The sequence below is a fragment of the Pelobates fuscus genome, chromosome 5, assembly GCF_036172605.1.
Source record: "Pelobates fuscus isolate aPelFus1 chromosome 5, aPelFus1.pri, whole genome shotgun sequence".
In the NCBI taxonomy this organism is placed as follows: domain Eukaryota; kingdom Metazoa; phylum Chordata; class Amphibia; order Anura; family Pelobatidae; genus Pelobates; species Pelobates fuscus.
Window position 1 is genome coordinate 169,644,832 of NC_086321.1, and position 144,179 is coordinate 169,789,010.

Here is a 144,179-nt window from a genome sequence, read left to right on the forward strand (position 1 = left end):
TTTTGCTATATTTATGAAGGCAAGAGAGGCCCAGGGGGCTAGATGAGGGTGTTAACACTATAGGGTCAGGAATACATGTTTGTGTTCCTGACCCTATAGTGATCTTTTAAGAAAATTGTGAATTGCAGTAAATACTTGCAGAACCAACATGATCCAATAGATGGCAGCAGAGACCATATGCTAATATGAGGAATATGTAAATTGGATAAGTGAATAAAATTATTTGGGGATATTCTGTGAGCTATGGATTTTCAGAGCAAATTTCACCCCCCTCTCCCCTCCCTCCCCCCCCCCAAAAAAAAACAAACAAATCAACTGGCAATGCAAACATCTGGGGGGGAATTCACTAAAAAATATCACGCTTCAAATAAAACAAGGCCATTCACACATTTCTTTATCAAATTTGCAGCAAGTTATATTTTCTCTAAAATGGACCCACTTGGCCAAGAATCACTCCAACGTAGCATCAACGCAGGGCCTACTAAAGGAGGAATTGCATCAAACAGAAGTCGCAGGCAACTCCTGAATTAGTTGTTTATTAAAGGAGTATACCAAGCACCATAACCACTACAGTTCTATGTAGTAGTTATGGTTCCAGGGGTACCCTGGTGACACCCCTCGGTTGTAGGTACTTTTGACTAATTTTGACTTGAGCTGCATGTGCAATGAAATTCAGTTAAAGGAAGACTCTACAGTGTACAAAACCGCAGTGTTTTAGAATGGTTTGTCTTCTTACCCAAGTGTCCTTCCCACCTCCACTATCTGCTTAGGAGCTTTCATTAGCTCTTCAGAGCTAGGCCCTGCAGTACAGGGTGAGCTCCTTGGCTGAGAGTATGAGCTGATCACTCTCACAAATGAGCGACACCACCAGCTTATCTGAGTCAGAAAACATTAATTTGTCTTTTAATAAAAGTCAAAATAATTTAGTATACTAAAAAATATTAAGCCTCCTCTCCCCAAAACCCACTGATAAGCGTCTGGTGGTGGCACTATTAGTTGCTAATAGCTACCCATTCACAATTGCGTTTAAAACCATAACTTCTGGCAATAGTGAGGGGGTACAGTACTTAAGACAGGCCCTATCCCCCTTTATTGTCACTATTCAAATACTCTGCTGAGATCTGGACTATTGAAGGGACACTCCAGGCACGCAGACCACTTCTGCATATTAGAATGGTCTGGGTGCCAACGTCCATCACTCTTAACCCTGCAAGTGTAATTATTGCTGTTTTTATAAACTGCAATAATTACCTTGCAGGGTTAAGTCCTCCTCTAGTGGCTGCTTTCCAATGGGGAGGTCTAATGTGCGCGGCCCGCCGACCGACCACCTGCTTCTGTGCATTGCAGCAGCACTATCCAGAGGGTCCATCAGAAAGGGTACATTGCTAGCAGCATCATAAATCGGTGGTGGAATTTATGGCCCTGTGCTGAACCCCCTAGCATTCTGAGTCTTGGTGCAGCCATACTGGTGGTAGTTCTGCTACTGATGAGGGGCCAAGGGAGAGATGTATCCCCCTAATAATTACATATTGGTTATATTAATCCATCATATGTTTTTGGACATTATACTGTGGTCTCTGTCAACCTAGCATTTATTAACCATTGCAACCAGGGTTTTGTTTTTTTACTATTTGCCTGTTGGCTGCTTGCACTGTACTCAACCAAATATTCCAGATATTCAGCAACGTGACCCAGATTTCATTTGCTCAGTAGATTCTTGACATACATGAAGCACATGTATCATATACAAAATACTAAGTATTTTATAACAATTTCCCATTAACTCATAGAGTGACAGATAATCTCTAGCACCCCCAGCTGTTTTGGACCACATTTCCAAATAGGTTCAGTCATCCACATTGCAGGTTGATATTAGTCCACATTAAACTGGAATACGAAAAGTCCTTTAACCCTAGCTGGCATTTAATGCAAGAATAGATACCCCTCCGCATTAAATTACACTGTGAGCTTGCTATGCATGCTGTGAGCTATTGGCTGAGTGTAGTGGGAGTGGGAGCTGCCAACTGTTCCACATTCCACGTGATTTCCAAACATCCTTTATTGTTGGGTTATATTACTGTATTAAATAGACTATAACTTGCTAAATATTACCCAGTTGGTAATAGTTTAAATGCTTCTAACTAAACCTTTATACTCCAAATGGCTGACTGAGCCTCAGGGGAAATGCAGTCTTGGAGGCTGTGACCATCACAGACTGGAGGTTCCCTCACTATAGTAAATGAGTTAGTGTATAGTAAATGAGTCAATGCGAGTTTGTAGTTAGAATGCCCAGCTTGTCCTAGGCTAGCATGTTGGAGGGGAGCTACATATAGGAGTTATTTTAAGGCTGGGGGTGGGATTGCACTAGTGGAGTGGTGGGTGGAGAAGTGATCCAGTGATGTGTGAAGGAAGGAGGAGGAGGCGGCTCTCCAAACACTCACACAGGTGGGGTTGAGTTTAGGGTCTGCTAACATGCATCTCCCTGTTGCCTGATGGAGTCATCCAGGGACTGAATACAAAGACTCGTTCTGTGCCATTCCTCATTTCAGTACAGCCTGTGTCCTCTGCTGCCTTCCTGTTAAACTTACACTACTGCTTTAATCGTTCATTTACAAGGAAGAAACTGTTATCTGAGAGCTGCTCCTGATCGCCAGATTCCCTGCAGTGCACAGGACCTACCTCTCCCAGCCTGTTGGTGGCTCTCCCTCTGCCAGCCTTGTGGTTGGTCTTCCTGACTGCCCCAAGCTCTCTGCACACGCGCCTGGCTAAGGTAGGTTCGCTTTCACTCTAACTCCACAATCCTTCAGCTTGTCTGCATCATTGAGAGGCATAGCATTTCTCCCTTGTGGTATAGGCTTGTTAGAGCTGGTCATTGTGCCTTACTCATGTCAAAGTCTTTCTTGTTCTGTGTGACAGAGTTACTATTTTGCTTGTTACCTAGGTTCTCTGTGACAGATGTGGTGGCTGATGGGTTAATTCATTAAGCAGTACACAGAATTGCAAAACCCAGGCTAAAATGGCTGGCACAGGAAAGTCCTTTTCATTATTTGCTATTTTATTTCATGCAGTTTTCATCTCACACTGAGGTGTTTTTTTTTTTAAAGCAAACTCTGGATTGTGGTGAATTGAAAAGCAAATTGCAAAAGCAGCTGCTTTGAGGGAAAATGCCTACTTTACTGTTGTCACATAGTGACTATTCTATAAATTTGGTTTTAACCCCTTTAAGGACTCATGCCATGTTTGAAATGTCATGATTCCCTTTTATTCCAGAAGTTTGGTCCTTAAGGGGTTAAGGCCACAACAACCATGTTTCCAGCTGAACGATTTAAAAGCGAATTCCGTATTGATAAATCAGTATTATTTCTTTTTTTATTTATGAAATTGTTCATGAAAGAAGTTTGTTTATGAAAAACTGAATTGTAGTGACTTGGAAAGAGTAATCTTCAGCCTGTTGATATGGACAATTCTCCTACCCTTCAGTATTGAGAGCTTGGCTATTTTGGTGTAAATGTTGCAATTTGATGTTCAGTGATTACTGAATATAGCCCAACTTGTATGACTTAGAAATAAAGGTCACTGTGTTCTGAAGTTGGATCATGGTAACAGGGAAACCGTCACCTCCCAAGATTTTTTTTATATTTTGTTACTTACCCCTTATATGAAACAAATCTTTTTTTTTTTTTTGTTGGGAGCTCCCTGCCAATCATTGCTATAAGCTCTGTCCCTTGCACTTGGCAGTCAGCATAGAGAACGCCTATAGCAAAGATTAAACATGACACAATGTTTCTATTTCTTTTCTTCATTTGCAATGCCTTACCTCATGTGAACTAGATTATGATGTCACTTGCTAAATCTTTAATATTACATTAAAAGAAAACCGATGATCTCATGGAAAAAAGGTTAACACAAGTAATACATAATTTACAATTTTTTAAAAAATAATTTATTTAACAATGTATATAGGGTGTCATTTATTTTTTTTTAAAGTAATCCTGTTGTCAAAATATTTACTTACCTGAAATCACTCCCATATACATTGAGTACATCATATATAATAAATATACATGATTTATTCACCTGTCCTCCATTCCAGCATCGCTCAGTTGGTGTTACTTTTCATGTCACTATTATTATTATTAATAATATAGTGAAGACTGGGTGAAAGTCTAACGGAGAAGGGAAGGAAGTTCCACAGAAAAGGTGCAGCCCTGGAGAAGTCTTCAGATGTGGGAGTACGGATAGAGGATAGACGTAGGTCTTCGGCAGAGCGCAGCGGCCTCAACGGGACATACTTATGTTTTAGGGAGGATAGGTAGGTTGGAGCAGCATTATATAGAGACTTGTAAGCAAGCACCAGAATCTTAAATTGAGCCCTATATCTAACTGGAAGCCAATGTAGGGACTGACAGAGGGGGTGAGGCGTGGGAGGTGAGGGCGGACAGTAAATGAGCCTCGCCACCGCATTCATTATAGATTGCAGCGGTGCAATCTGAGAACACGTAAGAACACTGAGAAGGGGATTGCAGTAGTCAAGTAAAGAAAGAACGGCATGGACCAGCACCTTCGTCGCGTCTAGTCTTAAATAGGGGCAGATGCGAGCTATGTTTTTTGGATGGATGTGGCAGGATTTGGCGATCGACTGGAAATGAGGGGTGAAGGGCAGGTCGGAGTCAAAGAGAACACCTAGGCAGCGAGCCTGCGAGGTAGAGGTGATGGTGGCGCCGTTGACTTGGAGGGACACACACAGGAGTAGTAACACTGTTCATGATCAACCGTGTCAAAGGCAGCAGAAAGATCATGGAGAATTAGGATAGAGTAGTGGCCGCGAGATTTAACAGCGATTAAATCGTTGGATACTTTGGTCACAGCTGTTCCAACAGAGTGACGAGCGCGGAATCCAGACTGAAGCGGGTCAAGCAGAGAGTTGGATTCAAGAAAGTCTGTCAATCTCGCATACACAACTCTCTCAAGAAACTTGGAGGCAAACGGCAGTAGCGATATGGGGCGGTAGTTGGATGGGGAGTTGGTTAGAGACATGTTAGAGGAGGGAGAGAGGTTAGCGATCTCTTCTCAGATTTGTAGAAATCTCAGTGAAGTAAACTGCAACATTTTAAGGCTGATATGGTGGTAGGGGGAGCAACATTGTGAAGGAGAGCAGTAAAAGTGTGAAATAAGCATTTGGGTTGGCAGGACAGTGTGCTTATGAGGGTGTTGAAGTAACTTACTTTTGCAGAGGAAAGAGCCAGAGTGTAACACCCAACTCCGCTCCGCCTCTGGTCTATAGTGATTTGTCTCCGGCAAGTGGTCTATCCTGCATCCTGGGAGCAAAGCCCTTTTGTCAAATAGGTTTTTTCTCCTCATCTATGCATTTGCTAGCACAATGTATAGATAGTTTTATCTAATCTAATGAGCATGACCAGTCTCCTTCTAATTTAGAGAACAAAGATGTTGATTTAGTGAAAGCATTGTGATGGTTTCTGGCAGGGATGTAAGGGTTAATTAAATAGGATGTAAACAATACCTGAGATAATCAAATGGCATGCCTTTATAGATGGACAATAAGCAGACATAATCAGATTGCACTGTTTACTTTACAGACCGTGAGTACATATTGGTGGACTGAAGCCTCTATCTTGTCAAATGTGCAGAAAGCACACTTGCCTAGTTAGACCTTTTTCTTAAGCATTTGTGGCTATGTCTCTGTTTTCCAAATTAATGTTTAGTAAATACATTCTTTAATTCCTGTGGACATTTTACACAATTTACCTAGGGAGTACACAATTAAGGCTTCAACTTCTGTGTGAAATCTGTAATAATATTTGCTCACTATAAAGTGTTTGCACTTGTCTTTTGACTGCAAATAGGTTCTGTTATAATACTGAGACGTATCATTTTTCCAATAGTTTTAACAAATCGTTTTCTCTTACACTCTACATCCACGTTATGCTGATTTGCATTGCTATCTGAGAGCTTACTGTCAGAAATATGGATGTCTCACAGCTTTCACCATGTATTCACCTATATGGTTACTTGGCAACTAGCTTTTTGATGCTGGTAACTTTTCCAAAGGACCAGGGACAGAGCTGTGTACATTCATTACCAAGAACTACAGATACATCTGCAGCAGACTGTACAAAGCTCCATTTGAACCGACACATGTGCAGGTGCCAATGGTTCTCTATTTGGATAACTTCCGAGATATTTAACCAAGACCTAATGTCTAATCACTTTATTGTCTTCAGGATTTCAGCAGTCCTCTCGTAACTTACAAATGTATTTCTATGTTTGATATTTTTAGGTTAGAGTAGATCACTGATATTATTACGTGACAAGGCTGTAATAATGGTCTGCGTACACTTGCACAGCAAGAATGGGGAAGTGGTAAAGAAACCGTGAGGGAATCCGTTGTGCAATTTTGAAAAAAATATGCCTAAATCTGACATGTACAATAGTGAAAAAACATTTCTACAAACCCGTATCATATGTTCACATTCATCCAGGGCCGGTGCAAGGATTTTTGCCGCCCTAGGCAAAAGTAAAGTTTGCCGCCCCCCCCCATGTGACATCACAATGCACCACCCATATGATCTGCCATGTTAACTAACGCCAGTGCTGCAGTACCACCGTGTTTACATTAAAAGGCCTGCAGGGACAGGCTATAGACACCAGAATCACTACATTAAGCTGCAGTGGTTCTGGGGAATATAGTGTTTCTTTAATGTGAGGTAAATTAGAGATTAGTGCCACGAATAATATGCTAGATTGCCTACTTACACCCAGATGAGGATGATGATGGGCTATGGCTGCAGTCTGGCTCCACTGGTCTGGTGTAGAACAGGCTCTCTGGAGGATATTTGTAACTGTGGTCACAAAAATCAATGTTCTGGGAGAACGGGAAGCAGCTCCATTTTTTGGGGGCCGTTTACAGAGCCTTCCCATGGGGCGCCCTAGGCGGCTGCCTAGTCCGCCTTACAGGTAGCGCCGGCCCTGCATTCATGGTAAGTGCTTAAATATATATGCCCTACTGTATGTAGCATATCTATACTTCAGGATATGTCTTTTGTAAAAAAATGAAAACAAAAAAAAATTTTTAAAGGAAGAATATAGTCAGCAAAACAACTTAAGCTTAACGCCATTATGGCGTACAATGCCGTTCCACACTAAATTGGCTTAAAAGCGGCACCCGCGACCAGCATACTTACCTACTCCTGCATTAAATCTGGGCCATGTAATTGTAATGTGTGTATGTATTATATTTACATAATTATGTGATTGTAAAAAAGAAGTAAGTTCAGAGAATTTAATTTGAAAACTCTATATTTGACCCAGTAACTTTCCAAAACTCCATAACACCTGTACATGGTGGGTACTCTTGTATATGGCAGACTTTGCTGGACACAAGTATTTGAAAACTGTAAAACCACAACGATGATATCATCAGTGAAAATGCGGTGTGCATGTGAAAAATGCAAAAAACATATGAATGCGAACTTTGGTCAAGGTTTATGACTAGATGTCTACTAAAAAAAACTGGACATGCCCCATTTGAATACCGTGGGTTGTCTACTTTAGCCAATGGTATGCCATGATGGGGTTAATTTTCATTCCAGGGCTGCTACACGGTCTCAAAGGCAACATATGCCCAGCAAACCAATCTGGCAAATTACAAAATGGAAAACTGTATATATTTGACCCTGTAATTTTTCAAAATTTAAAGAAGCCCTATAGTGCCCGGAAAACTTGTTTTCCTGGCACTATAAGGTTATTAGGTCCCCCTCTCCCTCAGGGCCCCCCTTCCGCTGGGCTGAAGGGGTTAAAACCCCTTCAGCCACTTACCTTAATCCAGGTCCAGGCTCCCTTGGTGCTGGTGACCTCTCCTCCCCTGACAACGTCGGCTCCGAATGGTGCCAGAGCCGTGCGTGCATTCAAACCACCCATAGGAAATGCTTTCCTATGGACGTCCAGCATGTCCTCAATGCGATAATTTTTTTTTTTTTTTTTTTTTTGCGTTGAGGATTGTGCAAGCGGCCTCTAGTGGCTTTCAGGGAGACATCAACTAGAGGCTGGATTAACCCTCTCTGAACCCTTCTCTGAAACTGCTATGTTTAAAGCTGCAGGGACCTGGTATCCAGACCACTTAATTGAGCTGAATTGGTCTGGGTGCCTATAGTGGTCCTTTTTAATATGAAAGAGGTAAATTATGGTTGAATAGTTTTATAGTTTTTGTTTTTACAGATATAATTTTGCTTAATAGATTTGATGGTCCTATGACTCATTTTGGGGAATTATAGCAGTTTGTTCAAATTACCCCATTTGTGAGAGTAGACATACCAGCATATCTCATATGGTGTATATTATGCCTTAATGTGCCATCATTTTTTTCAATTAGTCTTTTTGTTTGTAGAATTTTATATATATATTATTTATATATATAATATAATATAAAATTCTACAAACAAAAAGACTAATTGAAAAAAAATGATATATATATATATATATATACCGTATATAATCGAGTATAACACAAGTTTTTCAGCACTTTTTTTCGTGCTGAAAACCCCCCCACTCGTCTTATACTCGAGTGAGTGTCTGTATTATGGCAACTTACATTGCCATAATACAGACAGGACCGCCGGACTCATTACAAGCCTGGCAGTCCTGTTGGGGGCTGGCAACGAGCTGTAACTTACCTTCCCAGCAGCTCCTGTCAGCTCCCTTATCTCTCCTCTGGTCAGCTCCCTCTGCAAGTCTCGAGAGAGCCGCGGGGTCAGAGCATTGCCACGGGTTACCGTGGCAACGCTCCGCGCGGCCGCGAGACTTACAGTGGGAGCTGACCGGAGAAGAGAGAAGGGAGCTGACAGGAGCTGCTGTGAAGGTAAGTTACAGCTCGCTGCCTCCTACAGCCCATCCACTGGACCACCAGGGAATGAGAGCCCCCCTCCCTGGCCAGCTAACAAGCAGGGAGGGGGGACGAAAAAAATATAAATACAAATTTAAATAAAATAAAAATAATATATTAATAATATATAAAAAAAATAATAATTTAATATTAAAATAATAATTAAAAAAAATAATAATAAAAATGCCCACCCCCTACCAAGGCTCTGCATCACACGCACAAACACACTCTGCATCACACGCACACACACACACTCTGCATCGCGCGCACACACACACACTCTGCATCACGCGCACACACACACACTCTGCATCACGCGCACACACACACACACACTCTGCATCACGCGCGCACACACACACACACTCTGCATCACGCGCACACACACACACACTCTGCATCACGCGCACACACACACACACTCTGCATCACGCGCACACACACACACACTCTGCATCACGCGCACACACACACTCTGCATCACGCGCACACACACACACACACACGCACACACTGCATTCATTATATACACACACATATACACACATATACACACACTGTAAATAAATATTCAATTAATATAATTTTTGGGGGATATAATTTTATTCCGAAATTTACCAGTAGCTGCTGCATTTCCCACCCTAGTCTTATACTCGAGTCAATAAGTTTTCCAAGGTTTTTGGGGTAAAATTTAGGGGTCTCGACTTATATTCGGGTCGACTTATACCTGAGTATATACGGTGTATATATATATATTTATTTTTATTTTTGGTGGCATTTTTGTACAGGCACGTAGCATTTTTGTTAGACAGTTTGTAAATTTGATGTGTACCACTGTGATAAAAAAACGAATTATGCTTTGCTACATCTGAGTTCAATACTCCAAATGTGTGCCAAAGGCAAGACACCTGCACCATATCCCATAGGCGGGGATTGTACCGCTGTACGCTGTCCATACTAGAGCTAGCTATAGCTCTTACTCATGTGAGTGCACTACCGTCTTCCTTTTATCTTCTTTTTTACCCTATTGGATATCTTGCACTATTTTGGTTCTATCTTTTGTCTTTGCATATTATTGGATCTTTCCGGGGAAGGCCCACGTGGACACTATCCCTGACCAAGCACGTTACAGACCATTTGACCTAAAGAAAGAACTCTTTTTATTGGGATATACTATTGTTATCCTATTATATTTATTTTGTGTGGCGCAGCCTTTTTTCTTTGTTTTCTCTCATACAGACATGTAGAGATGAAGGAGGTGGTTCGCACTCGGTGTTATAAAATGTAACTTTTATTAATTTACATTAAAATATGCAGAGTTCGTCAACGTTTCAGTCCCGGTTCGGGACTTTCCTCAGGACATATATAAATATTATATAATAATATATAATTTTTTTTTTTTTTTTTTTTACATTTGCGTACAGGAACAAACACAAACAATGCATGCATACCTACCGACTATCATGGATCCAGTGGACCGTTACGATTTTGGACTCATAGGTTGTTTCCATGGTATCCTCCAAGAAGCATAACAGAAGTGTATTTAGACACACTGGGCATTAGGACCATGCAGAAAGTGCTTCAGCAGTGCTCCTCAATGGAGGGTGGTGAGAGGCTGTCATTCAGCCTTGCTTGCATTAACATGGTATTTTTTTGGTTAGCCTCTCCTACTTTGCATGTGGCCGGCCTATTTTGGCTGTTGTCAGTTATGCAAGTGGTGCCCCTTGGCTGTGTGCCCACAAGCACTCCCACCCTTGTCACTATTTCATACCTTTTTTTTAATATCGGTAGGTATGTGCATTGAAACTGAGGATACCTCTGCATAGAAGAGCAACATACACACACACACACACACACACAAACACACACAGTATGTACACAGATGTGCCCGTTTAACATGCACGTCACAATCTTGCTACTTGCTCTCTTAGGTTAAACTCTGCCTAAATCTTCTCCAAGCAGATATCCCTGTATGTGTTCATATTGGCTTCTATTACGAGAATAATTAAAATGAAATGTATCAATAAAGCATAGTGTTCTGCAGCTTTGTACAATAAGCAAACTTATTGTGTGCATAATAATTGTTTGGTGTCACTACATATTTCCATACTCTGCATGGATCAAATCACTGATTGTTTAGATTCTGTTTCCATCTCCATCCCCCCCCCCCTCCCTTCAGTATAATCCTTGGTAGGATAAATGTACGCGTGAGGCATTGTTTTGGAGGCATTATTTCTCTTTCAGTAACGTGTGATAAAAGGGCCTACAGTTTCTCTATCTCCCACCCCTCAGGCATCCACATTCATACATAAATAACCAGGTGCTGTATTCACCTATTTATATATCCTTTCATACAAAGCTCAACTCTGTTAACACTTTAAAGACCAACATCACTCCAGTCACAATTTTAAAAGTATTGGTTTTAAAGTGTTTTATTAAAGGAACATAGCAAACACCATAACCTCTACCATGCGTTATAGTGGTTATGGTGCCAGAAGTGCCCTAGTTCTCCCTGAATACATAGTTAAACAGTTAGTGAACAGTTTGACCATTTACACGGAGTCTGCCAGGTGCTGGTTACAGCCTCCTCTGAAGCTGCAACACTGAGCAAAGTGCAGCGGTGCAAATGAACCGATCGCTGGAGGGTTTAGCTAAGTGGAGTTAATGAAGAAGCTGTGATTGGCACCCCAGTGAACCCCCGGAAAAATTATAAATGGTTTGACTACTTAACCTGGAAGGGTGTTGCTCTTGGCATTATAACCACTACAGCACTCTGTTGCTGTTATGGTGCTTGGAATGTTCCTGCAACAGTATTATGTCCAAGCTTTTACGTAGAAATACACTGTAGATATTCAGTTGTAGCATATTTTATAAATTATTTAAAAAGAAAATAAACCCTTATTTTTCTGTAGATGTTTTTAGGCCTTATGGCAGTAGGTCAGATAGGAGCCAGGTTTATACATGAGGTCTTAAGAAAAGACAGACATATCCCAACCTGAAAGCAGGTAGCGATATGCTGCTCTTTCATTATAATCACAGTACAAAGTAATGTGGAATGTCAGAATTGCCACTGCACCTAGATCTGGAGCAGCTTATAGGCGCTTTCCATCCATTGCTGATCGGCGCACTGACAGCCAATAATGTGCAACTTTTCTCACATGTATTCATGAGAATCAGTTGCACAGCTTTATTTGCTATGTATTGACAAAGGTGTTTTTTTTTTTTTTTTATTTTATTTTATTTTTTTTTTGGTCCAAGCATTGATCTCTAAAAGTAAAACCTAAATGGACTTTATGTACAGACATCCTAGAAAGAGTAACAAAAATATTAATATACTTGCTAAAGTGCCATTTATGGAAGGAATATAAGTTAAAAGATCACTATAGTGTCAGGAAAACAAACTCGTTTTCCTGACACTATATCATCCTCTCGGCCCCCCTACCTTGGCGCGGAAGGGGTTAAAACCCCTTCAGCTACTTGCCTTAATCCAGCGCCGGGCTCCCTCAGCGCTGGTGACCTCTCCTCCCCCCGCTGACGTCAGCTCCCGAGTTTAGCGGAATGCGCATGAGCGGCAAGATCCGCGTGCGCATTCAAACAGTCCATAGGAAAACATTTCTCAATGCTTTCCTATGGACGTTCTGGATGCGATTTTTCGAATCCATTGTCGCAGAAGTGCCTCTAGCAGCTGTCGGGAAGACAGCCACTAGAGGCTGGATTAATCCCACATGTAAACATAGCAGTTTCTCTGAAACTGCTATGTTTACATTTAAAGGGTTAAAACCTGGGGGACCTGGCACCCAGACCACTTCATTGTGCTGATGTGGTCTACGTGACCATAGTGTCCCTTTAAATGAAGCTGTTTCTCTTATAAAATCTAAAACTATAAATCTTAATCATGTGTATTGCATCAAACCTGTGTTTAACTCCTTAAGGACATATGGCATGTGTGACATGTCATGATTCCCTTTTATTCCAGGAGTTTAGGCCTTAAGGGGTTAAAGTAATGGGGGATTGCATTGAAACTCATAGATGGCCTTTAATGGGTGCAAAACAAGTGTGATTTATGTCCCATATCAGTTTTCAACATTTATTTACTCTACACTCTCAAACTTTTCTATTAATACAGCACCAGCTATGCATACACTTTTTTTTTTTTTTTTTAATATAGGATTCATCCAAATGTACTCTAACAAAATATTCACCCACGTGCAGATATATTTTCTTTTATATTTAACATTGTTGGAAGAATTATCACAAGATATTTGGAATGCAACCAAAGTGCTGTTAAGCCTATTTTCTTCGCCATTTAATCGTGTTGATGTATATATCTGGTTACATTTCCTAGTATTCTGCTGTTCTTGAGATACACTGCAGGTCCCAACAAGTCCTAAATACTCAAGTCTTAATCAACTGCTTTTGAATAGATTAGAAATGGTATTTGTTGACTCCAGAAGGATACATTGCAACGTATTGTGTAACATATCTTTCTAGAACTTCCAGGAATAATTTAATATTTTGTTTCAACAATGAATGTTCTATATACATTAACACCTATACATACAGGGTTAATCACTAAAGTAAGAATTCAAAGTGACTTCAAAGAGAATTTTACTTTTTAGGACAATGTAACCGAACTGGAAGCATAGCTGAATGAAAGAATTTTTCCAATTTGGCTGGTATGGCCTTAAATTTGAAATTCACTTTGAATTAACTTTAGTGAATCACCCCGATAGTCCGAATACATTAACCAAGGTTTTTGTAATTGTTAAAGTAGTAACATTTATGTTTTTTTTTTTTTGTTTTTTTTTTTATATATTTATTTTTTTAATGTAATTGGAGATAATTTTGCTCTCCTATCACAATTGTTTCAGGAAATTCAATCAGGATTATTCACTAAAGTGAGGGCTGTTGGGAATTTAAGGCCACAGTAGTTAAACTGTAGTTAAAGCTGACTTGAAGAATTTTCTCAGTCTAGTTCTTTTGATCTAAAATGTAATAGTCCCTTTAAATTCACGTTGAATCCCTGACCATTCTCACATTAGTGATTTTCTAAGCATACTTCTAAGGATGGTCCTCTTCAGCAAAATAATTCAGTAAAATATAAAAATGTGTTTCTAATTTCTGAATGAAAACTTTAACTTGGAAATCCATACTGCTGTATTTACCATTAATCTGAAGATTTATCAATATGTTTATATTCTTTAAAAGTGGCAAAAATATAAAAGGGACGTGTTTGCATATGACCGCTTTGTCTCTTTCATTCAAGACTAACCGGTACCAGCATCCTATTTATATTCCAAGTGGGAAGGGTTACCTTTTTTTACCTTGGGTTACCTCCTGTCTGGTTATGAGCGAGAGAGACACTTATTTGCATATGCCCACCCAGAATCCTTTGCGATAGTAACATCACTGCAAATTTGTGATTTCTGTGGGAAAAGCAAGTGCCATGGCTTGACTGGTGTGCAGATATTTGTTTAATATTGTATTGACTATATATAATGTATTGTAGATATAATTTCTATCTACATTTATAGTGATCGATGGTGTTTATTACTTTGCGTAACTTAAGGAATTTGTATGTTTTAAAGGGCAAAAGTCACCAATGGAATGTGTCTGTTGGTTCCACTGGTTTCCATTGGCTGATTTTATAATATTTCGGACTACTTTTTAGACCAAAACCCTTTTAAATCTATACTGATTAAAAAAATTAAATAAAAATTATAATTTTTTTTAAGTTTCTTCTCATCACGTACAAGAAAAATAATTTTAAAAACATAAGCTTTAATGTCAATGCAGTGTCATCTCTCAAAATAGAGAGAAGAAGCTTGTTGCACTGAGATTGGTGAATTTATCAAGATGGGAACTTGATATTTTAAAAACTAAGAAATCTCATCTGTGTGTACCACTGTTTTTGCTCAAATGTTTCTTTAAATGTGAAGACATTGTGTAGACACATCCTAAAATCAATGTCTTGCAGTTGCAGGCATGAGGTATGGTGGTTTCCTGACAGGAAAACCAGATCACTTCTGTTTGGAGCAAACGCTCTTTTTTAGCACAGCTATTTGAAGTTGACAAAATCATTCATAGTCTTACAAACAACTGTATCATGGCACACTGATATTGTTATAGTGGCTCTGTCACTTTTGTTGGTCTTTACGTATTTTGCAAAGCCCCCCAAGGTGACAGTGGTTTTTCTGGTGTGACGGGTATAAGTTACACTTGCCTGAAGCTGTCCCCTGCGGGCTCCATCGCGTGTTTTTTTTTTTTTTTTTCTTTCTTTAGCTTCTGGCTCTTCAACCACTAGAACTCCGCAAATGTGTTGTACTATTGTGCACATGTTGGAAGCAGGCAGGATTCGCCTACGCTAAATTATAAAATTCTAATCTACTCCAAATGATATCACTGTTGTCTGTCATTCTGTCTGCACCCATATAATGTTTTTTTCTTTTTCTTTAATTTTTATTTGTTTTTGATGCACCTAAAGGTCTAGCCTTAGTCTGTGATGGGATTTCAGCTAGGCCCAAAATTTAGTAGGCCTAAAATCTCCGTGTGGCATATACAAGTACAGGTACCTGTTAGTTAGTTACATATAGCTCAGATACTGTCATCAATGTACTGAGCATGTGCAAGAACTGAAACCACATTTCATTCTCCTCAAGGGCCATGTTGCCTGTCCATATAAGGCAATCCTGCAGGGGTGGGCTGGGACAGGGGGCAGGGAGGCAATTGCCCTCCCCAGGCCACCCTAAATCCAGGGTCACCCGCATCTACAAAAAAAAAAAAAATGTTTTCCACAGTGGCGGAACTACCGGTGTTGCAGCTGCGACCGGGCCCATCACACCAGGTGGCTCGGCTGCTCTGTAGACCCTTGCTGGCAGGACTGGCTCCCCTTGCAAAACTGCTATTTAGTATATTGCCAATTTGGCATTATACTAAATGGCAATTATCCTACCTCACTGATCGGCCACTGAGTAACCTCAGTAAGGGGCAGAGTGGGTTGCAGATGGATGGTCCCTCTGTATTCATTTATGTGTGCCTCGGAGGCACAGCTAGCACACATGCCAAGACTCAATGCTTTCCCCTCACCTCTTCCTGGGTAGAGTTCTGGCAGAGCTGCCTCCATATCCTGCCTGCAGGGTCCCTCCATCAGTTCCCAGGATGACAGCACTTAGACTGCACAGGGGAGCTCAGAGCAAGTCCAGCAGACCTAAGCCCCCCTAGAAATCCCTGTCCCAGCTTGCAACATGGCACACATGATCAAGGTGAGTGAAATACTCTACCTCACTTCTCCCTGCACACAAATGAGGCTGTCTCTTCCTGGCTCTACTTCTTTCTGTGTGTCTCACTTCCTCTCTGTCTCTCTCTAGTTTTTTTTAACTGTCTTAGGTTCTCCATTCTTTGTGTCACTGTCTGTCTCTCCCCCTTTCTGTCTAGATGTATAGCTCTGTCTCCCTTTGGCTCTTTGTCTCTGTCTCTCCTTCTCCCTGTGTGCCTCTCTCCCTCCATCTGTCTTCTCTGGCACTTTCTATCTCCCTCTTTGTTTCTTTGTTTCCCTCTCAAACTGCCACAAAGACAATCACACTCAGCCAGCCCTCACACACCCACACAATTACACTCATCCAACTACACACATACATGCAACAGTGCAATCACACAAAGAAACCACACACATTTCAACTATTGTATTGTTTAGTGGGAGTCACTAGGAGCAAGAATATGCACAAGGTGGAGTGATGAGGGGGCCTTACTTTAATTCTTGCACAGGGGCCCAGCGCTCCCTAGTTACGCCCTTGGTCCCCCCCCATGGGCCCGCGGTGCTGGTATTGAGGTTGCACCGGGGCCCACACACTAAGGGGGACCACCGGGTGACCCATACACTTAGGGCCACCCAGTGAGCATGTTTCAGCAGGGGCCCGGTCGGGTTCTGTGGCCGTTTAACAGCGTGACCAGGCCCCGTTGCGGCAGCATGGGAGGAAGTGTAGACCGTGAGTCACTTCTTCCCACAGAGAGTATGAGCCGCGCGGGAGAGAGGCAGAGCCAGGTTGCAGTGTGAGAGCCAGCAAGCAGAGTCAGACCCCAACTCCCAAGCACCCTAGCCAGCACACTGGACCCCAGGAAAGGTACCAGCAAAGGTAGGAAACTGGCTTTAAAAGTGTAAAGTTTGTGTGTGTGTGTGTCAGTATGTTTGTGTGTATCAGTATGCCTGTAACAGTGTGTCTGTGTGTGTCTGCTTTGGTGACTGCCCCCTCTTTCAATTACATTGGAAAGGTGTTTTTACTCCCCTCTTGGTGCAATGGGCCATTTGACTGGATTTGCCCCCCAGATTATAGAAGGGTTGAAGGCAGAAAGGGGGGAACCTCAGCTTGTGGTTTTCTTATTTTATATTTTCATGTGTGTCCCCTCTCCTCCATTCCACCAAGAGAGGACAAAAAAGTTAGTCTTGGAAGATTTATTTACAGTAATTACAGATGCCACTTCTGTTACTGCGCTTTGGTAATCATTGCCTTGCAGTGTATTGCTGGACTGTTTTGAACACACTATATAATTACTAAGGGCTGGGATCTGTACTCTGAAATAAAAAGATCCCACATCAAGACGGACAATGTTTTTAATTGCTTTTAACATTTATGCATTATGCTGCTTGCTGGCACAGTGTCATGATAATAGGGGGACATACGAAAACTCTGACCATTTTTAAAGGGCTGCCATCACTTTGTTTTTAAATTGTAACACTGAATTATATCTTGAAAATCACCAGCTTGTGTTAAACGAGCACTCCAGGTCGCTAAAGCACTTTAGCTGTAATGTTTCACTAGCTGTCCCTTCATTTTTATTTTATAAAAATCTTGATTTCAAGAGAAAGTGGTACTTCTATATATGAACAACGTTACACCAGTCATAGTGCTGGGAGCATGCTCTTCTTCATTTGCATTAAGTACTTACTCAAAGCCAAAGCGAGTGCTTCTTACTCTGCCAATAGTGGTTCTCATAGAATCCAATGCTTCTTTATTATAGCCACGCATGCACCATAGCACCATCATTCTTCTTTAAACTTTTTTTTTCTCTTTCTTTCTTCCCAGCTACAAGAGGGTATGGATTGAATTTGGAAAAGAAACACCGGAGATGCTTTATAAAAAGTGTCATCGATTTATTTATGATTTATTTTTTATTTTTTGCGAAGTTATTTTTTTTTGGCATAACTTTTTTTTTTTTTATTCTTTATTTTTATTGTGCATGAGGTAACAGGCTTGTAGAGCCACAACAGCTGCTACAGGCTTTTTCATAACATTTAGTATTTTAAAGTGTGGCAGATTAAACAGCACATTTTACTTTTAGGAAAACATGAGCGTAACTAACTACATAACATCGATGAGTTGGTTTAGACATGCTAAGGTAGACAAGTTTATGAGGAGTTAGGTCACGTTTACAATTATGTTAACTACATGACTTTGCGTTCCTGTGGAGGTCAAACAGGTATACTTATGCCTTATTTACAACTGCTTGGGTGCTCGCTTTAGTTAAGGATCAAGAGGAGCCTGGCAGGAAAGGCGGGCCAAGGGATAGACACAGTGGAAGGGGTGTCATAGTATCGGATTATCAACGTTATGGTTCAAACATAGCTGTAGGTTATACAGTACAGTGAATTCACAGGTGATTTGCTTCAGGGATGTAAATTACTGACTATGATGGTCTAATAAGTGATCCAGTAAGCAGGTGACCGCAAGGCTGGCATAAACATAGAAAGTAAAACTAAAATGGGCGGTAAGAAAGTAAACAAAGAGAGTCCCTAGGGTCCTAAGTAGTGCTGCCGTCAGCCGATGCCTTGCGGGGCAACAGTGACGTCCCGGTATGGTGCTCTGTGTCTCGCTTTTGGTGATCCGAGAGAGCAGGCAGCTGTGCTTTCCGTGGGGTGGTGTGGTTCGTCCATTGGGTAAGTCATAGTCCCGGTCGGAGGTCGTACTTTTGGCTGTAGTTGTGAGCCGCTGTGGGTCCGCTGCAAGTGCTCTGGGGTTGCTGCTTTTTCCGGCTTTACTGGTCGGCCATATTGTGCTGTGATTCTCCGGGGTTGTGGTATCGCCATTGTTTGTAGGCGGTGTGGCCTTTGCTGTTTGCAAGCTTGCGTTGCCTTCTTTTGGGTTGTTGCTCCCATACCACGTTTGCCTCTAGTGTGTCTCCGAGCAGCAGCCTTTAATTCAGTCTCTCTCCGTTGCCTGGACGCCTTGGTAGGGGAGTTCGGGAGAACTTCCATGCCCCTTTCCCTGGCCTTCTGTGTCTGACCCCTTGGTGTGCCGTCGGGTGTTGTTGCCGGTTCCGGGGGTCTCTGAAGTGCCTCCCAGAATGCTTCAAAAATTTTGTTGAGTCTGAGCTTGGTTTCGCTGGTGGCGGTGCAGGAGATGGTGGTAAGCGAAGCGTCTGCCATATTTTGGGCCTTAGGTGTGCCGCCTAGACCTTGTGGTCGTTCTGTGTGTGGTCGGCTTGTCCGCGGGCTCTTGTGAGGGTGGCCCGGGATAACCCCCGCCGGGCCATGGGGAGCGGGGGGGCGGGGGCGGGAACGAGGGCTCCTGGCCATGTTTCCAGCTGCTTTTGGTGGCAGGAGAGCGGCCGCCTCTCCTGCGCTTGCCATTCTTGGAGGCCGTTTCGTGGTATCGGTTGTACGTCTCATGGAATGTCGCTTGACCGGTATCTGCGTATTCCTCTCATCGTGCCCCTATACCGGGTAACCTTTAGTTTTAGTTTAGTCGCTTATTTTCCTTTTTATTTTGTTTAATGTGGTCCCCTGTGCCGGAGCTATGGAGGCACACGTCCTCTCTGTTCCACGGTCAGGCCCCGCCCCCCCTTTGGCGTTACTTCTTAATTCAGAAACATTTACTTAATTTTTCCTAAGCATTTTATCGTTTTAGTTTTGTGAGGGAGGAGGGGGGGGGGGCTGTGCTGTTCATATGAAACTCCCTTCCCAGCTCCATTGGACTCTCACCCAGTCTACATTCCTTTCCAAAAAAATAATTGAAAACCGTTAAAAACGTTTCCTCCCCGCACCTTTAGTAACCTTGTTTCCTCTCCAACAACTGTGTCGTTTAAAAACAAAACAAAAAAAAACTAAGCCTTTATTGGAAACTATTCTAGCAACCTATTTTTCCCGAAAATGAAATCCCTCCCGCGGAACATGTTGGCGCTTTATAAATGCCAGTAATAAATTGAATTTAAAAAAGAAAATAATTAAATCCTACCCATAGATATTCTGTCACTTTACCCCACTCCCTCTAGAATGTAAGCTTAATTGTGCAGGGCCCTCAACCCCCTATGTTCCTGTGCATCCAACTTGTCTTGTTACTTGTACAGTGCTACGGAATTTGCCTGCGCTGTATTATTATTAATAATTAATAATTAGTCCACCTATTGTACAGCGATGCAGAATTTGCTTGCCCTTTATTAATAATAGCTAATAATTAAGATTGACAGGGAGACAGAAATGGAGGTAATTGATTCCAGAATAGAGCTAAACACGTGTTTATTTTTACATTTCTTTACTTTTCAAAACTTATATTTGTTAAATATAGGGTGCAAGTCAACATATTTAACATTGTAGAAAGTGACAGTTCGACTTTAACACTGTACATTCAGAAAAAAACACAGAAAAAGTTACCGGCGCTCTCTCCTGAATCCCTATGTATATTTAGACAAATGGAGGTCATTTAGTTACTCCATTTAGTTACTCTATGTAGGACTCCGTGTAGGACCTGCTTAGGGGGGTCTGCCTTGATGTTGGCAGGTGGGCATTCCTTCCAATGGCCATTGGAGTAACTAAATGACCTCCATTTGTTTAAAAATACGTAGGGATTTAGGAGAGAGCACAGGTAACTTTTTCTTTGGTTTTTACTATATATTGGGGCTGATGTGTACTGTGTTGCTGCCGCCCAGGAGTGATGGGAGTGAGCGCAGGACTTATCCTTTTGTAACTGTACCTTCAGAACCTAATGGTTTATTGCAGTACATTTACACTCTGTCTCAGTTCCCTACCCCCAACTAGGAATCACAACAGTTTTAGTGATGACATAGATGTGCTATGAATGTATTGTGGGGAAGAAAAACAAAACCACTGAATGTTTTGTTGGTTTACAGGAAGTGTGTGAATGTATGACAATAGGAAAAGGAATCTATGGCATTCCAACTGCTGGAGACTGCAGCTCCCATCATGCTTGGCTTCCAAAAGACTGAATTTAGCTCACAATCTGCCAGGCATATTCAACCAATTGGACTTCAAATATAGTCAACTCCATGCCCAGAGAAAAAATGGGCTGGTCATTTTAAATCTAGGGGAATAAAAGGTCACAAGAGGATAAGTAACCATAACACCAAGGAATATCCTCTGCTTATAGTAGTAGTGGTATCAGCAGGTAGTTTTCTTGTTAAAACAATAGGGAGTGTGGAGGGGGAGGGGGAGAGGTAGTACCCAACTGCCATGCTCACTAGACACTCTGTTTGAATAATACTGAATTTTACCTAATTAAAATGGACTCTGTCTCTGGCTTTTCTGAAAGTTGAACCTCTGTGTTTGAGCTGCAGTTTAGCCCCCCCCACTCCCCTTTGAGAGTGGGGGTTACCCCGGCACCCATTAGCTGGGTCTGGGTCCTGCAGAAGCAAAGTTTGGTGCATTGCTCCACCTAACATGGCTGTAACGGAGCTCCGTGTACTCCGACCGAGTACCCTCCGTTGATGGATGCTCCTAGCGCTCTCAGAGGACTCCAAGCACTGCAGACGACACCACAACCACCGAAGGCTCCACAACCGCCGTAGCTTAACTGGAGCCGCGCCGTCTTCCGTCCACCCTGGAATGAACCTTCAGCATTCAGGAACGTGTGGGGAAGATCTCTCCTCCTGGAGAGCGTATCCGGAACAAGCTCTTAAAAGAGCTAAGTGATTAAGAGCTCAGGGGAATATGCAGCGCATAGCAATCCCCAGTGTGATATAGCAGTTCCCTCCAATAACGAGACAAGGCTACGTATTGAGGGTCAGAAGAGGTCTGAGATGCTGGAACACCCAGCCTGGCTTTTATTGAGGTTACATGCAAATAGGACACTCCCAGGGGGAGGCATAAAATCACCAATCACACATCTGGTGCAGATAAAATAGAAAGGTGAACAGCGCTAAAGCGCTTTAGCGCTGTTCACCTTTCTATTTTATCTGTCCATTTATCACAAGGTAGAGGGAACACCTTGTTGGTGAACTGCTGCTCACCCTTGAGAAGAGAGCGCTTATTACCCTTTTGCATTTGACACATCTGGTGCAGCCCACACATTTCCTCCCCTCAGATAAACAGTTAAACCAATTATTACATACAATAATATTACAATTTTTACACACACACTGTAACTTTAAAACCATACATTCAATTTCAATAAAAGTTGCATATTCAGACTCAGCATACATCAAACATAAACACTTCCAAAAATCAGCCAAATCCCTCCAGTGGATCAAAAGTTAGCTGGAAGTACTTTATGACCGACCGCAAGCACAATTTCCTGCCCAAAACAGTTCCATAGATTTGGGCTGTGCGGCCGGTCAATTTCATGCCGAAAAACGACTAAGTCCCATTTCGAACGGGACTTGGGGTCAGCGGTGTTCGGCAAAATGTGTAGCCGATTTTGGTTCCACAGAATCTTTAGCATACACCGCTGACCGCATTCGAATGACTAAAATGGCCGCCGCCACGTGTTCGGCTGCCGAATGGCGGCCACCCAGCGCTCGGCAATTAACCTGCAGTAACCTCACAGCCTGGGAGGTAAATTGCCTGCACACTTTAGCTTCTGGGTGGTCCGCCTGTGTGGTACTTGGTTCAGTAAGCCCTATTTACTGAACCAAGTGGGAGAAAGCCAGGGGCAAGTTATTTTACAGGTCTGGGGACATAGTCTTAAAGGGACATTGTTCAGCAAAGTCACAATATGTCCCCAGACGGTTCTTAAAGGGCCATACACACCCAATAAATGTTAATAAGTTTTCAGGGGCACAATCTTCCAGGGGCCATAGTCATGAGGCAGGAGGCTGGCAAACATGCTTCTCCACAATCCAGGGAAGCAGGGCAATTTCTCATTTAAAGGGCCAGTTACAAATAGCGATTTGTAACAATGGCGTCTGCCACATGTCAACCAAGCCCACAACTCTATGCTATGTCTGGGCTCGACAGAGTTTTCAATGATTTCTGGGCAAAGCTAGCCAGCAGACTGCAAACCCCAACACACAGGCTGTCAACTGCTTTCTTACTTCAGCAATCAGATTGAGATCATGTCTCCTCGATGTGGAGGGTCTGGCATTGAACCGAAGGCCTCTGCGATTAACCAACACTGTTCCTTCACCTTGGCTCTCCTGGAATCCTTGCAGGTCACTGTACACTCTGCATCACCGCACAAGTTATTGCAACAGCTTCCACTTCACAAATATGTGGTACATTACTTACTCTTAGGGGTCTGATCAATCAAGGCCACAATTTGGGGAGTGGTCAGAGAGCTTGCTGGATCGTGGGCCCAGGAATCTTGGGCTTAAGCCTTCATTGTGGGACTGTGCCCACTTATGGGGAGGGTGTTTGCTGATCACAGTCTGGGAACTTGGAGCACTTTCCAGGGCGCTTCACTGCAATCTCAAGGGTCACTCTCTTTCCACCACATCCCCTACTCTTATATGGAACCTATGGTCTTTCCTTACTGATATGCATGTTTATTAGATTTATAAAAAAAAATAAAACATTTTTACTGCCAATCTGCATACAATCATACAATGCTCTAGTTACCTTATTTTCTTTTATCATAAAAAATGTATCTAGTACTCCATTAAATGCAGTGGCAAACACCTGTAGAGAGGGCCATTGTGCAAAGCATTTTTTTGCCCCCCCTATCACAAGTGTAGCCAAAAGACAGATCCACATCTGTCACATATCTCCCACAATGCATTGACCGCTGGTGTTCTACCATTTTCCCATGCTTGCAGGGTTGTATTTAGCACTGAGCAGTGTTTTTGTGTTTTATTGTAAGCATGTTTTTTATGGAGTGTGTGGGTGTGAATGTAGGGTTGTGTTCGTATGTAGTGTTGGTTTTTGAATGCAGTGTCGTTTATATGTTTTAGTGTTTAATACAGAGGTGTGTTTGTAGTGTTCCTGTTTGAATGCAGGGGTGTGTTTGTGTGTAGTGTTAGTGTTTTGAATGCAGAGATGTATGCACATATACACATACACTGTGATACACATACACAGACACACATGCAGATATAAAAACACAGATACAAACATTGACACATGCAGATACATTGACACTCACTGACACAGAAACTCACATTGACATACAGATACGCGCACATACACACACGCTGACAGACAAACATATATAGATGCACTCACTGACAGACCTACGTGTGTGTGTGTGTGTGTGCGCGCGTATACACACACACACACACACACACACACACACACACACACACACACACACACACACACACTGACCTATATAGCTAAGTGGGTACTGTAAAGACTCCTAATTGTGAACCCTTTGTATAATCGATCACTGTAGTACATACATTTGAATATATAGGGCACAAAGTATTGCAGACCTAATTGTACAAAACTAAAAAACAAGCATAGCCAAGACTGTCACGATCAAAAAAGGTGGACCCACTAAATGGTTTCCTTGTACCTGGCTGAAAGTCATAGGAGATTAAAAAAACAAAACCTTTTTGTATATACACAGAATTGTTTTGGCATAAAATCTGGGGACAGAAATCAAATAAATGTTTTAAAATGAAACAAATCCTTGTAGGTGATTATTGATAAATCACTTATCATTTTTATTATTAAACATGTGTTGGAACTACAAAGTTAGGGAAAAAGGTACCAAAATAGTTAAAAAAAAAATAAAAATAAAATAAAAAAAGTAAACTAATGATAAATACATTAAAAATAATCCTTGGATGATACCACAGGAGAATAATCTCAAAGACCAAATATAAGGTTAGATCCCTGGTGATTCCTGAAGGTTTGTGTGGTTGATTCTTGTAATGTTGTCCCAGAGTGAAGAGCTGACGTCGGCAGGGGAGGAGAGGTCACCAGCGCCGAGGGAGCCCGGTGCTGGATTAAGGTAATTGGCTGAAGGGGTTTTAACCCCTTCAGCACCGAGGGAGGGGGGAACTCCAAGAGCCTACAGTGCCAGGAAAACAGGTTTGTTTTCCTGGCACTATAGGATCCCTTTAAGTCCAAGATGCCATTGATAGACTGTCTCAATGATTATATTCTGATCGCAAAAATACATAACTACTTGTCACAAAGTGCTGGGCTTAGAGGAGCAGGAGGCCTAGCAAGTTTATCTCTTATAGAGGAAACCAAAGAAATGAACAACTCAATGGAATTTTATTATAAGCTGCTCAGTGAATTTAGAGGGAGTTTAACTTGCATTTCACAATTGAAATTCAATACATATCACAAAGTGTGCATTCCCTGGATGCTTTTAAAATCATGTTACACAATAAATATATAAAAAGCTTAAAAAAATAAAATGCATTCATGCCTTGCCACTATAGAAGGGTTTCTATTAAAACTAGCAGCAAGAAGAACATTGTGTGTTTTTGTAGTGAATATGAAAGGGAGGCCTATTCTGAATATAGTATAGAAGCGGCTCTTCCTAACCACATCTGGGAATAGCTTTGGTTTATACAAAAGTCTGTAATGTAAAGAGCTTTAAAAAGCAATTGACAATTCAACCTATTTTTGTTAAATAGCAAATGCATAAGACAAACAAGTGTAAATGTTCTTTCTGGTTTAATAGCCAATTATGAACTTTTTCAGTATGATGTGATAGCGGTAAAAGTGTACACTTTAAAAAATAAAATAAAAATGTATTTTAATTTTTACTGAAAGGCTCAGTATGCTCAATCATATCCGGTTAGATTGTTACAGGGCCTTCTTCTCCTCATGTATCGGTCAATGTTATTTTGTCTGTCAATCACTTGCTGTTATATACCCCCATGTCTAAAAGTAGCGTGCAAAAGAAAAGAGGTGAATATGAATACTTTCAACTTGATTTTGCATAAATAAAAGTAATTTCATAGTACATATAATAGTCACTTTAAACTCACAGTGATGGCATTTGAGTCATGCTACATAAGCAACTCTAGTAATGTAATATTTATACACAAACAACTGGTTATTGACATGCTATTGGCACGCCTGTCTAAGAAACTAACCAAATAATGGTAATTTTGTCATTTGGGCATGTGCTGTGCCTCATTTTAATCAGTTTTTATTTATTTATTTATTTTATTTTTTAAATAAACTCTGGCTCTGGCTAAAAGAGGCTCATATAGAGAGGTAGTAGATCCCACAATCCGGTGTCCCAATTGCAGTAAAATCATTCTGCAGCATCCACTGTCTAGGCCGTCACGTGTCCTAATATATCTATTGGGACACCTGATTGTGGGATCTATTCCCTCTCCATAGGAGCCTCTCTTACCCAAAGCCAGTGTTTATAGGGCTCTGGGAAATGTGAGTGTTGCCCATATATGTACATGTGTGCACTATTTTATAATTGTACCAGATGGTCTGTGCTATGTATTTTTTTTTTTTATGATTCTTTTCAGGTGATATTTTAAGATTTTCTATTACCATTGGTTAAGTTTTACTATTTTTGTTTCACAATTGTTTTTTGGTCTAACACCTCATTTTGGCTATGTATGATTGCATATCTAGGTATGTAACTGTGTACTTATGTGAGGGGACAAAAAAGGGTAAGCTGTAAAGAGTTGTGATACACAAGAACTAATATCGGTTAATAGATGCATAATGGGGTGAAGGTTGTTACAAGGCACACATGGTTGAAAGGGGGGGGTTAAGAGACACACAAAAAGAGTGAGGAGACACACACAAGGGTTGAGTGGGTACTGAACAACACACAAAAGTTAATATTTTGGGAGGGCAGGTACAACCATACATATCTACCTCACATACCAAGTTACCTAGGTACACCTCTGTGTTTTGTTTTTGTTTAGTTATTTTCTTCATTAAATGTTCTGTTTTATTTTACATTGAGCAAATTACATTAAAGGGACACAATAGTCACCCAGCCCACTTCAGCTCAATGAAGTGGTCTGGGTGTCAGGTCCCTCTAGGGTTAACCCTGCCTGATGTAAACATAGCAGTTTCTGAGAAACTGCTATGTTTACATCTGGGGTCTAGCCAGCCTATAGTGGCTGTCTTCCATATTATGCCTCAATCACGCAGAGTGTCCATAGGAAAGCATTGCGCATTCGGCACCGGTGACGTCAGACAAGGATGCTGACGTCGGCGGGGGAGGAGAGGTAAGGGAGGCCGGCGGGGGGAAAGGGTGAGTAGCTGAAGGGATTTTAACCCCTTCAGCGCCGCGGGAGGGGAACCCTGCGGGTGGGGGCACCCTCAGTGTACTATAGTGTTAGGAAAACCAAGCGGTTTTCCTGCTACTATAGTGTCTCTTTAAAATCTAGTTAGACAAGGCAAAGTCAGAGCAAACATTGCAAATGAGGAGAAATAGAAACTATGTTTCATGTCTATTCCTTTATGCATCTGGCAGTCAGTATAGAGAACATATACAAAGAGCAGATATTTTAACAATGATTTGACCAGGAGCTAAGACTGGGGCAAGTTTTAAAGTAAACAGAAGCTCTCCTCAAGTTTTAATAAAATGTGATTTATCGTATGATCTTATTTGGTTATGTTGTGATGAAAAACACTTGTGTGGAAATCTTACTTTATCATATTTGTTTTTCAGGAAGTCAAAGGAGTGAAGAATGACCAACCCCTCACACCTACCCAAACACGGTGCATCTCTGGACATTGATGACAGTCAAGGTGATGATGGATCTAGTCAGAATGATACATTTCCTCTATCCTCCCTGGCCAACCTGTTTGAGAATGAAGAAGGGACAGTACCCCCTGAGGTAACCCAAACTCCACCGGTACCTGGGGATATCAAACAGAACCGTAAAATAAGGTTTCAGGGGGCATTCAAGAGGGGAATGCCCAACCCTATGGATCTTTTGGAGTCTACCATCTATGATTCCTCCGTTGTACCAGCACCAAAGAAAGCTCCCATGGATTCTTTGTTTGATTATGAAACTTACCATCATCACCCTACAGAAAACAGACGCAGGCGCAAGAAGATGCATACAGAGTAAGTGATAAAACATATTAACTATGTTCCTATACACATTTGCTTAAAAAGTGCCAGTTGAAGATGTATACCTCTGAAACTAGGATATGGGTGTTCTTAAACAGAAAATTATGACCTCCATTGAAAGGACCTTTTTGCTTGTTCGCACGCCCTGTTTGATGTCATGCCACTTCCATCTCCCACGTCCAGTCAAATGCTTCTCGGTTCTCACTGGTTTAGAGCTAACGCTCGTATTTTGAGGTGGGGAGGGGAGTGTGGGGTAGACGAGGTAAGGAGAGTGTATATGTATGTATATGTATATATATGTATATAAAAAAAAAACACTAAGAAGGATGCATATAAATAAATGTAGGGAGGTGGAGGGAGCTGAGAGAAGGGAGGAAGGAAGGGGAGATATTAGTTTCCCTTTGCAGGCTCACTAACAATAGATGCGGTTTTTGCACAGATTTAACATTAGGCTGCCTACGTTACGTTTGCTAGGGGTGTACTTTTTTTTCCCCGGCACAAAAGTGCAGATATCACTGTATATTTAGTGTTAAAACAAAAATGCGGCACAGATTCCTTGCTCTTTTAAAAGCAGAAGTGGTCATGGAGATTCTAGTAACACATTTAAGATTAGAAATACATCCCTGTAATGTAGGAAACAATTATACTTAATATCATTTTGACTATTTTGTAATACATGCAAACATTGTCTACCATTTTCTGTCTCGTTTATTAGGTGTTACCATTTTGTTATTGGCCATACTTCCTGGGTGGGAGTTTTAAAAACACATCTAATATAACCCTCATAATTTGTGTCTGTCATCTAAATATTATTTTTCATAAATTATTTTAAAGCAATAATACAATAAGATCATTATTATTTTTTATCTAACCGAGCTATAGTAAATTTAGCTGGAATTACCTCCTGGAGATCCTTGACTGTTTCAATGTGGAGGTAGCCATATTTAAAGACATCCCTGAGATTGCCATATGCTTTGAAACCCTGAGACGAAATTAGACCATTACAAAAACTACATAATTGGCAATTCATATTTGTTATTTATATTTCTGAGAGTGTGACGTTAGTGATACCATTAAATAACAACAATGGGTTTGTACCAGAGTTGTCTGCAATTTTTAGGTCTCTACTGAGACAGCCCTGATTTTGGCATGCACCAAATCTTTTCCTAATGTGATCATATTGGATTTATTGATTTAGTACTTTATAAGGAAATTATCAATCCTGGAGCTTAATAATGTAAGCTGAATCATATATATTAGAAAATAATAAAATAAAACGCTTATATCTTAAAGTTTGTTTAAGTAAACCTTCCATCTGCTTATGTAATTAACAAATGCTTAAGATTCGGTCTACTGATATGAACATGTATCTCTATTGTTAGCTCCTTAGAAATCCTGGAATGTGTATTCAGTTTAAGGTACACATATGGCTGAATTACTCCATTATTTTTACACTGTTTTTATTTTATTTTTCTTTCTTTTTTTTTTTTTTTTTTTTATCTTGCTGGAAAAAAATTAAGGTAAAGCAAGAATGCCATCATCAATATCCCTTGCATATTTCCTCAGACAATTATTCAAGTCTCTTGTCCTTAAAGCGGTGCTTTGCAGGTTTTGTTTTTAAAAAACGTTTTTTTCTTCATTTGCTGTTGTGGGGTTCAGTCTAAAGAACGCCACAAAGGGCATGATGCAGAAATCATGAACAGAGGAGAACAAAATGATGCACCCAGGCAGTAGCATTGCTAGAGCTTTTGCCACCCTGTGCCATCCCTGAGTTTGCCACTCCCATCAATACACACCAGTCCGCCGCAGACTGGCCAGTCAGAAACTTAGTCACAGACTGAAGGTGCCTGGCGCCCATGGGCAAAGGCTGTCAGGGGAGATCGAAGGGACTTCACTCACTTTTTTTCACTGTTTATATTAATTGCAAAAAAATGCTGCTCCCTGACAGGGCCCGTACGTGGAAATATGTCACTGATTTTACAAACTAAATAGTGAGTTGTGGTTACTTGACAATATTACTCTTCTGCATCCATTTTTTTTAATTTGCTAAATGATAGCGTAGTTATTTGTCATTTAAAAATGATTAGCTATTAAAAATAAGTTGTATCATAGCATGTGAGGTGTGACTTGGCGCTTCTATGTAATCACAAAAATCCCCTGTGCCACCGATCACTCACTAGGGCACCAAAAAAGCAAATAAAACACTATAATGTGAGAAACACACAATATAATAGGGGAGTGCAGTTAAAACTGTATATAGAAATAATAGTGAACAATACTTATTGTAAATAGTTCTTAATTACAGTTTATTTTGAACACATCTGTATAAAAGATCTAACAAAAAACATTCATAGTGGTGCAATAATTATATCTGATGAACGTAATTTTTAACATTGATCTAGGCCTTATATAGCAGGCTCTGGTTTTAACGGCATGTAGGTTAGATGGCTGGTCTCCTTTTAAGAGAATATGGTCCACAATATCTGGAGTCAGACAAGAAATTGCATCTTGATCGAAAAATCGATGTATTAAATCAAACTGCCAATACAGAAATTAACAGGAGCGATCAATAAGCACAACCTGCTTCGACGTCAAGTCTTTATCAAGTGCATTAAAGTCTTATGTTACCGTCCGATTTTTAAATCTCTCTGGCAGAAATGTTTTTTCGCGCCATATTCAGCATGGTCATACGGTATCAGGTATACGCGGGTGTTCATATATCTGTCCACTGACGTATATCCTATGTGTCCAGGATTCATGCCTAACTTTGGCTTATTGGTCACGCCGACTACACGTATCCATTCGTACAAGGGGGGCGTGCCAATACGTCACTACCGGTACGCGTCATCCAGAGTCTTCCATGTCTATGCATTCCACCTGGCACGTACGTTGTGTAAATAATACCGTGGCTCAAAATCTTTGGTAACAAACTTATAAAAATGCCAATTATTTATAAACATACAATATTATATACATTAAGCATCATCTTATATATTTGATAAAAAACATTTACATAGACATGATATATAGACATGATATATGTTGAATAGATAAATAATGTTAAAAATACCTTCCACATAAACACATTATAACATATCCACCCTTTTATGTTTGGGTATAAAGAGGAAGGGGAGTACAATGAAAAAGGTACAAAGGCAAAATTTACTAAATGGGGGGGAAACTATGGAAAGATTGTATACCAAAAAATGATAATTTACTGGGGTATTTATTATGTTGTGAAACACTGTCGTTGCAATAGCCTCTTTTGATGTTTTACATACAGTATATTCAAGCATCCTTGCTTTCAAAGGTCTTGAAGTTTTCCCAACATATTGAAGATGCAAGGGCACGTGAGCACATATACACCATATCATATTATTACTGTATCCTGTTTGATCACAGCAGTTATTTTCAAGATGGAGCTGGACGGGGGTGACAGAGAGAAAGAGAGAGAGAGAGAGTGTGTGTGTGTGTAAGGGGGGGATTGACTGTGGGGGGAGGTTGACTGTGTGTGTGAAGGGGGGATTGAATGTGGGGGGAGGTTGACTGTGTGTGGAGGGGGGATTGACTGTGGGGGGAGGTTGACTATGTGTGGAGGGGGGATTGAATGTGGGGGGAGGTTGACTGTGTGTGGAGCGGGGGATTGAATGTGGGGGGAGGTTGACTGTGTGTGGAGCGGGGGATTAAATGTGGGGGGAGGTTGACTGTGTGGAGGGGGGATTGACTGTGGGGGGAGGTTGACTATGTGTGGAGGGGGGATTGAATGTGGGGGGAGGTTGACTGTTTGTGGAGTGGGGGATTGAATGTGGGGGGAGGTTGACTGTGTGGAGTGGGGGATTGAATGTGGGGGGGAGGTTGACTGTGTGTGGAGCGGGGGATTGAATGTGGGGGGAGGTTGACTGTGTGTGTGGAGTGGGGGGAGGTTGACTGCATGTGGGGAGGGGTGTATTGTCAGTGTGTGGGGAAGGCTGTTTTACTGACCAGTCTCCCACACTGAAATACCTCTTATGTTTTTTCTTAATCTATTTCCTGGTGGGCTAGCTATCCCGCTGCATCTCTGCCGAGCGCAGAGCTGAAGACCACATGATAGGTATCTCATGAGCTCCAGCTCTTGAAGTGTCAGTGTTGCCATGGTTACCCACAGCAAGTCTCTGATTGGATCGTGAGACAGTAACTTTACTGTCTGCAGCTTTGTACCCGGCAGAGCTGCAGACCTGAGGCTGTGCTGGGCTCTCTCCCTCTCAGGGCTGTGTGGAAGGCAGTTTTGGGTGGCATACAGGGCAAGCCCCCCCCCCCCCCCCCAATTCCTCAGTATCAGTCCCTTGGTCATGGGCTGAGGACCTGACGGGTCAGTCTGCCCAATAAGAAAGACTGCTCTTTGCCCCAAAAATATGCAGCCCGGAGCATTTATCCCCCGCACCCCCCTTAGCTACGCCACTGCACCCAGGTATTTAGATCCAGTGCTGGGAAGAAAAGTTAATGAATATAAATTAAAGGCAAGTGGTAATAAGGAATTTCACCATTAAAATGCTTTAGGGAATGAGGAAAGGAAAACAACAACAAAAAAGTGCTACTTTAATAAATTCCTTTATGAAAGAAAACAATAATTAGCTGTTATTTGCATTATAGCCAATGTATTTTTGCTTACCCCCCCCTCCTGCTCTGCTGACATCAGATCGGTTGGGGGTCCTAATGCGCATGCGGGGCAAGTGATGTGCACAGAGTAGTCCTTCCCCAGCATTGACTGAATGCTTTCCTATGGGGATTCCTATGGGGATTTTAAAGACACTGGAGGAGGATGTCCCGCATCATTTCACGGTGCCAAACTCCATGAAATAGCAGGAAGCGTCTCTTATGGCTGTCTGTTATGGCTAAGGGGGAGAGGGACAGTGCATCCAAACCACTTTAGTGAGATGAAGTGGTCTGGGTGCCTATAATGTGACTTGTCAACTTGCTTTGAATTTGTATTTCAAAATGCTAAAGCTAACCATTTTCACCCTTTACTTATCCAGCTAGTGTTGTTTTCTATCAATACTCAAACTCTACACAAGGAACGCTATCTAGGTGTTTCTATATAATTATAAACACATGCTGCCTTGCACATTTTGTTCCCTCATGATGGTATTTGCCTTTATAATAATAATAATAGCGTGTGTGTGTGTGTGTGTGTGTTTATATATTATAAAGAAAAATGAGGCTGCATTCACAGATCTTGGCAAACAGATTATTTTATTAAAGTAACAAAAACAGTGTTACAACAAAATAGCCATTTTGACCCACTCCTTCTATGAGGAGAAAGATGAGCATTGGATAGGACCATCTCCTAGAGAGCGATGCCTGACATTTTAGGTGGCAGAGCAGTCAGCAGCACTGAGGGAGATTCTGCGCTGGAGAAAAGGTAAGTAAAACATTTGACCAATTATATGGCAGTTGGGGGGGGGGAGGGGGAGGGGGAGGGGATCTAATTTGACCATAGACTAGGGCACTAATTTGACCATAGACTAGGGCACTCTATTGTTGGGAATACAGGTTTGTATTTCTAACGCTATAGTGTTACATTAATACTCGTCTCACCTTTACATGATTCTCATGCTTTAGGGCAACTTTTTGTTTCTGCATGTTCACATCACAGAGGACAAACTGGTTTGGTGGCTTTTCTTAGGACATAAAAATACATTTGTACAACTTGATAATTAAATTACACCCCATGGTAGTACATTTGCTGGTACGAAGAACCCACCCATGTCCCTATTGAACTGGTGGCATGATTTCACAGACCTTCCTTACACAACACATACTGAATCCAGCAAAGGTGTTAACTGTAGCATTGCTGGTCCAAGAGCGAAGTTCTTATTTGAAAAGGGGAAAAAAAAAGTTACTAAAGGTCAAGATGTAAAAACAAATGATTAGTTTTATTTACATGTTTTGATTTAATGATGATGAAATGGCAAAACCACTATGCTTCAGATTTCACTTTCACCCCAGAATCCTCACAATGTTTTCAATTCCAGCACAGTTTACTTTGCTATTATTGTACGGACAAGCATTTGTTACTGTGGCACTTTGTTTGGGAAAATAAAAACTTACCTGTAAAGGAACACTCCAAACACCATAAACAATACAACACGTAGCCTGGCCCTGGTGCCCTCCATTGTAAATCAGTCCTTGCAGGCCCAGCCCAGGATTGCAATTGGCCGCTTCTGCTTAGGAACTTCCAGCTCTACATAGGAAATAATGAAGGCAGATACCGATGCCCAGTAGTCTCCAGGTAATAGGAAGCCAAACTGTTCTGAAATGCTTTGACCGCTTACTATGGGATGCCTTCTAGTTCTAGGGGTGAGAGCCACAAAGCTTGTGGTCTGCACTTCCAGTGAGTGCCATCCAAATACATTGCTATTTCTGGTAGCCTTAGTGGGTCTGGGCCCTAGTTACTGGGTTTGTATTGGCCTCAAGAATTCTGATGGCAGCTGACCCTGATGATGAGGCTAAGGGTTTGCTGAGGGTTGCAAAACTGCTCCCACAGATGTTGCACACTTCGACCACTCACATCATTATAGGGCCTCTTATTTAAGCTGTGTTCTCAAAGTCCAGAGCCGTCTATGCCAGAGGTACACTGATAGACAAATGTAAGCATTGACATACCTTTAAGGAATTTACAGCAGTAAAATAGGCATGTCATATTTTATATAGAAAGCCAATTTAAGTCTTCTAGCACTCGCTGGAAAAAAAAACACATACTAGCTGCTGTTTACCTTATAGAATGGCCACCCCTTGCCAACACTAAAATAAAACTCTGTAGGCAAACTGCATGATACTTGTCCCACCTATCCTGAATAATGGAACTACAAATTAAAATCTATCACTGTTAGTCAAAAATAGATACATAGATACATATATTAAAGGCAAATAGTAAAAAGAGCCAAACTGGTATTACAAACAATAGAATCTGTAAAAACAACATAAAGTGCCTACTTTGGTGCTTTTAGTGAGTTGGTTGGCTTGGGTATAGTCCACCTTATAGTCTCTCCTTTCTAAATATCAGACAGGCCACTTTTTTTAATAACAATTAAATCATAGTGGTGGCACATCACATTATGTTTTGCCTGGAGTTTTAAATTGCTCATTCACTTGAAACATGCCTTGGTAAGGTTTGAACACTCAAATTGGACATAAATAATCAGATCTCGCATGTGTAAAACCATAAAATATGCTTACAATATTTTGATGGAAACATGTCACATCCTGCTGTACCAGGGAACTCTGCTGTGTACACTTCAGCATGTTTCCCCGTCCTCTGGTTGACCTGGTACTTTTTGTTCTAATATCCATTTGTCTCCATTGAGAAAGTTGCATGGAGGAAACTTTTTTTTTTTTTTTTTTTAATTATTTTTTTCAATGGTGTAATTCCCAGAATAGTGACTGTTCCTACATTAACTATTCTACGACCCAGTAGCCATGGCAATGGAGCAGTCATTGTACTGGGATATATGTGTAAACCATTTGATTTGCCTGTGACATTGCAAAGAAAGAAAAATGCAAGATTTAGACTGCAGTGCACTGCTCGTTCAATGCAAGAAATACTTACATGTTTTGCTACCGAGAAATCCTATTTTGGTGTATATAATTTGCTGAACTGTTTATCTGAAGGAGTCCCCTGGCACTGTCCTTCTATTTAGTGTAAAACCATTTTGGATTGGTTTAACTTTAAATAAGGATCACTGGCCACATGCAGCCTGGCCCCTACTGGAGGTATGGCTATGGCCGAGATTACACACTTACTTGTGTACCCATTTTTACTGGTAATGGGTACTCTGATATGCTAAAAACAGTCAGCTGACACTCAGCCAATCACAGCTGCCCATTGCTGTACAAGCTATGTCCTCATTAGCCAAAGCAGCAAAGAGGGGAAGAGCTGTTGGGATCAGGTAGTTGAAAGAGGATTTTTTGTTTTGTTTGTTTGTCTTTATTTGCTCGTGGAGGAAGAGCAACACTGTAGTGTTGGGAATACAGTTTTGGATTCCTAAAACCATAGAGTTCCTGTAAAGAAAGGCTAATCCACTCCTGCAGGAAAGCATTCAATATCCGTTTGTCAGCAATCATTTTAGTTATTCGTACTAACCAAGAGTCTTTGATTAGCTTGAGGAAAAATAAATATCTGATCTATTTTGTTGTTCATTATATAAATTACATCTGTGAATCGTGAAATTGTCTAAAATGGTCCCAGATTAGTCCAATATCTGCATGCTTCAAACAAACCATTTTGTAATCAAGGTTTAGAATTTCAACAAAAGGAAGTAATTGGTCTGTAAGTCCACTATTTCATTATTTCACAATTCCAGGTAAAAAATAACTTTTTGAGTAGGATAATATACTTAAAATAGAAGAAAAGGAGAAGATCCACTCCTTAAGACTAAATCATAAAGAAGAGAAGTATATAGCTTTGATTTATTTTAAAGACCACACTGCAAACAATCTCCTAGTGTTAAACATCTATTTTTCACTAGATGGTTTGTGACTAAACAGAGGAGAGTGTTACATTGTATCCTTATTAAATAAACTCTGAAGTGTAGATAACTGGGCGGCATACTTATAAGCTTTTTTTAAATTTGTATTTTATTAAGTTGATACAAGCATTATACAACTTTTCCAATGTATGCAAAAAGAAAACCTATATGCGCACTGTATGAACAAGTACGGATGTAATGACTGGAACAAAATATGATACTGCATTATCGATTTGTCAAGCATTTTTTATACGGCTATATAATTGCCAGCGAATTTGTATAGGGCCAAGTGTCTCAAAAGAGGCAGCTTATGTTGCTAAGCGCTGTGCAGGCAGTCGAAAACTGTGGGAACGGTGGGCTGGGATTCTTGGTAGTGTTTTCCATTTAAAAAATAATAATTTTTTTTTTACTTGTTTGTGTTAGTGTGCCCATATTTCTCCATCCTCTGTGATGGTGATAGGCTCTGGATCATCCACTGATGAGCTCTCTGTAGTTCAATCCCCGGCTATTATTATTATTATTTATTATTATGAAAAATTCTGTCTAGCTATCTGTGTCAATCTCCTCTTTTCTGTTTAAACTGAGAATGGGATATCGGCATATATAGCCACTCTATGGCCCTCCTAAAGTATTATCTCCAACTCCCTTGATCGGTTCATTATTGCTGATCTCAACAAAGTATCTCAGGTCACCGCAATAGTGTTCCTGGGTGCTGCAGCTGATTTTCGCACTTAGAACACCAAGGTGATCTGTGGTAAGTCAGAGATGTTGGGTCATGGACATATGGCAAGAGCTTCTCATTGTTAATTTCAAGGATACCTCTTAGGCACAGGTTCCTATGCCTATGGCGCACCTCCAATGTGGTCACCGTCTGGCTCAATTGTTGCACCTGAGAGGCAAGTCCTGCCAGTTTATCATTTGTGTCTTGAAATGTCTTGTCTCTGGAGGCCTCTCACACCTCTATCGCCTGTACCGTTTGGTGAACCACTCCAATTTCATTATGTAGTACTACCTGGAGATCCTCCTTCCAGACGTTCCCTGGGTCTATGAGGAACATCTTTATGTCCCCTTTTGTTGAGGGTGATCATCCTCATCTGACAGAGCCAAGAGGGATGCATCACCAGATCGAGTGGAGGCTAAAAGCTCCTCATCCTCCTGCAAGCCCTCCGATGCCTCCGGTTTACATTGGGCCTCGGGCACCATCTTTGATTGCTGCTGCGGCACTGGTCTTTCGAGTCTTATATCAGGCTGATGAGGTGCTTCTGGGTGATAATGTTTTTGCTTTTGTGTCCATTGTCTCTTCTTGTGTGGTACTAGTGTTTCTGGTTATAAGGCTTTTAGAATTGCGTCTCAAGTAGCTTTTCTCGCTGGGCCTTTGCAAAGCCTGGCAGATATAACGTCTGATCAGTAGCGCTGTCGACCACGCCCCTCAACTTATCCACTTTTGACTCTCCTATTGGCATAAAATGAAAATCAAAACACTCAATTGCTTAGATCAGAGACTTCTCCCCAAACCTAATCACAACAAAGTACATACTTAAGAGGTAATCATTAGATCTGCAATGCAAAAATAAAAAGGTGTAAAAATCATTAATCTGTGCTAAGGAGAAAATATTTTGTGTGGGGAGCTGATGTTCAGTTTAAAAGTAGAAAATTAAAAAAATATATAGCTTGAAATACAGAAATTAACCATCCAATTTTAGACAACCCCTAATGGGTACGTACAGCATAGGGTCAAACAACTTCCCATCCCTGAATATAACAAAAATAGGGCAAAGGCAATTGTCGCTAAATATAATAAGCTCTCTCACATTGCTAGCAAGTATACAATCTAGGTAGCTAGTGCTGCACATTAATTTTTACTGGCCGATGGCTAGTCACAAGTGCACAATCTGAGCACTGGCATAATATTGTAGAATATGTATGTGTTTTTGATAATGATTCCTCTCCGTTTAAAAGATTTTGTGCAGAATGGTATCCAAATGTCGAACTTAAAGGGCTACTAAAAAAAAAATAATATAAAAAAAAATGGTTTTCATAAAACACTTTATGGTTAGAGTAATCCTTTCTGTGCTGACCCCCTTGTGACCGGGAGGTGGTTACACCTTGGCAGCAGCGGAGTTAAACACTGATGAAACACTGCACATACAGACTCCAAACACTGTAAACAATGTGTACATTATGTTTCACTATTTTTTTCTGGAATTGATAAAACAAACTGTATAGTGAGACCTCCTTACACTGTCCTTTCCTAAAGTTCATCAGTTCTTATGTAAAGTTGACATATCAAAGAGGGGAGTTTTTGTGTATATAGTTACCTATTTATTTTTTTCATTTATGACTCTTCTCTTTTCCAGGAATCAGAATTCCAAGACGGATAGCCCCGACCCTCCACCGGTCATTAAGATGTTTAACAGACACATGCTTTTTGATATTGTATCGAGAGGTTCCACAGCAGAGCTGGAGGAGTTTGAGCGTTTCTTGTTGGCACAGAAGAAGCGGCTGACAGATGAGGAATTTCGAGGTTAGGTGCTGACGCTAAATAATTTGGTGTCTTTCTTTAGCTCTGCTTTTCTCAAATACATCCCACAGAGTTTAATCTGCAGGAATCTTAAGCTTCTAAGGCAGGCACATACCAGAATGCACGCAATAAAAAACATAACCCCTATGCTGCCAGAGTGGACTATCAAAAATCATGGTTAATATACCAATTACACTCTTAACCCCTTAACCCCTTAAGGACCGGACTTTTTTTGCGATGTTGTACATTTGCGACCAGGCATCTTTTTGACACTTTTGTGGTGTTTGTGTTTAGCTGTAATTTTGCGCTCTATCATTTACTGTTCCCATACAAATTATATATTGTTTTTTTTCAGGACAAAAGGGGCTTTCTTTACATACCATTATTTATATAATCTCATGTAATTTAATTTTAAAAAAATGAAAAAATATGATGAAAAATTGAAAAAAATACATTTTTTTTACTTTTATGTGAAAAATCTTTTATTCATCTACAAAAGCGAATGAAAAAAACTGCTAAATAGATTCAAAATTTTGTCCTGAGTTTAAAAATACCCAGTGTTTACATGCTTTTTGCTATTTTTTTTTGCATGTTATAGGGCTATAAGTACAAGTAGGATATTGCGGTTTCAAAACATACATTTTTAAAATGTATCAATAGTGACATTGTAACACTATTATCTGTCATAAATCGCTGAATAACACCCCACATGTACATATTTTTTTTAAAGTAGACAACCCAGGGTATTCAATATGGGGTATGTCCAGACTTTTTTAGTAGCCACTTAGTCGCAAACAATGGCCAAAGTTAGCGTTCATATTTGTTTATGTGTGAAAAAAGTAAAAAAAACTAAATTGAACGCTAATTTTGGCCAGTGTTTGTGACTAAGTGGTTACTAAAAAAGACTGGACATAACCCAAGGTATTGCAAATGGTGTGTCTTCTTTTGCAAATGGTATGCCATCATGGGGGTAATTCTCATTCCTGGGCTACCATACGCTCTCAAAGGCAACGTAACCAACCTGGCCATTTTCAATGTAAAAATATTTGACCCATATATTTGACCCTGTAACTTTCAAAAACGCTATAAAACCTGTACATGGGGGGTCCTGTTCTACTCAGGAGACTTTGCTGAACACAAATATTAGTGTTTCAAAACTGGAAAATGTATCACAACAATTATATCATCAGTAAAAGTGCTGTTTGTGTGTGAAAAATGCAAAAAAAGTCACTTTCACTGACAATATCATCGCTGTGATATGTTTTACTGTTTTGAATCACTAATATTTGTGTTCAGCGAAGTCTCCCGAGTAAAACAGTACCCCCCATGTACAGGTTTTAGGGTGTCGTAGAACGTTACAGGGTAAAATACAGTGATAGCAAATTAAATTCTCTGTACTCTCGGCCTGGGTTGGCAGGCAGGTCCCTTAAATTGCAATTAATAAAATAACTTAATTATGTAAAAATATTACATAAATATGCACGTAGAATTTAAATATATATGCATATTTATATATTTGAAGTCTACGTGTATATTTATATAATTATTTATGTAATTTTGTATATGGACATATGAATAGTTCGCATTCTTTTTATTTATTTATTTATATATACATAGATATATATACAATTTAATTCTAAGTGTATTTTGATATAAATATATATATATATTAATATCAAAATACAGTTAGAATAAAATTTCGTATAGATATATAATTTTTTTTTATTTTTATTATTTTTAATTTTTTTAATTTAAATTATTTATTATTCGTATTTTATAATAATATATATATACAATATATATAGTTATTATATATATTATATATATACGTGTGTAAATTAATTATAAGTGTATTTTTATATTAATATATGTACATATTAATATAAAAATACACTTAGCATGACATTATATATATGATATATAGACATATATTATATAGGTATAATATATGTCTATATATCATATATATACACATATATTATAATATTTTTTTTTTTTATTAACTATAACTTTAATTTTTTTTTTTTGATTTTACAGTTGCAGGGAGACTGCCTGTCAGCACAGACAGTCCCCCTGCAGGCAGAGACTAGGACACCTATTGTGACCATGTGGTCGCCCTGTTGGGCGATCACATGGCCACAGGGGTCCTAAACCGCCATGGGGAGACTGTCAGCACAGACAGTCCCCCTGCAGGCAGAGACTAGGACACCTATTGTGACCATGTGGTCGCCCTGTTGGGCGATCACATGGCCACAGGGGTCCTAAACCGCCATGGGGAGACTGTCTGGGCTGCAGGCAGTCTCCCCACACCGGGAGCACCGCCGATCGCCGCCGGGGGAACGACGGCGATCGGGTAAGTACATTTTAAATTTAGGACGGTTCAGGACCGTCGTCGGTCGGCAAGTGAAAAATGCCGATGACGGTCCTGAACCGTCCAGCGTCCTTAAGGGGTTAAGGACACATGATGGAAATATTCCGTCATGATTCCCTTTTATTTCTGAAGGTGTGTCCTTAAGGGGTTAAAGGGGAACTGTCCCTTCTCATGTTTTTATTCAATGTTTAACATATATGTGAGCTGTTAAAAATAAAATTAGATGTAGAAATCCACATCTCTTTATCCTGCTAATGGGCTACCTCCATTTTAGTTCCTTGTCAATTGCTATAAGCGCTATCCTTTTACACCTGGCAGTCAGCATAGAGACAGCATATAGAAAAGAGAAGCCATTAAACAATCAGGGTCATGTTTAAAAAGGTTTTTTAATATATTTTTTTATTTTAAAAAAGTGGTGTAAACATGGAAAAAGAGCAGAGTAGTGTTATGTAGTGACTCCTATTGTTTCTGTTTATTCTCTTCATTTGGAATTTTTATCCTTGCATTGCCTTGTCTGAACTGGATTATGATGTAATTTGCTAAATCTTTACTGCAAATTTAAAAAGAAATATATGGAGCATCTCATGGAAAAAGGTTAAAACACATTGTGATTATTGTTTTTTCTCTCCAATTGCATTCAAAGGTGTAAATGCCAGAGGAGTGACAATTCCCCATTAAATTATTTTATTCAACATTAATTATGCCATGTATTCTGGATTCTTTAATAAATTTTTTTTTTTTTTTATTCTGTATTTTTATTGTGCAGGTAGGTACATGACAATTCCATACGCCACAACATATAGTACATATAGACATTCATATAAACTTATTCGGGGCATAAGTGCGTGCACATTTTTAAAAATATTAACAAAGGCGGTATGACCGGCTTAACATTGGTTAACAGTAACTGCAATGTAGTTATCTTGCGGGTGAGTTAGAGTTGTTTTGCTGTATCTTATCGCAGTATATTTAAAAGCTTGGACATAATACAAGTCTGGGTGAAAAACAAAACTGGTGGGACCTATGGGTACAGCAGACATGTATAATGTTTTTTTTTGTAAATCTTTTTATTAAGCAATCATATGTTATATACGACAAGCAGTATGATGAAACAGGTGAAACTCGCAGGTTTCTATCAACTGTAAGGCAAACGGTAAGTCAAAATGCAGAGGTCTCAGCATTAGTGTCAGCATGGAGGCTCGCAGGACTCCGTATGAAGAGAGAATATCTTAAGTGTGAGATGAATAGAACAATAACATGGTTCACGGGAGAAAGGTAACATACAGGATGACATGTTCAGGGTAAGCTGGAAGTATCATACAATACAATGATATGTCGTTAACTGTTGCGTATCGTTATTAGGCACAGTAATCTGGAAGCTTATCATAAACAAATGCGGTGTAGGCTATGCCAGAGGTACAAGACAGGGTGAAAGCGTTAGATTGGGATGTCGAAGGATCAGACCAATAGGTGTCCCGCAAATCCCTTTCTACTGTGAACTCCCGGGACAGCGTTAGGTTCTCAGGAAGGTCCCTGGAGGGTAGGGGTAGTCATAGTCGAGAATCTAATTGGGTGTACCCATGGTGCGCACCTCCATCTCCATATTGTAAGCGGGTCTGATTACGGTTTCCCTTCCCAACCCTCCCAGCAGAGCCTGTGATACGCGAGTGTCCCAGTATGCAATTGACCTGTTGTCCTCATTGATAGTGTAGCAGGCTCGCGTTGGTGCATATGACTAAGTGGTGGTCTGATTATCCGTATAAGCTCAGTTTTGAGTGTGGTGCATGTCTATATGGTTAGCGCTGTGTGCTGTGGGCCTGAGCCTTTCTACATCTCGGGGTAAGTCGGGGTAATGCGTGTCGCTAAGTATAGCTCGTGTTCCCAGAGTATGGGGGTGTTTCCTAAAGGTGTAGTATGCTGTATGGGTAGTTTTATATCCCTTAAAGTCTGGTTTATGACCTCCTGGTCTCAGTCCCCCGGTTCAAATCTTGTGGGGATGGAAAGAGGGCGAGAAGGGGATAGGTGGAGATAAAAAGGGGGCAAGGGGGAAGGGGGAGGTGAGAATAAGTAGGAGGGGGTCTGGCTGCGTCAAGTGGGTCCCACAGCTAATGCCGCTCCACTAGAGGTTGCGGGAGTGGTGTCCGATTGTCTATATCGAGTGATGTATGTGAACCATGGGAGCCACATTTCCAGATGTTTCGTTTCACGGCCTGTCAGGGAGGCCTGCATGCCTTCCGCCTCATATATATCTTCGACCCTTCGGATCCATTCCTTCTTAGTAGGCGGGTCGCGTTGTTTCCAATGTGCTGGGATATTTGCTTTGGCGGCGTTAAGTAGGTGGCGTAGTATGGATCGTTTGTATGTCCGGATAGATAGTGTCGATATGTGGAGTAGGGCTAGTTCCGCGGTCCATTCCGGAATGTCTCCCAGTATGTCGGAAACAGCGTCTTTAATCATCGCCCAATATGGAACGATGTCCCTGCAGTCCCACCAGATATGCATAAGCGATGCGCGGTCCGCCTGGCATCTCCAGCACAGTGAGGTGATCGATGGATTGATCCGGTGGAGCACGGTCGGGGTCCTGTACCAGGAGGAAATCAGTTTGTAATTAACCTCCTGATAAAACGAGCTCATAGAGCTTTTCTGTTGCCAGAGTAAGGCCGTGTCCCACTGTGCTGGGGTTAGTGTCTTTCCGAGTTGGGTTTCCCATTGGCGTTGAAAAGTGGTGGCCTGGGTCGAGTCTCCTATTAGCAAGTGTTGGTATAATGTCGAGATTGCGTGCTCTAGTTGCTCGCCTCGGTCGCAGAGGCCCTCAAACCAGGTGAGATCTCGGTGTAAACGATCCCTGTGTGGAATTGAGTTATAGTAGTGTTGCAACTGCAGGTACCTAAGTACCGCGATAGGTGTCCCGGGGTTTGTACCTAGGAGAGAGGTGAAATCACGTAATTTGCCCCTGTCAAGGACCTGGTAGATGGGGATATATTCCCTGTCGCTCGAAATGGGCCATGCACCTGATGGTATACCTCCAGCGACCTCCGTGTTGTGCGTGAGTGGAATCATGGGGCTAGGGGAGGGTGAGATGTGGCTCGCACTCCTCAGAGACTTCCAACCAAGTAACGTCTGTCGAATCGGGCTTCCTTCTTCCTCGTTGGGCGTCCGTCCCTTTGGGTTCCCCCAAACCTCCACCTCAAGTGACGGTCCCGCTAGTCCTCTGTCTAATGTGACCCATTGTTTCTTCACGGGGCTAAGGTGCCAGTCCAGAATCCGTTGCATAATCGTAGCTTGATGGTATTTCTTGATGTCTGGAAGTGCAAGCCCTCCATGGGGCCTTGGACGGCATAGGATGTCATGTCGGATCCTGGAACGTCCTCCGCGCCATACAAACTTGATGATAGCCGTTTTTAGGGAGGAGAAAAAGGTGCTTGGGATAGCCAGCGGAATCGTCTGCATGAGGTAAAGGATCCTTGGCAAGATATTCATTTTGATCACGGCTATCCTGCCGTGCCATGTTAGATGAGGATGAGACCACCTTTTCAGGTCTATTATAACAGATTTGAGGAGGGGGTCAAAGTTGAATCGGTAGGAGTCCTCCGGGGCCGTGGTTACCCAGACTCCCAGGTACTTCATTCTGCTATGGCACCATGTGAAGGGTAATTGCGGGCCTAGGGATATATATTCTTCTGTAGGAATTGTAATGTTCAGGACTTCGCATTTTGAGAGGTTAAGTTTGAAGCCTGAAACGCGGCCGAATTTGTCAAATTCTGAGAGGAGATTAGGAAGAGTCGTCCTGGGATTTTGTATGAAAAACAAAAGGTCATCCGCGTATGCGGCTACCTTGTGGTTTGTAGTCTGCCATGTGTACCCATGGATGTCCGGGTTCATGCGGATCGCCTGGAGTAACGGTTCTAATGACATTGCGAACAGAAGGGGGGAGAGTGGGCAACCTTGGCGCGTACCATTATTGATCGCGAAGTCCGCGGTCGTGGACCCGTTGACTCTCACGGTAGCGCGCGGATTACTGTATAGTGCCGATATCCAGGTCAGGAATCTCTGCCCACATCCCATCCGTTGTAATGTTGCCAGCATGTATTTCCAGTCAACCCTATCAAATGCTTTCTCCGCATCTGTTGAAAGAAGTAATAGTCGTGTTTTGGTCATTCTGGCGTGTTGTTGGATGGAGAACAGGCGAAGGGTACTGTCTCTCGCTTCTCGTCCCGGGATGAAGCCCGTCTGGTCCACATGGATTAGGTCCGGCAGAAGGTGGTTCAATCTGCTCGCCATGACCTTTGTAAACAGCTTGGTGTCAACGTTCAGAAGAGAGATGGGGCGGTAGCTGCCGCATAGTAGTGGGTCCTTTCCTGGTTTGAGCATAACTGTGATGGTAGCTGCTAAGGACTCCGCACCCAGGTTCCCACCCTTGCCTACCGCATTGAGCGCCTTCGTCAGCCAGGGCAACAAAAGGTTAGAGAACCCTTTATAATATCTGGACGAGAAGCCATCCGGTCCTGGGGCTTTGCCTGGCTTGGACGTTTTGAGGGCCGCCGCTAACTCCTCCACGCTGAGCGGAGCGTCAAGTGCGTTCGCTGGGTCTTGGTTTATCATGTTGGCGATCGTGGTGGACAAGTATTCCGTTATGCGCCTAGCGTGGTTTCCATCTTGTACTCCTTGTTGGGGTGGGTGTAGGTTATAGAGATTTTGATAGAATGTTCTGAATTCGTCGGCTATCTTTTGCGGGAAAGAGGACAATTCGTTCGAAGCTAAACGTAGTTTCCGTATTTGCGTGCGAGGCATGGGGCCTTTCAACAGCCTTGCTAGGTATTTCCCCCCTTTATTGGCATGGGCATAATAAAATCCCTTTGTACGTTGTATGGTACGAAGGTGTTTTTTAGTAATGAGCTCCTTAAGTCTCCTCCTGTGTTCCATCAATTCCCCATAAACGCCGTGTAGCTGTGAGCGTTTATGTTGACCTTCTAGTGATGATATCTTCTGGTATAGGTCTGCCATTTCAATCATATTTGCCTTTCGCTTGTGCGAAGCGATGCGTATAAGTACCCCCCTGATGACACTTTTGTGGGCTTCCCACACGGATATTGGAGAGGCGTCAGGAGTATCGTTCTCCCTGAAGTAGTGTTCTAGGTCCTGCCTTATCTGGTCCTTCACAATGGGGTCTAGCAGGAGTGCCTCGTTGAGTCTCCATGTCCATGATGAGGGGCGGAACAGGGGGGACTCCAACTCTATCCAAACCGAACCGTGGTCCGACCATGTGGCGGGGTCCATCTCAGATCTAAGCAGGCGGGTAAGACCTTCTTGTGCGATGAAAAGGTAGTCTATGCGCGAGTAACGGTTGTGGAGGACAGAGTAGTAGGTGTAGTCTTTGTCCGACGGGTGGAGTGTCCTCCAACAGTCGGCCAACCGTAGCTCCTCCAGAGATCTACGGATAGATCGTAAGCTGGTCTGTGGGACGCAACTATGCCCTGAGGAGGAGTCCAGGAATGGGTCTAAGGGTACATTGAAGTCCCCCCCCCACAACAAGAATACCATCCGTGAAGTCTTCCAGTAGATGTAGGGCGTTTCGAAGGAAGGGAGCTTGCCGCCGATTGGGGGCATAGATGTTAGCAAAGGTATATATCTTATCAGCAACAATCCCTTTGATGAAAAGGTATCGTCCTTGGGAGTCTTGAGCACATTCAAGTTCCTTGAACTCGAGTTCAGCAGCCAGGATGATAGCCGTACCAGCCTTGTGGGCCGTCGGGTGGTTGGAGAAGAAGTTATGTGGGTAGTGTCTATTTTGAAGTGTGGGCGCCGCGCCCGACTTGAAGTGGGTTTCCTGAATCATGGCAACTGATATGCGTTTTTTCTTTAGTTCCCTCAGAAGGTGCGACCTTCGTTCGGGTATGTTAAGGCCTCTACAGTTTTGTGTGAGGATCCTAATAGGTGAGTCGCGGTAGGCCATTGACATGTATAATGTTAAGTAGATTAGGTATGTGAGTAGTCAGGCGTGGCTGCATGGCTAGTATGAGTAACCCACTAGGCTGTATACTCTTAATCAAAGCTACGTTATGCATGTTTTTTCAGGATTCCTAGCGACAGCATTGTTAGAGTTTATATGAAAAGCAGTGTGAGAGGTCTTGGAAAAATTGAAATGAAACACAAAAAATGGAGCAGAAAATACTTTACGCCTTATTCTCTAGCATGTTGGTGTCAGAATAAGGGTGGCTTGGTCAGAGAGTCCAGCGTCAGCCGATGCCCAGACTTGGGGGGAATAAAGGCTGTCTATGGGTTGTGCCATGTGGAAGCTGGACTTGAATTCCCTCCAGCTCTGGGTCATGGTGAAGACCACCATCGCGGGGCTAGAGGTTCGGGTCCTCTGTCTCGAGGCCAAGTCTCTTTGATGCAAGGGACGGCTGGTGCTCCTGCTGTAGCGTTGCCGCCAGCGGCGGTGGATTCTCAGCCTCCACAGCAGATATCGGGGTAGTATGCCCCTGGTGGCCTTGGGCCTTGTCTGGTCCGTTTGCGCTGTGTCAGGCATTTTATGTGGGAGTTCGTCTTGAGGGGGCCTGCTCACCTCCCGCTTCTCTCTGGTGTGCTCTTGGTTCTGATGCGGTGTCTCCATGGCGCGGGCCTCTAACTTCGCCCAGAAGTTTGTAAAGAGCCTGTCTACGTTGTGGAGCAGACGCTCAAACGTGCTCTGGAGTGACATCGCAATTTGTTCCATGTCAGGAGCTTGTGTGTCAGGAGTGCCCGCCATTTTAAGTTTGACGGTTGCTGCTTAATCTTGTCGCTTGATGGCTTCTTGTAGCCGGCTTGTTGATGCTGGGTATGTCAGGGGGGGACCAGGATGACCCCCACCGGTCCAGAGGGGGGGGGACAGCTCGGAGCTATTTGCACTCCGCTAGGTATAGGGCTCGTTTGTGTAGGCCGCAAGCCTGAATGACAGCTTTTCAGTGCCGAAACGGCTGGATTTTGGTATCCCTGGATGCACCGTCATTCCCTTATCCTCGGTGGCTGGTCGGATTGGCGAGTGGCCCTGGTAATTCGGAGTTTCAGTCCCAGTCTGTGGAGCTCAGCCAATGCACGTCTGATCAGCTCTGCATCCAGGCTCCGCCCCTTAATTTTTTAACACTAAATAAGCTAATTGATTGTACCATCAATGAAGTATTAAAAGGCTATAGGCGGGGGGCGGGGCCAAGCTGCTGAACAAGACAGACGCATGTCAGACAAGCTCTGTTTCTTACCGCTGTATTTTGGCAATTTCCAGCCGTTTTTCAGCGCTTAGAAACTGGACTACAAGCTGAAAAATCTAAAACCCGACAAACCCAAAGTGGGCATTAAGATAGAAGACCTCCTTAGGCAAGCACACGGAGCATGCAGGCCCAAGATGGCCGGCGACATAGACGGATTCTCTTACTTCTCGGAGGAGTCGATACTGGGGATGGGAGCTGCTGACCTACCTCCCCTTCCACGGCCCCAGACAGCCCCACGGAATGCCTTGCAGAGCTCCTAAGTCAGCATCCAGGGACCTGGTGGTCAGATTCAGCAGCGGCAGGGAGAAGGCAGCAGTGCAGGCAGCAATTAAGGGGACTTCTCAACGCTCTTTTGAGAATATGGGGCTCACATTTTACGCCGACCTATCTGGGGACACCCTGAAATGGAGGAAAACCTTACAACCTTTCACCACACTGCTACGCACCCACGATATCCCATATCGCTGGAGATCGCCACGTCTACTACACATAGCGAAAGGGGACTCTGCTCACACTGTCAGGGATCTGAAGGAAGCGGCGGCCATCTTGGAAACCCTCGGCCTCCCACGAGATGCGCTCACGCAGCCTGGGCTAAGCAGTGCCACTACAACACACACCTGGGACCCTGAAAGCGTTACCCCGTCCATCCCTCAGAGGGCCCGCCAGGATGCATATGCAGCAGCCACAACCTGAGGCGGTTCAGAACTGTCCTGGTTCCAGAGGGACGTTGCCTATACTTAGAATTCTAACAGTTGGGGGTTCATCTGAACCTCGTGTTTTTTTTTTTTTTAGTTACTTCTTAGTTACTTCTTCTGTTAGTCTGCTTTCAGTTTTTTGTATTCTTCGAGAGTCGATGCCTGATGATTTTTCTGATACACGCTCAAACTTACGCACACTACTAGGGATGGTGTAGGTCACTAGATCCTTCTCACTCCCCCACCTCTCTACTTAAGCAAATTGACAAATTAAGGCAATGAAGCCCAGAGGTGTAAAATGATGATGTCCAGCGTATAGCCGCAATAGCCCACGTATACATACAAACTACCTAACTCTAGCTATAGGTCGTCTGAAAACGCTTTATATAGAACTGAAGCGCTTTCTACACTATATTGCTATCTTCCCTCCATATTAGCATCAAGTCAGCAATCTAGGGGATGTCTACACCTGACAGGGAACTGCACAACATAGCTAGCCCACCTCGCACCGTTGGCAGGGCCTGACGACGAAGTGCCCACCCGGCTCATGAATAGACCAGCAGATAATTGCCCCAAAAAACTTTAACCCGCCACCTAGTCCCCCACAGAACACAGCCATTCAAACTCTTGTTGTTTCCAACCTGTATTTTTAACTATGCAAACGTGTACTCGCTTTTTTGTTGCAAACTCATGCCGGTGGGATAAGTACAAATAAAGAATTTTAAAAACCATTTAACGCAAATAAAGAATTTTAAATGAAAAAAGGCTATGGGCACCCAGCCCACCTCAGCTCATTAAAGTGGTCTGGGTGCATATTCTCAGGGCCCTTAACCCTGCAATAGTAAGTATTGCTAAAATCGAGAAACTACATTAATTACTATCCAGGGTTAACTCCACCTCTAGTGGCTGTCTACCGTTTTTGTTAAATCATGACCCTGTGTAATATGTCATATGTTGTTCATCTGAAGTTGTATTTATAAGTCTATATGTATTTATGTGTATAATATATATATTTTTTGTGTACTATGAATCCGTGAGAGGTTTAGAGCAGACAAAATAATATTCTCAGTTTTGTTATGTTGAAGATTTCCTCTGTTTTTCATTGTTTGGGGTGGTTGCCTGTTCTTATTTACTGGCAAAAGTACACATGCTCTTAATTTTTTCAGTCCTTGTAGTTCCATTTGTAACCAAAAAATATTAGTTTATTTACTGAATAAGTTGTACTTTTATTTCAAGCATAGTACTTTGATACACCCAGTACATACTTGAAAACAAGAGAAATCTCAATGTATCTTTCCTGGTAAAATATTTTATAAATAAATACACACTGTAGTTTATGTTCCCAATGTAACAATGTGACTTTTAGTTTCATATTTTTTTTTTTTTAAGGTTGTCAATGTAAAACTTTCCTAACTTCCTATTTTTTTTATTTTTTTTTATTTTTACATCCATGTCTGTCCACCGTTAGTCCCATTAACCCTTGCACCGACCGCTTTCTTTTAATATTCTATGCTATGTCCAGCCTCAGGAAGCGTGTGGGGCGTCACATCGTTGCTCAGTGCCCTGTTAGGCTGTTCCCTTTAAATGGTTGGTTGGTGAGATGGTTGGAAGTGGGCAGGCTGTGATTTGCACACTGCAGATGCAAGACAATGTGCCAAGGAAGTCTATAGGTAGTGAGCAATTTTGCAAGAAATTCTGTTGGACAACCATTACAAAAAAAACAACTTCCTTTTAATAATCCTAAAAAGCATTGGTTTCACCTAAAACAATTTTTAGGTGACCGGTGTCAGTCGTTATGGTTACTCACACAGGTTGATACTCTAAGATCATTCGCTTAAGATCAAAATCATTAGCTTAACAACAACCAAAATGGATACAGCTTTGAATGATCTTACCTGCCTGTTGGACCTCTCTTATAATACAGTGGTGATTGTGATAAGTGCTATATGTGTCGTTAACCTGCTATGTTTCAAATTAACATTCATATTTTGTAGCATGTTCAAATTGGACATTTTGAATATAGTGAACATGCATTGTGTTATCAATGTTGCCAGTATATTGTTACATTATTTGCACTTTATTTGCTTTAATTGATTAACATGGAGTCATTCGTGTAAGTTTGATGTTTCTTCCACATAGGATCAAGTCAGGCTATGTGCTCGTGAATTTTGTTTTGCTTAGGCACACACAGAACATTTGGAGGGAATTGGTTAATTGGAAAAACAAATGCTTTTTGGTGTTAAATTATCTGGTGTCAGATTGTTCCATTAATGTGTTTCTTCAGAAGAAGAACTGTTATCACTTAAGTTTCACTGTTTAATGTTTGATATAATCGAGACCCTTTTTAATGGCTTTTGAAAATTGATGGTTACCCCATCATAAATCGTGAATCCACTAGCTCTAGCTGAACACCACACAAACTGTGCTACACTGTGGCATAGACAGAAAATCTGACAAAACAAATTTATTTTATTAGAGGCATCAACGGGGAAGACTTGTCTACCTAAAGCTCTGCTAAACCTAAATAGAGGAAAAAATGATACCATTCCAATGCTGGTGGATCTTGCTGAAAAAACTGGCAATCTTCGTGAATTTATCAACTCTCCATTTCGGGACATTTATTATAGAGGTATGTAATGGGGCAGATTGGCCTGTAAGTTCCACATCAATAACATAGATGGATGGTATGGCTCTAAATATATATTTATGTCAAACTTTGCAGCAGTAGATTTAAAATGTTCACCCTTTTCTTGCACTATATTAATTTAAATCTTATTGATCGACCGTATTTGACCATACAGTATACAACCATTCTCCGTTGAAATTCTTCTATATTACTACTCGTAAATGATAACTTACTCCTCACCTGTCCTGTTCACTAATGATTCTCTGCGACCCTTGTTTCAGGACAAACTGCTCTTCATATAGCCATTGAGAGGCGCTGTAAGCATTATGTGGACCTCCTGGTGGAGAAAGGGGCTGATGTTCATGCGCAGGCCAGAGGTCGCTTCTTCCAACCCAAGGATGAGGGTGGATATTTCTACTTTGGTATGTTGAATCCTTTATCCTTCAGGTTGACCACAAATTTTGCATACTTTGCTGCTTTCTGAGAAACCTGAACTACTGTAAACATGTGATTGTAGTTTCTCATTTTTAGTGGTAATACTGGGAATGGTTACAAAAACCTTTAAAAACCTATCACATGCTAGCTTTATAGCTTGCTTAATAATTCTCATGGAAGTTTTCATATCTACTAAATTGACACAGTTGGATTTCAGCGATGTCATAGTAGCAAGAACTTATTTATGAAGGTTGCCTGTAAATGGCCATTTTTATTGCCAATTGCCATAAATTCAGTCAAACCTGTGGCGGAACTAAAAGGGTTCACAAACTTCACAACTGCGACCGGGCACTGGAGTTTTGCCTGTCATGGGGGACCCAGGCTGGTTACTCTACTTATTGCTCACCTGCTGCTGTCCTTCCTAGAGTGCAGCACAAGCTCCACTCCTGATCCAGGTTCCTAATGATCTGGGAGTTATATGTGATGTCACTGTATGTATCTCTGCATGTGTGTCAGTGTTTGTGTTTGTGTGTTAGTTTGTGAGTCTGTGTCAGTGTATATCGGTGTAAATCTGTGTGTTTGTGTCTGTGGGCATCTTTGTGTGGCAATGTACACATGTTTCTGTGTATGGCAATATGCTTGTGTGTGTCAGTGCATATGTATTTGTGAATACACATTTGCTTGCAGTCACCAGTATTACACCCACACACCCCTGAATTCACATGCAGACAAATAAACCCCTACACTACAGAAAAAAATCTTGCATTCAAACACCAACACTACACACACCCCAGCATTTAAATGCTAACACTAGACACAAATAAACCCTGTGCATTCAAACATTGGCATTATACACAAATACACAAACATTCATACAAGTTTACTCTATACAAAAACTTGTCTACATGCACAAATAATGCATAAAAATAGAACTCTGCAAGAATAGGTAAATAGCAGACCCACAGCTGGCAAGGTATCAAAGGATTTGTATGGCAGCCGAGGATCTATCTATTGGCCACCTCTGTTCCATAGCTGATGTGGGGCCCTTACCACATTCTTGCACCGGGGCCCTGAGGTTCCTAGTTGTGCCCCTTGGTCAAGCATTTAAGTGTTATCCATGTATTTTAGGGAACTCTATTTGTGTTTTGGGACACAATATACATTAAGGGATACTATAGTGCCAGAAATACAAAAATACAACGCTGTATTTCTGGCACTATAGCTCCCTCTGCCTCCCCTATGCCTTGCGCCCCCATGGTGTTAAATAAAGGGTTAAAAATGTCCCTCAGTGCTAGGTCATGGTTCCGCCTCCTCCGTTACTGAAGTGCAGTGCACACATTAGGCCCTACCAATAGGAATCAATGCTTTCCAATGGGGAAATAGCTGACGCTGTATGTCCTCATGCAGAGCAACATGTAGAACAAAAGTCTGTTAACAGCCAGGAAGCGCCTCCGGTCTGGAGGCAGACTTAGTGCTTCAATGTGAACATTGCAGTGTCTCTGGAACTGCAATGTTTTACATTGCAGCACTAAGTGCAATAGGGACACTGTATCCAGACCACTTAAATGAGATGAAGTGGTCTGTGTGCCTATAGTGTCCCTTTATTCAATCATCAACATGTTGAAGATGCAAAAGCTGTTTTTATTTTACCGCTCTACCCTGAATCTGATTCTTCTTTTTAGTTTTTTTTAAAATTGTTTTGGCCTTGATTAACCTCGGAACAGAAGGTAATTGTCAGGTAGAGAGTACAAGATGAAAATATAAAATTATGGAAGTGTAATTCTCGTCACTCACCCTTCTCTTACTGTAACTTCCTGCATTCTCTAGTAAACAGGCTTATTTTAAATCAGCGTTGATGTGCTTTCTGCAAAAGGTCATGCCAGAGAGATCAGATCTCTTGGTTTGTGTTAATTTGTGGGAATTATACAGATGGCAAAAAAAACTCCTTATATTTAGGGTTTTCCAGATGTGTCTGTGTACCTACCTGTATTGAATCAAATAAATTGGTGGTGCTGCAAATTGCAAACCAAGAACATAATGATTTGTTCAACCAAGTAAACATAAATAAGAGTCTGTCTGTATTATCTCTGGAACAGTTTCGGACATGTACAGCATAGTGCTGCCTATATTTTAAAATGGAATATGCATAGGCGTGTGCAGCCTATTGCATTAGGGTGTGCACCCTAAAGCACAAGCACACGCTGCGTATATATGTATGTATGTATGTATGTATGTATGTATGTGTATATAAAGCAAAAATAATCAGCACTCCCAGGATTTATAAAAAAGAAAACAATACTTTACTCCATAAGTCAACGTTTCAGCTCCACTTGGGAGCTTTCATCAGGACAGCATACATAAAATAAATGAAACATACATAGTTTAAATAGGAACATGAATCAAAAGAGAACTTACATTTCAGGTGTGTAAGAGGCTGACCTTCCCTCCTCTCGAGCGTCTAATCAGGCACCACCCGGATTCGGCATTTCCCCACTTGCGCTGATGTCAACACGCGACGTCGTTACCATGGAGATCGTGACGCTATCAACGTCTGACGATCCTCCTCCAGTATACTTCCTGGACGCCAGCATTCCCGGTAGTCAAGGAAACGCCGGCGCATGCGCTGAGAGCTTGTCCCTTCCGGTCTCCATGTCTGACTTGCGCTCGGGGTGCGGATTGTCAGAATTCCTCCCTTGTGTACACATATGTCATAAAACGTTTTATAAGGAAAATATAAGCATATCTTCCTCCCCTCTGAACCCACTGTATACGGAGATAATATATTATCAATACTTAATAAAGTGAATAAATCCAAAGTAATACTTTAAATAATTACTATCATAGGTCAAATCAAGACCTTAAAGTGCAATTTATAACCTATATATATTCCACATATTGATACCAATTTCACACCATATAGTCAAACTAACAGTGCTAGTGACCAACATATTGGATTCCATAAGTTAAACCGTATTCCTCACTGTTTGTGATAATTGAGTTATATAATGAATGTGGTAATATAATAAAGAGGAATAAAAATAAATCAAGTCTTACCATGACCCGTGATACTATGATAATATATAAAAAATTAGGGCATCCTAAAGGATGTAGTTATAATCGTGTAGGAAAACTTCCTACATGTGATATTATCAAATTGATCAAAAAAATGACGCCAACACATCAGATAAAGTGCCAATGCATGCTAATGAAAGTGCAAAAAATCTCAGCCAATTGGGGGGCGGAGCCTAACCTTCCATGGAGTAAGACGTGTGCTCTCCTAGCTCTCTTACCCCGGGCATACAATCCGCATCCATCAGCCTCCACAAAGGTGCATCTCACCCCCAAAACTTAACGCAGACCTACAGCAACCCCATCACCACACATTCAGATGGGGGGAACGAAAAAAAGAAAAGAATCCACACCGTCAGTGGCCACGATGTTCCGCGCCAAAGAAGACAAGCAGCCATCTTGGGCCCAGAGCCAGGCAGACACAGGCTCGGACTCTGAAGAGAGTGACAGGGATTCTACAGACACATCACCACTTACTAAAGATGATCTCCGAAGAATGCTCAGAGAAACATCGGCCGACATCAAGGCCTACACAACGGCAGCACTCGAAAAACAAATATCAGGCCTCAAAGAAGACATAGAGGCGCTGACCTCTCGCACAGGCACCACTGAACGCCTCATAAAAGAAACCCAAATACAAACAACCACCCACGGCAGAGAACTGGAGAATCTGTCGGACAGGGTACGTTTTCTGGAGGATGGCCTAGAGGACTTAAATAATAGATCCCGCAGGCAAAACATACGCATACGGGGCCTACCGGAAACCGTCTTACCGGACGCCATACTGCCAACCATTACAGCAGTATTCCACTCCCTCCTGCCTGACACCCCAGAACACGACATATACATAGAAAGAGCACACCGAGCGCTGAGGCCGCCGACATTCAACCCCAATATCCCCAGGGATATCATCGTGAAACTCCTTCACTTCCCAATTAAAGAAAAGCTAATGAACGCAGCCAGAAACCGCCCGCCTCTATATCAAGGGCAACAGCTTCATTTCTATCAAGATCTGGCGCCTACGACACTGAGGAAACGCCGAGAACTAAAACCCCTCACCACCGCGCTAATTGAATCCGGGTGGCGCTATATGTGGGGGCACCCTTTCAAGCTGACAGCTAAAAAGGGAGACCAAACCTTCACCCTCCATCAAGTCACCGACATGCAGGATTTTGCAGCGCATCTGGGAATCCCCTTGCGGTATCCACCGGCCGACTCCAACCGTGCCACTCCAGGTGACAACAGCCGTAAAGAAGGACCCCGCTCCAACACAAGCCGCATGCAGACCAAGAGGAAAACACCATCGGTCCCCCAGGAGCAAACCCAGACAGACACTTGAACGGTACCATGAACAGCTGCCAGAACCACATCGGCGGACCCACAAAGAGCGGAAAGTTCCACTCCGTGAACGTGGTCCAAGGACACTGTTCCTCCGGTAGTATGCACTACGAACTGTTACACCCTAGTTAAGATTAACGTTTCTGTTTGATATGCAAGTTTATTACAATGTTATATTTATTTGCCATGCCATGACACCCCAGAGCACTATAACTGCCCCTCATTAGGCCTAGACCTCGCAGGCCTCAGTCCCAAGCCTATAATAATGTCGCACGAGTGCGAGGGACAACATACATACCCCACACACCCCGGACCCCAACCGGGTCGGGGAGCTACATAATTGCCTCCCAAACACACAAAACGACCACACCGGGGCACGACAGGCCACAAGGCAAAGTAGAAGGCTTTCTTGGCCTCCCCAAGACCCATCACCCTAGCTCAATATCTGCCCAACCCACTTAAGTGTATCTAGAGACGCGACACACCAGCGCGCAGTCTCTCTCCCCTCACCACATCACCAGCGAGATGCTGCCCTTTTTATGCCCCACTTGTGGATGTCCCCACTCTTCATCCTCCGACCCTACTCGGCAGGGGGGGGGTGGGGGGAGAGATGGGGAGAGGGAAGGGTTGGGAAACGCCACAAAGACCCAGAGGTCTCACAGTGCCTCGTTCTCATACCAGGCCGGACCGAATGAGCTAAAGAGCACCCAGGGGGGAAGGCAAGGTTCGATACCCGGAACCCACACTGAAAGGCAGACACGCAGGGGGCATATTTAATATGTACAACTTCGAAACTGGGCCAAAAGTAAGGCAGAACAACAACTAAGGCCTTACCGGTGACACCCTTACAGAAGGAAAGGGCGTAGCGCCCACAGATTTAACCGGGGGGGAAAGCAAGAAAAAACTAGCGGTAACATTTTAGTAACAAACCCCAGGGGAGGAACACTATTTCACAAAAAGAGGTTTGATTAATGCAGAATGTGTCCCACCCCAAGGTACTACTTATATGCTTATTTCTATTTTTTACCAGAACCGCACACCTTACCCCTCTTCTTTGTATTATATCGTTAGGGGTGTTTTGAACCGTCATTTACTTTGAAGTGCAGTTGTGTGACAAACTATAGCGCCTCACTGATATCCAACCTATACTTAGTCACCAATGTTACATAGCGCCTCTCTGCATGTGTATATGTATTTATCAGAATGTATCCCATTGCCTGACAGAAGAGGCTCCCTAACCTCACTAGAAACACCCCCGCACGACGACATCACGACAACGACCCCCCCTATGCCCCACAACCATACGACTTACCTTAGAGCAATATAAGGCGAAGAGGGAAGGGCGACAACCACCACCCCCCAGGGCTATGTGAGCCAATCACAACCTGACACTCTAAAATTAACTCCCTCGAGAGACCCTGAGCACACGAGACCGCCCCATCAAGCTTACAAGCCTCACAGAGAGCAGACACCCCCTGAGGTATACATGCCGCTCCTGCAGCCCAAAAGGTACCATAACCTATTAAAAGGCCCACCAGACCCCAGACACAACTCCCCTGACACTACACCTTACCCAATCAAGTACACGACCAGAGACAAACAACTAACACCGACTGCAGTGCCTTCGCACGCGCCTTTGTCTTTCAGCAAAAACTATCCTCGATACCTGGAACATGACGGACAGACAGAACGCCTAACCTGGACAGACACAAGCGACTGCCCACCAACGAGAAACCAGACACCAACCTTGAACCCACCGATTTCAATACGCGAACAGGTTAGCAGAAAAACACACTTACCACAGGCACAACAATGACACATGACCGACACCGACACCTGCATCACCCACCAAAGAAATCACGACAAGCACATACGACCTAGGAACCACTCACACACATAACCAAGACAAGAACCACGCAGACCATGGCGATTAACAACGCCCTCATGACCTCACATCACGAAACTGGCTCTCATACATCACCACCCTCCAACACAATAACATGAAAACAGACCCTCTAACACACTCTCACTCGCACGACGCGAGTCAAACCAACCAGCACAACTGAAACTCTTACTCAAACCACCCTACCCGAGATGCACCCTCGGAACTAGAACAGAAAACCCGGGGACAGAGAGGGAGAGGCGAAGCACCGACCCACCTCCACCCTCAAAACCCCAACCAAACGTATAACTCCTAGCTCACCTGACCACAAAGCATAAACAAGAACACCAAAACCTCACATTGCTTACAAGCTATAAACATCCAAATAAGCAAACCCAGCCGCCCAAAAGACTAAATAAGCACTTTTTACTTTTTATTTTATTATTTTTTCACTTTTTATGGGACTTATTTCACTGTATTTTTAGGTCATTTTTGGCGCAGCCTTTTTCCTCCTTTTACCTGTACATCCAAATAAGCAAACCCAGCCGCCCAAAAGACGCCTGGCAACCAACCAGTAAGACCAGGACCCAACCCACTCCCCTATACCAAGATCCACCTGGGACATCCCACAAACCCCCCCCTGCACCGCCACCCGTCACCCGACCCATTACCCAGAATCCCCACCCCTCCCCGCTAACCAACAACCCCGCTCTCCCCCCCTAACACGCACTACATAAACGAAACACCACACACAAGACACAACACAGCCACACCCAGCATGCCGGCCACTCTGACCTGCCTATCGATAAATTGTAAAGGACTAAACAATCCGACCAAACGACACCAACTAATGAGATGGGCAAACAGATCTAAGGCGGACGTACTCCTCCTTCAAGAGACACACTACACTGAAGCTAAGCAATTCCCTCTCCTGAGCCGACACTACAGAATCAACCATTTCGCCAGCTCCTCTCACGGCAAGCACAACGGAGTAGCCATCATTATCCGAAAATCGTGCCCACTCGTCATCCAGCGCACAATAGCAGACCCACAAGGCCGATACCTCACAGTCACGGGCAAAATAGGCACACACTCATACGCCTTCACTTCCTTGTATGCCCCAAACACACCCTCCAGCACTTTCTGGCACACGCTACAAGCACACCTAGCTCTGTTTCCCTCCCACCACTCCATACTTGGCGGAGATTTCAATGCATCCCCTTCACCCTCAGTCGACAGACTCCGCACTCGCACGCACACTCAACATGGACCGCCGACGGCCAAAACAGACAAACTGCTCTCCTCATTCATCTCGCGCACCCACCTCCTAGACGCATGGAGATCTCAACACCCAACATCTTTAGATTACACCTTCTTCTCGCACCCACACCACTCATACTCCCGCATCGACCTTTTTCTCATCTCCCCAGCACTGGCACCAATGGTTCACTCCACATCCATAGGCCCCATCACGTGGTCCGACCACGCAGAAATAACACTCACAATTAACCTACCTTGCACAGTCCGACCATGGTCTTGGAGACTGAACCCCCACTTGCTTCATAACCCACAAATCAGACAAGAAGTAGACAGGGCCCTCACAGAATACTTCCAACTGAACAAATCCGCGGACACCTCAGAAGGGACCCTATGGGCTGCCCACAAGGCAGTGATCAGGGGAGTCCTAATAAATCAAGCAACAATACATAAAAAACAAAAGGTAGCACACCTAGAAAAAACACTCACAACTCTCCGAACCCTTGAAGCAAAGCACAAAGCAGACCCAACACAAGAGCTAACCGAACAGATTAAAAAATGCCAAACTGACATAAAAACATATATGGCAAAAGACTCAACAAAAGCCTTACTATGGACAAAGCAACTCTTTTATGACAAAGCCAACAAAGCCGATACATTACTCGCACGAAAACTCAAACAAAGAACCGAAAACAAACAGATACACAAAATACGCACCCCTGATGGAGCAACCACAGAAGCCCCAGAAGAAATTGCTAGCGTCTTCCTAAAATACTATGAGGCTTTGTACGATCACACACCAGGAGCACGCCATAACCCAACACCTATTAAAACACTAACAGAAACATATCTCAACCAAGTAGCGTTACCCTCCCTCAATGGAGAAGCAGCACAAACACTGGCCAACCCCATAACAACAATAGAACTCGCAGGGGCGATAAAAGCCCTGAAACCCAACAAAAGCCCAGGCCCGGACGGGTTCACAGGGCTCTATTACAAAACATACGCCCCCACCCTGATCCCACACCTTTGCAACCTATACAACACCATCTTACAAGGCGACCCACTACCAAAAGACATGCTACAAGCCAACGTATGCCTCCTTCCAAAACCCAACAAATCACACTTTGAACCAGGACACTACCGACCGATCTCCCTCCTCAACGTAGACTTAAAACTGTTCACCAAAATCCTTGCCGACCGCCTAAACCCCCTCATACCCAAATTGATACACCCAGACCAAGTAGGCTTTATACCGACGCGACAGGCCAGCGACAACACAAGACGGACATACGACCTCATATGGACGGCACAAACCAGACACACACCGACCCTTTTCCTATCTCTAGACGCAGAAAAGGCCTTTGACAGACTATTATGGCCCTTCTTATTCGCCACTCTAACCAAATTTGGATTCCCCCCAACATTCATTACCGCCCTACAGGTACTATACGCCACCCCACAAGCCCACCTCCTATTACCCCTAACAAATCCCCCCTCCTTCACGATACACAATGGCACACGCCAGGGATGCCCGCTGTCCCCTCTCCTCTTTGCGCTCTCCTTGGAGCCGCTCCTGCAAACACTCAGAACAAACGAAAACATACAAGGCCTAAAAATCCGCGGAGAAGAATACAAAACTGCAGCATATGCAGATGATCTACTCATCACAATAACAGAACCAATAACTTCCCTCCCACCACTCCTTCAAGCCCTGGAAACCTACGCCAACATATCCGGATATAAACTGAACATCGACAAGACTGAAGTCCTAGCCATACACATAGACGCCCCCACAAAAACGGCTATACACCAAATCTACCCCTTTGACCTCGCACCCACACATATCAAGTACTTAGGTATAGCCATCCCAGCAGACCTCTCTCGCAGCTATGACCTAAACTACACACCCACGATCCAAAAAATCAAACAAGATGTAGAGAAATGGCAAAACATGCCAATATCATGGCTGGGAAGACTGACATCGGTTAAGATGAATGTCTTACCCAGGCTCTTATACTTATTCCAAACTCTACCAATCCCAATTAAAAACACTGACATCAAGCAACTACAATCTACAATCGACAAATTCATATGGGCCAACAGACGCACCAGGATCAAAAGACAAACCCTATACGTTCCCAACAAAGCAGGGGGTTTAGGCCTCCCACACCTCACCCACTACTACCAGGCAGCTCAGCTAACACAAGCACAAAACTGGCACGCCCCTTGCGGAACCAAAAGATGGGTAGACCTAGAGCACGATATCTTTGACAGGGACTTCCCATCATTATACATATGGCTCCCCAGAACAGCAAGACCTCCCCTACCCCGAACATCCCCCGCAATCATCAACACTATCAACATCTGGGACAAAGTAACCAAAAAAAGTGGCTTGACAACACAACCCTCACCCCTGACACCAATTCTCCGCAACACACACTTCCCACCCGGCATGACACCAAAAGACTTCGCCCGATTCGAAGAAAACGACCTCACACGACTACACCACTTCTATAGAAACCAACAACCAATACCATTCGCGGACCTCCCACAAACTACACCATACCGCACCTTCGACATGTTCCGCCACCTACAGCTTAGGAGCTTCCTCGAAACTCCGACAATAAAACAGGCCGGCACAAAAACTCTTACGCCCTTTGAAAAACAATGCATACAAACCCCTACACACAAAGGACAGATCTCAAAGCTATACACCCATTTAATTCAAAACGTTAAACACGGAGCACTTACATATGTGTCGGCTTGGGAGAGGGACATAGGTCCAGCCGAGGATCCAACAGACTGGACCGACATATGGGAAGCCACGGCATCCATATCCATATGTGTGAACCACAAGGAACAAGCATACAAGACACTACTGAGATGGTACGTCACCCCACTAAAACTCAAACAGATGGGCAGGTCGGACAATGACCTATGCTGGAAAGGCTGTGGACACAGAGGCACTTACATACACATGTGGTGGGAATGCACACACACAACACAACTATGGAACCAAATAGAAACCATGGTATCACAGATCCTCCACACTAACATACCACACGACCCATGGATATGGCTACTATCCAAACCCATGGCCAATACACCAAGATCCCAAAACAAATTGATTGCCAAAATTGCACTAGCAACCAGGAGAGCCATCGCTGAGAAATGGGGAAGCCCAGACACACCCACGCTAGACACAGTAAAAAGGAAAATTAAGGACACAATCAAAATGGACGAATTGTCCGCACTGGTTCACGACACGACCACACATTTCAATAAAATTTGGGACCCATGGTTCTATGAATACCCACCAACAGCCTAGACCACCAGTGAGCACCCACACGGGATCACATCCCAAGTACGTGTCAACCACACATATCCCACACCCATAACCCCCTCAGCCCCCCTCCCCCCGAGTCAGTAGACCGCTAGAACACCCCTACACAAACCACACTCTCCTACCAACCAAGCTACGATACACGCCGGCACCAATGGCGAACAAAAACAAAACACACATGACCAAACAATAGCAATACGCAGCAAACACACACTCACACTAACGATTAACAAAGCAATACAGCACCCACAACGCACACCACACCGCACCACAAATGACGCCAAAACGACCCACAAACCACACCCATACCGATGACATATAACGGACAATAACTCGCTTAGAACGGAAGAGCACAAGAAACAGAGACAGACACTACAAGCTGACAATTCAGGATATCTCCCACCCCGACCCCTCTCATCCCAGAGGAGCCCGAAACCCAGCGGGACGACTTGACCACTGAAGTACGCAAACACAAAGGGTACAACAGAAAGATCACGAAAGCACAATGTGCAAAAAAGGTACCCCACAACTGCACACCTATGATAGGACAGGGCATCCTACCCCCAACCCTTTAATCTTCTGTACCCTACCCAAACCACTAGACCAGGATGTATCACGCAAGAATAGAATAATGATATGTATCACAACGCTGAGATCCATAATCACAAGAATATTGCAACTGTCGAAATATTCGAAATACTGAAATAACTTTATGTGCAAGCAATATATGTTCCTTTTTCATGTTTACCAAATGTTTACCCCCCGCTTATTTTCTGTACCCCTTACCCCTAAACAAAACAAAAAATCTTTCAAAATAAAGAATTTATTAAAAAAAAAAATCTCAGCCAATTAAAGTGATAAGTGCCCAGTGTACAAAAAGTATTAAACACCATAGTAGTCACTGAAAGAATATGGTCCAATGCACCTTTTTTAACTCCAAGTAGGGAAAGATCAGACCGAATAAGAGGAGAAATGGACATCCTATTAGTCACATTGTTACTTCCCCTTTAACGGGAAAGTATATTGCAAATATGTTTTCACAAAAAAACCTGTATATGTAGTCCAATTAAGAAAGAAAAAATAAAGCATCAATTATTTTAAATTCAAAAAGTCGAGCAAAATGACATAATCATAAAATTTTTTAAAATTAACAAGGGCCTGGCAATTTATGTCAGAAAGCGACAGTAGGCATTACACTATGAATCTTTACACAGCATATCACAACCCCTCCTCATCATAAGAAAGCAATGTATGACAGTTTCTCATTAAGTCCATTTGGGGCTAATGTTCCCAATTATTTAATCCACCACGTTTCTCTTTGTAACAGTTGTTCTTGTCTGTTACCACCTCTTCTTGAGACTGGAACATGGTCTACCGCCTGTCAGGGTACCTGAAGCCTCTACCTCCGAAAGAGGTAGAGACTTAGTAGTTTACTCCTCCAGCAGGTCTGCTTCCTCCATCCCTCGCGGCTCCCCTAGACACTCTCACGCCGGCCGCGAGGGATCCGTCTCATTTTATGACGTCATGACGTCAGTCCGGACCGATCTGTCACTCAAGTGACTGGAAGCCACTCAGGACTCGTCGGAGGCGGGTATACTCACTGTAACCAGGGTATTTAAACCTGTTTCTCCCATTCACTCATTGCCCTGTCGTGGTTCTAGCCTGTCTAGTCACACAGTGCTCTGGCGATTTCAGTTATTCCTTTGGTTCCGACCCGGCTAGTTTGACTTACTCTGTTTCCCTCTGGTATTCTTGACCCGGCTTGTTCCTCGCTCACCTGTCCTCTCGTTCCCTCGACCTCGGCTTGTTTCTGACCATTCTCTTTACTCTCCGTACGTTAGTCCGGCCATTCTAAGGTCCGGTATACGTACCCTGTCCTGTTTGTACTTTGCGTGTTGGATCCCTGTCCCGATCCTGACACCGCCACACATTTCAATGATGTGAGAGGATGGCCTTTTTCCAGAAAGTGTCGTGCGACTGGTTTGTCCGACTTATTGTCCCTATAGGCTAATCTAATACTGGACCTGTGTCCTCTTATCATCTCACAAAGGGCAGTTTCTGTCTTACTGACATAATTTAGCCCACACGGACAAGACAACTTATAGATCACAAAGTCAGTACGACAGTTAATTCTATGTTGAATTTTAAATGTTTGTCCTGTGTGTGGATGGTTAAAACTTTTGCACGGAATGAGGGGACCACAGGTCACACAGCCTAGGCATCTTATACATCCGTTGTTGCTTGCATTTTTGTTCAACGGCATATAGCTTTGGACTGGATCAGTCTGGACTAAAAGGTCCCTCAAACTTTTGTTATTTTTATAAGAAAACATTGGTTTATTGCGGAGGCTCTCTGGTAGGCTTTTGTCATTCTTCATAATGTGCCAATTTGTATTGATTTCCTTGCAAATTCTAGTAGTAGACGTATTATACGTCATTGGAAAAGGAATTCTAGCCTTGTTATTCCGAGATTGTGTCACTCCCCCAGTCATGTAATTCCTAGCTTTTCTGAGTGCTCTATCGAGTATTTTGTGTGTATATCCTCTTTGTGCAAATTTGTTATACATTTGCTGTATTTGTTCTTCGCACCGGGTAATGCCAGAATTATTTATTATTACTCTTAAGAACTGAGAGAATGGTAAAGAGTCCTTGACATGTCTGGGGTGCGCACGTTCATAATGGAGCAAGGTGTTCCGATCTGTTGGTTTAGTATACATTTGATATTCAATTTTTCCTTGTTCTAATAAAATTTCCAGATCCAAAAACTGTGTCTTGTGGTCATGAATATGCGACGTGTGTATACATACACACGCGCGAGCACACACACTGGTGTGTGTGTGTGTGTGTGTGTGTGTGCTGGTAGTGTGCTGGTAGTGTGCTATGTGGGTGAGGGTGTTTGTGTGTGTGTGTGCGCGCTTGTGAGGGTGCTGTTTGTGTGCTGTGTGTGAGGGTGCTCTTAATGTGCTGTGTGTGTGAGGGTGCTCTTAATGTGCTGTGTGTGTGAGGGTGCTCTTAATGTGCTGTGTGTGTGAGGGTGCTCTTAATGTGCTGTGTGTGTGAGGGTGCTCTTAATGTGCTGTGTGTGTGAGGGTGCTCTTAATGTGCTGTGTGTGTGAGGGTGCTGTTAATGTGCTGTGTGTGAGGGTGCTGTTAATGTGCTGTGTGTGAGGGTGCTGTTAGTGTGCTGTGTGTGAGGGTGCTGTTAGTGTGCTGTGTGTGAGGGTGCTGTTAGTGTGCTGTGTGTGAGGGTGCTGTTTGTGTGCTGTGTGTGAGGGTGCTGTTTGTGTGCTGTGTGTGAGGGTGCTGTTTGTGTGCTGTGTGTGTTAGGGTCCTGTTAGTGTGCTGTGTGTGTTAGGGTCCTGTTAGTGTGCTGTGTGTGTTAGGGTCCTGTTAGTGTGCTGTGTGTGTTAGGGTCCTGTTAGTGTGCTGTGTGTGTTAGGGTCCTGTTAGTGTGCTGTGTGTGTTAGGGTCCTGTTAGTGTGCTGTGTGAAGGTGCTTTGTGAGGGTGCTGTGTACTGTGTGTGTGTGATAGTGCTGTTTGTGTGCTGTGTGTGTGTGCTGTTTGTGTGAGGGTGCTGTGTGTGTGTTTTTGATGGTGCTGTTTGTGTGAGGGTGCTGTGTGTGTTTTTTGAGGGTGCTGTTAGTGTGCTGTGTGTTTGTGAGGGTGCTGTTAGTGTGCTGTGTGTTTGTGAGGGTGCTGTTAGTGTGCTGTGTGTTTGTGAGGGTGCTGTTAGTGTGCTGTGTTTGTGAGGGTGCTGTTAGTGTGCTGTGTTTGTGAGGGTGCTGTTAGTGTGCTGTGTTTGTGAGGGTGCTGTTTGTTTGCTGTGGGTGGGTGGGTGCTGTGTGTGAGTGTGTTGGTGCTGTGTGTGTCTGCTGTATGTTTGGGTTATTTGTGGGGTGGAGGTGGGGGCAGATTAGTTAATAAAGATCTCCCCTCCCTTCTTACCTTATGTAGGGAGGGGGGACCGTGCTGCTGCTGCCTTCCCTGTGCGCACACCTATGGGAATATGGTATAAAATCATTTCAATACATGCTTATGATGTAAAAACTATTCCCTTACATGTCTTGGTTATAACCTTCTAAATACATGATTACGGACTTGAGTCTTAAAAGTTCCGTATTGATTTCTATGTTTCATGTGTACTTGCTTTTTACTGCTATTCCCTATGTTACTGTATCTGTGCATTTTTCTTGCCCAATAAACCAACAACAACAAAATTCCTCAAAGACATGATTATGGCAAATCTTGAAATTTCAGTTGCAACAGTATTAGCTAGGTGTAAAAGTGACCTGCCCCTGCAAATTTCCTCCTATAATGTGACCACTGGGAATGGACAGGATAGTGGCATGCACAACTGTCCTAACACAAATAGCTTGTGCACCGCAAACCAGTCATGTTAATGACAGTAACGCAGCAAAAGTAATTTTTGCTTTTGGAAGACATGCAGTTTGTTCGTAACGAACGTTAATGAACTCCCTGCTCAATGCCTGTGTTGGTAATATTTCTCATCTTACACGTTTCTACATTCTCTGCAGAACTTTAAATCGCTAGTTCTCGATTCTATTTTTAATCCTTATAGTGCTTGGGTGTTTTACAACCCCTTCTACTGCCAAATTTCCTGATGTAACCACACTAATGATGGATGCAGACATAACTTTTGTGACCATTGATATAATAGGTTGCTGCTTGCCCTGATTATGGTAGAAAGCCCACCAATACATACACTTTTATTTATAAAATATTTTACCAGGAAAGATACATTGAGATTTCTCTAGTTTTCAAGTATGTCCTGGAAACTAATGAATAAAGACAAAATGGAAATATTTTTTTACGTAAACTTTGCCAAGTTTTAAAGCAAAAACATGACAAATATAAGATACACATGTGGGAGCCCTTGATTGTGTTGATTTTATTCTAGTCTGTGATAAAATCTGGTTCTGCTCAACTACAATTAACTGACAGGAAATGGCTATTTCAGAATAGTGTTTAAAATGTAGATACACTTGGCAAAATTGGCATCAATGACTTCAATCCAGTGTTTCCTGTATCTCTTGATCAATCAATGAAAATTGGCCTGGAGGTAGTTTGGTCCATGTCTCTTTACAAAACAGCTTGACATTTCATAGTGAGAATCCTTTTTTCCTTATTCTCATAATATGAGGAAGGGTTTGGTAAAAAAAATGAAATGTAGCCAAGTTTTTTATTTATTTATTTTAATTAATTTTTTTTGCAACTTCCACACTCTTTCCCCTATAGACTGGCAAAATTGAATTATTATTATTATTATTATTATTGACATTTATATAGCGCCAAAAGATTCTGTAGTACTTTACAATATTATGGGAGGGGGGATTTAACTGTAAATAGGACAATTACAAGAAAACTTACAGGAACGATGGGTTGAAGAGGACCCTGCTCAAACGAGCTTACAGTCTATACTGTACTTTGTCTCTGCTGGAATGCAAAGGTGTTTGTTTTGTTCTCTGTAATATTTTGTATAGCTTTCACTCACCAGTGGCAGGCAAAAACTGTTAATCTAGCCCTGGCGAGTTAAAATGTTCTTCCTGGTCACTGTGACCTGATCCCTCCAGACTTTCAGTGGTGAATAATAGGGCAATTAATTTGTTTATACAACCCTAGTCACACCTCCCTACTTACACAGCCTTCCTAAATACGTCCTGTAAAGAGGCACCTAATGTTTACTCTTCCTTTGTTGCACATGCGGTTTAATTTAAAATTTCTTATTTCCTTCTCTATAAATGGCTTTCTAGACCCCGCAGGAACCTCCTGTATGCAACTAAAGTTTAATTTACAGAGCAGGATTTAAAGCATATTAAAGTAAGTTACATCTGATTTAACATGAAACCATTTTGTTTTCATTCAGGCTATGTCAGTAATAAACAGGGAAGGTGTGGCTAGGGCTGCGTAAACAGAAACCAAAATGATTTAACTCCTAAATGGCTGCGAATTGAGCAGTGACACTTCAGAGTCATGATATATACACAAAAACAGCTTCATTAAGCTAAAGTTGTTTTGGTGACTATAAAGTCCCTTTCATGTATCAGATGAAGTACGGTATATCTAGCACACACGGACATATCTGTATCAGCAGAGAGGATCAGAATGCTGCCTTTCATTTTTCTGGGTGTAGCAGTGTTTCTAGGATACAGAGTTCCTGTTTTCCCTTCTCCAGATTACTTCTGAATATTCATTAAAAGTTTGCCTTTCCTATCCCCACATTTTCAGTCCAATAATCCTATGCTACACTTTATCTTGAAACACATTCCTTTTTAGATATCTTAGTCATGGTTTTCCAGGGAGCCCGGAGCAAATATTTTAGAGATCTGGCAAATTCTCAGGTATTGTCATATTTTGTTTGATTGATATTGCTACAAAATCCCATGTTTTAAATATTAAAGTTGCTCTTTTATATGTTAGTATTTCATACAGATATGATATTTATGAAACACTGAAGCTGACTGCGTTGTAATTTAATTGAAATTCCAATACAATCAAAAGGTCCTGTAAGAGAAATTGGGGACTACTGAGGTTGACATGGTAGAGCTCAGCTGTCAACATTTGTCCAACCACAGCAGCCATCACAAGTGACTGTGGGATGCAGACCATGGTCATCTTAGCAGCATTATACGCCACCCGGCGCAAAGTAGTTTACTGGGATGTTGCCTACACAACCGCTCACATGAATAAAAATGTAAATTATTAATAAAATTAAGCTTATATTTATTGGTACCTCTTACAAAATCAGTGTTTAAACATTAAAAAAAACATGCTGTACAGCAGAGGTTAATCCACACAAATGTTTGGACAATAGCCTTGACGTTGAAAAACAAGAAATTCAAAATAAAAATGTTACTCATTTGGTAACTCATACAGATGGAGGTGGCACAGTACAAAATAACTATGAATTATTTATTATTAATAAAGTGTTAAACACAAACCATTGCGAAATTTCTTTGAAGAAAATTGCTTTACAATTGGCTTAAAGGCAATGATCTTCAGGATGTCAATACTGTAGTGATTAGTCCACCTACAGGTGTTTTAATAAAGAGGGTTTAAAGGTCCTGAAAATATCTCCCGGAATAATATACTGAAAATTTGGCATGCCTATGGGGGTCCTATGCTCGTGGTGTCCTCAGGCAACTGCCCAGTGTGTCCACGTGTTAAGATTGCTCTGGTACAGGCATGGTCTTGCTCTTCATGATAAATTCTCTATGGGTAAGTAAAAGTACCTTCCACCATGTGGCCACCAGACTCTACTAAGAGATGTCTCCTTCAGGCATCTTGGCAAAATAGCCCATGAAAGTGACATGTCTGCTTCGGAATATAAGGACCCCTGTTAAGAACTGATCTTTTTAGTAAATATGCCTTCCAGTATATGCACACAGCGCTCTCTATTAGATCGTTACTCCTTAAGCAAATATGCCTTTTTATGTCACTTGTAATAGGGATCCTGTAAATCTAATTTTTGTCCGAAACATTTAATAGTTTAGATGTTCAGCGAGTTCAAGGTAACCTATATATAGATATATATATATATATATATATATATATATATATTGTATTGTATTATATCACTGTCAGTCGTACTTTTCAGTAAAGATTGAAAAATATAAATTAACTGGCAAGATGGTTATGCTGAACAACTTGGAGGCCTGTGCCTACTAAGCCTTACAGTAATGTGTTGTGAGGGGTAAACTACCAGGCAAACTATTTACGTTTAAATTGTACTTTTCAGTAATGCTGTGTCTGTAGCAGATACCTATTGCTCATTGATCCGTTGCTGCACTCTTAACAGTGTTTACTTAAAGTGGAACGGTCACTTCTCCAGGAAAAACACCTAGGAATAAAACCTTGAAATCTCCCATAACTCTTAAAAACTAAAAAATATTAATTTAAATTTAAAAAAAATAAAGTTTCCTTCTATAAAAATTGTAGCAACTGAAATTGCAATCCATTACACTCCAGGCACAGCCACTGCATACAATGCAAATGAGAAGAACAAAAACATAGGTAGATGTTTATCAAAGTATTATGAAAGAAAGACTGTTACATTCTGTCATTATTTTGATCTTAATATCACTAGTGACCATTTTCCTCATAGTAAATTCTGTCCGTTTGTGCTAAAATGTCCAATTCAGAAGACAGTCAAATTACCGTTTTATTGGTGAATAGGTTAACAGGACACACCTTTTTGTGTATTATTTTATTATTTAAATAGCGCTGTCAGATTCCGTAGCGCTGTACAATGGCGTACACAGATATCTACTATTTACTGATATTGTGTTTCCATAACACATTTATTGCCCTGTACTCGTATCCGTCCCCCCCTCGTGTCACTGGCCAGACATTTTTTCCTTGTATAGTAGTACTGTTTTGTGGAGATTTCTGTACAGGAAGCAAGTGAGCAGAATATAAATATAAAATGTAGCCAAAATGACCTGTACTGGAGGGTGTTTCCCCTTTTCCCCTGGATGAGAAGAAACCTGGCATGTATTCCTACCAATGACAACATAGGATGAGGACAGAGGCCTGTTGTGAGAAAATCAATGGCCTATTCATTCATTTAAACCAGACATATAAACAGTTTAATTGACATAATGTGATTTTAGGATATAATGATGGTAGATGGAAAGCTCATTATATATAAGCCTGTGTATGTGTATATATACGTCTGTGTGTGTGTGTGTGTGTGTGTGTGTGTAAATATAAATATATATGTCTGTGTGTGTGTGTGTGTGTGTGTCCGTATCTTGATCCTGATGAAAGTCCCAGGAGGAACTGAAATGTCAATCTCTGGATTCTGTGTATTTTGAATAAAGAAGTTACGCTTATATAAAACCGTGAGTGCAGTCACTTTTTTATTTATATATATATATATATTACTGCATTCTAAAAATCCAGTTGCAAATCTTGAATTCCTAACACTATAGAATCCATTTAATTTGCTAATGCAGAGAATACATTAACATCGAAATTATTAATTCTATATTTACACGTGTGTGTGTGTGTGTGTTTAATTTTTCCACAATACTGTTATGTACAATCTATAAATAGCCACATCCCATCTTTCCCTGTACCAAGCAAATATTATGCAAACAGCGTCACGCTAATGACTATGAATTTTGACACGGAGGTGTAATTTCAGACACCTGTGTATTGTTGTTAGGGCAGGAGTGTCTTCTGGGAGTTTAATCTGGATACGGGTGAAGCAACAGTATGATCTAAATTGATGCTCTTCTGTTACATACCTGTCAGGTGTCTTGAATTTCCATGGACAGCACTTATTTTTTTTTTACTTATTTGGCTTAGCCTGACACTAGTCAAGAGGTGTGTGTGTGTGTGTGTGTGTTTTCTTTTTTAATATATATATACCCTATGTATATTGTATATTTGCATTTTATTGAGGGAATTTTAGGAAGGGATCATGAAGGGGAAAAAATGGTGGGCAGAGCATTCAGTTAAAGTACAATTGAGCATTAGTACAGAGCATTTTATACCCCAATAACCGCATATAAATTTACAGATATAAAGATTTTTTTTTAATGAATGCATATATATATATATATATATATATATATATATATATATATATATATATATATATATATATATATATATATATATATATATATATATATATGTATATGTGTGTATACACGCTAATACAAGTGCAGGATTGCAGTAGGCATAGATGAGCATTTGTCTCCCAAAAGTGTCATCCTTTAGTAATAGATTTGCCTTTACCTGATCTCCATGTGTCCCACATCAACTATGCTTTATGCATGCTTGGAGAAGGTGTATCGATTTGTGTTCACAAAGCGATTGAGTTTCTATGGATTTTATAATCACTGGCAATCTGGGTGAAATCGCAGATTTCCGAGATTAGTTTGTGTCATTGTGTTGGATGCGAATTATCTTTTTTTTTTTTGTTGCTCTGCATATTCAAGGAATCAAAGTAAAAGTTGTGACCAAGGTTCTGCTGGTAATTTAATAGTGGTCATTCATGAATCCATTTGATTTAATTCCATTGTGGTTGAAGTTTAGTACAGCTAAACCAAATGTGAAGCATGGCACCCTCTGCCCGAAGGCATCTCCAACATAGTGGCAAGGAAGTTGGGTAAAGTTTGTGCAACAATCTAGATGGCACCATATACCACCTGTACATCACCTTTCTATGTTGTTCATATAGACTAGAACTTCTAAACAATTTCCTAGGTATGTTACAGATTTTGGACCCTTGAAGAGGGGAGATCACGCGTAAATCTTATTCCCATCATTTGGCTATTTGTAAATGAAAGAATAGTTCATGTGTGGTAATTTATAGCACATGGAGATATTTACACTTAATGCCATTAATACATGTCTGTTCAATAGATGTTAAAATTTTTGCTTGTGTGGGAGTTAAATTTCCCAGATTTTTCATTGTCTTAAGTAGTGCCTGCAGTTGGGAATAAGTTGCAGGGAACTCTTTAGGATTTGAGGTCACGTTGTAAGGGTCTGAAAATCAATAAGAGAATCACTCGCTATGAGGCAGAATAAATGAGTTGGGAGTAGCTTACATCAAGTCCTGTGGTTTAATGTTGGAATTTGTTACCGTAATGCTGAAATTGGTGTTGCCAGGTATAATTGACCAGTTGAGATAACACTGCATCTGTATCTGTCTCATTTGTTTAAATCCTAGTCTCTGCTGTGAGGAGGCTCCTTTAATAGGTGGGTGGTACTGTGGTAAGAGCCTCAATAAGTCAGTAACATAGTTAAACTCTGCCCCTCAATTGTGAATGTTTTTTTTTTTTTATTTAAATAAAAAATGGAATGAAGGAGGCTAGAGTGGTGACTTCATAGTATCCCTGTACATCTGGAACCCCCAGATACCTTAGCGCCACTGGAGATTACAGTAACCTCCTGTCCACATGAATTGTATTATATTGGAGTTAATCTCTTTGAATAAGGACTTAGTAAGTTCTATTGGGAGTGTACAAAAATATTTTGGATTCTATGTATGATCGACATCTTAATAGCTGCTATTCGGTCAGACAATGTCAAGTATAACAGAGAGCTACAGTGATCTACAGGCCTTAGTATAATTGGCAGAGAACCTATTGTGTTGAAGTTTGGTTATCTTTAACCTGGTATGTTAAGTCTGCGTTTCTGCATTGGAAGGGGAAGTGTATTTTGAGGTTTTGTAATCCATTAGAGTGGGAATCAATAGTCTGGGTTCATTAAAAGGACATCATCTGCAAAGTTTCACCTCTCTTCCAGACACCCTCATAATATTTGGGTTATTTCTAATCTTGTGCAAAAGCTAAAACCTATGGAAGAGGTGAAAGAGGACAGCTCTGCCTCATTCTGGAAGGTAAGGGGCAAGAAACCTGTCTGTTGAATTTCTGCACATGGGTTTGTAGAAAGTGCAATCACAGCAGAAACCAAAGGGACAAAGAGCCAAATGTATACAATAAGGACTCCGAGGAGATATGGAGACACAAAATGTGCAAATGTCTGACAAAGGTAAATTGGGGCCTTTGTAATTCTTATTGTAGTTCTTCTTGTATGAGGCAAGGCTAAATTACTAAGTAGGTAGAAGTAGATTCAGCGATAGGATGGTCCAGTTTAGTATTTGCGAGATTGTATAATTCTGCATAGAATTTGGAGAAAGCTCAACTAATCGCTTGGGGGTCTGCCACATTAGTACCCTCTGCTGTTGACAAGCTAGCTAGGTATATGTGTGTGCACTTATTTTTTTTATTTTTAAACCTTTGTGCCAAAATTTTACGAGTGTGTCAAAAAAAAAAAAAAAAAATCTATTCTGGTGTATGTGTTATGCACTGTTGATTTTGAACAGGGTAATGTTTAGGAAATAGAGTAGTATACGTGAAACGATTAGGTAAATAAACCTATGCACTTTTTCTAGTGCCATAATATCCTTCTTTAGGACAGGTGTCCAAAAGTGCACAGCATATTCAAGGTGTGGTTTTACCAGTGACTTATAAAGAGGCTACATTATATTTTCATCCTGAGAATTAATGCCCCAGTTTATACAAGAAATTACTTTACTGGCCTTAGCAACTGCCAATTGACATTGCACATTGTTGCCTAGTTTGTTGTCTATAACAATTCCTAAATCCTTCTTGTGTGCTGTTATCACTACCATTTAGGGTGTAAGTTGCCTATCTTCATAATTGGAAATTAATGTATGTAAGTGACTTAGAGTATTCATGTGGGGTATGCTTGGAATCTTTTTAAATGTTTCAGGCTCTGGGTAATATCTGCAGATTCACGTAGAAGCTGATGTAATCTGTCAGTGTATTGCTCGTAGGATAGAAAACCACCAATGGGAGCTCCACCTGGGGTTTATGAATCACTGGTAGATTAAAGGGGAGATATGTGTTTGCAATCCAATAGAACTTGTTGTAGTGTGCAAATGCAAAGCACTCCATGATGCTAAAACAGTGAGGTGTGGATGTAGGGCTGGAATTGGGTCTGGACTGGCCAGCGGGCAAACCGGGGAAATGCCCGGTGGGCCGCAGTGGCCATGGGTCGAGGCCAACCAGGGAGATAATCCCCCCCATACACCCTGCTCTGCGCAGCCCCATTACCCCCTGCTCTGCGCAGCCCTATTACCCCCTGCTCTGCGCAGCCCCATTACCCCCTGCTCTGCGCAGCCCCATTACACCCTGTCCTGCACAAACCCATACCCCCCACAAGAGTTTTAAGTTGCATCATGAACAAAGTTTGATGTAGCTAGCACCCAGGAATGTGCATTGCTGTACTCTTTCTAGCATGTTTAAATTCTGTGTGTTTGTCATGTTCTGCGTTTGCTTTGAATAATGTTTGGAAGTAGTGTTGTCCATTCTAAATACTAAACTTATCATGACCTGTAAAACCAAGTTGTCTATTTAGTGTTGTAAAACACTACTACGGGGGTAATGTGGTGGTTAACTGAAAAAAGTTGGGCTCTAGACCATGTAAGTGTATTTAGTTTAGCTTTGTGATATAACGTAATGACTTTTTTAAAAGTCTTTTACCAGCGGTGGTACTAGGTAATTATGTTTGGTCTTTACCTTTAAATCTAAAAATCGTTTGTTCATTATTAAACCATAAGTATTTTATCATTTATCAGAGGTACTAATGTGTAAGTTATGTCTTTGTCTTCTTTTAATGCTGTAAAGTTCTGTATATCACTTCTATAATTAGAATCTATTCCCTGTAAACCCTGGATTCAGTCTACTAATTAGCTCTCTGTATAATTCATTATATTGTGTGTTTTCTGATAGCAGTAGGAGTGCACAGTTTTTAGTCATACCTGTGATCTCCAAGGATATGACAGTGTAAAGTAAAACTAGTAATTAATAGAAATTTGCAACTCCTATTTTGTGATAAAGAAATAACAATCAAAAACAAATTACAAGTGGTTTGCATAGTGTTTTCTATAGCGTTCTTTTAAAAGTTAGAGTATTTGTGTGCTGATCTTACAACAATGCCACAAATTACCATGCGATACTGTGTGTGTGTGTGTGTGTATATATATATATATATATATATATATATATATATATATATATATATATATATTTATTTGTGCTCGGAATTTAATACGTAATGGATAGTATCTGTAAGGGCAAAGTTGGTTGTGGTGTGCCGAAACCAACGTACGAGTGGGCCTGTAAATAAGAGGGCCCACCAAGTAGAATGTCCCCACCTACACCCGGTTATAATTACAATCAGCTGAACGGCAGAGGTGAGTAGGGGCTGGGAGTTTAAGTAGGGGACTTACTCCTCCCACAAATTCAGGCCTAATGGCCTTTCTACTTGTGCTCGGAATTTAATACGTAATGGATAGTATCTGTAAGGGCAAAGTTGGTTGTGGTGTGCCGAAACCAACGTACGAGTGGGCCTGTAAATAAAAGAGGGCAAAAGAGAAGTTTGAGAAAATACACACTTTATTGCCTTTTTACATAACCAAGTTCCTGAAAGCTTGACGAAGCTCTTTTTCCGGTCGTGGAATATATGTATGGTATATGGAGGATTTCCAACGACCCAGTCTCTTGATGATGTGGACCGGTGTATTTGTGCTGGAGGCTGAATAGGCGGCGAAAGGAGTAAAAACAGAAAAATGAGTAAGCGCTGGATAACACAGGAGGCAGCAACTCTATAAGGGAATCCCTCAAAGACCCTTAAAAGTAACACAATAAAGGCAAATAGGAATAAGAGCTGCGCCTAATAAAAATAAATAAGATAAAGGAGTGCCCGGAGAATGAAGCCGGATTGAAACCCAGTTTAGATAGTAGTGTTCTGACGTGTGACGTGAATTTAGCAGTGGTAAGCGGGTGCCCTTGTAGTGATAAGAGCGGAGAGTCTGGTAAGTGCGCGTGATGGGTTGACCGTAGGTGGTCTAGCGCCTTGACCGGACACCAGGCATTATCAGTAGGGAAGAGAGGAATTACAGTGGGGTGTAGTGAATGATTGGTTTTAGTTGATGGGATCGAAAGTAGATAGTGATCCTCCACCTTTGTGAGGTGCAATGTTTTTAGGCTGTGTGTGATATCTCCTTGACAAACAACGTTGAACTCTCTAGGTCTGAGAAAACCGTAGAAAGCAAGATAGCCGATTTGATCACCAGGTTTGTGTCGGGATCAAACGGGGATTCGTCAAGGAGATTGCTAAGTGATCTGAAGATAGGCCCATCTATAGGTAGTCTTGTGATAGTGAGTGGAGCTGAAACCTTTAATATACCTTTCAATACATTTTTAATGGGATATGATGACAAAAAGGGGGTGTTAGGGAAATTTGTGAGGCTATGGTGCTGAACCCCAGTGAGGTAAAGTTTAATGGTGTTGTGAGAAAGTTTAAGATGTAAGTGGCAGAGGCAAAAGCCACCATGGTTTATATAGAAAAGTCGCCTTGTAAACCGAATTCTGCAGTGAATTTGTTAAATATGGTAAGTGCCCTATTATAAGAGATAGCTGTGTTAGGTGATAGTGCTTGGTGAGTGAGAGTCCTAGCGTGATGCATTAGTGTGCTCAATCCAGGATTACCTGGAATTGAGAGCGAGAGAGCGTCAGCGGCCGTGTTGTGGATACCCGGGATGTGAAAACAAACTAAGTGAAACTGAACGGTTGCTGCCAGCCAGGTCAGCTTGCGAATCAGCCGCATGATGGTCAGGGATGATGAGCGCCCCTTGTTAATGATTTCGCAAGCCGCCGAGTTGTCAGAGTAGCATTTTACTGCCTTGCCGGACCAGAGATGACCCCAGGTGTGTGTGGCCGCCACAATGGGATAGATTTCAAATAGGGCTGAGGTCTCCCTGAATCCTGGCAAGGCATCCGTCTCAGCAGGCCAGTGACCCCTAAACCAGTGGTTCCCAAAGATGGCTGCGAAACCAGTGTTGGCTGCAGCATCTGTGTAAATGATGGGTGAAGAAGTGGAGAGAGAGGGGATAAACATGGAGATACCGTTCCAATCTGCCAAAAACAGCCTTGGCGTGGGGGTCCAATGAAACTGGGCAAGAGTCCGGTACCCCGTGGAGCAGGCAAAGAAGCCTGGATATAAAAGACCTTCGCTGCGGGATAATGCGCATGGCGAAGTTCAGGGATCCCAGAAAGGACTGAAGTTCCTTTCTGGTGCAAACCTCATTCCGCAGGAACATGTCTATCTCCCCTCTCAAGCGGGTCAGTTTGTCGTGGGGAAGGCTAGCTCTGAGGGTAACAGAATCTAGCTCTATCCCCAAAAAGGTTAATTTAGTTGTGGGGCCGATTGTTTTAGATGGGGACAAAGGTACTCCAAGTGTGGGGAAAAAAGTGCTGTAGTGCTGCTGATAGCGCTGTGTGTTTGTGCCCCTGGCTCTATCAGTAGGAAGTTGTCTAGGTAGTGAACAACGGAGTGACACCTGAGGACGTTCAGAAGCAGCCAGCATAATGTCTCAGCGAAAAATATCGAAAAGTTTGGGGCTGCTTCGAGAACCGAAAGTGAGTCGTGTGGAGAAGTAGTACTTTCCTCGCCATTTAACACCGTGCAAGTGCCAGAGTGAGGGGTGCGTGGGTAGTAACTTAAACGCGTTTGTGATGTCTGTTTTGCTGAGCCAGGGGCGATTACCAGAAGAGATGATGGACTGTATGGCGTCGTTAATAGTTACGTACTGGAGTGAGAATTCGTCTGCTGAAATGAGACCAGCGAAGTGGCGACAGAATAGTTTTGTATCCATCCGACGCCAGTTAATTCTGACGTTGAACTGTTTCAGATGGGTCGCCGCCTTCGCTGATACTGACTTATGATAGTCGTAGAAAGAGCCCCCGTACTTGATGCCTAGATCCACCACCTTGTCAAGGTAGAGGTCTAACTCCTCTCTTCTGTGGGGATACACCGTGCAGATGACTTCACGGTATATCCCGAAAGCTATCACAAACTGGGGGATTGAAAGTTTTTTTTTTTTATTAAGTCTGGGATCTCTCATCTTAAGCACTACTGATATGTCCCTGCAATTCTATGCCTTGTTCTCCAGTATGTCCTGTGAAGCTATAAGCAGAGACACCAGACACACGTCCTTCCTGTCTAAGATTTCTTTCCTGATAGAGTCTGGGACTGAGTGAGCTGGTGACTCGAAAGGTGCTATAGCTGTGACTGGTGTTGGAGAGGGGAGTATGGGGGGGTCATGCTGGTACAGCGGGGACAGCCGGGGTGGAGACTGGGAGGCCCGGGGTATTACCTGGGGAGGCGATGGCGCTCTCCACCTTAGCCTGCTATTAAGGGTCTGCAGGTTGGCCAAGATTACTGCTAGCAGGGCCGGACTGGGAAAAAAATTAGGCCCGGGCATTTTTCAATCAGAGCGGCCCCCTAAACAGGGGGCGGGCCAGAGAGGGTGTGTTTTGTCATCACTAATGACAAGCACACCCCCTCTCAAAGTGAGCAAGTTGGTTCAATGCGCAGAGCCGCGCTGAAGAGCTCTGGCATTAGAAAAAGGCTTGCGCTGTGTTTGCTTTTAAATTGTCTCTGGTGTCTCCACAAGTGGGATACCAGAGGACAATTGGGCCAGGAAAGTGTATGGTGCATGTGTTTGGAGCCTGCTTGTGAAATTGCGTGTGTGTTGAGTGTGGTGTGGTATTGTGTAAATAGGTCAATTTCATTTGTGTTTGTGGTGTAATATGTGTGGCTAGGGGCTGTAGATAGTGTGTGTATAGGGGGCATAGTGTTATAGGGGATGTAGCGAGTGTGTGCATACAGGCTGTAGTGTGTGTGTGTGTGTGTATAGGTGACGTAGTGTGTGTAGGGGTTGTAGAGAGGGTGTGTAGGAGATCTAGTGTGTAAAGGACCCAGAGTGTGTATAGGAGAGTGTGTGTGTGTGTGTGTGTGTGTATAGGTGACGTAGTGTGTGTAGGGGTTGTAGAGAGGGTGTGTAGGAGATCTAGTGTGTAAAGGACCCAGAGTGTGTATAGGAGAGTGTGTGTGTGTGTGTGTGTGTATGTATATATATATATGTATATATATATATATATATATATATATATATATATATATATATATATATATATATATATATATATATATATATATATATATATATATATATATATAGAGAGAGGATTAAGAGTGCATATAGGGTAAGGGATCTAGCGTGTATCTGGAGCGTAATGTGTGTGGTGGTGCAGTGTGAGGGGTGCTGTAGTGTGTGTGTGTTTGTGTGTATATATATATATATTTGGACGTATTGTGTGTGTGTGTATTTAAGAGGGGTGCTGTGTGTGAGGGTGTTTTTATCTGCCGTCACATTCTAGGTTTCTAGCTTTCTTTGTCTATTAACTCACTGAGGGTTATTTTATATATGTGTATGTGTGTGAGCGAGGGTGCGGTCTGTCTGAGGGTGCTGTCTGTGAGTGAGGGTGCTGTCTGTGAGTGAGGGTGCGGTCTGTGAGTGAGGGTGCTGTCTGTGAGTGAGGGTGCTGTGTGTGTCTGAAGGTGATGTGTGTGTCTGAAGGTGATGTGTGTGTCTGAAGGTGATGTGTGCTGAGTGTCTGAGGGTGCGCTGTGTGTCTGGGGGCGCTGTGTGTGTCTGGGGGCGCTGTGTGTGTCTGGGGGCGCTGTGTGTGTTTGGGTGCGGTGTGTGTCTGGGGGGGCTGAACGCAATTTCCCTAAATTAGCTTACGTGAGCGTGCCGGTCTCGTAACCGCGACCGGGAGGAGAAACAGAGTGGCAGGGCCTCAGAACAGACGGAGGATTTCTCTGGACCTCTTGCTGCAGGAGACTGAAACTGTTGTGGTGGGAAGCTCGGACCGGAAGTGCTGGTTGCTATGGGGATAGACAATCAGCTGAACGGCAGAGGTGAGTAGGGGCTGGGAGTTTAAGTAGGGGACTTACTCCTCCCACATATATATATATATATATATATATATATATATATATATATATATATATATAGGCCATTAGGCCTGAATTTGTGGGAGGAGTAAGTCCCCTACTTAAACTCCCAGCCGCTACTCACCTCTGCCGTTCAGCTGATTGTCTATCCCCATAGCAACCAGCACTTCCGGTCCGAGCTTCCCGCCACAACAGTTTCAGTCTCCTGCAGCAAGAGGTCCATATATATATATATATATATATATATATATATTTACAAAAATGTAAAATCCAAACAAGAAAATAATGCTTATATGTGGAGCATGACACTTAATGATAATAAAACATGATAATTGTATTGGTGAAACTCTCCAACTGAAGTCACACGTGTTACTGTGATTTATGGGTTTGCCAATCTACAGCACGCTCTGTATTCATAAAAGCGGCTTATCCAGCTTTTAAAGTCACAAATAGCAAGGAAAAACTTCTATCATCACCATTACAATTAAGCAATGATTAGGCATTGACCTTTTGAGAAAAGAAAAGAAAAAAACTGCCTGATATTTATTTTTCATTAGTTTATTCCCTAAAGAGAACTTTTATCTTTGAATAGAATGTGACTTTTTTGAAAATGTTGAATATGTATGTGTTCCTTCCAAACAATTGAAATCCTGACCAAAGGCAGTTCAATGCCTTTTCCTATTGAATGTGAGCTCCTACGTTCCTACGATACCTGTTTATCACACCATTCCATCTTCATCACACCATCCCTTCTTTCTCACACCAGAGTATATTCTATTTTTCTAGGAGCCTGGAGTCTCTTGCATTTATTTATATTTAATTTATTTATTTATTAATTCCTCCTTTTTGGTGTTGTAGGTGAGCTTCCTCTTTCTCTGGCAGCTTGCACCAACCAGCCTGACATTGTGCACTACTTGACAGAAAATGCTCACAAGAAGGCAGACCTGCGGAGACAAGACACACGGGGTAACACTGTATTGCATGCCTTGGTTGCCATTGCAGACAACACAAAAGAAAACACCAAGTTTGTTACCAAGATGTATGACCAATTGGTTATTAAGTGTGTCAAACTGTATCCTGGCTGCAGCCTGGAAGTTATCCTCAACAATGATGGAATGTCGCCACTTATGATGGCAGCCAAACTGGGCAAAATTGGGGTGAGTTTTTTTTTTTTTTTCATTTATTTAGAATTTTAACATTTCCATCTATTCGTACTTTGCAAAAGAGTTTTATCTACAATCTCACATATCCTTCACACTGTTGACATTCTGCATCTAAGAAAGCAGGCTGTTTCAAAATCCTGAAATTCCTTTAACATCCTTAAAAGAATACTCCAAGCTGTGGTTATGGTACCATGTATGCATTGGTGCCTGGCATGGCCATGATACCAGAAGGGCCCTGACCCTTCTTTAAATAGTTAAACCATTTGTTCATGGATACCTGAGCTCCACCGGGCATGGATGATTTCCTCTACGGTGATGCAAAAGCTCTTGTATGGAGCCTGTAAGCTCCCTGAGCTAAACCCTACCATGCAAGGTCAGCTCAGTGGCTGTGTGTCAGCAAATGACTTCTTATAGAGAAGATGCTCGGGGGCGACCCAGTTAAGTTGTCAAGCCATTGCGTGCTGTAGTAGTTATGGTGATTGCAGTGTTCCTTTAATATTATGTTTTTCAGACAACATTTATAACTGCAGAATGGCAACACTAACCATCACCTGGGTCTTTATCAAACATGGTATAACACTCTGTTATTTAAAATATTGTCGTTAACATCTAGCCATTTATGAATTAAGGTCAATTAATAAATATACTGTGTATCTGTGGCATTTTGTCTTCTGAAGCCTTGCAGTACCTAGGGTACAAAAGGAGATTTAGAAAACGAATTTAAATACAGATGTACAGTTTAACTTTTAATTGTCAAAAGTGAATGTAATTCAATTTCAGGGTGACATTTCCTTTTAAGTAGTGTTAAATGTTTAAAATCTACTTTTTCCCTGGAATGTCCTTGGACTCCTGCATATAAATGTTTGAATTTTATACTTTGGCTTGTTGTTTTTCCTTTGAGTAATGATACGAACACCAATAAAAAGTATATTTGGTGTTGTTCCTCATTAAGGGGATGTTCAGTACATCTTCCTGGCAATAATAAACAGTCAAACAGTCACTGGGTAAGATGAGAGTACAGTAGATGGAATTATATTGCCCCTTAGTGGAAAAACAAAGAGAGGCATTATTCTGTGTGTATATATAATCTAAGTCAGGCTTCCCCGAAGATGTTGCTGAACTACAACTCCCATGATTCTCTGGCTATCTATTTCATTGAAAGAATCATTTTTTTTTTTTTTATTCTTTATTTTTATTGCACAGTTGAGTACATTAACAGCGACACATGCCACAACAGCGTATATATGCATATTAAACAGGCTAAACAGTGGCATTGACAATAGTGCATTTTTTGGTTTATGAATACAGGCTAATTTTATGAAGATGAGTTACAACTTTAACAGATATAGGCTTATTAGCTAAGTGTTGCAGGATTAATCTATCTGGTGCTGTACTCTAGCTTAGACTTGGTGCTAAAGGCAGGTAAGTGATTATGTCAAGTTATACGTTCTGCCATAATGTTTAGAGAGTGAGTAAGAGTTCACCTCATGTTTAGACAGTGCCTAGTTCTGCCTGCCTCAATCACGTTGATAAGTATGATTTAAACATGCTGATTTTCGAATTCGAGAGAAGGAAAAAAAAATTAAATAGATATAATGAGAGAGCAACATTGATTACGTCAGTCGATTAGTAAATGCGATTAACCTATGCGATAAGTTACTTAACTGAACATAAACAGTGCCTGGCAGGCGGGCTTGTCATCTTTAACTTAGCAGGCTACAGGCGTTCTGAGTGTTTAACTGATGCTTGTGTTGAGGTATTATACAGTTATTGGGAGGCTATTATGAGAGTGCTAAACAAAGCGTAACTAAAGAGCATGGCTAAATAGCAGAAATAAAATAAAACGACTAAGCAGTGGGTATTACGTTGGAGTCCCTTGTCATTAGCGAGTCCCTGTTTAGGTGGCTACTGTATGGTTTCGTTTGCGTCCAGTGTATCAGAGGCTCCAGGCCTGGACCTCCACATTGCCAAGCATGTAGGTTCTCCTTCAGCCTATACCCCTCGTGGGGAAGGGTGTCACGGATGCATGCAAGTCCTGCAGGGGCATAACAAGAAGCGGCTTTGTGGATCCCTCTCCTTCATTTTCATCGGTATATAGATTGATAAGCACCAGCACCACCATGTAGGCAGGTCGTGACAGCGTGCGGCAAAGGGCCTTGCTCACAGGTCAGTCCTGGATCCGCTTTTAGGCTATGCCAGCCGGGGGTATCAGTCAGTCCCAATTCGAGCCGTCACTCAGCAGGGCAATGCTCGTAATTGCAGGCAGGTAGGTCGCTTATGTGGTCGCTTGTGGGGTCCCCTTCTTTATCCCGGGCTGCGGTTGTGAGCGGGTTTGACACCCTTTGAGTGGCTTCCGTGGTGCCGCTTTATGTTTTATGGAGGAGCGGTGCTTGATCCGCCGCCATGTTAGGGTTTTCCCCGCTGGTGGAGGGGAACGTTGCGGCATGCAGTGGGTACACGTTGGTGGAGAGGCAGAACAGCACATCATCCGTTGCAATTGCTGCCAGAAATTAGTGAAGTGCCGGTCTAGCCTGGAGTGGATTTAATCAATGTCAGCACTGGATCGTGGAGACCACGCGGCGTCCGCCATGTTAAGTAAGGTGCTGCTTTCTCCTATCGCCCGTCTCGCCTCTGTTTGGGCTGAGTAATCCTCATGAGGAGGACTGGGATCACCCCCCCGGTCCAGAGGGGGGGGGGGGTACGGAGCCGGTATCCCCGGTCTGACTCAGAGCGCCGAACGGTATGCGGCAGGGCAGTGGCCATCTGCCCCGCTTGCCTCCGGAGTAGGCCGCGGTAGAGCCAGGTGGGATTCCCCCTCCAGGGGACTGCAGCCTGTTGGGCCAGCCTCACCCTGGATCCAGGGCTCTCCGCCCGGTGAGGGCCACCGTTGCCGGCAGGTTTTGTGCCAAAAATCGTAGAAATTTAGCTTATTTGGGTATTGGTCTCGCATGCAACCAGCCAGCTCGGCGGTCCGGCCCCGCCCCCAGAATCATTATTTTTTAAGAGGGCACATCAAGTAAACAGAAATGAGTGGTCAATCACAAAGCAAATTGTAAAATCTGGACCCAAGTAGCTGAAATTGAAGAATATTGAACTTGATTATATCTACTTTGCTTTCTTCATTTTAAAAGTTCATTGAATAAACCAGTTGCTAGCTCTCACGTGTTTCCCTCTTACTCCCCCTTTCTTTGTCCCCAAGCTTTATTGATATAGTATTATTTTTTGAAAAAATGGTGGAACATAAGTTAATTGAAATGCCTACTAAAATTATTCCCTCCTCTGGATTAGTAAAGGGAAAGAACATTTACCTTTACCCAGGTGGTGAGACATTGAACGAATTGGCAAAATTACTTAGTTGCAGTCATTCAATTTACAATACTGAACTATGAACCCTATTTGGTCTCTGTGGCTGAAACATGTACACAGACCAGCTCTATTGCAGTTCAACTAATTAGTGGGAACTTAATAATAATAATAGGCAGTCGTATGTCATAGAGAAAAGGCAGCTTGCTGGTGCCATTCGATGGAGGCAGTGCTGAAAGGGAAACAAACCCCAAAGACCCCAGCAAAATGTTGTTACTCTTTCAAGGGCTGCCTAGGTCCAGGGCACCACTAGCTACCCAATAGGTCTGGCTGGATCTGTGAAAACAGACTAGGATTTTACACGGGAACCAGGCTCTGGCCGGAACCCAACCTATGGTAATCATACCTATGCCCAAAGTCCTCCAGTTCCTCCCGTCTATGGGGGTATACAGAACAAATAATTTATCTATAGAGCGTAAAAGCCAGCAAACTTAGTAATCTATAATTTAATGATCAGCCTGTGGTCTTTAGTTTCTAGAACTACTGACACCACCTCTCCATGTGAACATGCTCTATACTCAATGTCATGTGAAGCAATCAGTTGAGATGCCAGGTTAATGTATTTACACTTCAATAATGTCTTAACTGACCGCTGGTGATACAAAATAAGATGGCGTAGTAGCCTGTGGGACAGTAATGGGAAAGTCGCATCCGTGCAATGCAGTAGTAAGATTATACAAATTATGGTTTGCCTTATTTTTTGGGTTGTTTTGCTTTTACAATTTAATTATGAAATTAATATTTTAGCTAACAAGGGCACCAGTAGCAAGTTATAATAATGACTTTATACCTAATCGCTGGGCCCTATGATGGAAAGCGTGCGGGGTGGCTATCCTACATCCTACATTTCAGCGTATAACTCAACAGAGATATGAAGTGGTCTGGGTGCCAGGTCCATCTAGAGTTAACCCTGCAGCTGTAAACATAGCAGTTTCATAAAAACTGCTATGTTTACACTGAGGGTTAATCCAGCCTCTAGTGGCTGTCTCACTGACCGTCGCTAGAGGCGCTTTCGCGCTTCTCACTGTGAAAATCACAGTGAGAAGACGCTGGACGTCCACAGGAAAGCATCGAGAAATGCTTTCCTATGGACTGATTGAATGCACGCGCGGCTTGTGCTGTGCATGCGCATTCGGATCTGACGTCGGCAGAGGGAGGAGAGTTCCCCAGCGCCGAGGGAGCCCGGCGCTGGAGAAAAGTACTTTTTTAACCCCTTCAGCCCAGCGGGAGTGTGAGTCTGAGGGTGGGAGGGACCTAAAGACCCTATAGTGCCAGGAAAACAAGTTTGTTTTCCTGGCACTATTGTGGCCCTTAAACATTAGGAATTTAGGGCGATTTCCCAGTGAAAAGGAAAACGAGGGCAAATGCAGAAGCCTGGATATATTATGGTTATATCCCACATTTCCTAGGGAGTCACATCTCTCTCCCCTTGCAAAAAGAAGGTGTAGGTACACTTTGCATTGTTTGACCTTTCTTACCATCTTCTAGGAAATATTTGCTGGGAGTGTCACAAAGCAAGATGAAAAAAGTATTCGTAAAGTTTTGAAGCTTGGAGTACAGTAAACTTATTGTAGTTTATTATAGTTAATGTCACATTTTCCAATAGATTTATTTTTGGAGTGGTTAGAAGTCAAATAGGACGTGCAAAGACTGCCAACTATAAATGAATTTTTATTTTATTTTATTTTTTTCAGATATTCCAACACATCATCCGTCTTGAAGTAAAAGATGAAGATGCCCGTCACCTCTCTCGGAAGTTCAAGGACTGGGCATATGGTCCCGTTTACTCATCTCTTTATGACTTGTCTTCATTAGACACATGTGGTGAAGAGGTCTCTGTGCTTGAAATTTTAGTTTACAACAGTAAGGTTGAGGTGAGAAACTTGATATATTTTATTGGATGGTGGAGAGCATTAATAGAATGAAAAAAATGACCATCACAGCGCCCATACTTATTTTTACTTTCTTTCATATAATCAATTTTTATGAATGATAGATATTTTTTACAATCTTTCATGAATTTAGCAAAGGTCTTTGACACAGTTGACCATAATGTTTCATAAACAATCTTAAATCTTCAGGCATAGGTGGTATTTCACCACTTTATGTCCACAATCCTACATGTGAAACTCCCTAAGATTTCTTTCTTTTTAGAATGAGATTTCAATTCATTCTTGCCCCCCTTATTATTGCCCTTCTTCATTCCTATTTATAAATATTAATCCGCCCTTAACAAATCCAGAATATGGTTGCCAAAGCTTTAGGAAGGAAGCCATAATGGGCCTTCCACCAACAGCCCTGGGTTCTTTGTGAAGGGGGTGGGGTGGCTGAATGTTTTATGTGTTTGTGGTGGCTATCTGCTGTATGTCTGGGGGGAGAAAAGGGGAATTGAGTATGCAGAGAAAGTATCCCCAATCTCATTATATAAAATATACATAAATAAATTTAAGAAAAAAAGAAAAGGGCCCCCCACCCTCCTGCTTACCTTTTGGCCCCAGCTAACAGAAGATCCCTATTTCTCACTGATGACCATCTAAAAAGACTCTGAGATACAGTGATAAAGTCACCATACATCAAATTGGGGTGACTTGGAAAAAATGCTTGCAACATTAATTAATGATTTTAATAGTGTGAAAAAAAAACTTTGTGGCTTTTTTTCCTTTTTTACATTTTTTGTTCAACTGTATTAGAATATTGTCAAAACATTCTTTCAACAAGTGACACTAGATGCCATTGGTCTGGTGTGTTGTAAAGTTAATTAGGAAAAAAAGACCACACAATAAACATTGTTTTTCAAACACTAGCTTCCTTCTTAAACTCAAACTCCAAATCTATGAAAACAAATGGCTACAAGAAGTGTATAGTGTAATGATTTTTTTTTTTGTCTATATATGAAATTGTTTGGCACCTACAGCAACTGCCAATTTAAAATAGAACTAACAGGTCTCAAATTGACATATGTTCAATACAGATGAATGAGAAAAACGGAAAGCACAAAGTAATGTGATTTGTTAGAACATCGTATTACAAAAACATACAAATTAAAAACTTAGAAAGGTAAAACACATATAAATCTGCCCTAAAACCGCATTCTGTCCTGTTGGATAAAAGGGATGTCTGTACTCCTGTGCAGTCCTGCTTGCTGGAGTATTCATCCAACCATCCCCAGTTGGGCTGCTGCTCACCCAACCAACACCCAATCCAAAGTCCAGTAGTCCCAGGGTAAAAACGATGCAATAATATTAATTATTGCACCAAAATCCTTAGTAACCATCTAATCGGTTTAGTCCTAAAACGTCTGAAGTGGAAACGTGTCACAATGTTCTCAAGGATCCAGCATTCAAACATGAAATTATAACCATGCCAGTAACACTTCATTATATGAACAAGATATACATATCTTATATAGCACTTTCATGTTCTTTCCCAGAATTCTAGCTGCTTTTGATAGGTGAGTTGCTTTGAGTTTGTATTGTCAGATTCCATCTTTTGTTAACTGGCAAGTATTTTATTTTCCTTTCCTCATTGCAGAACCGCCACGAGATGCTGGCAGTAGAACCCATCAACGAATTATTGAGAGATAAGTGGAGGAAGTTTGGAGCGGTCTCTTTTTATATCAGTGTTGTCTCCTATTTAATCGCCATGATTATCTTTACATTAATTGCTTTCTACAGGCCCATGGATGGCAAAGTAAGTGAGATTTGTATGACATAGAAAATATATTATTTTGTTTATGAGACCAATGGGAAATCAAGTTCAAATACATTTATCTTCATGATCAATATAATAAGGTTTATAGAATGCAGATATCATTATGTGAGTGCCTACTTTCTAAATTGCACCCACTCATGTTTAAAGTAGCTGCAGGGGAACAGCTGTTGCCATTGAAACATAGGTGAAAACCTTGGTTCTCCGTTCCTAGTATGAAATGATAAACAAAATATTTTGCTAATATTTCCAACACACAATTATGTACCACTAAAAGATGTTAGAACTTTTGTTACAAATATGGAAAATAAAATAAGATGAATTTATAAAGCATGCAATAAACAAATTGCAATACATAGTGGTTGACAAACATAGTGGCTTTTCAATTGTTGAAGTTCAATTCCCATTATTCTCAGACAGGGGTTTGCTGGTTAATGACTGTTTGAGAAATCTGTGTTTTGTTTCCATTGCAGCTACTATTTGGCTACCTTGGTTTAAACCACATCATTGTGTCTTGGGTACCATATGCAATAGTTTTGAAGCTATCTTATTGCCTTGATTTTATATTGAAGTGTCCATTCCGGTCTATTTTCTAGCCCCCCTACCCATACAAAACTACTGTGGATTACCTGAGACTGGCAGGAGAGTTGATAACACTATTGACTGGAATACTCTTTTTCTGTACGAATGTAAGTTTGGCTAATGCCTTGCTACCAATCTCTATTTTCTCTCTTTCTCTCGTTCAAGTTTGAAAAATGCAGTTGTGTGTATTTAATAGTTTTACATATATTTTTGTTTTCCTAAAAAAAAAAAAAAATTCAGAATAATGTATCCATATATTATAGCTAGGTAATACATAGTAATGCAGTTCATAAATTGGTATAAACTATAGGTAAATTACATGTAAGAGCATTCAGGCATCCAGTTATAGGAAGCATTACATGATGTGATGTTGTGCAGAACACTGGCCAGTGAGGAGATGGTAGCACAATTGGTAAATAAAATGAAACCATACACTTGAAAGTTCATTTTGGTCGGAACGCCAGTCGTCCAAATTTGAACTGATTGGGCGATTGGCCGAATTCCAGAACTCTGAGCCAAAATGTACCCGAATCACAAAATAAATGAGCTGTGTATTAATTCTGAATTCTGGCACATGGTACCAAAAAAATAAAAGATTCATGCAAAAAAAGATGATGGCTACAGGACAGTCACTAAATATTGATTTTATTCACAGATCAAGTGAGAAGTGACCAATAGAGAGGAAAAATGAGCATTAAAAATCCATATATTTGTTATGTATTTAATAAATAACATGGAAAAATTATTTTACCTTACTGATCCTACTGTTTTTCCAATGCAATTAAGTTGAAAGCCGAGTAGGCCTCATTCCCCTCATTTCTGCTTGCACAGAGCATACCTCGACCAACATAGCTGGAGTCTGCTTGCTTTTCACAGGCTTGTGCAATAGGTTATAACATAGCAAGAAATGTAATGGTTTTTAGACTGGTGCCTCATGTTCGGACTAAAATGTTTGTCTGAATTTTCGGCATTTCAACTAAAAGACAAATTACAACAAAATTTTATCCATGCAATTAATTCTATAGTCTGTTCGCTTTAGTTTATTACAAGAAGGGAGTTACTGGCTTCCATATACTTTTCTTCAGCCCCAATAAAGGCCAAATAATCCATAAAGTCACATCACAAATTATTAAAATAAAGGACCTGATTGCAAAAACAACCACGCCGAAAAATACATTCCTGACGAAAAAACTATCCATCTTCACCCTACAAGGTCTCTGCGCAGATTGAGCTTGCAGGGCGAAGAAAGACTTAGAGTTTTCCCATGCCGTGCAATTTGAGTCAAAGCGCTCTAGTTTGACTTAAAGCCAACCAATCACAGTGCCTCTGCAAGGTAAATCTTGACACTATAATAGGCCCACCCTAATTATTTAGGGCTTCCCGCTGCCAATAGGTGTAGGCTGAAGGGATCAATTGGGCCACTCCTCTGCTATTTAAGGCCTCCATCTGCCACCACGGGACGTAGGCTGTGGGGCCACTAGGTCTCTTGTTTAGTTTTAAAGCCACCACTTGTAGGGCATGGAGGGACACAAAATCCCCACCCGTTAAGTATTTTAATAGTTTTTTCATCTTGGGGGCATTGTGCCAGGTCACTGTCAATTGCTAGTCTTTCTTTACATTTTTTTATAACCACAAGCAGCCACTGGCGCTGTTAGTAGACATGCCCCTACTCGCGGCACATCAGGTACAGGAGGGAGGATTTAACCTCCCTCATTTACAAATACAAAGTATTTTTTTAGTAGTAAAGTTGTCTGAAAGACCAAAATGAAGAAACCGGAAGGGTTTTTCTCCCACCGTCCCCTTGCCTTAGTGCCCTTTGTGGTGTAGCACCTTGCGATGTGGATGTCGGAGGTAGTACAGTCACTGGTTCCCTGTCTAAGTGCTGGGAGCTGTAGTTTGTGGTGTCAGTGGTATCGAGTGTTATATGGGGCTGGGAGGGCCCATGGTTTGTGTGCAACACGTTGTTCCTTAGCAGGGGAAGCCAGTATTCCTATGACCTTGTACTCTGGGTCTAATCCCTTGTCAGTCTGAAGTCGTGGGGGGGAGTTTAGCAGTCTTGGGTTATGGTATGTCGGTACTATGTCTGTCATCAGTCTGGGGGGGTGGGGACAGGGGTTATTGTGGTTGCAGGGAATTGTCCACTTGTTCGTATGATTCGAGATGGTGCTTAGGTTTATCATTTGGTCAATCACTGTTGAAATAATGCTATAGTTTAGATGTAGACCTTATATACATAATGTAATAGAAGGTACAGATGATTTGTCAATAATCAATATGCAGGTATACATTTAAGATTTCTAAATACTAAAGTTTTTTTTTTTTTTTTCCCTGATAGTTTTCCATTTGTTTTCCATCAAGCCTTTTTAAAAAAAAAAAAAAAAAAGTCTGTGCTGAGAAAATGTTCAGGGGGATGTTTTACATAGAAGGCACACAATTACAAAATAAAATGCAATTGATGAGTGTTGGATATGTGTGTATGTTGTTGACTCTAGACACAATCTATTACAAGAGTTGTGCATTGTGCCATGTTTGTGATAGAAAGAGCTGTGTGCTATGTAACAGATCCATTGCTGCTTTGCCTTGTGCATGTTTTACTCCATGTACCCGGATAAAATGTTATACTATAAGATACACGAATGTATTTAGCCGTCTGTTATGCATTACACTACAGCTTCTCCCACTAACCCCAAAATAGTAGGATTTTAAAATGTGTTCATTTAATGCAGATCAAAGACCTATTTATGAAAAAATGCCCTGGAGTGAATTCCTTGTTTGTTGACGGATCCTTTCAACTGCTTTAGTAAGTGTTCTATGCTCATTGAAAGGTAGTCATTAAATGGACGTGTGCTTTCTTCATTGTTTTGTTTTAAATGGACATGCAGCAAAAACAAATTAAGCCATGGAATATAAATATATTCTCATTTTCCAATAGATCCAACTGCCCCAACAGATATGTATATACAACTCTTAAATATTGCCATTTTCTTGAATTTGTACCACACCTAGCACACCCCAATCTATGACAATCTAATTTATACTGGGTTTGGGATTAAAACATTACTAAAAGTACTGGTTAATTGTGTGGTGGTAATGCTATCATGTTTTGTTAGTCACTTTGATATTAACCAAGCTGACATTATGTGATTGTTCCAAAGTATAAGTGACCTGTATCGGTTTGCCTGCAGCTAACTATTAGTGACCATGGGTGAGAGGTGTTTTGGGGAAGAATGCATTGTTGTAATGTGTTAGGAGTTTCTGTTTTAGGCCGAGTGGTATAATATCCAATTTCATTTTTTACTCCAGTTTCATTTATTCCATACTGGTGATTATCACAGCTGTGTTATACCTGACTGGTATTGAGGCTTACTTGGCTGTCATGGTATTTGCCTTGGTTTTGGGGTGGATGAATGCTTTATATTTCACCAGAGGCTTGAAACTCACTGGGACCTACAGCATCATGCTTCAGAAGGTGAGCGTTACAATGCAGCAATGATAACATTACCAACGTGTAATATTATGACTTCTTGATGATAAGCCTAGGCTTCTTGGGAAATAATGTGAATGTTTCATGAGTGTAGCTTGCCTAAATCATGGTGGTCCAGCTCTTTCCACTGGTTCAACTCTTGTAACCATCAGTAAAACGCCAGCTTTTGCTACTTATCTCTTATATTAGGCAAACAATGTCTCAAAAAAACTAAATAGCAAAGGAAACACTGCATAGATGCCACGTGACTTTATTCAGTGATTTTTATAAAATGTGTTTCTAAAAAGAATATTACAAAATAAAGTATTAGAAAAATGATTTTTTATTTTTTTTCACCCCTCATTTGAACGTGTATATTATGGAGTGGCTGTAGAATGTTATTACTTTGTAAATATGCTTATAATAATGGGTATCATACTGGAAAAATAATGATAATAAAATTGTTCTATTCTTGAACCAGTAGGTGGTAGCGTTGTCCCACAGTACTATACATTTTTTTTTTTTCAATTAATCATAGATTCCTTAAAACAAAAATTATAGTTTTTTTGTTGTTTTTTTTGCATGATCTGATATTCAAATGGATACATTAGGAAATTATTTGACAATCGTTAATTGTTGGTAGATATGCTGAATTGTTTTACCCCTCTATTAATAAAGTACAGTAGAATTTACAGTCTTAAAACCATTCTATCGTATCTTACAGATTCTGTTTAAAGATTTATTCCGCTTCTTGCTTGTGTACCTCCTGTTTATGATTGGATATGCTTCAGGTATGAGAAGAAAATGAACCATATTCTTGTATACGTGCAAAAAGTTCTAGATCAACTTGTTCTGCTGCTAGGGGTACATAACTATGTTTAAGTTTATTCTTTAAAAACAGAACAAACCAGTTTAGTTATTTCAAAACTATTGTAATACTGTTTATATTGTGGTGTTCTTATCGGGTACATTGGACCTCTACTGGTTATATCCTCTTTCAAAGGCAGCTTAGTGAGTGTGGTTTCTCACCCGTCTTTAATAAGTATTTGCAAATGTTTCTGAGATTCTTGAAGAGGAAAAGCCAAAAAATGTAAAAGCATGTCATTTTCTGAAAATGAAAAAACTTTCATGGAGATGGTGGTGGATCATATTTTTTTTTTTTAATTAAAGGCAGTTTAAAAATCTGGTATATGAATTACAAAGATGTGGCCTTTTGGGGGGTGCTATTGTTAGTTCTTTTTTGGTTTGGCAACTTAAAAAGCAGTGGTTTTGGTTTGTAAATTAAAAAGCATTGTGGGTGAGATTGTAAATGAAAAAGCTACTGAATAGAAGAATCGTATTTTAACCAACCACTGAGTGCAATTTACTGCAACCACACTACAGGTTCCTGCTGCTTAGTTTTGAAAATGAATAGGTTGACAAAATACGTAGATTAGTACTTTTTGCCTTGTGCTTTGACAGCGGATATTTATAGTGTGTAGAATAACATCCATTGTTTTGATTTTTTTTTTTTATCCTCCAGCTCTTGTGTCCTTACTGAATCCCTGTTCAACCAAAGAGACCTGCAATGAAAATGGAACAAATTGCACAGTACCGGAGTACCCTTCATGCAGGGACAGCAGCACCTTTAGCAAGTTCTTGCTGGACCTCTTTAAGCTGACCATTGGTATGGGTGACCTGGAGATGATCAATAGTGCCAAATACCCAGCTGTCTTCATCATACTGCTAGTAACTTACATAATTCTCACATTCGTCCTCCTCCTTAACATGTTAATCGCGTTAATGGGGGAGACAGTTGGCCAAGTGTCCAAAGAGAGTAAGCAGATCTGGAAGTTACAGGTAATGATAAACACTAAGAAAAGAATGGGAAATGTTTGTCTTTTAAAGAAAACTAATTAGGTGAAAGATTGGAAGTTGTAGAACTGAGCAAACTGCACATGTCTACCATATTCTAAAGGGGGGAGTTCACTGAAAAAGTATGGAACCATGTTTTATTATACCCAACAAATTTTTAAATTTTTTGAGATTTTAAATTAAAGGGCATTTCCTACAGTTAAAAGTTGAGATCGATCTATCTATATTGGAGGATGAGAACAGTGGTGTTCGGTGTGCAAGAGCTGTACCCACAGTGCATGTAATTTCTAAACATTTTAGAAGATCCTTGGGAGGCATGGCCATCTGCTCCAAGCAATTTGGTCTGAAGTCCTTGTCTAGTCTCAACCTATTTCCATGCTCTCTCAACATTTTTCATGTTGTGGTTGCCATTGGGCAGTGTTGTGATCACTGCTCAACATGTTTTCCACATGGCATAATACAACAATAACTGGCCATGGTTTTGAAAGCAACATATACAATGGGAACATCAAATCTCAGCTGATGATACCATATAATAAAAATTATTTAAATGTATAGCAAAGCTGTAGGGCAAACATTGCATTGGAGTAAGAGAAACAGACATGTAGTTTCAGTTTTTCCTCCTCTCTCCTGATTGACAGATGGAGACTCTCACCCACAGGCTAGTGATCAATACAGTGTGCATTTCTATATCTAATTTTATTTTAAAGACCTCACAGTAACTATTTTTTAAATGTATGTGATAAACAAGCAAAACATTAACAATCCTTTGCCCTTTAAGTGCAGATGTAAGTCAGTTGAAAGTAGAATCCACTTGAAAACTAACTCAATGCAACCAGTTCAGTATCAAACCAATGATTTTCTTTATCTAGGATTTCTCAATGCACTTAATCTATTTAAAGGGATACTACAGGCACCAAAACAACTTTAGCTTAATAGGGTGATCTCACTGCTCAATTCTCTGCCATTAAGGAGTTAAATCCTGTTGTTTATGCAGCCATTGACACACCTCCCTGCATGTGACCCCCACAGCCTTCCTAAACACTTCCTGTAAAGAGAGATCTAATGTTTAAACTTCCTTTATTGCACAGTCTGTTAAATTTAGAATGTATTCTCTTCTGCTCTGTTAATAACGTGCTAGATCCCACAGGAGCTTCGTGTGTGTTTTAAAGTTCAATTGACAGAGCAGAAGATACAAACATCTAAAGAAAGTGAACATCTGATTAACAATGAAACCATTTTTTTTCACAAATAAAAGTAAAGTTATGAAGGCTGCACAAACAGTTGCTTTGTGCACCAAACAGAGTGCAACTACCATCTATTTTAATGTAATTATTTTCTGTAGGCTGTGTGAGTCACAACCCAGGGAAGCAATGTGCCTCTTAAATGGCAATGAATTGAGCATTGAGACTGCAAAGGCATGATCTATACACAAAAAATGCTTTATTAAGCTAAAGTTGTTTTGATGTCTATATTATTTTCAGTTCCTTATTTGTATTTCCTTTGCATATGTACAACGCTGTAAGACCTGTAACCTCTCATTCCGTTATATAGACAAAGTAACAAAAAATAGACCTAAAAACAACATAATGGCACTAATATCTAAATTTTCCAGTGGGCAACCACCATCTTGGATATTGAAAGGTCATTTCCAGTGTTCATCAGAAAAGCCTTCCGCTCTGGAGAAATGGTAACAGTTGGAAAGAATTCTGATGGGACCCCAGACAGACGCTGGTGTTTTAGGTAATTCATGTAACGCTATGTTACTTGCTAAATTTTTATCTGGATATTACATAATGTAATTTGTAACTAGTTCTTAGTGGTTTCTACCATATGATAATACTGTATAATTAAAGCATGTTTTATTTTTGTTTGTTTTTTAACAACATTAATATTAATACAATATTAGGAAGTACGGGGAAAAAACTGCAGACCTAATGGTATATTCTGATTCTAGACGTAATTGCAAAGTTTGCCTGGACATACTCTAACAAGGTTGATCTGAATTGTCATAACTTGATTGGAAGCATGTAATTTTGTTATTTTTGAATGAGTCAGAACAACTTACGTAGTTTGGCAGTGGATTGTTAGTCTTTGTTGCCCTAACTACATCTGTAATAGTGGGCAACTCCTATTTTATTTTTATGCTTAGTGCAGCTCTTTTAAGTTAGAAACTTTCATCTTAAAACTTCCTCAATGTTGTGTTGGAGTTGCACTGACTCTATATATATATATATATATATATATATATATATATATATATATATATATATATATATATATATATATATATATATACACATACATGAGATGAGGGCAAAAGGAAGACGTGGAAATGGAAAATGAAGAGTGAACAATAATATAAGGTGTAAAACTTGAGGGGGGAATGTTTTGTTTTTTTTCTAATGTTGGCCCTAATTCAAACAAAAACTTGGTCTCGATAATCTGTTAGAAATAATGATAGTTTAAGGAGTCAAAGTTGATTGACACTTTTAAATAATAGTATTAAGACAAAATAGTTAAAGCCTTTTATGCAATATATTAACACACTACATTCTAGTTTGCATGTTTTTTGATTCCACTGCAAAATACATCAGTAATTCGTTGTTCTATATAGTTATTAGATAGTACCCATGTACAAAACTAAACAGAGGCAGCATACATAACTAAATTCAAAGAACAAAATAAACCACCTACAACACAGTAATGGAATCATATGCAGATATACAAAACAGTCTTGCACCTGTAATGGGAAAACAATATGTCATAAAGCAGAGGTATTCACTAAACTTCAAGTTGTTACACATTAAATTCGAATGAAAAACCTAAGGCAAATGTTGTGACTGTAGCAGAGTTGAAGATTTTTTCAAGATATTTTTGCCTTTTTTTTTCATTTGGATTGAATTCACAAAAATCCAGAGTTTAGTGAAGTTATATATATTATATAGAATCATGCTGTGTCCCCAACATGTTGGTAATGGGAGAGGGAATTAAATACAGGAGTCACAAATAGCAACTGCTGCCCAGTATGTTGGCAAGGTTTGGACAAAGCTGTACTAGTGGGACACGTCTTTTATAGGGAGGTCAGATTGAGGATGATGGCTAGGGACATTTATGCTGGTAGAAATACCAAAACTCGCAGAAGGGTATCTGTGGATGCACAACACATCAAACCTTTAAGCAAATGAGCTACAACAGGCGCAGACGACACCACCGTTGACTCTTATTGGATATTTTCCAAAACATGTAGGTAAGAAATTGGAAGTGAATCGGGTGGCTGAATTGGAGGCACACAAGACACTCCATGTGCATGATTGGTGGCAATGTGTCGTTATGGCGCATATCCATGCTAGGTTTACATTTAGCCTTTCAATGCCTTACAGTTAGACTAGGAATGCACATGCAATGCCCTGTATTTGTCTTGTGCATTTCAAGCATATTTAATAATACCAGATCCTGCTTTTTTTATAGGACTATTCTCAGGTGTCTCTAGAAGTGGAGATTATTTTTCTGGATAATACCCCATGTCACTTGTATTGTCTCAAGTTGCTCCAACTGCTTGCGGTGCTTTACTTATATCCGTATCAGAAGACAGAAATATTGTAGTGTCGACCAGAATGGAAATCCTGTTATCATGTCACACACGCTGTACCTGTAATATAGATTCAGAAACAGGTTGGCAGAAAGGATAAGGATCAATAGGTTTCCTATCTGCTTATTTTGCTGTCATTTAAAAAAAAAATTATTTTCCTCTCCTATTTTTCTTAGTTTTCATGGTGGCCTTATACATAATATTACCTGCAAAATTTTCTGTGGATCCACTTGTTTCCTCAGCACATTAACATTACATTTCAGTCAATAATGGCAGGAGGTGGTGGTAGTGGGGGAGTTGGTTGTAAAATCCGACAGGTTCCCAATAGCTTCACCAAAGATCATTAGAGAAGGGGCATCAGTGGGTTCTTTACAGAAACAGCATCCTAATTTGCATTTTAATGAAGTCTCCAACTATACCACAAGGCACGGCATGAATTAACAGATGGTATTTAAATCTTCTAGTAAATATGAGAGACAGACAGTGGCTGGCAATTATGACAACATTTAATGGAATATCTGTCATTGATTCATAATTAGACCTCATTAGGCCCTTGTCTGTTTTGTGCTGGTTATTAAATGATAAAAAGTGTTTTTTTTTTTTTTTTTGTGTAGCTGTAGTCCCATATATAAAACTTTTCTAAACATCAACATAAATACCCCAAAAATTAAACAAAGTGTAACCTTGATGGAAACTAGTGTAGATATAGAAGATAAATACCAATGTATGTATATCTATCTAATCTCATATGGGCCATGGATTAATTACCAAGACTAATTTGCTAAAAAAAAAAAAAAAAATTATTAGAGAAAACAAATATTTAAAGAGAGGAAAGAGTAACAAGAAACATATTTCACACTTAACGTGCTTGTGTAGCAGTGCTTATAGTGTATCTGGGCAGGCTTGTGCTAAATCCAATGAATATCTATATTGGCCACTAGCAGTTGTAATCCCAAGCTAGTCTAAATTTAAATCTTTTAACATCTGAGCTAACTGGCTAGGCGGTTCAGCCACAAATTATGCACAATGGGATTATTCGATGTGGGTATGCGCACACATCATTCTCAATGTAATGTCCCAAAACACGTTTGTATATAAGACAACCAAGTGATAAGTGCAAGACTAGCTAAATCTTGCCTTTGAAAGAGGTGATGATGAGGGCTGTCCTATCATCAGGAGTTGATAGTTTCGGGGAGCTGGCTGATTCCAATGTGAGAAGCCTTTAGCTATTGCTAAATACGATATACACGGAATTTGAAATTAGTTTTATCCACTCGCAACCCTGTGGCTACAATGTAAATCGCATTCCAGTCGATGTATCTCTATGTAAATCAGATTGATACTATGAATCAAATACTTCCCCATGTGCCTTCGAGGGCACCTATCTATGTTCCCAGGCTATACTCCACATAAATAAACCCTAAAATACAGTGATCACTGCTATAAGTAAGTGAGTTAAAATAACGCGATAGAGCCGCCATGGCTGCATATTCAGATACTATCTATGATCTTTATAAGATGCAGCACAGGCACCTTTAGAGTATATTACTGCTGCCTCTGTTGATCACACAGTAATTGGTACTAGGCAGCTTGCAAAACACAGCACAAAATCACAATTATCTAGGGGAGGGGGGGGGGGGGGTGCATGCAGGGAGATGAGGGTCTTACTGGGATAGTGTGCTGTCCGAGAATCCGTGTGGTTGAGCTTTAAATGGATCAGCCATGGAGATTTATTGGATTTAAAGGACTGTATGCAGTGCTCACTTTGAGTGTTGCATACAGCTCATCTGTCCGTTTGGGACCTCTAAATATGGCCTCAGCTGGCACAGTATCGCTTGGTGCCTGGGTCTCCCTAGTGTTAGCAGTGAATAAGCCTAACTCATACCATAACATTCGATGTCTTGCAAAGACACCATAACATTCGATTACATCCTAACATGGTTAATGCCCAGGCTTTGCAAGACATATGTCCTTAAATCGTTAAAGGATTAATATAAAATTCTGTACCTGAGCAGAATTTTAATTTTTGGGAGGTGGGGGGAGTGAAAAGCAGAGGAAAGAGAAGGAAATTGGCAAAAGAAGTTCATGTAGGATAATGGGCTTTTTTATGCTTCTTAATGTGCTAACTTATAAAACAAATTAGAAGTATCCTGAGAGCCAGTCAATGGATGACATAGGGGTGAGTTCTGTTTAGAGGCATACACAACTGGGTCATCTTAGGGTGTTCCCTTTTTTTTCTCTCTACAATTTACCGTCAACCTGTAAGTTCACATTTTCACTTGAATTTAATTATTTCTCAAAATTAATTATATGAAGTACCTATAAAAATAAAATATTAGTAGAAGGTGTCTCTGACCTTTTCAGTTCCTTCAATACTGTACACATTGCTATATTGTCAAAAGCTAGAATACAAATTAAATGCAGTCAACCTAAAAGGAGCAAAATAATCCACACAGGGTAATTTAGTAATCACTACTTGTGGGTTAATAGAAGATTGCACTCATAAAGGAAAATGTTTAATATGGCATTCCAATTAAAAAAATAAATAAAAAAAATACAAAAAATCTACGGATATGTAGTTCCTCTTGGGAGTTCTCCTCACCCTATGCTTTTTGGTTTTCGTAGACTTCCTCCGGCAATCCCATTGTCTAACAACATAAATCAGATGGTTATAAAAAAAATCATGCATATGCCAAAATTCCCATCTTAATCCCAGTCAGTCTCCCAAGGGTCCTCTTTCCTTCCTCCATTCCATATACTGGATGCTTATACCTCAGAAATTTTTATCTATCCTCTCTTTATTTTTGTCCAGTCCCGACATTTTTATATTAATGATTACTTTTCAAGGTGTTTTAATCACCTAACTCAAGGTGACGTCTGCAGCCTCCATCCTCCATCCTGCATCCAATATAAAGGTGGGCGCATCCTACTCTTCCATGATCTTGGATCTTGGCAAGGATAAACCAATACGTTATATTCAAAAAAGGCAATACCCAAATAAAGCATTGTAACTAAAAATTAACACGTAATGCGGATACATACCGATATAGTGGTACCTGAGATCATTCATACATAAATGCCCGTTTACAATAAATATTGATGCAGATAGTTCAGACACTTGGAAAAGGTGACGCCGTTATGTACAATTTAAAATAAATAAAACTTTTAAAAATGTAAAAAAGAATTATACCTTTTTATGTAGATATTTGTACCAATGTTAGAGGACTTATTGAAGTGCCTGGGCAGTCTAACATTAGAAAGTATGACTAGATGTGGAAATTTTCTGATAAAGTAAGCATTTCCACATAACTTAAAAAAAAATGTTTTATGGGTGGGATATAAACAAAATTAGACACAGTGTGAGTCATTCATTGATGAAACTTAAACATCAGGCTGTGATGGCTTCCCCCAACACTGCCACCTTTCAAAATATATAAATAGTACTCTGGAAAAGGTGATTATTATCATCATTGAATAACCAACATTTCCCAAAGCTCTCTTAAGATCTTACTGTGTAAAAGTATGACAAATGGTAACTGACATGCAAAATAATGTTCATACAAGTGAAGAGGGCTGTAGTTTACAATCTAGGAAATGGTACCTTCTGAGAAATCTGACCGTGATGGTACATAGAGTGCCAAGTATGTACTTTTTATAATGTTTGCAGACATGAATAAATTGTGCGTTAAAAAAAGTAAGTTCTAACCAGCCTGTAAAATGGTCTAAATTGTGTTATTTTATCACCTGAGCTTATGATTTGCCTTTCTTCATAAAGCAACTATATGGTTCACATTAAATACTCCACAATTATTGTATAATACACATAACTGTAATAATAAACATGCTTTTTTTTGTCTTTCAAGACTTACGTTTTACACTTCTTTTAATCATTTTAGAGTCGATGAAGTAAACTGGTCACACTGGAATCAAAATCTTGGCATCATTAACGAGGATCCAGGCAGGAACGATACCTATCAATATTATGGATTCTCACAAACTGTGGGTCGTCTGAGGAGGGGTAGGTTTATTATTAGGTTTATTAGGTTTATTATTCTACAGAAAACTACAGAAAACTCTATTTTTGGGCAGGTATCTTTATCAGAACCAGCTAACCAGCTCACACCAACAGAGTGTGAGCTTCCAGTTTTGAATGATTACTGTGCTTTATCAAAAGTGATAGAAAGACAGAACATGTACTAAAAGCCCAGAAACAATAGATGCTATCCATTAATATAGCGGTATCTAGGTATAGTAAATCTTCCCACTAAACAAAAATGCAGCACATCAAGCTATATTCTAGAATTTTAAACATGGAATTTTCAAGCAACCTTGAATTCCAATACATTTTAACAGTTATTTAATCAGTAGGTCAGTCATTTATATTGACACATCTGAGCCCTGCACGGACGTCCTCACATGATGGGATGTTTAAAGAGCACTATTAAAGTGGAAGCTTTGCATACTACTAGCATAAAACAAAAAAGGGGGGAGGGAGGGAATACAGTAAAACATGCTTAATTGGACCCTATACAAATCTGCATTCTAACTCTATAGTGCCGCTGCTTACCGCAACCAGCCTTTGATTTTGTCATAGAGAATCACTTTGCATGTGCGTGTGATGTCAGAGTATGACAGCTGGGGAAAAAACTGTCCTAGCTCTCCCCTATCTAAAGGGCTTGGAGGCGTGGTTTGAAGCCACGTTTACAAGCTTTCAGACTACTAAAATTAAGATTAGGGGGCACTAAAAGAGGAGGAACTACCGTAGACACTATGACAACTTCAATTAGATGAAGTTAGGAAAGAGAGTACAGTGAACCTTTAAAGCATTGTGCATTTCAGTGACCTGTTAGCAGGGGCACCAAAATAATATTTGCATGTGTACCCAAAAATCCGTGCACTGGCCCAGGTTACAGATGTATATTTTTTTTCTATGGCATTAAGAAGAATGTAAAATGTACGAGTTTACCAAGGCAAACTGTACTAAAACAAATTGTTTATTTGTAGAATAAAATAATTCACATCTTTTAAGAAAAAACATTATAAGTGAAGAGAATGTATTTAAAAACATAGGTAGATGATTAATTCAGGAAACCATGCTATGTTTAACCTGACCTTTCCAAAACCGTTTCAAACCTGTAACCACAAACATTAAGCCAATGGTCAGTGATTCTCAGGACTAAAATTTATTTCAATGGTGGTTACCATCCAGGAGAAAGATAGTTCAGTGTCAGGGCCATAGTTAACAGACCAGTTCCTTCAAAGTATTCTAATGTCATCTGCATATTATTTCTTAGCATGACCTACTGCAGTAGTGTCGGTAAACTCTTGTTGTAGAAATAATTGACCCATTAAAGTTTCCAAATAATAGTGGAATTATCATTTAGGGTTAGTATGTTAATTATAGAAACACATAGAACTCTGTCCCCTTGGATATGTGGCAAAGAAATACAGACTGAATTTGTGATGCAATATACTATATATGTAAAAATATAATTTATATTTTTCCTTTCAGATTAGAGGCAGTGCTTATACCACAGGGATATCCAATCTGGAGGGAAAAAACAGGCAGGCAAATCTCCAAACATTTTAACCCCTCCCCTAATTACCTCCTTTCCCATAAGTAGCAGCTCCTCCTGATCATCCCCAGTTCTTTGCCTGCCTCCGGCAGGGGAGGTTAGACAGGAGGTTCTCCAGGAAGCAGGTGAGAAGGGCTGAGGCTCTGGGGGCACTGCTTCCTTCATCCGGGTAAGTAGCCTTTTACACGCCGGACGGCGTGGTCCCTTAAGTTTTATGTTGCCGTCTAATGCCGTGCCAGGTGCCGGTCTGACGAAGGACGCAGGCGTGCGTCGGCTGGAAAGTCCTGCGGTGGAACGCACACACAGGTTGCGTTGCGTTCCACTAGGGAGTCGCGGAGCGCTATGCGCATGCGCAATGCGAACCTTGATTCAGGCGCCAAATTTGAACTCGGCGTTCGGTTTGGTTTCAGGACTTATATGAGCATTTACCAGCAGCAACCTCTGTTTGCCAGGTGCTCTCAGAACGGTTGTAAAGAGTGTTATCTCACCTGCCCTCTAACACACTCTCAGGCCATTTAAGGTAAGACTGATTAAGTTTTTAATTAAATGGGTCTTAGCCTGAATCGGTAAGGAGAAAATTTTGATTATTTTCCCTTTTTTGTTTTCTGTTCCCAGTATATAATCCTGTAAATTTGGATAAAGTTGCTGAGAAGGGGAAATGTACAGCTAAGCCGAGCATTAATGTGCCCGGTGTGTGGCCATCTTTTGCCAGATGGTTTTAAAAAAGGAACCTTTGCTCTGTGTGTTCAAAGAAGCTTCAGAGGAAGCACAAAGAACAGAAATGTCCACTTGCTCGGCTGGTTACAACAAGGTATGCAGCAAACAGGTTGTGGATATGTAGTCAGCAGCATTGCAGACAATCCAGGCGTCGGTTGCCCAGGATTCACAGATTGTAATACATGCTAACAAAAGTCTAAGATCTTGGGAAGTTCCGATACTAGTTTGGAACTAGTGGTTCTGAGTATGGCGATAATTCAGGCAGTGTCTCTTCAAGTGAGAAATCTACAGTCCCAGAAGAATCCATTTGGGAAATTGATTTAGGAAGTGCAGTTGTATTTGAACTTGAGGAAACAGGGAAGAAATCCATATGTTTTCTCTTTCACCCACAGATTAGGGAGTTGATTTAAAAGAATGGAAAATTCCCAAGTTACAAGCTGTTTATTTCTGGACGGTTTTTAAATCTCTCTTTTTCCATAGAAGCGGAACAGGACTTTAAGCGGGATACAGCCCCTGTAGTGGGCATCCCTATTGCTCAAGTAGGTAAGAAGACTACAGTGCCGATTGGAGACTCGAGGTCGGAATTCGGAGACGCGTCCCTCATTTCTAAAGTTCCTTTTGTAGAACATATTTCAGGGGTCAACATAAAAGAGCCGTTGATTATAGGAGAAGGAAAGAAGTCGAGTTTTTCCTAGATCTCTGGAATAAGACATCTTCAGATCGCTGGGTCCTCGCAGTAATTATGAAGGATACGCTCTAGAGTTATCACAAACCCCAAAGAAAGGGTTTCTAGGTTCAGTGGTTCTTTCTCTGGGGCGAGAAGTATCAAGTCTGTTACAAATCAGAGTGGTGGAAGAAGTTCCTTTAAAGGAAAGACATCAAGGCACCTATTCAGGACTTTTCTTGGTGCCGAAACCAGATGGGTCGTTCAGACCCATGATAGACCTTATAGCCATTAACAGGCGGATTATCAAATTAAAATTCCTCAGGGAGTCAATAAAATAGCGACTCTGCTTATTCATCCAGTAAGTTGGTTTGCGTCCCTGGATTTCTAGATACCTATCTTCAAGTATCCGTAGCAGAATCCAGCTAAATTCTTCTAAGGTTTGATGGGTGCTACCAAGCGGTAGACCAGACATTACCAGTTCAGAGCACTGTCTTTCGGTCTGTCATCAGCGCCCTTTCTGCAATTTAAGGTATTCTTTTGGGCTCATATGATCCAGGTAAGTTTTCGATACTTGATGTTGCAAGTATTTTAGTTGTCACTGGGAGGTCTAGCCCAATGGGCCATTCTACCAGGTTTACTATTTCAGGTATAATTCACCTGCTACCAGAACAAGAGAGGTAACTCCTTAATAGGTATCTCCATCACGGTCCTCTCTCCTGATACTCATGGGGATCCTTCTAGGGGTCCTTATATGTGGAATTTGCAACCAATGTATGGCTTCAAGTGGTTGATTCATCCTACATAAAATAATGTAATGCAGCTTGTTGATGACAAACATTTGTCTGATATGTTTTTACAGGGTCTCTGTGCCTAGATCGGTATATGTTATGGTCACGCCTAACAGTGCATTGTTGTAGTACTTGTGGATTATATACTTGTATTGGTGTTGATATCTTACAGATAATACAAACTGCTTATTATCGCCATAGGCTCTGCCACTAGTAGTTCATCGCTATATGAAGATAAGGTAAGAGTAAGTAAGCGGATGTTTATTCTCATATGGATAACTGATTATCCTCTTCTATCCTGCTTATTATGTGTCGATTACCACAATGGTTCAGGTGCCTCGGGTTACCACCTTCTTATCAGTATCCTGCCAATTACATTTCTCCGACTGATGTTACACAACTGTCTCTAATAAATTTGATTATATTGTTTGGCATATTCTGTACTATTTACAGTATGCTTCTTTGAATGTAGGTACTGATGTGATTGATCCTTAACTAATCTGTATGTGATTCTTCTTGCCTTTGCCTAGTAATATCATTGGTTTATACCTCTCCTGTGACTGATCATTACTGTATCAATTCATCCACGTTGTGAGGTATTGTTGTGAACCTGATTTTTGATATAGATGTGTGCGTATATATATATATATATATATATTCATGTATATATATCTATATATATTCGCTATTGCAGTGTTTTAATTACACTTATTTCTCTACTAGTCTCTGCCTCTTTCTGACAGGCAGGTTTTGAATTGTTCCTGTATCCACAGGTATGTAGTTCACAAGGCAAGAGGGAGCAGTGTGAACAGTCCTTAATAATCACATCCAGGAAGTAATTGGATTCTCAGTGTATTTCTCCTCGTGTTGAAAAGCATGGTGTGTCTGTTTTCATCCAACTTTCTGTTATGCCTTTGTCTAGGTCTGATCTGATGAGGTCATCAATTGGGTTTAAAATTTTATACCAAAAGGGCATTATCCTTATCTACCTTAGGCTATCAGGGCCTTGATTCCTGTCGGACTCTTTCATGATTCAGGATATTTCAGTTATTGTATGCCAGGAGATTGCTAACCTTGCAGCCTCTAGGCTATTTACTTGTCTGAGCAGAATGTATGACAATATCCTTTGGATGTCTTGTTTGGCCTTTTTTTAAAATCTTCTGAAATGTATGCAGCTCTATAATGGTTTTATAGCTATTAGCTGTTGTTTGATCTCTGTCCCTCCCGCTATATTTACTGCTTGGGGAATCCACATTTCAGGAGGTATTCTAGAGGACGCCAGGGTGCATCTTCCGACCCTTCGGAAATTCCGATTGGCGGCCTGGTTTCTGAACTTCAGATTTTAGAGAGTAAAGGTCTGGATCCTGAAGTTATAAAAGATTTTTTGTGTTGGCAACTTACAAGGAATCTACTTCAAGGTTCTACACTAGGTTGTGGAAGTTTTTTCAGCGGTGTTGTAGGTTTGTAGTCAACCCTGTTTCCGCGTCCGTCCAGTAGCTTCTATGCTTACTTCAGATGGGATTTGCAGTAGGTCTTAAGCCTGCTTCATTTAGATTCATGTTTCTACTATCAGTTTCTTCTCCCTCAGATGCTTCACCTCGGATTTTCTGATTTCAAGGTTCTTCAGAGCTCTGACACGTTTGGTGCCCTTTGTTTGGTAGACCTGTTCTCCCTGGGATCTGAATTGGTCCTTTCCGTGCCTTGTGTACCGCCTTTTGAACCATTGGAAGAAGTTTCTCTGAAGATGTTTTCATTGAATACCATTTTCTTTGGTGGCTATTACGTCAGCTAAAAGGGTATGAGAGATCCGAGCGCTTCGGGAGAATTGTCCCTTTTTGGTTTTCATCAGGACAAGGAGGTTCTGAAGCTCGGTCCTTCAGGTATCTCTAAAGTTTTATCTGTTGCCAATGTCAACCGAGAAGTGGTTTTGCCGACCTTTTTGTCGGAATCCGTCTAAAGCCTTGGTAAGTAATTTTCTCTGTTTAGACGTAAAGATATCTTTTGCATTATCTAAAGCTACGGAATCCTTCCGGAAGGATGTCGGTATGTTTGTCTTGTTCAAAGGCACATAGAAAAGGTATGTTGGTTTCGAAGAGTTCTCTGGCTAGCTGGCGGAAGGTTTGTATTCTGTTTCTTATTATAAGAGTGGCACAGAATTTGCAGGCCCTATAAAGGCACAATCTTCTAGAGCTGTTTCGTCGTCATGGGCTCTGCGAGCAGCTGCTTCTCCTTCTCGAATTTGTTCAGCTGCTGATCGGTCCTCTCTCCTTACGTTCTCAGGACACTACAAGTTGGACATTCTGGCCTAGGAGTAGGCAGCTTTTGGGCGCAAGGTGCTTCAAGCAGTAGTGAACTGAAACCCGCCCTCAGGATCTGCTTTATTATATCCCTGTGGTATAAGCACTGCCTCTAATCTGAAAGGAAAAACATAAATTTTACTTACCGAAAATTTCCTTTTCCTGAAGGATTAGAGGCAGTGCTACAATTCCCGCCCCTTTTTTCTGATATTCTCAGTAGTTTTGCAGCTATTTGGCTTAGGTATTGACTGGGGATGATCAGGAGGAGCTGCTACTTATGGGAAAGGAGGTAATTAGGGGAGGGGTTAAAATGTTTGGAGATTTGCCTGCCTGTTTTTTCCCTCCAGATTGGATATCCCTGTGGTATAAGCACTGCCTCTAATCCTTCAGGAAAAGGAAATTTTCGGTAAGTAAAATTTATGTTTTTTCATACAATTTGGTATTCAACCCAATTTGTGTTTTAAAGTCTAACTTAGACTCACAGAACTTATATATGCTCCCCCACTTCTATTCAGTAATATATTCAGTTGTTTGTATATCTGTATATGTATATTGCTTAAGAGTGGATTCACATTTCAGGAATATTGTTCAGAATATCGAATAATTCTATTCCTTCAAAGATTTTAATATTATTTCTTTCTTTCTGGGTTTGCAGATCGATGGTCAGTTGTAGTTCCCCGGGTGGTAGAATTAAACAAATCACACGGTGATGATGTTGTTGTACCCCTGGAGCACATTTCGCAAGGAAATTCAAATTACCGAAGACAAGGATATCCACAGAACTGGAAGAAAGATGAGACTCACATCTAACAGAGTATAAACAAACCTCTACACCATTGCACCCCTCTGTTCAGAATGGCATACAGTGCACTGCACAAACAAAGGTCCTTTGATAACTGTGCTGCTATCCCATTTCTGGAAAACTGCACTTTTGCACAGGCCCATGTTACATGGCTGGAACAATTACAACAATAACCTGGAGTTCCACATCTCCTTATTAATGGACTTGGCATTATTTAAATGTTACAAAGAATAAGGATTTTTATCTGTATTGTATTTTTTTATGCAACAAATGGTTTCTAAGCATCCAGGCCACTTCATCTAAATTAAGTGGTCTGGGTGCAGGGCCCCTGCCTTTGTAATCCTGCAACGGAAAACTCTGCTGTTTTGGTAGGAATTGTAATTTTTTTTTTTATTGCAGGGTTACCACACCTCTAATGGCTGTCTTCCTGACCGCCACTAGAGGTGCTTCCGCAGCTATGACAGAGTTCATAGGTCAAATGACTGTCATTAAGAGAATTTGATTGGTACGCTGCAGTGTTTTTATACAGGGCAGTACAGGGCAGCCGGGGAAACCTAAATGGGTAGGGGAGCACTATAGCGTTAGAAATACAAGTCTGTAGTTCTAATGCTATAGTGTTCCTCTAACATCTTAAGGGAAATCAGGTTTAATTGGCAGAAATAGTAGAGCTGTACATTATTTTATAGACAAAGTGACTTTGAATTTCAGGATTATTTTAAACTGAAATCATTCTATGTTGTTAAAAGTGTATTTATTTTTACTATTATTAGTGTTACAATTTGGTACAGAGGGACACACTATGTTCAGAGATATCACAGGGCTCCCTGCTGATAATGAATAGTTGAGAAGACAAACCTTCTATACACCAGTTTTAAAATCATTATTAGAGTCCTGTGCTCCTTTTATTTACCGTATATTATTCAACTATGAGTGGGACATTCAGTTTCACAGATTTTAAGATACACTATACTATAGTAGTTTTGTCACACCGTTTTGTGTGTTATAGAGATAATGCATTATTGATTCAAATAAAATAATTTTTTATAAATGTATTTAACAAAAAAAACCAAAACCTCTAAAAGTGCCTCATGGAGAAAGTCATTGGACTAATAGATATATCTCTAGTGTTGTGATGTCGGCCAAAAAGTGACATCACTCATCCAATACTTGTCCTCTCAGTTTTTTCTTATGGATTATGGATTTGCATGTATGAACATATAACATAATATACACAAAAGAACCATTGATGCGAATGCATGGAGCTGCGGGCAGCCTCCATTTGCTTGTGCTAGTTTTCCTTTTGTACAACCCCAGAATCCATTTTGTTTGTATTACATATTCTTAAACCAGAAGATATACTTCACAGGTGAAAACATTTCGGAGATTGTATTCATCCAAGAAGCAAACATTTCATAAAATGTTCTCTCTGCACAGCTCTATTCCATATTAAAAAAAAATAAAAAATAAAAATATATGAGACCTTGTTAAAGACTGCTTTTTGATTGTACAAAGAAATGTGCATATGTAGTTTAAAATGTCCATTTTACTGCTATTTCCCAGTAAGTGTTATGTACATTATCGACTGTATTTTATCTGACCGCTTAAAAGATACCTCATCTTCAGGATTCAAATAAAAATTCAATTTGATTTTATATGGTGTTGTATTATACATGCTTTCACCTGCTATGCCTGTGATAACATATTAGAGCAAGAAAACTATAGATCAGCTTATTTATTACCCCAAACCTGCTAATTACACTAATTCTAAATAAAAAACACTTTACTATTGTTGCGCTGGCAACCAAATTATGTCATGAGAAATCCTTTCTCAGTTCATGCACCATGTGACCACATAATGAGAGCTGGGCAGGTAGAAATAACAGGTCTTTAAGTAATACTTATGAGTATAATTTTCTATTTTTTTAACTAATGGATTTTGGAGATGTATTCACATGGAACAGCTATAAATATGACTTCACCAAAAAGTTATTTTTTTTTTTTATTTTTTTTTTATGTTGGTTGTGTAGCAAGTCGAAGATGTCTGGATCATACCTGCAAGATAACTCTGCTGACACAGTCACATGTACACAATTGTTTTCTATGACTCTTGTTATAGTGTCTATCTAATGCAACTATTATTGGATTACAGGCATTTTTTTTTTCTTTCTTTTTTTTTTTTTTTTCACTGTGCATTCCCTTATATTTGGGTTGCAAATCTGAAAAAATGATACCGGACTGTGCTTATTTTCTTATTCTAGGAGAATTGTGGAAACAATATTTCACAATCAAGAGGGTGCCAATAATTTGAAATCCTCTGATACCTTGTATGTATGTATCGATCTGTCTTCACTACGAGGATGCAATCCATTCTCCTGTAGTGAGATATTTATTGAATATGTTCGGTCTTTCACTCCTATGTGGATGTTTACTGTTATTTAGTGCAAGATAACACAGAGGGATGTTTTTTTTTTCTTCCTTAAGCAAGAGTATTTGACTGGAGCATTTGGTCCGTTGTGTGTTTTAAAGAGGAAAAGGCATAATTCTATACATACCAGAATCTACAATACCCAATAGATAAAAATAAGGGATTTTTTATTTCACATATGTTAAGGTTGTTAGTTCTATAACATAGGTGTCCTGGCCTTCACTTCCGCTTCATATGTTTTGAGAACATCATGCATGACTGTATCTTTTTGTACCATTTGTTGTGTCAAAATGAATACAGAGAGGGCCCTGGTGTAGGCATCCCAACACTCCTGCTTTTGTCGGAACAGTCTTTATATTGGGGTCCTGTCCTGCTATTCCACTTTAGTTCCCCAGTGACGTGCATTTGGGGACAAAAGGGCACAGTCATCTTAACAGCATTATAGGCCCCCGGGCAAAGCAGTACCCTGGGGCCCTACCTACACAACCACTCACAGGAATCAAAAAAAAATTTCAATCAAAATTATTTTTTAAAATTATTGAAAAAAGTAAGCGTCTGAAGTAAGAGAGCTAAAAAAGGAGTAAACCTGTGTTGACTGTGTAATAAAATATATTTAAAATGAAATGGCATAAAAAAAAAAATTGAATTACAAAAGAAAAAGGGGGTAGGTAACTTTCAAATGGTATAGCAATATGGCCGTTGCAGCTATCCTCTATAGGACATCCAGCGTCATGTAAAACCCCATAGGAAAGCATACAATGCTTTCCTATGTGGGAAGTCCTAATGAGAGTGCAGCCATTGCCACACATGTGCATTAGGTCTCCTCCGCTGGCTAACGGCGGGGGAGGACTGGAGGCAAAGCCCAAACCAGTGGCGAGTAAAATTGGCGCTAGATTCAGAAGACTGTTTTTAACCCCTTCTGGACCACCAGGGAAGGAGAGAGGCCACGACAGAGGGGGCAGGGGAAAAAAACAGGCAAATGAAGCTTGGGCAATATACATATATAGATAGATTTACTTTATTGTTATTCCTTTTTTTGCACTCTAATGATCAACATTTAGTGACTCCCTTCCCTCTCTCCCTCCTCCCCCCTCCATCAATCATTTTTTTTCTTCTTCTTCATAACTCCAAATCATGAATCAAACAATATTTGTGTCCATTTTCATTTTTTACATTTTTTGTTTTGTGATCTGCCCATATGGCAATTTGGAGTTAAAGGATTCAGAAAAACCACTGTTGAGCAAACCTAATAGTCACTGCACTACAGCAACTTCCACAATAAATGCATTATTGTAATGAGAATAGATATTATAAAAAGGCCGCAGGGGGCAGGATTTTATTTTAAATGTCTTATAAAGAACTGATTGGGTGCAGTTTGCACAAAGATAAATGCTAAAGGAGTCTTAGTGAGAGTTCCTGCTACCTGGCATAACTTATAGTATGCACAGCCTCTGCTTTAAACAAGACGGTCCTGTGATATATAACTAATGCCAGGAATAAGATGGGATAATTACGTATAATTACCCAAGAATGAGAAAAGACCAGCAATCCTTATTACATAACAGAGATCCAGAAGGAAAAATACTGGAACCACCTGGAATGGTTCTACTGGTACTATTTGCAGCAATGATTTATCAAAAATAAAACTGCAAGTGTGTAGTAGTGCAGGTATTATTAGCGAGTATCAGATACTAATGAAAAGCCATGTGTATTCTGATTTCATGACCCCCGAATAGATGAAAGGATTAAAAGAGCGGTGTTTCAGCAAGAAAGTCGCTTCCAGCTTCCCTGTCGCAGGCAATCTGCTCAGTTTGATCCTGACGTAAGTGAACAGAAGCAGTTAAACTGCTAGTGTGTTGATCTGACAAGTATTTTCTCATGGCTTCTATCTCCCCATGACCCAAGAGCAGCTGCCTGCAGGGGCCACAACTCAAACATTCAAGGACACAGAATATCTTGCTTGTCCTTTAGTCGCCTTGATGCATTGTCCCTGATAGGACAAGTCTAGACGTTCCGTGGGATAGATTAGATTATAAAAGTATTTTTTCAGAACAGAAGTATGATTTGGAAGAACATAGAAGTGACTAAGAGAAAACCCACAAAACCTTCTGACCTTTTAAAAGGTAATGACGGTTCCCAGCATGTTTAAATATAGGGAGCAGTAAAGAAAATCTAGAAGTGATGGTCCATACTTGCCAACATTTTTTGCCAACCCACGTCCATGGGTGCAGACCAGTCTGCACTCTCTAGCAGACCACACACTAGCACTACATTCTGCGTTCTGAAATCTGGCAAACTCCATAATGCAGGACAGGTATTGCCCCTGCTAATCCAGTACTGATGGCACCTATGATACTCCAAGAACCAAAACAACGTTGGCTTACTGAAGCTTTGGTGTATAAATTATACTCCTGCAGTCTCAACTGCTCAATTATCTGCTATTTAGGAGTCAAATTACAATGTAGCTTTACATAAACACCTCCCCTGGCTAAGAAAGACACAGTCTCCATGGAAAAAAAGGTTACATTTTCAATCAGATCTTATAGTGCAGTGTGTTTACTTTAGAGGTTCTTATCTCCTGTTAACCAAGCACAGGAGGCTCCTGTAAACTCTAGCTGGCAATTACCAGAGTGGGAGGTAATAAATTCTAAATTGCAAATTTGGAAGTTAAAAAAAACAATTCTTTTTCACAAAATGTTTAGGGATGTTGTGTCCAGGGGAAGCGTGGCTAGGGTTCGACACACAAAGTGGTTAAACGCCTACATAGCAGAGAACTGAGCAGTGAGACTGGAATGTCTATACACCAAAACTATTACATTAAGCTAAAATTGTTTTGGTGCAGGAGCTTGGTTTCGATACCTAACTGAATGGTCGCACAGAGCTAGAGCTACACCACGTAAGGGCCATAACAGAGCATCGCACAACTACCCCACAGGGCAAAATCAAGCTTAGAAAAGCTCGGAGACTCCAGGCCATCTGAAGGAAACACTGGCGACTCATGTAATTACCCTGCCCAATCCAGGCAAGCCCACCATCCTATTACAAAGTCATTGCACAATTTTGCTTTTAAACAATGATGCCAAAATATTTTCTAAAATACATTCAAAGTGAATAGGTTGTATTATGCCAACACTCCTACATAATGAACAACTGGGATTTGTGCAGTGAAGGCAAGGATCAGAAAACACCAGAATAGTGGTTGACTTGATACATTACAACATCACCAAAATCTCACTTGATGCAGAGAAAGCCTTTGATCATTGGACATTTTTAAACAGAGTCCTTTACAAATTAAGTTTCCACTCAAAATGTATTTCAGTCATAAAGGCACTCTACAATGTCCAGATACTTATTACCTGGTTTCTCTTTGAACTATATAATATCACAAATGGAACTGGGCTTGGGTGCCCACTATCTCCGCTGCTATACATACTAGCGTTGGAGCCATTTGTAGCATTTGTACAAGCACAAATGGAGATAATGGAGTAAAGGTGGGTGACAGAGAATGCAAACTGAACTTACTCACCCACAGATGCACACACTGACATGTATACACACATACAAATGCACATTCTGACACACAGATACATGAACATTGACACACAGATACTCACACTGACATACACACACATATGCAGAAGTATACCTTGATACACAGCTACACACACCTTGAAATGCAGATGCACACACACTGACATGTATACACACACAGATACACACCCTGACACACACAATGACCTACATACTTACACATTACACACTTACAGACACACACACACACACGTAATGGCATAAACACATAAATGTACATTTTTATACCCTCCTGTTAACATACCTTTTGTTTCAAGGATAGTGGCTAGTTTGGAGTTCTGCTGGGTATAGTGGTCTGCTGCAGCTACTGTCTCTTCCCCCCTCACACTGCCTGTGCCTCCTCCACCGCTTTGTCTGTCCCAGCCGGCAGACATTTCAGGGGCCCTGTGAGGCTTATGAAGGGCCACGGCACCTGACCGGGCCCCTGTTTAGCAATAAATAAATAATACCCATTGGGTGGACCCAAGTGCATGGGCCACCTGATGGGCCCCCTAAGCCGGTGGGCCCCGGTGCAGCTGCACCGGCTGTAGTTTTGCCACTGCTGCACACATTAACATAATCATTTGTTTCCCCAACTTACATAAACAAATACATGAACACAGCACACCTTCTTGTTATAAACTGAACACCCAGCTTAAAAGAAACATTCTTCTTTGACTGAAGATCAGATTTCTTAACAATCCTTGGGATTAGAATCACAAAATAACCTAAAGCATCTGTTCCAACATAATTATTTTAAATTAATTAAGGAATTTACAGGTACTTTACACATGTGGCAGGGCAAATATATATCATGCAAAAAAAAACGGATCAAGCAAATATAGGCGCTGGTGATTCAGTGATACGAATATTTACATATATAATAGTAATAATAATAAAAAGGTAAAGCAGCAACCTTCTCAGTGAAAGAGCTCTAAAAACACCCAAAGAATCAATACAATAAAAAAATAACACATTTTTTTACCTGTTGCACATTGTTTCAATATTATTGTATAAAGAATAACTGTTTGCACAAGTGCACTGACACTTTCACTTTGTAGCACTTTAAATTTAAAGCTATAGCACACCTTTTTTATTTTATAAATATATATCATGGTTAGGGCACATAGCAGCTATTAAAAAGGCCTTGCGGGGGGGGCGTGGTTTGCAGCCGAGCGAGCTGGACGTGTCCGGGTAGAGCTCCGCTGCGACCGCGGTGCCAACAGCATACGAAGGCGGAGATAAACTCTCAAACAGACCGAACTGGTCGGGGGAGCCGTGATGGATCGGAGAGCCACGAAAAGTAAGGTGAAACGGGTGTTATTGTGCCGGATATGTTTGCGGCCTCTCGCGCCGTGCGACTAAGCACACAAGATGGCGGACGAGAAGGCCAGACTACGCCCCGTTCTCCTGCGAGCCCAGCAAGCGGTGTGGCATCGGATACCGATACCAGCCAGATCCTGGCGAAACTGGCGGAGGTTCGTAGCTACCTGGCCTCTGAGATGGTACGTACTACCTCAGAGGTGAAAGCTGAAATACAGGCTTTGGGGGTAAGGACGGCGATACTCGAGCAGCGGGTTGAATCCACGGTTGTGGCCCACAATGCTGCAGCCGCACAGATCAACCACCTCAGAAGCAGCTATAGACGACCTGGGGAATAGAACACGGCGCAATAATATACACCTTCAGGGATTACCCGAACAGGAAGGGGAAGGGTCCCTGATGGAGGTCGTTCTGGAGATTTTCAGGCCACTACTCCCCGACATCCCAGAGCACTTGTGGCACATTGAATGGGTGCATAGGGCCAGACCGGCGCCCAAGGGACGTGATAATTAAATTTTTGTCGTTTCAAACGAAGGAGGCCCTGATGAGGTATGGCAGAGATCGACAGATCCTCTATAACGGGGCCAACCTCACTCTCTACCAAGACCTTACCCCGCTGACCTTGCAGAGGCGCAGGGACTGGCGCCCGATCACTGAACTCCTGCAGCGCCATACCATTAAGTACGCTTGGGGACATCCCTTCCGGCTAATGGCTTTCAAGGATGGCCGCACGAAGCTTCTATTCCCAGATGGTGACCCGAGGAAGTTCCTGACTGAGCTGGGGATCCAAACCCCTGATGACTTTCCTGTATCGAAGGGGTCGGCGGAGGCTCTTGCCGCTCTCCCCCGAGAATGGTACACGACAGATGAATGAGGAGGGAGGCTACTTCGTTGCCGTATCCGAGCGGCGGGCTGCTTTTCTAGATGGTAAGACCTCGCGGTTGGGATTAGGTTGTTTGGGTGGGTGACTCCTAGGCCCCGCTTAAAGCGCCTTTCGGGCTTTTGGTTATTGGCATTTCTGGTGGCGGCGGGCCCAGGATACTGGGTTTTTGTATGAGGCACATTTGGGTCAGCGGGCTCTTTCACCCGCGGGTGGGTCTGCTCGTTATGGGGAGGGTTAGGGCTTATTTCTGTCCCCGAGCCTCGCCCTGGTTCCCATGCCCCTGACTTATTGTTGCCCCTTTCCCGGGGGACCTTTTATCAGGATGGCCCACTGTTTTTCTCCTCACGATTTTGGGGATCATGTCTGGTCCCTCGGTGCGGAGGGCTATGTTTGTTTAGGCACTGTTTTACCTGGGGACTGGGATCAGGAGGGGGCGGCAGGCGGCGGGAAGTGTTTTTTCACTGTGTATATGTTGCATATTAATTGCCCCCCCCCCCCCTTCCCCAAGGGACCCTTTTCAAGATGGCTTACCGTTTTTCGTAGCACGATTTTTTGGATCTTAAGCCTGGTCCCTGGGGGATCGTACATTTATTCACTGTTTATCTGGGGAGCGGGATCGGAGTGGGGCGGCGGGCGGTGGATAGCGGTTCTCGGTATATTTCTGCTTTATTACTGTTTGCTACCCCTCCCCCAAAGGATTAAGTCCAGGGGGGTCCACTGTTTTTCGTGGCGGGTTTCCTGGGCTTCGAGCCTGGTCCCACAGGGCCGGAGGCATTGAATACGTAAACTCTGTTTTTCTGGGGGGTGTGCTCGGAGTGGGCGGTGGGCGGCGGGCGGCGGGTAACGGTTTTCCCGGTGTTTATGTTATTTTTGTCACCTATCCTAATGCATCAGGTCATGACATTGCTTAATATTTATCCCCCCCCGCCACATTTTGACTTCATGGCTAGCCCTTCTGGGCTGGGGGCAATGTATATCTATGCTTCTGATTTATCAAAACAGGGGGGGGTTCGGGAAGGGGCGGTGGGACTTGGCTATGTCCACAATTGTTTTTATTTTTATGCTAGGTTCACTCTTAAGCCGGGTTATGACTCTGTGTACTATAAGTCTCGGGGTGGGGGGATGGGCGGGGGAGAGGGGGGCGGGTCATGCGGTATATGGGTGTCCGGTTCAGGCACCTATTTGATTTTTGGAGTTTTGTTGGTGCTTTTTCTTTTTTGGGTCTGGATGTCGCTTGGGGACGGCAACATGGTCTCCCCCTTCATCTCGGTTCTTTTATGTATTATTTCCAAATTTTTTATCTCCAATTGGGGATAGTCTGGCACCCTGGGGGTGCTATTCGTGGTTGGTTTATGTTGGGGCGGTTCTGGGGCCGTATTGGTTCTCTGGAAACGCCTAGACATATCTCCCATTTGGTCCTGGCAATAGGTAAGACCAGGCTACTGTTTTTCTTCTTTCCTCCACTGTTCTACCACCCCTTGTTACCCCCTTTACCTTTCCCTACCCCTCTTCCCTGCTCGGACCCCGCTGGGGGGAGGTGTCATGATATCCGCTCCGCATTATCAAGATGGATCCGTAGAGGACCCAACTTGTCTGACAAGCCGATTCCCTCCTTCATTGCAATGCCGTTTAAATTGTTATCCCTGAATGTTAAAGGCCTTAATGCCCCGAGTAAACGGCGCCTTATGTTTAGGGAACTTAAACGCCTGAACCCTGATATTGCCTTTCTGCAGGGAACGCATATACTAAAGCCAGCAAAATTGATGTTGAGGGACCACACGTTCCGCATTGTACATGAGGCGAGAGCTCTAAACAAGAGGAACGGCGTAACTATTCTTATTCATCATAGGTGCCCCTTTCGGATAGGGAATGTGATAGCTGATCCGGAGGGACGCTATTTGTTGCTTTCTGGGAGTTTACACTCCCACACGATCCACTTCCTCAATATTTATGCCCCTAATGTCCCATCGGACGAATTCTGGGACGCCATGGCCCAAATGGTCAACAACCTACCGCATGGCATGATAATTGTGGGCGGAGACCTTAATGCCACTCCGTGCCCGGCTGTTGACCGGAGCCTTTGCAGCGGGCTACCAAGATCTCACGGTAGGGGGAGTCAGGACAATATACTCCGCACATTTATTCAGCGTACCGGCCTCCTAGACATATGGAGAGCTCATCATCCAGATGAACGTGATTTTACGTTCTATTCCGCACCCCATGACTCCTACTCTAGGATTGACCTATTTCTAGTTAATTCGCATGCGGCGTCCAGGGCCTCTGTTTCCACGATCGGTTTTATATCCTGGTCGGACCACGCGGAAATTTCGTTAACAATGGATAAATTATGCGTTGCGTCTCCGTGGTCCTGGAAGCTGAATACTTCGCTACTACAGGACCCGGTCGTGGTGGAAACGGTCCGTCAGGAATTATCCGATTATTTTCTTCAGAACGCGACCCCAGACCTCCACCCGGCAACGGTCTGTGCCGCTCACTAAGCGGTTATCCGGGGAATTTTTATCAGAGAAGCGACGGTAAAAAAGAAGCGTAAAATGCAACTATTGTCCTCCCTTCTGGAGGCCCTGGGACGTGCGGAAGAGAAACATAAGGCAGCCCCGTCGGCTATCACGTTGGCGGACGTACAGAAATTGCGTATGTCAGTGCGAGAGATACTCTTGGACGATACGGCTAGAGCAGTGGTATGGTCCAAGAGGACATTCTACGAAAAGTCTAATAAAATGGACACATTGTTAGCTAGGTCCTTCCGCCCGAGACAGGGTCACTTTCATATTACGAGCATCAAGGATGCTGCAGGTAAGCATTGTACGGATCCCACTGATATCGCATCGGTATTCACAGCATATTACTCCAACTTGTATAACCATTCTGGAGAAGTAGACGGGGAACGTCAACAGCGTGAGATCGGGGAAGCAAGGGCTTTCCTCGATCGACTAGCCCTACCAAAACTGGAGGGTGGCGATGTTGCCGCCTTGGGAGCTCAAATCACGGCCGACGAAATAGACGCGGCAATTTCGTCCTTGAAGGGCAATAGGGCCCCAGGCCCGGATGGCTTTGAGGGTGGTTATTATAAGTTGTTTCGGGAGGAACTGGTACCGCATCTTGAGACGTTGTTTAACGACCTAATGAAGGGGGGTATTCCGGACAGGGACATGTCGCTGGTCGACGTGATCCTGTTACCAAAGCCTGGCAGAGACGATTCGCTCCCTGAGAATTATAGACCGATCTCATTGATAAACCATGACTCTAAAATTCTAGCTAAGATCTTAGCGACCCGCCTGAACCCCTTTTTAACTCGGCTGATCCATCCGGACCAGGTGGGTTTTATCCCTGGTAGACAGTTGTACGAAAACACTCGACGTAACATTGACCTTCTCTGGCGGCAAGCGGCTAGGAAGATCCCAACATTGGTCCTGTCACTTGACGCAGAGAAGGCTTTCAATAGGGTTAAGTGGCCATACCTATTCGAGGTCCTGCAACACTTTGGCCTCCCTAACACGTTTATTACCGCAATTCGGGCTCTATATACGGATGTCCGGGCTCGGGTCCGTATAGCGGGCTCCAAGGCTATACCGTTTGCCTTGGGCAATGGGACTAGACAGGGCTGCCCTTTGTCGCCCTTGCTCTTTGCTTTGTCACTGGAACCCCTATTACAACAAGTGAGATGTACTGATGAGATTCATGGAATTTCGATCGGGGACCGGAGATATGTTGTATCTGCGTTCGCTGACGATGTTCTGCTGACTCTGACGGAACCGACTGAGTCAATAGATGCGCTGGCAGCAGTCCTAGAGACGTACGGTGAAATGGCTGGATACAAAGTGAATCTGCCCAAGTCGTGCGCCCTACCTATAAGTATGAGTGATCCTGATATCGCTCGTATAGGAAATAATCACAATATTCGTATTGATAGGCATCACATCAAATACCTAGGGATACATCTGACGGCGGATCCCGCCCAGCTATTTCAGCAGAATTACACTCCCATGATTCGCGCCCTTATCTCGGATATGGAAAGATGGCAGGATAAACCAATCTCTTGGATTGGCAGAATCCATTCAGTAAAAATTAATATCCTCCCCAGAATTTTATTCCTGTTCCAGTCTCTCCCAGTTCGACTCACCAAATGTGACTTGGGTCCGCTTCAACAAGCCACAGGGAAATTCATTTGGCAAAACAGGAAGCATAGAGTTTCCCGTAATATCCTCTTTAGAACAAAGTCTAGGGGGGGCCTGGGATTGCCAAATTTTTATTTTTACTACTTGGCGGCCCAACTCACGCAGATAGCGTATTGGCACACCCCTCCAGACGAAAGGAGGTGGGTTGACCTAGAGTCATCCTTAATGGGACCTGATAAGCCACAATTCCTCATGTGGGTTCCTCGTGAACATAGACCGACAACACGAGTTGAATGCCCGGCCATAGCGAATTCGATGAAGATATGGGACATTGCGTCGGTCAAATATGGGTTGTCCTCCCGGACATCCCCATTGACCCCTTACCTCAGAAACAAAGCTTTCCCCCCGGGACTATACGCTAGGGATTTCATAGGAATAGAGGGAACGGGTGTCCAGCGCCTTTGCCAACTCTATGAAGGTGGGTCACTACTTCAGTTTGAGGATTTAAAGGCTAGGGCAGATCTACGCCCTTCTGACTTTTTTCGCTTTGTACAACTCAGAGACTTTGCACAGACCCCGATCAATAGATCTAGCGCATTGCAACCGCTTACCTTTTTCGAAGTTATGTGCCTTAGGGAACAGTTCCCGAGGGGCCTTATAACAGCTCTATATGCCCAACTAAGCACCTCCACATCAGAATGGGGGGACCTTACGTACACAGCCCAATGGGAGGCGGATCTTGGCAAAGAATTGGAGGGGGTGGATTGGCAGGAGACTTGGGAAGCTGCCGCAGCTTCGTCTATTTGTGTTTCAATGCAGGAGCAAGCATATAAGACCATGTTTAGGTGGTATACCACCCCGTTGAAGTTGTGCAGGATGAACAGAATATCCACTGATATCTGCTGGAGGGGCTGCGGTCATAAAGGGACTTACTTACACATGTGGTGGGAATGCCCTAGGATCAAACCGTTCTGGAAGGAAGTGGCAGACCTACTGAAGGATGTCTTCGGTAGGGAGATTGACCTAAACCCATGGGTTTTCCTTCTGGCCAGACCTCTTGAGGGATGGACCAGAACGGAACTGAAATTGTTGAATAATGTAAACCTGGCGGCAAGGCGGGCATTGGCTCAGGTATGGCTTCAACCTTCCCCCCCCCCTTTTCATAGGGTACTACAAAAGATTAAGGATACGTTCCTTATGGATAAACTTACAGCGAAGGTCAGAGGCACAATGGCAAAATTTGATAGAGTTTGGGCACCGTGGGTAGACAGTGGTGCGGGAGAATAGGCGACAAGGGAGTGGGATCCGGGCCACCGTTCTCCTTTCTTCCATCACCTTTTGGGGAACTGGATGCTTACCTATCAGGTTCCCTTTACTAAGAATGCTATGGGATTCCCTTCAAGAGCCTCTAGAATACCGCAGATCTTTAGGGATAGGTGGGGCTGTATACAGGAAAATGAGTGATGTGGCTATGATTGAGGGCATGACCTCATAGGCTGGTGCTGAGGTCGGGTGACCGCTCCTACCTTGCCTGCCTTTCTCTCCCCCCTCCCCTCCCCCCCCTCCTTCCCCCCCCCACCCTTCCTTTTGACCTTCTTTTCTATACTTTTTTTCACCCCCATTTTTCCTGTCTGTATTGTCCTTTGTCCTTTCATTTATCTACTTTTTTCTTATTTGAATGGCTTTAACTTTAACTTTGCATTCTATCTCTACCAGGGCCAGAGCTTGGTCCTAATTGATGGGAATCGGGATCACTCAGTTCTATTCTTAGACATGTGCAATTATATTACTCAGTATCCCTTCAGGCAGGGTTGTATAGAGGCCCTGTGTAATATGCTTCTGAAAGAGATGGGACCTTATATGCATGCGTACCAACGAGATGCATCATGTACTGCAGCCATTCTTGTTCTTTTTGAATTTTATGTTAAAGGAAAATTGGAGAGACACCGTGCACATATATAGACGCTTCAAGACCAGTGTACCTAAGATATCGACAATACCAAGAATAACACGCGATTTATTTTGAACAATTGGCTCAATGCTCACGCTGGATCTTGCTAAAGACTCTACAAATGTGATGTTTTTCACTGTATATTGTGCTGTTGGTGTTTCACCTTGTTATAAATAAAGAATTTAAAAAAAAAAAAGGCCTTGCTACCGAAACTTTATTACACTTGAAAAAGCCTCGACAAAATGTGTTGTGAGTTATTTTATTTGTTGCTTTTATGTTATAATAAAGTCATTTTGGTCTTATCCAGATACTTTTATTGTTACTGTTGCTATTGTGACTGCTCTAATTGTTTTGTATTTATTACCACTCATTCTGTATTGACAATATTGCACTACTGGGTTTATTTTATCTGTTATCATTGAAAATCTCTTACGTCACCTAAATCCATTGGTGGGGAATACACCACTACACGCTACTGTGACTGGAGCTTCTTTGAAGCTCCATATAATTTGAGTGGGACATTTTTCACCCAAGTGTTGTGTGTCTTCAGCTACAGAGGAATACTATACCATAGGCTCTCTTTTTTGTCTTCTTTCTCTATTACATGTACCCATGGATAGAGAATTAAAAGCTAAATGAAGCAAGGTCATCTGGTGAATACCCTAAATCTTGGACTGTTTTATTCAATATAATATTTTTTTACTATTAGGCACAACCTGTTTTTTTATGACCTACATTGTTTCTACACAATTGCGCAAATCCCTCTCATTTGGTTCATATTGAATCACACTGGGGTGAGATTGCACAGGGATGACCTGATTGTGTCCCAGATAGTGAGCAACAATTGGGTTTTTGTAAACATGTATTCATATTTGGGTTCCCAACCCAGCCCTCAAGTACCACCTAACAGTCCAGGATTTAGGGATTACCCAGTTGTGTCTGTGTTTTTCGAGAAAAAAAAAAAAACCACTTTAGACATAACATGGTAATCCCTAAATCTTGGACTGGTAGGGGCTGCTTGAGGACTGGGTTGGGAACCCAAATATCCATATATGTTGACAAAAAACTAATTGTTGCTCACTATCTGTGACACAATCAGGTCATCCCTGTGCAATCTCACACCAGGCCCTTTATCACACTGCTAACCTTTAGGGCTACCTGTTTTCAATCATAAACTCTGGGTTGCAAAAGGACCTAGGACACACCTAATTATGATGATGTTCATACAAACTAAAAATTGTGAAACTGAAAGAAAAAATGTTTTTGTGCTTAGAGTATCCCTTTACAACATATTTATTTGTGAGATGTGAACAATAGTGTAGAAACCCACACCTCTTTACCCTGCAACTGGGTGCACCCACCATAGCTCCTGCTAATCTTTCTTATAAGTCATTTGCACCTGGGATTCAGCATAGCGAAAGCACACCGAGAAAAGGAGAAATTCAAGGGACACTATAGAAACTATAACTATTCTCTGAAAAAGCAGTGTTTACAGCAAAATGCCTGCAGGGACATTCTATAGACATTAGAACAACTACATTAAGCTGCAGTTCTGGTGGCCATAGTGTCCCTTTAAAAAAACAATAGGACTTTTTGGGGGTAATCTCCCCAAAACACAGCACAATCGCACACTGGAGATAAGCTATCATGACGGGGACACCCGGGGGAACTACCCGATACCGAAATCAAGCCTGTAACCCCCTGGGGACCCGACAACATACCCTGAGACCTACCGGAGATCGAGCAGTGGGGAGACAGCCGCTTCCCGTGCTGACTGACCTGGACATGGCTCTCACCTCCAACCCCCCCCCCCCCCCCCCTCTGGACCGATGGGGGTCATCTCGGTCCACATTCAGCGACTGGAGAAGCAGTCACGGGCTGAACTCACAGCTCAGTGAACCGCAGCACCAGTGCAGCCGAGCACGTGGCGAACCCAAAATGGCGGCAGCAAGCACATCAGGCGAAACATCAGACTGCCACATGGAAATGCCGGACTACTCAGCCAGGCTTAACGCTATTTTTTGCAGCCTTCTGGGCGAAGCTGGAGAACCGGGCACGGCAGCTCAATCCGAGCGCACACATGAGTACCGAGAAACCCAAGCAACCTAGCCACAAGCTACTTACTCCTCGGCTACACAGTGCCCCAAGACGGCGCCGCGGAAGAAAATGTCCCCCGCCAACGAGCAAATGCACGAGAGGCAAACCAGCACTGGAGCTAGGCCACAGAGTGCTGCGAACCCTCCACACACCCAGTGACAAACCTCACTCTTCTTCCGAGCTGGGAGCTCACCTGGAGGTAGCTCTCCGCCACCACCCATACATCCAGGGAAATAGCCGGGACCCGGTGGAACCCTGGGCCCACGACCCTGATGATGGGGTCAATGGAAATGCGGTATGGGCCCCCGTCAAAACCTCGGGCCGAAGACAAGTGGCACTCAAGCGACCTGGAATCGGGAGGTGCAGGAGGAGAATCGCAACACGGAGGGCCAAGCGACCAGCTGGTCAGAGCAGGCATACAGGGGAAGCTGGGCAGCCCCCTAACCAAGTGCGAGGTCAAGAAGGTCTCCCCCCTCATCCTGATGGACTGGCTCTCGTATGTTACAACACCATTTCACCCTGTGGAGTGGGCTGAACGCTCATCTGTAACACAAACTCGCAGTCTCCTAACCTTTGCTAACCTGCTGCCTACCTTTACACTTCACCGGGACGCCTATCGCTTCTACCCACACGGATCTTGTGCCTAACCCTGAACTCTCTCAGATAAGCAAATTTTACAAAGACTCTGTTCTCAGTTTAAACTATAACATGTCTTAATATGTCTAAGCCCAGGTTTCCATTTCACAACGCTTCCCATCAAGCATTTAATCTAGAAAAAACTTATGTTATTCACGATTTGCATTGACCTAACTAACTTAGTTATTATTATTAAACAAAATGCATATGCAATGTATAAGCCTTACAAAACTTAATCTGGCCTATTAATCTTGTTACAGGGCTAACGACTACTGAGTAAGGCCTTTGTCGTATATATCGTTTACCGTTCTATGCCTGCATTACTGTTTAACTTCTATGACTTCTCTTTAGACAAGCATGACTAGCCTGTTTATTAATATACTTAGCATAATCATACACGCTTAAGAGCAACAACTTTTATTGTATACATACCTAGTCTAGCATGTATAACTACCAAGATTGCCTAGCTCGCTTACTTCGTATTATAGCATGTTTATTAATCACTGCAAAGCGATGATACCTCAGAACTTGAATGAAAAGAAATAGGAGTGGCCAATCGATAATGCGGACAGAGCAGGGGGTAACCCTAATAGTAAATTGGAGCAAAAAAAGGAGAGAAATCTGTCCTATAGGATATAGATCGCAGTGAATGCAATAGGTAATGAACAGTTAAAATACCCTTTAATAGAGTGGGGTAAATACAGTGAAACTAATATAACGAAAAAGGTAAAGAGTAAAGTGCAGAGACACACACAGAAAGGAAAAATTAGTGTGTCAAAAAACAACTAAATACTACGTGTAACTACTATCGGTGCCCTAATGTCATAAACTGGGCAAGTACTGTAAGTGCCGCAATTAATCTATATGCTGGTAATTAGTACCACAGCGGTAACTATGATCGGTATGGTAACAGGTAACCCAACAGTAGATGAGGCGGATAACAGTAAGGGATATCAAATATCACGGGGTAACGGTAGTAGTATACGTATATTTTAAAATAAGACAGTACCGATGTCCTACATGGAGTCAGTACATCCCCAAAGATATCTCAATTGGAGAGTAGGAAAGCCATGTATTGACATGGAGAGTACCACCGACCAATCTTAAGCTCAAACCACCGGTCCCTAACTGGAACCATTTACTAGGGTATACAATCCTAGTGGGCAGTGTGAGAGAAGAGAGTAGCCGGGTATCGGTTTAGTGGAGGGGGTGAGCCGTATACCGACTAGAAAAATGTCGGATTACAGTGTGCCTCCCTCCGGGTTAAGCATACATACCCATAAAAATTATGGTCAATGAAGGAAAAGGTCGAGGTTATTCCCCATAGTTGCCGATGTTAGGCGGACTGTATGGGTAGATAAATTTTGATATCACAGGTTAGTCGTGTTTCTTAGACTAACTTGTTTTGACCTATGGTTGCCAGTGTCGGACAAACCAAGGTGGTGACCCGATAATAAAATCGAGACAAGAAGTATCCTTACTCAACTACCTTACTGTAGTTGGCTATCATTGCTGGTGTTTTATATACAATAGACGCTACCAAGTAGCCCTCTGTTAAGTGTACAAATGTCTGTATGATAAGCAGAAAGTTTAAGTACAGGGAGGGAAGAATGGTGCCTTCGTGGGTACCAGGTATAGTAAAGTGGTAGGAGACAAGGAAGAGGGAAGGGTATGTAATAAATGTTTGCCCTAATAGTTTCTTTTCAAAGGTAAAGTTAATTTAGTTGTAATAAAGTAGTATCCTGGTTGATACTGAAGGTTACTGTTCGTCCGGAGCTTAATTAGGCAACCCGTATGTGTGAGGTAGTAAACCGGGATGCTGGATGATAATAACAAGTATCGCTCGAGTACAAGGTTTTGGTCAACCAAGAGATTTTCGTAATAATGTCCGAGGAGTCAGGGTAACCTTGAGGTGGACGGGTTAGTGTCAAACCCGAGACCGATAATAGGTGCCACACTTCAGCCCAAGTGGCTGAAGTGTGGCACCTATTATCGGTCTCGGGTTTGACACTAACCCGTCCACCTCAAGGTTACCCTGACTCCTCGGACATTATTACGAAAATCTCTTGGTTGACCAAAACCTTGTACTCGAGCGATACTTGTTATTATCATCCAGCATCCCGGTTTACTACCTCACACATACGGGTTGCCTAATTAAGCTCCGGACGAACAGTAACCTTCAGTATCAACCAGGATACTACTTTATTACAACTAAATTAACTTTACCTTTGAAAAGAAACTATTAGGGCAAACATTTATTACATACCCTTCCCTCTTCCTTGTCTCCTACCACTTTACTATACCTGGTACCCACGAAGGCACCATTCTTCCCTCCCTGTACTTAAACTTTCTGCTCATCATACAGACATTTGTACACTTAACAGAGGGCTACTTGGTAGCGTCTATTGTATATAAAACACCAGCAATGATAGCCAACTACAGTAAGGTAGTTGAGTAAGGATACTTCTTGTCTCGATTTTATTATCGGGTCACCACCTTGGTTTGTCCGACACTGGCAACCATAGGTCAAAACAAGTTAGTCTAAGAAACACGACTAACCTGTGATATCAAAATTTATCTACCCATACAGTCCGCCTAACATCGGCAACTATGGGGAATAACCTCGACCTTTTCCTTCATTGACCATAATTTTTATGGGTATGTATGCTTAACCCGGAGGGAGGCACACTGTAATCCGACATTTTTCTAGTCGGTATACGGCTCACCCCCTCCACTAAACCGATACCCGGCTACTCTCTTCTCTCACACTGCCCACTAGGATTGTATACCCTAGTAAATGGTTCCAGTTAGGGACCGGTGGTTTGAGCTTAAGATTGGTCGGTGGTACTCTCCATGTCAATACATGGCTTTCCTACTCTCCAATTGAGATATCTTTGGGGATGTACTGACTCCATGTAGGACATCGGTACTGTCTTATTTTAAAATATACGTATACTACTACCGTTACCCCGTGATATTTGATATCCCTTACTGTTATCCGCCTCATCTACTGTTGGGTTACCTGTTACCATACCGATCATAGTTACCGCTGTGCTACTAATTACCAGCATATAGATTAATTGCGGCACTTACAGTACTTGCCCAGTTTATGACATTAGGGCACCGATAGTAGTTACACGTAGTATTTAGTTGTTTTTTGACACACTAATTTTTCCTTTCTGTGTGTGTCTCTGCACTTTACTCTTTACCTTTTTCGTTATATTAGTTTCACTGTATTTACCCCACTCTATTAAAGGGTATTTTAACTGTTCATTACCTATTGCATTCACTGCGATCTATATCCTATAGGACAGATTTCTCTCCTTTTTTTATACCTCAGAACTTGTTAATTCCATATTATAAAAAATGTGCTGTTTTGAAATGCCGCCATGTACAATGCTATGACTACGCTTGCAGCAGCTGATGTGGCTCTGCACGCTTACTGTTATTCCAAGCACAAATAAAATAAAGAATTTAAAAAAACAAACAAAAAAAATAGATAATCTCATTAAACAAATGTTAACACAAATAATAGGTAAGTATCATAGTTTTATTAAATGGTGTAAGTTCTAGAGAACTGACAGTTCCCCCTTTGACTGAGTTTACAGTTGAATTTCAAAAATAGAATTTCAGATGTATATTGGATTTAACTTCCCTCAAGGCAGATCTCATTACAGAACTGACCTTTTGTCTATCATGAATGGGTTATAGATAGTGATGTCGCGAACATAAAATTTTCCGTTCGCAAACGGCGAACGCGAACTTCCACAAATGTTCGCGAATGGGCGAACTGGGCGAACCGAGCGAATCATAGACTTCAATGGGCAGGCGGATTTTAAAACCCACAGGGACTCTTTCTGGCCACAATAGTGATGGAAAAGTTGTTTCAAGGGGACTAACACATGGACTGTGGCATGCCGGAGGGGGATCCATGGCAAAACTCCCATGGCAAATTACATAGTTGATGCAGAGTCTGGTTTTAATCCATAAAGGGCATAAATCACCTAACATTCCTAAATTGTTTGGAATAACGTGCTTTAAAACATCAGGTATGATGTTGTATCGATCAGGTAGTGTAAGGGTTATGCCCGCTTCACAGTGACAGACCAAACTCCCCATTTAACGCACCGCAAACAACCGCAAACAGTACATTTGCACAACCGCAAACTCCCCATTTGCACAAGGTTGGATACCAAGCTAGCCATGTCCCGTTCCTTGTCCTCACTGACGTCATTGAAGGTCTCTTCCTCCACCCAGCCACGTGACAACAAGCCCCTTGGGACGCCTGCTGTGTTTGGTCTTCCACCTCCTCAAAGCCACCTTCCTCCTCTGACTCCTCTTCTTCAGACTCCTCTCTCTGCATTGCCTCTCTCTGCGTTATTATAAGGTGTGTTAAGTAGTACTATTCCTATCAGTTTAATCCCCGTTACGTCCCCTATCAGGGGACGTGTATATGGCATCGATTTTAGGAACCGGGAGATGGAAAAAGATGCTTAGTCGGTCCTCCTACTTCAAATTTGGGGCACTGCGCGTGTAATCTAATGTGCCACCAGATAGGAGTGGTGTGTTAAGTAGCCCTCCTCATCAGGCCTTTTTTAGTCGAATGTATTGCCCACTGTCAGTCCCTTGGGGATCCATCCCTCATTCATCTTAATAAAGGTGAGGTAATCTAGACTTTTTGACCTAGGCGACTTCTCTTCTCAGTGACAATACCTCCTGCTGCACTGAAGGTCCTTTCTGACAGTACACTTGAAGCGGGGCAGGCCAGAAGTTCTATCGCAAATTGGGATAGCTCAGGCCACAGGTCAAGCCTGCACACCCAGTAGTCAAGGGGTTCTTCGCTCCTCAGAGTGTCGATATCTGCACTTAAGGCGAGGTAGTCTGCTACCTGTCGGTCGAGTCGTTCTCTGAGGGTGGACCCCGAAGGGCTGTGGCGATGCGTAGGACTTAAAAAACTCTGCATGTCCTCCATCAACAACACGTCTGTAAAGCGTCCTGTCCTTGCCGGCGTGGTCGTGGGAGGAGGAGGATTACTTTCACCTCTTCCCCTGTTAGATTCCCGTTGTGCTGGGACATCACCCTTATATGCTGTGTAAAGCATACTTTTTAATTGATTTTGGAACTGCTGCATCCTTTCCGACTTGCCGTAATTCGGTAACATTTCAGGCACTTTCTGCTTATACCGGGGGTCTAGTAGCGTGGACACCCAGTACAGGTCGTTCTCCTTCAGCCTTTTTATACGAGGGTCCCTCAACAGGCACGACAGCATGAAAGACCCCATTTGCACAAGGTTGGATGCCGAGCTACTCATGTCCCATTCCTCCTCCTCAGTGATCTCAATGAAGGTATGTTCTTCCCCCCAGCCACGTACAACACCACGGGTACCAGATAGGTGACAACGAGCACCCTGGGATGCCTGTTGTGGTTGGTCTTCCTCCTCCTCCTCAAAGCCACATTCCTCCTCTGACTCCTCTTCCTCACAATCATCTTCCAGCGTTGCCGCAGGTCCAGCAAGCAATGCTGATAAGGCTGTTTCTGGTGGTGATGGTGACCACAACTCTTCCTCTTCACGCTCATCTACGGCCTGATACAGCACTCTTCGCAGGGCACGCTCCAGGAAGAAAACAAACGGTATGATGTCGCTGATGGTGCCTTCGGTGCGACTGACTAGGTTTGTCACCTCTTCAAAAGGACGCATGAGCCTACAGGCATTGCGCATGAACGTCCAGTAACGTGGCAAAAAAAATCCCAGCTCCGCAGAGGCTCTCCTAGCACCCCGGTCATACAAATACTCGTTAACGGCTTTTTCTTGTTGGAGCAGGCGGTCGAACATGAGGAGTGTTGAATTCCAACGTGTCGGGCTGTCGCAAATCAAGCGCCTCACTGGCATGTTTTTTCGCCGCTGGATATCTGAAAAGTGCGCCATGGCCGTGTAGGAACGCCTGAAATGGCCACACACCTTCCTGGCCTGCTTCAGGACGTCCTGTAAGCCTGGGTACTTATGCACAAAGCGTTGTACGATCAGATTACACACGTGCCATGCACGGCACATGTGTCAACTTGCCCAAATTCAATGCCGCCAACAAATTTCTTCCGTCACAAACCACTTTGCCAATCTCCAGTTGGTGTGGAGTCAGCCACTGATCCACCTGTGCGTTCAGGGCGGACAGGAGTGCTGGTCCGGTGTGACTCTCTGCTTTCAGGCAAGTCAACCCAAAGACGGCGTGACACTGCCGTATCCGGGATGTGGAATAGTACCTGGGGAGCTGGGGGGGGGTGCCGTTGATGTGGACCAAGACACAGCAGTAGAAGAGGACTCAGCCGAGGAGGTTATAGAAGAGGATGGAGTAGGAGGAGTAGAGGAGGTGGCAGCAGGCCTGCCTGCAAGTCGTGGCGGTGTCACCAACTCCTCTGCAGAGCCACGCATTCCATGCTTGGCAGCCGTCAGCAGGTTTACCCAATGCACAGTGTAGGTGATATACCTGCCCTGACCATGCTTTGCAGACCAGGTATCAGTGGTCAGATGGACCCTTGCCCCAACACTGTGTGCCAGACATGCCATTACTTCCTTTTGCACAATCGAGTACAGCTTGGGGATTGCCTTTTGTGAAAAGATATTTCGGCCGGGTACCTTCCACTGCGGTGTCCCAATAGCTACAAATTTTTGGAACGCCTCAGACTCCACCAGCTTGTATGGTAAAAGCTGGCGGGCTAAGAGTTCAGACAAGCCAGCTGTCAGATGCTGGGCAAGGGGGTGACTTTGTGACATTGGCTTCTTACGCTCAAACATGTCCTTGACAGAACTGCTCAAGGTGAGAGACGGAATGGCGGATGGTTGAGAGGGGGCAAGGAGGACAGCAGTGGTTGACGTGGCTGAAGATGCTGGACCAGGAGGAGGATGGCGGCTTTGAGTTTGTGTGCTGCTTGTACTCATGTGTTGATCCCATAGGCGTTTGTGATGTGCAATCATGTGCCTTCACAAAGCAGTTGTACCTAGGTGGGTGTTGGACTTCCCATGACTCAGTTTCTTTTGGCACATGTTGCAAATGGCATCGCTGTTGTCAGAAGCAGACACACAAAAAAAATGACACACTGCTGAGCTCTGCAATGACGGCATTCTGGTGGTGGCAATAGCATGCGTTGATTGGCGTGCTGTCTGGCTGACCCCGGGTGCCGATGCATGCTGTCTGACTGTGCCACTAGCTCCTTGCGACGACCTCCCCCTGCTTCCAACTCGTCTCCTCCTCCTCTCTGTCTCCCCATCTGAACTTTCCCCCTGTTCTTCTCCTCTTCTAGCGGGCACCCACGTGACATCCACGGACGCATCGTCATCATCAACCGCTTCACTTGTATCTGACAACTCAGCAAAGGAAGCAGCAGCGGGTACAACATCATCATCATCACACTGTACGTCCATGTGTGTAATGCTGCCTGACTGAGACATATCCCTGTTATCTACATCCTCTGGCAATAATGCTTGCGCATCACTCATTTCTACCAACTGATGTGTAAATAACTCCTCTGACATATCAAGTGAAGAGGCTGTGGTGCTAGTGTTGGTGGTGGCGGCAGGCGGGCGAGTGGTAACTTGAGAGGTTCCCGAAGCTAAGCTGGAGGAGGATGGTGCGTCAAGGTTCCGAGCGGAAGCTGTAGAAGATTGGGTGTCCTGTGTTAGCCAGTCAACTATGTCCTCAGAACTTTTCGAGTTCAGGGTACGTGGCCTCTGAACACTGGGCATTATTCTAGGGCCAAAGGGAATCACAGCACCACGACGGCCCCTGCGGGGTGGCCTGCCTCTGCCTGTCATTTTTTTTTCGATTAGTGGCCCTATGCGTGCAAGCTACTGTGACAACAGATATGAGTGGCACTATGCACTGGCAGAAGTTGGCAGAGTAGACGCTGTAGGCCTGACACACACGCTTGCAGACAACTAACTGCTATTCAATCTATTACAGTCAAAAAAATTTTTTTTTTAAATGTACACTACTGTTACACCAGATATGAGTTGCACTGGTGTGACACTGTGCCCTGGCAGGCCCTGAAACGCACACGAGTGAAGGAAACTGACTGCTATTATTTCACAGTCAAAAAAGTTTTTTTTTTTTTTAAATGTACACTACTGTTACACCAGATATGAGTTGCACTGGTGTGACACTGTGCCCTGGCAGGCCCTGAAACGCACACGCGTGAAGGAAACTGACTGCTATTATTTCACAGTCAAAAAAAAGTGTTGTTTTTTTATTAATGTACACTACTGTTACACCAGATATGAGTTGCACTGGTGTGACACTGTGCCCTGGCAGGCCCTGAAATGCACACGTGTGAAGGAAACTGACTGCTATTATTTCACAGTCAAATTTCTAGTTTTTTTTTTTAAATGTACACTACTGTTACACCAGATATGAGTTGCACTGGTGTGACACTGTGCCCTGGCAGGCCCTGAAACGCACACGTGTGAAGGAAACTTACTGCTATTATTTCACAGTCAAATTTCTAGTTTTTTTTTAAATGTACACTACTGTTACACCAGATATGAGTTGCACTGGTGTGACACTGTGCCCTGGCAGGCCCTGAAACGCACACGTGTGAAGGAAACTGACGGCTATTATATTACAGTCAAAAAAGTTTTTTGTTTTTTTAAATGCAAGCTATTGTGACACCAGATATGAGAGGTGGCACTGGGCAAGTGGGCACAGCATACGCTGTGAGCCTGACACACACTCTGGCAGGCAGGTAACTGCAATTAGATTACACAGGAAAAAAAAAAGCAGACTGATGTTCTACCCCCAAAAAGGGCTTTTTGGGGTGCTGTCCTTACAGCAAAGATCAGATGAGTCCTTCAGGACTGTAGTGGACACTGAATACACTAGCCTAGCTATCAATTTCCCTATTAAATCAGCAGCAGCACCTTGTCCCTCCTCTCACTAAGAATGCAGCTTCAGAATGAATCTAAAATGGATGCTGTCCAGGAGGTGGGAGGTTCTGGGAGGGAGGGTTTGCTGCTGATTGGCTGGAATGTGACTGCTGACTGTGAGGTACAGGGTCAAAGTTTACTCAATGACGAATAAGGAACGGACCGTACATTGCATATGTGGCGAACGCGAACAAGCTATGTTCGCCAGGAACTATTCGCCAGCGAACCGTTCGGGACATCACTAGTTATAGAGACAACAACAATTTTAAGCAGGACTCCAAACAAACCATTAAATATATAACAGTTCATGGATTAGACAATTTAAAGGGTTACTCTGACTGAAAACAGTGTTTTGTTAAAACATGGTGTATTTTGTCAGAGTAACCCTTCCTCCATAGGCGCACACATCCCTCAAAAAAAGACAAACTGCTAAAATATTAGCTCTGGACGTGTTGTTAGTGGAAGATGATTGGCCAGACTCTGAACAATCATCTTCCACTAACATCACTCCACCTTGGACATTAGGGAGGACTGGCTGAGTTGAGGACAGGGGCAGCATGGAGTTGGATGGTGTGCCGCCATTGGCTGTCAAGCACCAGTATGCTGTGCCTGCTGATGTGAGATGCCAATTTTGCACAGAATTAATATTAGCCAGCCCAAATGATGCTCCAATAACACTGCCGGATGTGAAATTACACTTCCAGCAGCAGAGGGGTTGATCTCCGCATGTGCAGTGTATCATAGCGATACATTGCACATACAGACTTCAGGACCATGACCACTTTAAATTACTGAAGTGCTCAAGGTGCTTGAAGTAACCTCTTTAAGTGGTAAGTTTATATATTTTAAATGTGTTACTGATATACTGGAACAGCTTAACTTTAATGTAAGTCGCAGTCTGGGTGCCAACACTAGAGGGCACACAATTTGTATAAGTGGTCTATATCTCTGCCAGGTAAGACCAATTTCATTACTCCGTATCAAAAAACATGAATGAAACAAGTAATGCTGGTATGGTTTAATTAATCAGATGTTAGTGGAAAGATACCTAATTCAGTTCTAATTGACTGAACAAAAATTGAATAAAACTTAAAGGGACACTATAGTCACCAGAACAACTACAGCTTAATGTAGTTGTTATGGTGAGTAGAATCATTGCGTTCAGTCATTTTCATGTAAACACTGCCTTTTTTCAGACAGCGTATATTAGTCAAATCTAGCATTTACCTGGACATTTTTAAAGGTTTTTTTTTTTTAGATACATTTACGTCTTTAGTTTGAATGTATTTGTAGGATTGTAGGTCTAATCACTTAACACTATTTAGTGAACATTTCTCTCATTTAGATTTATATAGGAAGACTCTTTCTGCACTTAGTAGATTCCCCCCCCCCCCTGCTTTTTTTGTCTATCATTTATTATTGCTTGTGTGTTTTCTCCTATTGGTGGGCACTTCTTTACTGTGAATATCCCACTTTTTATACTAGCTTTTAATTAAAAGTTATGATAGTCAATTAGAACCGAATTAGAACCGAATTAGGTATCTTTCCAGTAACATCTGATTAATTAAACCATACCAGCATTATTTGTTGCATTCATTTTTTTGATACTCAGTAATCCTCCTATTTATCCCCTTGGGGTTACCCCCCACTTTAGGAGGTTTTCTCAGTATCGGCTCCCTAGTATTTCTTTTTATTTTTGTTACAATTATATTACTCTCTCATCACCTCTCTCTGCCTGAACCATAATGTCAGGATACGCTAAATTCTAGTGGTAGAGTTCAAATAATTTACAAAATCTACTGACATGAAGTATACATATGCATTTGTGTAAACAGACTCAGGCTTGCTGCTAAAACTGCTCTGTAACATGCACTGAAAATGTAAAATTGAAATATATGTGCATCTGCTTGCCTGTGCACCTAATTTGGTTCTATTTTCACTTCTGTGCATTGTTAAGCAGCAACAAAGAACAGACAATGCAAAATGGAAACTTTACGGTCTGGTACTTATTTTTGCATAACGTTTATTATTATGCATTATCATATATTATGCATTATCTACAAAACTCATTTTTAAAATTCTAATAAAAAAACAAACAAACATCACAACAATGACAACAAAACTTGGGTGCAGTTCAAACATGGAACATCCCTTTAATTTGCACTTACAAGCCTACAATGTAATAGTGTATGATTACCCGTGGTTATTACAGTGAATGTACACTAGAGGGAGCCCAAACCTAGACGACAAACTAAATAGTTCTAAATCTAAGTCAAGGATTTTTCATGTAAACTCTTGCATCAGCCGAAGGTAATTCACGCCTTGTTTTTATTATGTAAACAAATGTCTGTATTTTTATAGCGTGTCGACAATTATTTCTAGAATTATCGTCTCACATGAGCGGAGGTCAGCCCATCAGGGTCTCTCAGCCATTCTGTTGTGATGGAACAGACCCTAAGAAACTCACTCACAGATTTTACTCTAACTCAAGTGCCTCTTATTTATAATACTTTTTAATTACTATGCAGAATGGAAGATACGGAGCTGGCTGATTGAGATTGTTTTTACTACTCGTCAAAAACTTGGCCTCATGATTATCTTATCTAGTTACAGCTAATAACACATCAATGTTTGTAAAAAAAAAAAAAATGAGATATCCTAAAACTGATACTCATTAAAAATAATATATTTAATTAACATCTGAAAGGTTAGACTCTATTGATGGATAAAAGAATTGCTGATGAAGACACAACTGGGATCTGAGCTGTTCCACCACATCCATTATCCACATGATAACTAACCACGTTCTATTGCTAACAGCTTTCTGGGTGGTCTGTAAACTTGCATGACCACCTCTGAACGAATGGCGGACATGCAATGTTGATAAGTGTCTAATCCTACATCTCCCATCACAAACAGAGCACCACAAGCACAATCGTATTACATTCAGCACCACCAAACACACATTGGCTCCACTGCTCACGTGCATACAGCCTCAGTGCCACACAAATTAGACCAGCACCACACTTACAGATGTATCAAAGACATAGAGCCCCAGTAGAAACACACATTAACATTTCATCATACTAGCACATACATAGCAATTTTACGTATACAACAGTAAAAACAAGAAGTGTCAAGAAAATGGAGTCCTAGACGTGAGTCAGGGGGAGGGCTGAGTTACTGAGGAACTTCAAGTTGGGTTTTCAAGCTATACCCCATGTACATTTGAAATCTGTGCAGGACAATGTCTAGGAAGTTCCTCTACTGGGTGACAGAGTGACAACTAGTAGAGGTGGCATTAGGCAGCAATGTAAACCCTGCATTTTGTCAAAAATATAGTGTTTATACTGCTGAGCCCGTAGAGGCTGTCTCTTTACCCCAGAACCACTACAATAATCAGAGAGGAACATTTGGCACTCTCCCTAAATGCTCTTACAGCCAAAACGCTGGCAGATCATCAGGGAATATAACATCCACAACATCTGGAGTAACGAAGGCACCGGTGCCTATAGTGTCCCTTTCAATAAACGTTTGCCAGATTGCAATGCTGGCTACAGTCAACGCTGACCATGACAATATACTGCCATATTAAGTTCCTTACACAGACATCGACGTTTATAACAATGCACAACCTCAAACAATGGCTTAAATTTAATACTTTTGGATAAGCTTTTTAACCCCTTAAGGACCAAACTTCTGGAATAAAAGGGAATCATGACATGTCACACATGTCATGTGTCCTTAAGGGGTTAAATTATTGAACCCCCCCCCCAAAAAAAATATATATTTATAATATATTAAAATCTTTTTGAAAATATGAAGTAATTTTAAACGGTTATCCAAAAATAATATAACATTCGAAAAGCTTACCCCAAAATATTAAATTTACATCAATATTTGTCACTCAAATTCCTGTAGGCAATGAATCCCATCATGTTTAGCACAGCCTCTAGTGGAGTTGGACTGTAACTATTGTCCACAGTTGCCAGGGTTTCATGGTTATGTTCTAGTCATCTAGTGTATGAGCTCTCTAAATGATAACTGTAGAAGGTGCTTTGATTTGAAATGTATCCTGTAAATGCTTGGAATATCGGCACAAGATGTACACTATGATAAATGTATCTGAAAGGTGATTCACAAAATAGAAAAACTAAGCAAAAATACAGATGATGTTGATATCAGAAAAATAGTATAACTTTCTAAGCACTATCTTAAGTTCCTTAGGCTCCTTATACTCCCACTGTACACATATTATAATATATGGTCATATAGAATCCTTATTAGTGGATAGTTTGCCTTGCCTCCGCTGATACCGTTATTATTTAGCAGCGAATAGAAACCTCCAAACACTAGCTTTTACTGCATGCGGCATATATTTATTAAGGAAGAAATGTGTGCTAAAGCTTTTTTCCAGACATAAAATAAAATAAAATCTAATCTACCTGGAAGAGTTGCCTCTGTAGACTGTCTCAATCTGCATATCTAGTTTATAATGTTTCTGAATATAAATTGCTGTAAATTCAAAGCACTATATAATCACCCTGCAGATGTACATCATTTCTCTGCCGGCTTGGCATCACCACTCTTCCTGATTTCCCTTAACCTTTAGACTGCCAACTCTCCCAAGCAAGTTCTTCATTTTCTTTTATCATTTGAAACAATCGCTGTACATTGGCTTGTTTGTAAAGTCAGTAACTAGAATTTTAATGAAAAAAAAAAACAACTCAACAACCTCTGATTGTTTTTAATGCTGGTCCCGGATTAGTTTGGAGTTCTCTAGTAACATTGCATGACACAATCAGGTAAATTTATGATTTAAAAAAACAAACAAAAAAAGCAGTCTTTTAATGGCGTGAATCTAAACCTACTAAGGAACATTCTAACATTAAAAACACATGTATATATATATTTCCTTTTGAATTGTTCCTTTGAGAGATGATGGGTGAAAATGTAATCATAAAGCAAAGTTTCCATCTTCAAGTACTGATTGATGGAGAAATAGTTTTCCAGAACCAGGGACAAAGATTGATTGTTGAGTTAGGTAAAAAAAAACAAAAATTTCATAGTGAGTGACCTCGTACTATGCATTAAGAACTGTACTGAATGATGGGTGACATGACACCATGCCACAATGCATTATGGGTGACATGACACCATGCATTAAAAACCGCACTGCGCAGCGGGTGATGCTTTAATAACATTTTATTTTGATATTTAGGTTTAAGACAGTAATGGTAATAGCTTAATATTTTTTTTTTATATAGCCATGCTGTAGGGAGTTTCGCTGATATTGACATTTAAATATCTATTAATGTGGGTGGCCATCTTGGAATTGCATTATAATTTTCAAACCTCAGTGACAGCTAATGGAAAAAACCACCAAGGCTGCAGAGAACATGTGATGTCAGCAGCCAGTCAGAGTCTGTGTAGCTTTCCACTGCGCAGTTAAACTGAAATAGTTATTTCAACTTTCTGATGATTCTCTGTGGCCAGCATGAACAAGGTTATGTTTTACTTATATAGACAGGGCCGGACTGGGGATACAAAGCAGCCCTGGAAAAAAAATGTATGCCAGCCCCATAAGTCATTGCGCCATATATTGTCGCATGTAATATGTAAGGCTATGTCTTGCCACCCCAGATGACAGATGATTGAGTAATATTTATATATCAAATATATGTTGCTTTTTCTAATATAAAATATTGGTCCTTTCAGAGTAAAACGTTTAATTATACAGTAAGCATACTCACATGCAGACACAGACAATCTCACTGACACACACAAGCTCATTGATACACAACCTCATAGACAAACAATCTCACTGATATACATCAGCTCATTGACATAATAACACAAGCTCACTCACTAGCAGGCACACACATGCAAGCAAGCTCACTCACTAGCAGACGCACACACACACAGCTTAATGTAGTGGTACTGGTGTCTATAGCATGTCTCTACAGGCTTTTCAACGTAAACACTAACTTTTCCGAGAAAAGGCAGTGTTTACATTGCTTCAAAGTGACACCGCTAGGGACAGTCACTTAGACGGTCACTAGACGTGCTTCCTGTGTCAGTGCACCTACATTCAGGGCCTCCACACTCTGGAGGTCTCTCTGCTCTGCCCGTGACCACCTCCTGTCCGTTGTCCGCACTCGTACGGCCAGCTCGCGCTTGCAGGTCTTCTCGCGGGCGGCACCCTTCCTATGGAATAGCCTGCCTACCGCTATCAGACTCTCCCCTAGTCTTGCATCTTTTAAGAAGTGCCTTAAAACCCATCTCTTTAGGAAAGCTTATGGCTTCCAAGACTAACCCCTACCTCACATACCTGTCTCTTGCCCTCTCCTAAAGGGCAGCCCACCGTATTTGATTGCAAATTCCTGTCCTAATGTGTTTTACACCCCACCTCCTATAGAATGTAAGCTCGATTGAGCAGGGTCCTCTTCAACCTATTGTTCCTGTAAGTTTATTTGTAATTGTCCTATTTATAGTTAAATCCCCTCTCATAATATTGTAAAGCACTACGGAATCTGTTGGCGCTATATAAATGGCAATAATAATAATAAATAATAATAACGTTCCCCATAGAGATACATTGATTCAATGCATCTCTATGAGGAGATGCTGATTGGTGTAGCGTTTTGCAGCCAATCCTATGGCAAAGCATTGGATTGGCTGAGATCATCAAGCTTGATGATCTTAGCCATAGAGGCAGGGCCAGTCGAGGGGAGACCAGCACGCTGCGTGGGGCAAAAAAAGGTGAGCAAAAACACTATTTTTAAACACACATATACACCATGACAGACACAGAAACACACATATACCATGACACACACACACACACACACCATGACAGGCCATGACACAGACTGACCCACACACACACCATGACACAGACAGACAGACACACCATGACACACACACATATACCATGACACACACACCATGACACAGACAGACCCACACACACACCATGACACAGACAGACGCACACACACACCATGACACACACATATACCAGGATACACACCCCATGACGGACAGACACTCACCCCATGACGGACAGACAGACACCCCATGACAGACAGACAGACAGACACCCCATGACAGACAGACAGACACACACCCCATGACAGACAGACACACACCCCATGACAGACAGACACACACACACACCATGACACAGACACACACACCATGACGGACAGACACACACACCATGACGGACAGACACACACACCATGACGGACAGACACACACACCATGGCGGACAGACATACACACCATGACAGACAGACACACACACACCATACAGACAGACACCATGACACAGACAGACACACACACCATGACAGACACACACACACACACCATACAGACAGACACACACCATACAGACAGACAGACACACACCATACAGACAGACACCATGACACAGACAGACAGACACACCATAACACACTATACTACTACCTGCCTGGGGGTCGTGCAGTGCAGACGGCTGTCTGTGCTGGCGGCCGCTGGGGAACTTGTGCTGGAGTCTGGCGGCCATGGGGGGAGGTCTGCTGGCGGGGGTCTTGTACTGGCGACCGCTGGGGGAGCAGGCTGTTCTGTCTCTGCTCCCCCGCCCTCGTGCACTGACGTCATATTCTGGCCATGGTCTCATTAATCTGCGCGCTGGGGCGGGAGAACAGAGACAGAACAGCCTGCTCCCCCAGGGGCCGCCAGTACAAGACCCCCAGCGGCCGCCAGCAAACCCAGGTGTCTGCCCGGCCCCAGGTGCCAACGGCCCACCGGGAAATTTCGCGGTATCCCGGTGGGCCAGTCCGGCCCTGTATATAGAGCTCATTTCAAGAACTATTTCTGTTAACATTATAGGAATTCCAGAAAGCAAGGCTGAAACGTATACACAAAAATTTCAACATGCTTATT

The 144,179-nt window shown here is 41.9% G+C and overlaps 1 protein-coding gene across 2 annotated transcripts; it reads left to right on the forward strand.

The window, feature by feature from the left end:
• The first annotated feature begins 2,391 nt into the window (after window positions 1-2,391).
• TRPV4 (transient receptor potential cation channel subfamily V member 4) lies at window positions 2,392-111,047 on the forward strand. Of its 2 annotated transcripts, XM_063454663.1 has the most exons (16): window positions 2,395-2,770; window positions 27,676-28,077; window positions 38,945-39,111; window positions 51,895-52,047; window positions 52,326-52,466; window positions 82,596-82,894; window positions 87,958-88,137; window positions 89,795-89,953; window positions 90,568-90,660; window positions 93,280-93,353; window positions 93,857-94,022; window positions 94,741-94,807; window positions 95,539-95,855; window positions 97,486-97,613; window positions 103,359-103,480; window positions 110,163-111,047. In XM_063454663.1, exons 2-16 carry the CDS (start codon window positions 27,695-27,697, stop codon window positions 110,315-110,317), a joined length of 2,604 nt encoding a protein of 867 aa, XP_063310733.1. In that variant the 5' UTR covers window positions 2,395-2,770; window positions 27,676-27,694; the 3' UTR covers window positions 110,318-111,047. The 2 variants fall into 2 exon arrangements, with proteins under 2 accessions (XP_063310735.1, XP_063310733.1); XM_063454665.1 differs by lacking the exons at window positions 97,486-97,613; window positions 103,359-103,480; window positions 110,163-111,047 and adding an exon at window positions 96,174-96,505 and having other exon boundaries at window positions 2,392-2,770.
• The last annotated feature ends 33,132 nt before the right edge of the window (window positions 111,048-144,179 follow it).

Excerpts from the sequence above, each read along its gene's own strand:
- TRPV4 (XM_063454663.1), top strand. The coding sequence starts at position 27,695 with ATGACCAACCCCTCACACCTACCCAAACACGGTGCATCTCTGGACATT. Across the intron at positions 93,354-93,856 it reads GGATCCTTTCAACTGCTTTA|TTTCATTTATTCCATACTGG; the intron begins GTAAGTGTTCTA and ends TTTTTACTCCAG. Across the intron at positions 94,808-95,538 it reads TATGATTGGATATGCTTCAG|CTCTTGTGTCCTTACTGAAT; the intron begins GTATGAGAAGAA and ends TTTATCCTCCAG.